Here is a 144,179-nt window from a genome sequence, read left to right on the forward strand (position 1 = left end):
GGTCCAGTTCAAGGACGGGTAGTAGACCGGCGGCGGCCAAAGTGCTGAGGGGGTTTATGAACCAGATGGGAGGGGTGGATCCCTGGAGGTTTGGGAGGCCGAGAGCGCGAGAGTATTCCTTTTTCTCCCATGTCCATAGGGTTTATTCCCGAATAGATTTTTTCGTCCTGAGCAGGGGATTGATCTCGAAGGTGCAGGATGCAGAGTATTCGGCCATAGCGATTTCAGACCATGCTCCGCACTGGGTTGATCTGGAGATGGGGGAGGCGCGGGACCAGCGCCCGCTCTGGCGCCTGGATGTGGGGATGCTGGCTGATGAGGAGGTGTGTAGGAGGGTCCGGGGAAGTATTGAGGGGTATCTGGATACCAACGTCACGGGGGAGGTCCGGGTGGGGATGGTCTGGGAGGCTCTGAAAGCAGTGATCCGGGGGGAGCTGATCTCCATCCGGGCCCATAGGGAAAGGAGGGAGAGGAAGGAGAGGGAGAGACTGGTGAGGGAGCTCCTGGATGTGGACAGGAGATACGCGGAGGCACCGGAGGAGGGGTTGCTGGTGGAATGGCGTAGTTTGCAGGCCAAATTTGACTTGTTGACCACCAGAAAGGCGGAGACACAGTGGAGGAGGTCGCAGGGCGCGGTATATGGGTATGGGGAGAAGGCGAGCAGGATGTTGGCGCATCAGCTCCGCAGGCGAGATGCGGCTAGGGAAATTGGTGGAGTGACGGATAGGGGTGGGAATGTAGTGCAGAAGGGGACAGAAGTAAATGGGGTCTTGAGGGACTTCTACGAGGAACTGTACCGGTCAGAACCTCCGATGGGGAGAGGGGGGATGGAGAGCTTCATGAACAGGCTATGTTTCCCAAGGGTTCAAGAGGAGCTGGTAGAGGGGCTGGGGGCGCCGATAGAGTTGGAGGAGCTAGTCAGGGGGATTGGACAAATGCAGTCAGGTAAGGCGCCAGGGCCGGACGGGTTCCCGGTGGAATTTTATAAAAAGTATGCGGATCTGGTGGGCCCCGTGTTGGTGCGAGCCTTCAATGAGGCATGGGAGGGGGGTCTTTGCCCCCGACGATGTCGCGGGCACTGATCTCTCTGATCCTGACGCGGGATAAGGACCCCTTGCAGTGTGGATCATACAGGCCTATCTCGCTCCTCAATGTTGACGCTAAGTTGCTGGCGAAGATCCTGGCCACCAGGATAGAGGACTGTGTGCCAGGGGTGATACACAAGGATCAGACAGGATTTGTCAAGGGACGGCAGCTCAACACGAATGTGCGGAGACTGCTAAATGTTATTATGATGCCGGCAGTGGAGGGGGAGGCGGAGATAGTGGTGGCGCTGGATGCGGAGAAAGCGTTTGATAGAGTTGAGTGGGGGTACCTGTGGGAGGTGCTGGAGCGGTTCGGATTCGGGGAGGGATTCATCAAATGGGTGAGGCTGCTCTACGCGGCTCCGATGGCAAGTGTAGTTACCAATGGAAGGAGATCAGAGTACTTTAGGCTCTACCGTGGGACCAGGCAGGGGTGCCCCCTGTCCCCCTTGCTCTTTGCACTGGCGATTGAACCTCTGGCTATGGCGTTGAGGGAGTCAGGGAGATGGAGGGGTCTGGTGCGGGGTGGGGAGGAACATCGTGTATCACGGACGACCTGCTGTTGTATGTGGCGGATCCAGAAGGGGGAATGCCGGGGGTGATGGAGCTGTTAGCGGAATTTGGGGGCATCTCGGGCTATAAGTTAAATTTAGGCAAGAGTGAGTTATTTGTAGTACACCCGGGTGATCAGGAGGAGGGAATTGGGAGACTCCCATTTAAGAGGGCAGTGAAGAGTTTCAGATACCTGGGGGTGCAGGTGGCCAGGAGTTGGGGGACTCTCCATAAGCTTAATTTTACCAGGCTGGTGGAGCAGATGGAGGAGGAATTTAAAAGGTGGGACATGGTACCGCTATCGTTGGCGGATAGAGTGCAGTCCGTCAAAATGATGGTTCTCCCGAGGTTCTTGTTCCTTTTTCAGTGTTTGCCCATCTTTATCCCTAGGGCCTTTTTTAGAAGGGCGACTAGTAGCATCATGAGCTTTGTTTGGGCGTATGGGACCCCGAGGGTGAAGAGGGTCTTCTTGGAGCGGGGTAGAGATAGGGGGGGGGGGGGGGGGGGCTGGCGTTACCCAATCTCTCGGGGTATTATTGGGCGGCCAATGTGTCGATGGTGCGCAAGTGGGTAATGGAGGGGGAGGGGGCAGCATGGAAACGGATGGAGAGGGCGTCCTGTGGAGATACAAGCCTGGGGGCCCTGGTAACGGCGCCGTGGCCGCTCCCTCCTACAAGGTATACCACGAGTCCGGTGGTGGGGGCTACCCTCAAGATTTGGGGGCAGTGGAGGCGACATAGGGGAGAAGTGGGGGGCTCGATTGAGGCTCCGTTAAGGGGGAACCATAGGTTCGTCCCGGGGAACATTGATGGGGGATTTCAGGGTTGGCACAGAGCGGGCATCAGACAGCTGAGGGACCTGTTTATTGATGGGAGGTTTGCGAGCCTGGGGGAGTTGGAGAAGAAATTTGGGCTCCCCCCGGGGAACATGTTCAGGTATCTGCAGGTAATGGCATTTGCTAGGCGGCAGGTGGAGGGATTCCCTTCGCTTCCTGCGAAGGGGGTGAGCGACAGGGTGCTTTCGGGGGTTTGGGTCGGAGAGGGGAAGATATCTGATATCTACAAGGTTATGCAGGAGGCGGAGGAGGCGTCAGTAGAGGAGCTGAAAGCTAAGTGGGAGGGGGAACTGGGGGAACAGATCGAAGACGGGACATGGGCTGATGCCCTGGAGAGGGTTAATTCTTCCTCCTCGTGTGCGCGGCTTAGCCTCATCCAATTCAAGGTGCTGCACCGGGCCCACATGACTGGGACAAGGATGAGTAGGTTCTTTGGGGGTGAAGACAGGTGTGTCAGGTGCTCGGGGAGTCCAGCGAACCATGCCCATATGTTCTGGGCATGCCCGGCACTGGAGGAGTTCTGGAAGGGGGTGGCGAGGACGGTGTCGAGGGTGGTGGGATCCAGGGTCAAGCCAGGATGGGGACTCACGATTTTTGGGGTTGGGGTGGAGCCGGGAGTGCAGGAGGCGAAAGAGGCCGGTGTGCTGGCCTTTGCATCCCTAGTAGCCCGGCGAAGGATCTCGCTACAATGGAAGGATGCGAGGCCCCCAAGCGTGGAGACCTGGATCAATGACATGGCGGGTTTCATTAAGCTAGAGAAGGTCAAATTCGCCCTGAGAGGGTCGGTACAAGGGTTCTTTAGGCGGTGGCAACCTTTTCTCGACTTTCTGGCTCAACGATAGGGTACAGGGACAGTAGCAGCAGCAACCCGGGGGGGAGGGGGGGAAGGGGGAGGGACGGGGGGGGGGGGGGGGGGACGGGGGGGGGGGGGGCGGACAATGACTATGTTTGTTTATTTAATTTTAATTTATTTTTAAGTTCTTTTGTTGTTCATTGGGGTTGGGGAGGTGGGGGGATGTGATACATACGGTCTGGGGGTGTTACAGTTATTATGGGTTATTTCATTGCATTTCATTGTTTGTCGTTATGTTTTATATTTTCTGTAAAAAATTCCAATAAAATTATATTTTAAAAAAAAGATTGGATGTTGCAATATTAATAGGCTGGCAAAATCCATTAGCTTCAACTCACTGCGAAGCATGTCCACGATACATTTACGTTTTGCTTTGCCAATGCATTTGTAAAACGACACTGCCCCTCTCGCAGGCTTCTCAACATTCCCTTGTCTGTGTTTTTCTGCTGACCTCAGATGCCTCTGTGATGACTGGATGTTTAAAGAAATTCAGTAACATTTGCTCACAGTCTAGCTACCTGCTTTGTTGATTCAGTTGCAAATAGTTTATGGTTCACCGGCATTTTCTCAATAACCTGCCCCTTTTCCAGCTGTAACCCTCCAGCCTGCATTTCCTCCCTGTCGTACTTTGTTCTTTGATGTCCCTGTATCATAATAACACAACTCTTCTCTATTTTCCCACTGGATACCTCAAAGCTCCTGTGCTGCTGTGTTAAACACATTCTTAACTATTTGTTTGATTGACAAGTGGCTGAAGGATTATTTCAGAGCAGGTAGACATTCCGGATGAAAGTGAACACAAACCTTTCAAATAATATCAGGACACCATATCCCTGATCCAAGTGTAGGTTTCCCATTGACCAAGTCACTTCCCATTGACTCTCATTACATTAAATTTGAATGGACCCCTTGCCCATTCACTTCCATTTCATACAATCTTAGTGGACTAAACCTTTTTACATGGGCTCGCGTATGCATTTCCCAATGAGCAAAATACCTCCTCATTCCTTTTTGTTGTTCACGATTGTAAATGACTTCCCTGTATGACTGTAAGGGTCCTTCCTTTTGGTTCCCTTAGTTCTATTTCTTTATATTGTCTTTATCGTTTTTGGTCCATGGATCTTTAATGGAGACATACCTTTAAGTCGAGCAGAGGAAGTGAGGAACTCAAAAGTTGCAAAATTGTACAATTTGCCATAGCATGTTTTGGATTTTGAACAACAGAACCCAGACTTTATGGTACCCGAGAGTTCCAATTCGATTGGTTGGCTGGGGGCCAACGGATTGGCCAGTGACCATATTCTGCCTGGCAACAGACAGCAATTGAGTCCTGCCAAGTGGGGTTTTTTCAGAGGGCTCAGCAGCAAATGCTTTTGGACTCAGAGAGGAGAAGCTGTGTGTTGCGCTCTCTCTCTTTGTTTCAAACAGAGGGAGGCACGGTAGCACACTAGTTAGCACTGTTGCTTCACAGCACCATGGTCCCAGGTTCGATTCCCGGCTTGGATCACAGTCTGTGCGTTGTCTGCAAGTTCTCCCCGTGTCTGCATGGGTTTCCTCCGGGTGCTCCAGTTTCCACGCACAAGTCCCGAAAGTCGTGCTGTTAGGTAATTTAGATATTCTGAATTCTCCCTCAGTGTACCCAAACAGGCGCCGGAATGTGTCGACTAGGGTTTTTTTTACAGTAACTTCATTGCAGTGTTAATGTAAGCCTACTTGTGACAATAAAGATTATTATGTAGGCTGCTTGCTGTTTCTGAGTCTGCAGAGAAGTCTCGAGACCCTGATGAGTCTTCAGTGAAAACCATTACAGACTGAAAGTAAAGATATCCAACTGGAGGTCTAGACTGAAAGAATCTAACTGGAATACGTCTACCTGAAACAAAGCCTCTTGTTCTTTATCCTTTCAATATTTTTTTACACCCCTCTTTCCCCTCTGTGTTTGTTTGTCTTGTGTGTGTAGAGGGTGGGGCAAGTAAAAGTGGGGGGGGGGGGGGGGGTTAGAAATTACATTGTAGAACAAAGAACAATGCAGCACAGGAACAGGCCCTTCGGCCTTCCAAGCCCGTACCGGTCATGAAACCAACCTTTGCTAAAACCCTCAGCACTTCCTTGTGCTGTATCCCTCTATATCCATCCTGTACATGTGTTTGTCAAGATGCCTTTTGAACGCCGTTAATGTATCTGCTTCTACAACCTCCCCTGGCAACGCGTTCCAGGCACTTACCACTCTGCGTAAAAAACCTGCTTCGCACATCTCCTCTAAACTTTGCCCCAAGGACCTTAAACCTATGCCCCCTGGTGACTGGCCCCTCCACCCTGGGAAAGAGTGCCTGCCCATCCACTCTATCCATGCCCCTCATAATCTTGTAGACCTCTATCAGGTCACCCCTCAACCTCTGTCTTTCTAATGAAAACAGTCTGAGTCTATTCAGCCTCTCCACATAGCTAACAACCTCCAGAACAGGCAACATCCTGGTAAACCTCCTCTGCACCCTGTCCAAAGCCTCCTCGTCCTTCTGGTAGTGTGGCGACCAGAATTGTGCCCAAAATTCCAAGTGCGGCCTTACCAAGGTTCTCTACAACTGTAGCATGACTTGCCAGTTTTTATAATCGATTCTCCGTCCAATGAAGGCAAGCATAGTAGTTGTCTTTGTTGCCTATTTAAGTATAGTTACTGTTCATAATCAAAGTTAATTGTGTTTAACGTGGTGACTGTAGTTATTGGACCGATGACGACTTTGGGTATTTTTAAAATTAAGAGTTATTTTCAACTGTGCTACAACTCAAGTGGGACTGGAATTGACCACGCTGGCCCAAGGTGTTGCAACAGTGACGCCAATGGCCTAATTTACTTTCTGTTTATTCTCAAAAATGCATTCATTCACAGGATGAGGCTGTGACTGGCAATGGCAACAGTTATTGCCCATCCCTTTGTGACTTTCAGAGTCTGACGATGGGCTTCCTCAGTGGCTGGTTTGGCCATTTCCCAGGGCAGTTAAGAGTCAACCAATTTGGGGTGGGTCTGGAGTCACATAGGCCAAACTGAGTAAGCCCACCGGTTTCCTTCCCGAAAGTATATCAATGAAACAGTTGCGTTTTTCTAACAATTCAACCATGGTCATCATTACTGAGGCTAAATTTTTTAATTCAGCATTTATCCAATTGACTGAATTGAATTTACCTTTTCAGATTTTTAATCCGGCTCTCGGTGCAGCTAGTGCAGCAACATCAACAGTATGTTACCTTATTCATAACGGCACAGTGTAGTGATGCATTGTATGGATTTTCGGCACAGTATCGTTTTCACTCACTCACACTGTACAGAATTGTAATACAGCACTTCCTCTTTGCGCCCAAATTTTAATGAGTGCTCAGTGACTGGAATGCAGTTCCGATGCCCCGATTGCATTTTGGTAAGGACCCCTAATTTAGAGGGACCAAGCTTTTTGAACAGTTGTCATGCTGTCTTCCAGTGTACAATGCAATGGCCCGTTGTATTTAAGAATGCCTTTGGCACCATCCCCAATATTATGGTACGTTACATCATGGGCCTCTTTGAGACTCCATGACAAACACTGCAACAATACAAAGCTACCCAGATGTGAGCAATTGCTTTATTTTTTGGTTTTGAACTTATAAATGCTGTCACCGAGTTTTAAAGCAAATACATAGGGGTGGATTCTCCATTGCCTGACGCCGCGATCGTGATCCACGATTGGGCGGAGAATGGAGTGTCCCCCAAAAACGTGATGCTCCAATCCCTCGCCAGCAACCTCAGCGTGCTACCCACTATCGGTAATTTGCATCCTCTTCACTATAATTAACAGCTGGAAGCCCAATTCACCACTCCCCTCCCCCTTTATGCACTGACCCCCCCCCACAGCAGGAAATACTTCTATAAAATATTGGGCGCGATTCTCCCACACAGGGAGAAATCGTAAGGCTGGCGTCAAATCCGGGCGGGTTTGACGCCAGCCTCCCCCTCCCCGACCGGGAACCGGTTCTGGTCCCCGGTCGGGGCTAGCATGCCGCGGCCGTGAACTCCGGCATCGCGGGCTTAACGAATTTCGTTAAGCCCGCTTGCCAGAGTTTGAGCCGGCTGACGCGTCATATGACGTCAGCTGCGCATGCGCGGATTGGAAGACTCCAACCCGCGCATGCGCGGATGACGTCATCGCGCATTTGTGCGAAACCCGCGCATGCGCGGGCCGGGATGCCCCTCAGCCGCCCCGCGAAGTGATACAGCGGGGCGGCGGAGGGACAAAGAGTGCGCGGGCATCGGACCCGCTGCCCGCGATCGGTGGGCACCGATCGCGGGCCCATGGCACCCTTGGCACGGCCGTGGTACTGCCGTGCCAATCGGTGCCATGGTTTTAAAAATCAGGACTTTACGGCCGTTTTTACGAACGGCCAGACCAGGTGTGTTTGCCGTTCGTAAAAACAGCCGTAAAGGGCTGGGAACTCGGCCCATCGGACAGCTGAGAATCGCCGTAAAAAAACGGCGGCAGCGATTCGTATCGGGAGTCGGGCTTGGGGGGGGGGGGGGGGAGAATAGCGGGAGGGCGTCGGACTAGCGTGGCCGTAAAATTTTACGAGCCACGCTATTCTCCGCACCGTCATGAGTGCGGAGAATTGCGCCCATTATTATTTCAGAAGAGTATCTAATTATTTCATCCCGATTAAGGGTCAATTTAGCGTAGCCAGTTCACCCACCCTGCACATCTTGTTGGGTTGTGGGCGTGAGACCCACGCAGTCACGGGGAGAATGTGCCAACTCCACATGGACAGTGACTTGGGGCCAGGATCGAACCCGGATCCTCGCCGCTGTGAGGCAGCAGTGCTAGCCACTGTGCCGCCCTCACACAACAGGAAATACATCAGGTGGCTTTCATAGAACATAGAACAGTACAGCACAGAACAGGCTCTTCGGCCCTCGATGTTGTGCCGAGCAATGATCACCCTACTCAAACCCACGTATCCACCCTGTACCCGTAACCCAACAACCCTTAACCTTACTTTTAAGGACACTACGGTCAATTTAGCATGGCCAATCCACCTAACCCGCACATCTTTTGACTGTGGGAGGAAACCGGAGCGCCCGGAGGAAACCCACGCACACACGGGGAGGACGTGCAGACTCCACACAGACAGTGACCCAGCCGGGAACTGAACCTGGGACCCTGGAGCTGTGAAGCATTTATGCTAACCACCATGCTACCGTGCTTCCCGTGTACGTTTGTCCAAGCATGGCTCTGACATAGTGGATCCTGAGGTGGGTCAAGGTCAGTGCATAACTGAGGTGCCCACAAAGTCCATCGGAAGGCTCCCTTCCCCCCAAAATGAAAGTCATAGAATCATACAATTTACAGTGCAGAAGGAGGCCATTCGGCCCATCGAGTCTGCACTGGCTGTTGGAAATAGCACCCCACTTAAGTCCACACCTGTAACCCAGTAACTCCCCTAACGGTTTTGGACACTAAGGGCAAGTTATCATGGCCAATCCTCCTAACCTGCACATCTTTAGACTGTGGGAGGAAACCGGAGCACCCGGAGGAAACCCACACAGATACGGGGAGAATGTGCAGACTCCACACAGACAATGACCCAAGCCAGAAATCGAACCTGGGACCCTGGAACTGTGAAGCAACTGTGCTAACCACTGTGCTGCCTTCAAGGGGCAGCCACAGCAGAGTCCTGCCACTCCCCCCACTGAGAAGTAGAGGTATCCTTCTCCCCCACCATGGGAATAACGTTTTCCCCCCGCCCCACAGCACACATGCAATAGGGTGACCTGACCCCCTCCCCTACTGATCCCTCCAGTCACCCCCATCAGACCCACATCAGATGCCCCATCGGACCCTCATCAGTCACCCCAATCAGACACCAATCAGAATCTCTCTTCAGTCACTCCCATCAGTCACGCCCATCAAGTCCCCCCATCAGAACCCCCATCAGTCACCCCAATCAGACCCCAATCAGAATCTCTCTTCAGTCACTCCCATCAGTCACGCCCATCAAGTCCCCCCATCAGAGACCCCATTAGAGACCCCATTAGAGACCTCATCAAACCCCCTATCAGACAAGCTCTCCTCCATGCAGAAATGTGCACGGTTAAAGAGAGAGACTCGCACCTGGGCCCTGCTCCCAGCGCCAGCGAAGACCAGTCCGGATTTTCCGCACTTAGGCTCCAGAACGGAGTATCTAGGCCATAATTGCTGCTGAATGATTTTTTTTCATAGAATCATGCAGCAGGGAAGGAGGCCATTCAGCCCTCTGTGCTTGTGTCAGCTCTTTCAAAGAACAATACCTCAGCGTTTCCCCGTAATCCTGCAAATTTGTCTTCTTTCTTCGTTTGTGGGATGCGGTTCTGCTGACAAGGTGAGAGTTTCATTGCCCATCCTTAATTGCTCTTTTTGAGAGCAGTATAGAGTCAATGATACTGCCACCACTTACCTGGTGGACACGCCCCTGCCCTCTGAGATTTCCCATTTTTATGAGGCCATCCAAAATGGCCGCGGTCACTGTTCTCCCCAAGAGGTCTGGGGTTTCCCTTTGTCCAGGGGTCACCCAACATGGCTGCCAACTGTAAGCTGGCCATGTGGGTGAGCCCCCGAACTCCGGGGTTTCCCTTTGTTCAGGGACCCTCGGAAGTGGCCGCTTGTGGTGCCATTTTGTTCCACGTTTCCGATATGAACCTGCTGAAACTAGTCTAGAGCCCTTCCCCCATGCCATTTTGTTCCCCCTGTAGTTTTGATCCCCCACCCCTCTCATGCCTCCCAGTATCCCCCCTCATTTATCTACACCCCTGCCCCCTCACCACCCCCCCCTCTTCCCCATCGCTGTGTCTCCTCTTTCACCGCTGGGAGATGTGCCCTGGCCCCCCTCTCACTCATACCCCCGGCGCTAGATTTCCCAGGGTCAATCTGATTGCCTCTTACTGACTGACCGACTCTGCTGGTGTCCCTGCTATCACCTCCTCACCCTCTTCTATGCTCTGCTGTCCTCGCCCATTCCTTCCAGCACTGTAGCACAGTGGTCAGCACAGTTGCTTCATAGCTCCAGGGTCCCAGGTTCGATTCCCAGCTTGGGTCACTGTCTGTGTGGAGTCTGCAGGTTCTCCCCGTGTCTGCGTGGGTTTCCCCCGGGTGCTCCGGTTTCCTCCCACAGGTGAGGTGGACTGTGTCCAAAAAGGTTAGGGGGGGGGGGGTTACAGGGTTACTGGGTTGCGCGGATAGGGTGGAGGGTGCTCTTTCCAAGGGCCGGTACAGGCTCGATGGGCTAAATGGCCTCCTGCATTGTAAATTCTATGATTCCGATGAGCTGGTTCCCCTGTTCATAGTGCGGTGAAGCAGTCCCGTGCAAAATTGCCCATTGATTTCCTTCGCCTCCTCAGAGCCTTCCTCATCACTGTCTCTCAAGCTGTCTGTCCAAACCGTTCTTATGGACGAATTTGTCCGACTCTGCAGGTGCAGTCATAATGTATCTTTGCCCTGATATGTTACCCAGAGCCTGGCTGGGAATAGCATCCCGAATCTGACTGTGTTTTTACAGAGCTGACTTTGCCTAATTAAATGCCGCCCTGCACTTTGCCAGCTCCGCCCCAATGTCCCTCCCAGTTGCATGCCTGTTATATTGCTACTCTTGGTAGTAATGTTATACTGCAGTGTGAAATATATGTTACTCATTTGCTTCTTGCCAGGGTGATCTTTAACTCGATATTGATTAACACTCGTAGTCTTCCAATTAGAGCAAATACTTTATTGAGTAACGTTAACAAACTGTGAGTTCGTTCTCTCTCCAACACTTGGAGAGTTGATGTGATGCTCGATCAATGACTCCAGAAGCGAGATTGGACGACAATTGAAGGCTTTATTGGACTAGATGTTTCCCCCCAGCAGCGCAGGTACAGAATGCAGCTGCTGGGGAGACACAGACTCTTATACTCTGCCTTACTGGGCGGAACCAGCAGGCAGGCTTCACCAATGATATAGCAGTCTCAGATACCTCCCACACCAATGGTCTTACAGCATTGTCCAGGGTAGCGTAATACCCCTAATACCAACTACCACATTCACCCCCTGTTAAAAAAACGTCCGGTGGGTTGGTGGTCTTGCGTTATACAGTGGTAGAGGTTATGGTGGTACCCGGTATACATTAGCACAGTGTTTTGCCTCGTTACATGTCGCAGCTATTTACAGTATTTATTTACAATCAGAATGAAGCAATTAGTCGATCGGGACCCTGGTCGTCCTCGGCGATTGTCGTAGCTTCGGCAGTGATGCAGGCGCCTGCTCGGGCATCCGTGGCTCCGGGAGCGTGGCTTCGGCTTCTTCGGCAGCTTCATCACCGCTGGATGGGACCAGTGGGAGGACCGATCCACCTGGGAAGAGGGCGGCTGTGGGGTGCGCCGATGGGAGGGAGGGGGGTGGTGGTGGTGGGGGTGTGGGTGAGGATCCAGTGGGCGCCAGGTCCCAAAGGGAGACCATATCCTGTCGGCCGTCGGGTAGGCGTACTGGGGGTTAGCATGAAGGAGGTGGACCCTCTCGACCAATGGGTCCGACTTGTGCGCCCGCACGTATTTGCGGAGCAGAATAGGTCCAGGAGTTGCCAGCCAGGTTGGGAGCGAGGTCCCGGAGGAGGACTTCCTAGGGAAGACAAAGAGACGTTCGTGAGGTGTTTGGTTTGTCGTGGTACACAGCAGTGATCGGATGGAGTGGAGAGCATCGGGGAGGATCTCCTGCCAGCGGGAGACTGGGGGATTCCTGGACCATAGGGCCAGTAGGACGATCTTCCAGACCGTTCTGTTCTCCCTCTCTACCTGTCCGTTTCCCCAGGGGTTGTAACTGGTCGTCCTGCTCGAGGCAATGCCCTTGCTGAGCAGGAATTGACACAGTTCGTCGCTCATGAAGGAGGACCCCCTATCGCTGTGTATGTAGGCGGGGAATCCGAACAGGGTAAAGATACTGTGGAGGGATTTTATGACGGTGGCTGCGGTCATGTCGGGGCAGGGGATGGCAAATGGGAACCGGGAGTACTCGTTGTGGTCAGTGGAGGGAAGGGGCCCTTTGAAGTCCACACTGAGGCATTCAAAGGGACGGGAAGCCTTTATCAGGTGCACTTTCTCTGGCCTGCAGAAGTGCGGCTTGCACTCCGCGCAGATTTGGCAGTTCCTGGTGGCGGTCCTGACCTCCTCGATGGAGTAGGGCAGGTTGCGGGTCTTGATGAAATGGAAGAATCGAGTGACCCCCGGGTGGCAGAGGTCCTCGTGGAGGGCCCAGAGTCGGTCCACTTGTGCGTTGGCACATGTGCCGCGGGATAAGGCATCAGGAGGCTTGTTTAGCTTCCTAGGACGATTCAAGATCTCATAGTTGTAGGTGGAGAGCTCGCTCCTCCACTGTAAGATCTTATCGTTCTTTACCTTGCCCTGCTGTGCATTATCAAAAATGAAAGCGACCGACCATTGGTCAGTGAGGAGAGTGAATCTCCTGCCGGCCAGGTAATGCCTCCAGTGCCACACAGCTTCTACTATGGCCTGGGCCTCCTTTTCAACTGAGGAATGGTGGATTTATGAAGCGTGGAGGGTCCGTGAGAAGAAGGCCACGGGTCTGCCCGCTTGGTTGAGGGTGGCCGCCAGAGCTACGTTGGACAAGTCGTCTCGACTTGGAAGGGAAGTGATTCATCGATTGCGTGCATCGTGACCTTTGCAATGTCCGCTTTGATGCGGCTGAAGGCCTGGCGGGCCTCTGCCGACAGGGGAAAGACCGTGGATTGGATTAGTGGGCGGGCCTTGTCTGCATAATTGGGGACCCACTGGGCATAATATGAAAAAAATCCCAGGCAGCGTTTCAGGGCCTTGGAGCAGTGGGGGAGGGGAAACTACATGAGGGGGCGCATGCGTTCGGGATCTGGGCCTATAACTTCATCATGCACTACGTAGCCGAGGGTGGCTAGACGGTCGGTGCTGAACACGCATTTATCCTTGTAAATTAGGTTAAGGATTTTTGCGGTATGGAGGAATTTCCGGAGGTTGATGGTTGATGTCGTGGTCCTGCTGGTCGTGGCCGCAGATGGTGCCGTTATCGAGGTACAGAAACTTGGCCCGCAAATCCTCCGGTCAACCATTCGGTCCATCTCCCGTTGGAAGACCGAGACTCCATTTGTGACAGCGAAGGGAACCCTCAGGAAGTGGTAGAGCCGCCCATCTGCTTCGAATGCAGTGTATTTGCGGTCGCCCGGGCGGATGGGGAGCTGGTGGTAGGCGGATTTGAGATCCACCGTGGAAAAGACCTTGTATTGTGTAATCTCGTTGACCAAATCAGATATGCAGGGGAGAGGGTACCCGTCGAGCTGCGTTTACCTGTTGATGCACTGACTATAATCGATGACCATCCTATGCTTATCCCCGTTCTTCATAACCACTACTTGAGCTCTCCAGGGGCTGTTGCTAGCCTCGATAATACCTTCCGTCAGTAACCGCTGGACTTCCGACCTAATGAAGGTCCGGTCCTGGGCACTGCAGCGTCTGCTCCTGGTGGTGGCGGGTTTGCAATCCGGGGTGAGGTTCGCAAAAAGGGAAGGTGGGTCGACCTTGAGGGTCGCGAGGCTGCAGACAGTGAGGGGGGGTATAGGGCAGCCGAATTTAAAAGTTAAACTCTGGAGGTTACATTGGAAGTCTAACCCTAGGAGCGTGGCAGCGCAGAGGTGAGGGAGGACGTAGAGGTGGAAGTTTTTAAATTCCCTTCCCTGGACCATGAGGTTCGCTACGCAGAACCCTTTGATCTCTACAGAGTGAGACCCGGAGGCCAGGGAGAGTTTTTGATTAATTGGGTGGATGGGAAGAGAACAGCGCCTTACCGTGTTGGGGTGTATGAAGCTCTCTGTGCTCCCAGAGTCGATCAGGCAGGATGATTTATGCCCATTGATGAACACGGTCGTCATCGCAGTTGCGAGCGTTCGGGTCCGAGACTGGTCCAGGGTCACCGAGGCAAGTTGTGGCAAAAGCTGGAAATTTTCTTCGGGCGATATGTAAGTAATCCGAATCGGGGTCCTGAGACTCCAGCCAAGATGCCGGCGCCCACTGGTCGCACATGGCTGGGGGTGTGCAAGATGGCGGCGCCCATCCGTCGCACGTGGTCCCTGGGGAGCAAGATGGCGGAGCCCGGGGCCCACATGTGGCTCTGGGAAAGGAAGATGGCCACACGTGGCTTGTGGAGAGGGTTGGGGTGGCGATCCTGTTTCGCCCCGGAGACGACCGCCCGGGCCTGCCATACCGCCACGAAATGGCCCTTTTTGCCGCACCCTTTGCAGGTGGAGGAGCGGGCTGGGCAGAGCTTGGCCTGCCCGAAAAAATAGCAATGGGGCCCCCCCCCCGGGGTTGCCTGGTAGTCATGCCACACAAGCTTGCGTGGGGATGGGGGATGCATCGGAGTCGGCCGCGGGGGGAGTTCCACGCTGCCCAAGGGGCTGCCGCGCGGTTGGGGATGTACGCGCGAGCGTTTCGGGAGGTCACATCCAGGGAGCTAGCGAGGGCCCGTGCCTCCTTGAGGCTTAGTATCTCTTTTTCTAGCAGCCGCTGGTGGATTTGGGAGGACAGCATACCTGCAACGAATGCGTCCCGGATCAAAAGTTCTGTGTGGTCGCTGGCTGAAACTTGCGGGCAGTCACCAGGAGCACACGGTAGAAGTCCTCCAGTGATTCCCCGGGGATTTGTCGCCTCGCTGCTAGCAGATGTCGGGCGTAGACCTGGTTTACTGGGCGAATATAGTGTCCCTTCAACAGGGCCATTGCGGCCTTGAAATCGTCCGCATCCTCGATGAGGGTGTCTGGGCTCACCCTCGAGTGAAGAACTTGCATCTTCTGGTCCTCCGTGGGTGTAGCTGTGGCCGTCCTGAGGTACCCGTTGAAGGCTGCCAGCCAGTGTTTGAAAGTTACCGCTGAGTTTGCCGTGTGGGGGCTGAGTTGCAGTCACTCCGGCTTGATTCGGAGCTCCATTCTTTAAAATCTAGTACAATAAATTGATGTTTGATCAATGACTCCAGAAGCGAGATTGGACGACAATTGAAGGCTTTATTGTACTAGATGTTTCTTCCAGCAGCGCAGGTACAGAATGCAGCTGCAGGGGAGACACAGGCTCTTATACTCCGCCTTACTGGGCGGAACCAGCAGGCAGGTTTCACCAATGATATAGCAGTCTCAGATACCTCCCACACCAATGGTCTTACAGCATTGTTCAGGGTAACATAATATCCCTAATACCGACTACCACATGATGTTAAATGAACAAGGTTGCATAAGAATTAACTGATTAACTACACCTACACTCTGAGCTGTCTCTCTCTCTGCCTCTGGTCACTAGTCACTATCCACATGAAGAGGCGGATCTTGGCTTGAGTTGTCTTTTTATACCCATCTCTTGTGCTGCCCTCTAGTGATTACTTAGATGTTATGTCTATACATTAACCCCTTGTATACATACAGATATGCAGATCCCTACAACGCCTTCGTCAGTCTGGCCCAGCGAAGGAACTGTTGCCGGTCCTGATACCTATGCAGCTTGGCTATCGTTACTCTTGGCTGCTCTCCCGCCTTGGGCTTTGGTCAGAGCGACCTGTGGGCCCTGTCGATCTCCGGCGTCTTGGGGGAGCTGCCCCTCCCAACTAGGTTGCCCAGCAATTAGGCCATGTAATCGTAACCCTCCGGGGCGATGATTTGGTCACTCTGGTCCGTCGATGCCTTTTCCAGCTCCCGTATTGTGCTCACTCATGCCGTCGAGAGCCGTCTGCATGCCGGGCTCGCACGTCCTCCAACGCCACTTGACTGCCGTCTTTATCTCAGCCTTGGTGTCATCCCTCATCCCTGGTTAGGAGGTTTCATCCTTTGCCTGGCGAGGGTGTGGGGAGCTCGCTTTCCTGGTCGCTGGTCTCCCTCTCTCGGGGATGGCAGGGGACCCCTTGTCTCGTGGGTCTGCTGACCCACATGCTCGCCGCTCCTGTCCCTTCCCACAATTCCTGGTGTCCTGTGGTCTGATGAGCTGCTGTTCCCAGCATTTTTGTCACCTATGCTATCATTGAGGGTGAGGGGTGTTTCAGTCTGATTTTGCAGACTAAATTCAGTCAAAAGTGCCTATTTTGTGTGCGATGGAGGAGAGCCACTTGATGCGCGACTACTCAGCACATCCTCGTCACCGGAAGTCCTCAAATTGTATTCTAATAATCGCCTGTAACACAGAACCTTTAGCTGTAGAGGCCAGATTCCAATGTATAAATGAAATGAAATGAAATGAAAATCACTTATTGTCACGAGTAGACTTCAATGAAGTTACTGTGAAAAGCCCCTAGTCGCCACATTCCGGCGCCTGTTCGGGGAGGCTGTTACGGGAATCGAACCGTGCTGCTGGCCTGCCTTGGTCTGCTTTCAAAGCCAGCGAGTTAGCCCAGTGTGCTATATGTATCTTCATTATGTGTCTTCATGTGGTCCCTTTGTTCAAGAAGGGGAGTAGAGATAACCCCGGTAACTATAGGCCAGTGAGCCTCACGTCTGTGGTGGGTAAAGTCTTGGAGAGGATTATAAAAGATACGATTTATAATCATCTAGATAGGAATAATATGATTAGGGATAGTCAGCATGGTTTTGTGAAGGGTAGGTCATGCCTCACAAATCTTATCGAGTTCTTTGAGAAGGTGACGGAACAGGTGGACGAGGGTAGAGCAGTTGATGTGGTGTATATGGATTTCAGTAAAGCGTTTGATAAGGTTCCCCACGGTCGGCTATTGCAGAAAATACAGAGGCTGGGGATTGAGGGTGATTTAGAGATGTGGATCAGAAATTGGCTAGTTGAAAGAAGACAGAGAGTGGTGGTTGATGGGAAATGTTCAGAATGGAGTTCAGTTACGAGTGGCGTACCACAAGGATCTGTTCTGGGGCCGTTGCTGTTTGTCATTTTTATAAATGACCTAGAGGAGGGAGCAGAAGGATGGGTAAGTAAATTTGCAGACGACACTAAAGTCGGTGGAGTTGTAGACAGTGCGGAAGGATGTTGCAGGTTACAGAGGGACATAGATAAGCTGCAGAGCTGGGCTGAGAGGTGGCAAATGGAGTTTAATGTGGAGAAGTGTGAGGTGATTCACTTTGGAAAGAATAACAGGAATGCGGAATATTTGGCTAATGGTAAAATTCTTGGTAGTGTGGATGAGCAGAGGGATCTCGGTGTCCAGGTACATAGATCCCTGAAAGTTGCCTCCCAGGTTGATAGGGTTGTGAAGAAGGCCTATGGCAGGGGTGGGCAAACTACGGCCCGCGGGCCGCATGCGGCCCGCCAAAGGTATTTCTGCGGCCCACCAAGTCATTAAAAAAAAAAAAAAAAAAATTTTTAAAAAAAAATTTTTTTTTTTTTTTTTTAAATTTTTTTTTTAAAGGTTAATGGGTGGGGGGGCTGTTGGGTTACTTACTGGTATAGGGTGGATACGTTGACTTGAGTAGGGTGATCATTGCTTGGCACAACGTCGAGGGCCGAAGGGCCTGTTCTGTGCTGTACTGTTCTATGTTCTATATGAGGCGCCCAGAATCATAACCGGGTGACGTAATTATTTTACTTAATATACTATGCGGCCCTTTGTGAATTGTGAATTTCTGAATGCGGCCCTTGCACGGAAAAGTTTGCCCACCCCTGGCCTATGGTGTGCTGGCCTTTATTGGTAGAGGGATTGAGTTCCGGAGCCATGAGGTCATGTTGCAGTTGTACAAAACTCTAGTACGGCCACATTTGGAGTATTGTGTACAGTTCTGGTCGCCTCATTATAGGAAGGACGTGGAAGCTTTGGAACGGGTGCAGAGGAGATTTACCAGGATGTTGCCTGGTATGGAGGGAAAATCGTATGAGGAAAGGCTGATGGACTTGAGGTTGTTTTCGTTAGAGAGAAGAAGGTTAAGAGGTGACCTAATAGAGACATACAAAATGATCAGAGGGTTAGATAGGGTGGACAGCGAGAGCCTTCTCCCGCGGATGGAGATGGCTATCACGAGGGGACATAGCCTTAAATTGAGGGGCAATAGATATAGGACAGAGGTCAGAGGTGGGTTTTTTACGCAAAGAGTGGTGAGGCCGTGGAATGCCCTACCTGCAACAGTAGTGAACTCGCCAACATTGAGGGCATTTAAAAGTTTATTGGATAAGCATATGGATGATAAGGGCATAGTGTAGGTTAGCTGGCCTTTAGTTTTTTTTTTCCATGTCGGTGCAACATTGAGGGCCGAAGGGCCTGTACTGCGCTGTATCGTTCTATGTTCTATGTTCTATTATGCATCTTCTAGCAATTGTAAGGGAACCACATTGTAAGCCTGGTTGATAATCTGAAAGAACTAATACTGCAATTCATATGCAGGGACCTGTCCTCTGCAGGCAAAAGGAACATGTCCAGACATTGGCGGCGGGATTCTCAACCAGTGGGATTCTCCGTTTTGCCGGTGCCCGGTGCTTTCCCGACAGCGTGGGCCTGTCCCACAATGGGAAATGCCATTGACCAGCTGGCATAAAGCAGAAATCCGCCAGCGGGTCGGGGGAGAAAAGTGGCGTGGCGGGGCGGAGAATCCAGCCCTGGATCTTTTTTGAATGAAACAAAAAGGGACAATAGTCCCCTGGTGCATTTTCCATGGTGATACCTCAACTATTCAGAGAGAATTTGTCAACCAATCAGCATTCTTTTCTCATGCAGTATAAATTGTTGCGCCCTTTGTCATTCTTTCATCTGTCCTGCTAAGTGCAAGGCAGAAAGCTTTGACAGCCTGTCTCTTTGTTCAGCAACACTAAACTGTATTCTCCTAACCCCAGAGGGAATTGAGAAGTGTTTCTGTCTGAGCGAGCGAGCTATCGGAAATCCCAAAACTGATCTGCCTGAATACCTCGCAGGGTGGCACAGTGGTTAGCACTGCTGCATCACCGCACCAGGGACCCAGGTTCAATTCCAGTTTTGGGTGGCTGTCTGTGCTGAGTTTGCACTTTTTTCTGTGTGGGCTTCCTCCGGAACTCCAGTTTCTTCCCACAATCCAAAGACGTGCAGGTTAAGCAAGCGGCCATGCTAAATTGTCTCTTAGTGTTCAAAGCTGTGCAGGTTAGGGGTTATGGGGATAGGGTGGGACAGTGGGCCTAGGGAAGGTGCTCTTTCAGACAGTTGGTGCAGACTCAATGGGCCGAATGGCACCATAGGAATTCTATGGTTCTAATGGCTTGAGGAAGGTGCCAATGCAGAGCTGAGGGAAGTTTGTTTTTCCATTTTCTGCCAGGGGTAGGGTTTCTGGATCATTCTTCTTTATGCTTAAACGCTGAATGGAATTAAATTCTGTGACAAGTTACTTCAGTGCCAGTGCTGTCAATTCAACCCAAGCAAACCGCAAATTTGTGCTAGCTGCAGAATGACAGGATGTAGGAAGTCCAAAACAAGGAAGCATAATCTTGAAATTAGAACGAGTATCATTCAGAGATGATATCAGGAAACACTCCATCACAGACATGGAGCCATAGTCCCAGATGACCATAGCCTGCTTTCCCCTTTGAGGGGGAGAGCTGATTGACTGGTGGTGATTTAACCTGAGGAATTCCACACCTCAGGTGAGGTTGAGCCTTCATGAATAACCTCAACCAGTACAGGAATTGAACCTACACTGTTGGCCTCGCTTTGCATCATGAACCAGTTGTCTAGCTACCTGAGCTAAACCGACCCCCTGACACGCAAAATTCTTTGAGGAGCTCCATAGACTCCCCTCTCAACTGTTCCCATGGCATAAGCAGTTCCAGTCCATTACGGGCACTGAGGCAATCAAAGAGCTTCCAATCAGCAAGCATATCTGACGATTCTTGTCACTTCTGTAAAGTTAGAGTTTCACAATGGCAGCAGGTCTTTCAATCTCTCAATGGTGACGGCCAACAGACTGTGGACTGAATGCTGCTAATGCGACAAACGTCTTGCCTCATGGAAACGCAACTAAAATGGGGTCAGCGTCTCGGTTCGGCTGCCTGAAAACACAATGTTGGAGGTGTAACCAATACCCCAAAAATAGGCCAGAGAGTGCCAAGTTCCCAGTGAAATAAACCATGGTCGAGTAGAACTTCTTACATCTGCAGGTGTAGGGGAGAAGGCGGTGCAGTGTTAATGTCACTAGGCTAGTAATCCAGAGGCTCGGCTGGGGGGGGACAGGTTCAAACCCAAACCACTGCAGTTGCTGTGATTTAAGTTCAATTCATAAAACTAGTCCCAGTAATAACGAGCACAAAACTACCCTTGAATGTTGCATCTGGTTCACTAATGCCCATTTGGATAGGAAATCTGCCATCTACATGTCACTGCAAATCCATTGCAATGTGGTTGGCTTTCAACAGCCCTCTGAAATGGCCTTGCAAGCACAGCTCAATTACAGTTTTGGATGGGCAAGAAACACTGACCCTGCCAACAATGCCCACACCCTATGAAAGAATGATAAAAAGGATGACCATCGACACCAGTAAGTTTGCAAGGATAATCAAAGAACGCAAAATGATACTGTACTGTAGGGATTCTATGATAAAGAAAACAGTTCCTGAGACTTTGTGGTGGGGGGAGTGGGGGGGGGGGGGGTCCAATTTGGTTATAATGAAACCTTATTCAATGCTTGTTGCATCTATGGAAGAGTGAATTACTCCCCCCCCCCCCCCCCCCCCCAACCTGAATTTCCACGAAAATATGCACTTCTATGCCGTTTTACAATTCACAGCCTTGTTGTTCGGCATTCCACCATCATTCGATAATCCCGAAAATTCCAAAATCAAGGAATGACTTGGACCCAGGCATTCAGGACTGGAGAGGTTATTGTGTGTTAACGCTTTGAGTGAAATGTGCTCGTGGGCCTACTTTCTCGTTGTCACTGACTGGATTTGCCACAATCGAATCATCTGGTTAAAACTTGCCGTGTGTTTCTCCTCAATTTCCCTGTTAATTGAAAGCAAGCTGCTGTATCCACTCGATTATCATCATACTCATTATCAAAACGGCGCAAATAAAAGTTTGATTTATTGAGCTTTTTTAAAATGTTCTGTTTTGCATTGCAATAACCCATTAGCAAGTTTTCTTTTTCTATTTGCTTGTGAGGCAACCTTATATTTTACATTTTAGAAAGAAAAGATTCCAGCCAGTAATATACAGTAATGTGCAGCGCTATTTGGTACCGGGGGGTTTGAGTGGTCTGTGCCAGAGGGGAGAACAAAATAAACAAAAACAATTGTCAATTTACTGGTTTGGCTCAGACCACCGAGGCCACTGAGGTCACCGAGGTGATTTTGCTGCTGTCGTCCGCCCAGGGCTGGAGGTTCTGCAGGGCATAAAGTGAGGCATTATGCAGGCACAAGGGGTCCTGCTGAAGGGGCTGCGTCAGCGACTTCTGGAAGGCCTCCTGCTGCAGCTGGATCATCAGTCGGTTTGCCTGCTGCCGCTCGGCTTCCCGCTCCTCGGCCGTCTGCCTCCTGGTTTCAAAGACAATCACAGAGAAAACTGCGGATTAGGGAAAGTGCTCACTCGTTCTCTTCCCGCCACAACTGACATGCTTCCCCCGAAAAAAAAAAGCCAAGCCTGGCGTCAACACATTTTGCCACTTTTTTTGCGTCCTCCGACTCTTACCCGCATCCTTTTAAAAACGGGTTTGTCCTTTTATATGTCTCATGAGGTCAGGGGCTGGTTTAGCACAGTGGGCTAAATGGCTGGCTTGCAATGCAGGACAATGCCAGCAGCGTGGGTTCAATTCCTGTACCGGCCTCCCCGAACAGGTGCCGGAATGTGGCGACTAGGGGCTTTTCACAGTACCTTAATTGAAGCCTACTTGTGACAATAAGGTATTATTATTATATTATTAGTTTCTGGAATGAGTCTGTGCATTGTGTCTGTGTGGGTTTGTGCGTCATCTCTGTAGGTGAGGCAGAAACCTATTAACCTTTTTTTTAAATAAATATAAATTATCCAATTTTTTTTTTCCCAATTAAGGGGTACTTCAGTGTGACCAATCCACCTAACCTGCGCATCTTTGGGTTGTGGGGGTGAAATCCACGCAGTCACGGGGAGATTGTGCAAACTCCACACAGACAAAACTCCACACGGCAGTGACCCAGGGCCGGGATTCGAACCCGGGTCCACAGTGGCATAGGCAGCAGTGCTAACCACTGAGCCACCGTGTTGCCCCATTTCCTAACCTTTTTGTTCGGCAAAGGTGTTACCAGAAACAGAACTAAGCCGGGTATTTGGCGTTCAGAAACAGCTCAGTTGTGACCGAATTCAATGGCCTAGCAGGCGATAGGAGGGCTGTCGTGGTTCAGTTTAGAGCACTCCAACCTTGGAAACAGAAGGCTGTGGGTTCAAGACCCAGTCCAGATTAGCAATCCAGGCAGATGAAATGAAAATCGCTTATTGTCACGAGTAGGCTTCAATTAAGTTACTGTGAAAAGCCCCTAGTCGCCACATTCTGGCGCCTGTCCGGGGAGGCTGGTACGGGAATTGAACTGTGCTGCTGGCCTGCTTGGTCTGCTTTAAAAGCCAGCGATTTAGCCCAGTGAGCTAAACCAGCCTGCCCCAGGGCAGCACTGAGAGTGTGCTGCACTGCTGGAAGTGCTGTCTTTCAGATGCCCTTGAAACCGAGGCCCTGTCTGCCCATTTTAGTTGGGTGCACAATTTGTTATTTGTGCAATGAGCTCAGTGTTATTGGAGAATAATTACCTTTCAGCCCACATCTGTCCAGGTACTGACTATTTTGTGGTTTTGTTTAGAGCTTGCTGCGTGCAAATTGGCTGCTGCACTTCCGGAATTACAACAGTGAGTTCACTATCAAGGTAGTGGCGAAGTCCTCGAGAGATCCTGAGGTGGTGAAAGGTGCTGCGTTAAAAAAAAAGATCTTTACTCCTGTTCCTGAGTACGGACGGAGGAGAACGTCCAGCTGTTCACGTCGGCGGGATCTTCCGGCGCCACAGATGGCCACTCCTGCCGTGGGTTTCTCAGCTGCGTGGGGTGGATTTAATCACACTGATGGCGGCGGGAACAGAATGCCGCCACCCGTCAACGGCGGGTGGCCTCGCGCTGCCAAGAAACACGCCGTGGGGGGGGGGAGCCCGAGAACCTCGCCCGACGTGTGCATTTTTTACACATCCATGGAATCTATGGGCGGGATTTTTCCAGCCCCATTAGCAGGGGGCATCATCACGAGTGGGAGCAAAAGCCAATCTTTTGGCCACTCTCCAAATCGCGATGCCCTGCCCGCCACAATGCCCACCGCTGGCAGGGCCAGAATGTCCCAGCCTATGTGCTGTTGGCAAATTGATAAGGGCTGTTGCCCTTTTATATGTAACTCCCCTGAGGAGAGTGGTGGTGAGCTGCCTACCTGAATGCAACTGTGTGGCTTGCTCGTTAAGATTCAACCCCATTGCCCTGGGTTTGTATATGAACATAGAACATACAGTGCAGAAGGAGGCCATTTGGCCCATCAAGTCTGCACCGACCCACTTAAGCCCTTACTTCCGCTCTATCCCGGTAACCCAATAACACCTCCTAACCTTTTTTCTGGACAATTTATCATGGCCAATCCACCTAACCTGCACGTCTTTGGACTGTGGGAGGAAACTGGAGCACCCGGGGGAAACCCACGCAAACACGGGGAGAACGTGCAGACTCAGCACAGACAGTGATCCAGCGGGGAATCGAACCTGGGACCCTGGCGCTGTGAAGACACAGTGCTATCCACTTGTTCTACCGTGCTGCCCACAAATTGGATTTACATATAGGTAGAGGCCAGGTAAGGACAGGATCGTTCCATCTCAAATGGGCATTCATGAATCCGATGGGTTTTTAAATGACAATCCAGCTGTGCATTAGCTGCTATCATAGAATCCCTACAGTGGAGAAGGAGGCCATTCGGCCCATTGAGTCTGCAGCGAGCCTCTGAAAGAGCACCCTACCCGGGCCGATGCCACCACCCTATCCCTGTAACCCAGTATCCCCACCTAATTATTTGGACCCAAAGGAGCAAATTAGAATGGCCAATCCACATAATCTGAGATGATTGACCTCTAACCACCACAACCATCTTCTTTTGTGCCAGGTATAACTCCAACCAGTGAAGGGTTTTTGCAGTGACTCCCATTGATCCCAGTTTTGCTAGGACTCCTTGATGCCATACTCAGTTAAATGCTGCCTTGATGTCAAGGGAATCACTCTCACCTCACCTCTTTTGTCCACTTTTCAACCAAGGATGTAATGTGGTCAGGAGCTGAGTGACCCTGGCAGAACGCAAACGGAACTTCAGTGGGCAGGTTATTGCTAAGCACGTGCCACTCGATAGTACTGTGTATGACCCCTTCCACCACTTTGCTGATGATCAAGAGTGGATGGTGGGGCAGTGATTGCCTGGGTTGAAGTTGTCCTGTTTCTTGTGTACAGGACACAGCTGGGTAATTCTCCATATTGACAGGTAGGTGGCAGTGTTGTAGCTGTAGAGGAACAACTTGGCTAGGGGCGTGGCATGTTCTGGAGCACAAGTCTTCAGTACTGCTGCCAGAATATTGTCAGGGCCTTTCAACTTTGGAGTGTCCAGTACCTTTGGCCATTTCTTGATATCATGTGGGGCGAATCGAATTGGTGAGTCGATGTTCAACCTATCAAGTTCCCTATTGATCACAGCTGCACATGATGTGAGGCATCAGTCAGTCCCATGTGCATCATCCTGATATTCCAGCTTGCCAATCAAAGAGTTGGCATCTTCTTTATGTTTGTTTGTTTTGCTTGTTTGTCTGGTGCGATTAATTCTGTCCACTTGCTGACCAGAGACTCTAAGCTCCAAGCCGCCACTGAAGCAGATGGACCGTGGCGAGTCAGCACCTCCTTAGTCCGAGGGTGCCTCACTTTAGGTGAGTGGTGTCTGACCAGTGGGACATGATTGAGTCTCCCATCATTGGGCCTGCTCCACCATTCATGATTACCCCAACTTCACCCTCCTGTACCATCCCGACATCCCTTAATTTCCTCAGTTCCAAGAAGTGTATTGACTTCTTGAATATATTCAATAAGTGGGCAACCACATCTCTCTCAGGCAAAGAATTCCAAAAATTCACAACTCTCTGTGGGGATCAGGGGTTCCGGGGAGAAGGCAGGAGAATGGCGATGAGAAAATATCAGACATGATTGAATGGCGGAGCAGACTCGATGGGCCGAGTGGCCTAATTCTGCTCCAATGTCTTATGTTCAAAGCTTTTACTGCAGTGATTATGAAACTAAGGGCGGGATTCTCCAGCCATGACCTCCCAACGACCGGAGAATCCGGCCCGAAGTCAATGGAGTTCTCAATTATCCGCCTCTCGCCTGTGGGGTTCTTGCAGCGGGTGAGGCGGCACGATAGCACAGTGGTTAGCACTGTCGCTTCAGAGCTCCAGGGTCCCAGCTTCGATTCCCCGCTAGGTCACTGTCTGTGCAGAGTCTGCATGTTCTCCCCGTGTCTGCGTGGGTTTCCTCCGGGTGATCCAGTTTTCTCCTCCAGTCCAAAGATGTGCAGGTTAGGTGCATTGGCCATGTTAAATTGCCCTTAGTGTCCAAAAATGTTGAGTGGGGTTACTGAGTTACGGGGATAGGGTAGAGGTGTGGACTTAATTAGGGTGCTCTTTCCAAGGGCCGGTGCTGACTCGATGGGCCAAATGGCTTCCTTCGGCACTGTAAATTCTATGAAATCTATGAAATCCAGCCCTAAGTTTGATATTGTACTGCACACGGTCATATTCGATCAGACTTCTCCAAAATGTAGGTTTTAAGGAATGTCATAAATTTGGAGGGAAAGATTGTGGGAGGGAATTCCAGAGAGCTTGAGAACAGCAGAAACAGGAGCAGGAGTAGGCCATTCAGCCCCTTGAACTTGCCGCACAGTTCAGGACAATGACTGCTGTTCAACTCCACTTTTCCCTACTCCCTCTATCCCTTGATTCCCTGAAGGACCAAAAATCTGTCTATCCCAGCTTTCAACGTACTCAACAATGGAGAATCTGCCTGGGGTAGAAAATGACAAAGATTCACAACCCTTCACGTGAAGAAACACCTCTTCGCCACAGTCCAAACTGATTGATACGGCGATGAAAATTAGGAATGAGCAAGAGTCTGAGAACTGTAATAGTGCAGAGAGCTCAAAGGGCTTTAGGGCTGGAGGAGATTAGCCAGGGAGTGGCAAAGGCATGGGAAGGTTTTGAAAGCAAGGGTGAGAATATTAAAATCGAGACATTGCTGTGTCAACGTTGCAGATGAAGTTTCCACAAATTGGTTTTGAGTGCTGCTGAGCTTTGAAGCATATTTCCTGCCTGAATCCACTAAGGCCCGCATTGAAAAGTGTGCATCGGAATTGAGTATATATTTGTGAGGGGGCAGCACAAGTTGGGGAAAATAACCAGGAGAAAGGAGTTTTGTTGATGCCAACTGACGACAGCAGCATTGACAAGGCAGAAAACTGAATGATAGAAAGATGCAGCGTAAACTTGGCCTGTTGTGTCAGCTCTTTGAAAGAACAAGCCAATTAGTCTAACGACTCTGCTCTTTCCCCATAACCCTGCAAATACTTACCTTCCTGGAGTAGGCCGCTCGGCCCCTCTAGCCTGCTCCGCCATTCAATAAGATCCGAGCTGCTCTGATTGTAACTTTCCACCTACCCTCCCAAAACCAATCACGAGTTTATCTAGCTCTGCTTGAAAAATATTCAAAGACTCAAGGCGGGGCTTTCCAGCCCTTCCCACCAGCGGGAACTTCCAATCCCGCTGTAGGTAATCCCGCATGACGGGTTCCCCGGCGGCGGGACGCAAGACGCCATATACCTCAGTGGGACCAGAAGATTCTGCCGGCCAATGATGAGCCGTCTCCAATGCCGGAAAACACGTTGTAGTGGGGGAGGGGCGGGGGGAGGGTGGGGGGAAACTCTCGCCCTCTTTTTCCATTGCTCTTTGAGGAAGGAATCTGCAAAGATTCATTACCATCTGAGAGAATCTGTCCTAAATGGCGACCCCCTTATTGTTACACAGTCGCCCCTAGTTCTAGATTCTCTCAGAAAGGCAACATCCTTTCCACATCCACCCTCTCAAGACCCCTAAGGGTTGTAAAGGTTTCAAGCAAGTCAGCTCTTACTCTTCTAAACTCCAGTGGCACAAGTCTAGCCTGTCCAACCTTTCCTCCTCAGGCCTCACCTATGTTACAAGCAATTCTCCTTATCGTCTCGTTGATTTGTTCGCCCATTATTATACTTTGGTCCCCTGACTCGCCTGGGAACATTTTCTCCTCATCAAAAGGCCTGATCGTTTTCAATGCCTCGGCTAATTGGTCCTTTCTCTGCTCCAAGACGTTTGGAGGTCAAAGGTAAAAGGTGAAACAGCATTCGCTTCTGGGATAAGCTAAAAACTGATTATCTAAATGGGCTGAATGAGGGAGCGGGTTTCACGAGATCGCTGACTTTCATTTATTCTAATATTCTTCTGAAATTATCCTATTCATACTTTGCACAAGTGCGGCACGTTTGAACACATTGGCTGCTCAACTAGCTTGAGGCAAAGTGAGCTGTAATTTACCACTCATATTCTGGTAATTGTTATTTCCTCAGGGATAATATCAGATTCTTATGTCAGTGACAGGCAATTAGACAGATGAAAGCAGTCCTGAATAGCGAACATCACACAAACACCGCCCCGCAAACCGACAATGCAACTAATGCAGGGAGGGCGGAGTGACCAAATAACCGCCCCATACTTTAACTGAAAGTCTTCAGGCTTCAACGATGAGATCACCAACTTCAGGTCAAAGGTACCCTTCCCATTGTCTCAGGACAGGAGGTGCTAGCGATGGTTCTGCTGTAACCATTTACAACTCTTCCAGGCCTATAACTTGCTTCTTTTGCCACTCACCTCTTTTGCATCGGACTACCATCTCTTTCGTCACTCAATCCCGCTGGTCCGGTAGCCTTTATTTGCACCCTTTGCTCTTTTTTACACACCTCTCCGCCCCCATCTTCCCAAAGAACTATTCCTGGCTCTGCATTTGCTCCTAAACTGCTCCATCCCCCAATTTCCTCCAGTTTTGTCCTAAGGTCATTGCCCAGAATCATCAGCAGCAATTCTAGCTCAACCCACCCATCGAGAAACTAATGAGCCTCCAAGAGAGGGGCAGATGGTGGCATCGTGGCAAAGTCAATGGGCTGGTAAACCCGCGGCCCAGGCTAATGTCCTGGAGACGTGGGTTCAAATCTCACCACAGCAGCTGGTTGTATTTAAATTCAATGGATAAATTTAGAATATAAAACTAGTTACGGCAACAGTCATTGATCGAAGCCCATCTGATTCACTGGTGAACACCATCACCCGGAAGTTACCCGCCAAGCAACCGATTATCCGGACTTGGAAATATATTGCCATTCCTTCACCGTCGCTGGGTCAATATCCTGGAACTCCCTCCTGAACAACACCGTGGGTGGACCTACACCACATGGAATGCAGCAGTTCAAGAAGGCAGCTCACCACCACCCTCTCAAGGGCATTGAGGGATGGGCAACAAATGTGGTCTACCCAGTGATGCTCACATCACGTAAAATTAATTTTAAAAAACTGGTGTCCCTTTAAGGAAAACACTACATGTGACTCCAGACCCACAGAAACATCGTTGACTCTTCACTGCCCTCTGAAATGGCCCAGCAAGCCATTCAGTTCAGGGGCAATTCGAAATGGGTAACAAATGCTGACGTTCCCGGCCATGCCCATGTCCCAAGAAGGAAACAGTCGCTGATTTTCACACTCACACCTAGGTGTATTCCATTGAAATCAAAGGTCTCCCTCAGCACAGTAACTCTGGCTAAGATTTTCAGTACGGTGGGCAGGACTTTTATCCGCCCGCTAAATTTTTCTGTCCCGCCTGCCACGATGCCCACCAGTACTGGGGCCAGAAGATCCCGCCCTCTGCTTCTCTCACGAGAGCTTCTGCCTGACCTGCTGGGTGTTCCCCACATTATTTTGTTTTGGTTTCGGATTCCCAGTATCCATGGTATTTTACATGGTATTGAGCCACCATGAATCTGACGCCTGCCCTGCTTTGTCTTTGCAGAATAATTCACAGAATCACAGAATAATAGAGTGCAGGAGAGGCCCTTTGGCTAATCGAGCCTGCACCAAATCATCAAAGAGATCTGACCTGCCTACTTAATCCCATTTGCCTGAACTTGGCCCACAGCCTTGAATGTTATGAAAAAAAAAATGAAAATTGCTTATTGTCACGAGTAGACTTCAATGAAGTTACTGTGAAAAGCCCCTAGTCGCCACATTCCGGCGCCTGTTCGGGAAGCCTATTACGGGAATCGAACCGTGCTGCTGGGCTGCTTGGTCTGCTTTCAAAGCCAGCGATTTAGCCCTGTGCTAAACAGCCTCATTATGACGTGCCAAGTGCTCATCCAGGTATTTTTTAAAGGATGTGAGGTGACCCACCTCCACCACCCCCCCAGGCAGTGCATTCCAGTCACCACCCTCTGGATAAAAAAGTTTTTCCCTCAATCCCCCTTAAACCTCCTGCCCTGGCCTTGAACGTGTCCCCTCATAACTCAACTAAGGGGAACAGCTGCTCCCTATCCACCCTGTCCATTCCCCTCATAATCTTGTTCACCTCGATCAGGTGGCCCCCTCAGTCTTCTCTGCTGCAGTGAAAACAACCCAAGCCTAGCCAGCCTCTCTTTATAACTTAAATGTTCCATCCCAGGCAACATTCTGGTGAATCACCTCTGCACCCGCTCCAGTGCAATCAAATCCTTCCTATAATGAAGCGACTAGAATTGCACACAGTACCCCAGCTGTGGACTCACCAAAGTTCCATACAACTCCAATATGCCCTCACTGCTTTTGTAATCTATGCACAGTGGTTAGCACAGTTGCTTCACAGCTCCAGGGTCCCAGGTTCGATTCCCGGCTTGGGTCACTGTCTGTGCGGAGTCTGCATGTTCTCCTCGTGTCTGTGTGGGTTTCCTCCGGTTGCCCCGGTTTCCTCCCACAGTCCAAAGGTGTGCGGGTTAGGTGGATTGGCCATGCTAATTTACCCTTAATGTCCAAAAAGGTTGGGTGGGGTTACTGGGTTATGGAAATAGGGTGGAGGCGTGGGCTTGGGTGGGGTGCTCTTTCCAAGGGCTGGTGCAGACTCGATGGGCCGAATAACCTACTTCAGCACTGTAAATTCTATGATTCTATGATAAAGGCAAGTGTTCCATATGCCTTTTTCACCACCCTATTAACCTGCCATTCCGCCTTCAGAGATCTATGGACAAACACGCCAAGGTCCTTTGTTCCTCGGAACTTCCCAGTGTCAGGCCGTTTATTGAATACTTCCTTGTCACATTACTCCTTCCAACGTGTATCACCTCACACTTTTCAGGGTTAAATTCCATCTGCCACCTTTCTGCCCATTTGACCATCCCGTCTGTATCTCCCTGTAACCCAAGACATTAACCTCACTGTTCACCACCCAGCCAATCCGCAAACTTATCGATCTTACCCCCCCCACGTAGTGAACTACTGGGGCTGGTTTAGCACACTGGGCCATGCTGACTAGTCATGATCAAACTTTGCCTCTCCAAGTGGATTCTCTCCTCCAGAATTTTCTCCAATACTTTCCCAAACACTGACATGAGACTCACTGGTCTGTAGGTCCCTGGCTTATCTCAGCAATATTTCTTTAACAGTGGGACAACGTTAACTGTTCTCCAGTCCTCTGGCACCTGCCCCATAGCCGGAGAGAAATTTAAAATTTGGATCAGAACCCCTGCAATCTCCTCTCTCATCTCTCCCGGCATCCTGGGGAACAATTCACCTGGACCTGAAGATTTGACCACTTTTAAGCCTTACAACACCACTAACGTCTTGTCATTCCCTATGTAAATTTGATCAAGAACCTCACAGTCTCCCTGTCTGAGTTCCAGATCAACCTACACATTCTCTTGGGTGAAGATAGATATGAAGCATTCGTTCAACACCCTACCAATGTCCTCTGGCTCCACCCACAGATTTGCCCCTTGGTCCCTAATGGATCCTACCCTTTCCCTGGTTCTCCTCTTCCCATTGATATACTTAGAGAATATCTTGGGATTTACCCTACTTTTACCAACCAGAGCTTTCTCATGTCCCCTTTTTGCCTCCCTAATTGCTTTCTTAAACTCAACCTCTGCACTGAAAGAGATAGGGGCTGGTTTAGCACAGGGCTAAATCGCTGGCTTTCAAGGCAGGCCAGCAGCACAATTCCCGTACCAGCCTCCCCGAACAGGCGGCAGAATGTGGTGACTAGGGGCTTTTCACAGTAACTTCATTTGAAGCCTACTTGTGACAATGAGCAATTTTCATTTCATTTCATATCAAATTGCCATTGAAATCACTGAACAGTGTAAGTTTTCTGCTGCTCTTCACCACTGTATATAACTATGTATGATAGCTTACAAAAAGGTACATCGCATCTATAGCACAGAGATGTGTCATTTTGTTCCATTGCTCTCTGGCAGCATGGTAGCATTGTAGATAGCACAATCGCTTCACAGCCCCAGGGTCCCAGGTTTGATTCCGGTTTGGGTCACTGTCTGTGCGGAGTCTGCACATCCTCCCCGTGTGTGCATGGGTTTCCTCCGGGTGCTCCGGTTTCCTCCCACAGTCCAAAGATGTGCAGGTCAGGTGGATTGGCCATGATAGATTGCCCTTGGTGTCCAAGATTGCCCTTGGTGTTGGGTGGGGTTGCTGGGTTGTGGTGATGGGGTGGAGTTGTTGACCTTGGGTGGGGTGCTCTTTCCAAGAGCTGGTGCAGACTCGATGGGCTGAATGGCCTCCTTCTGCACTGTAAATTCTATGATAAGTTGCTTTACGATCGAATTGTGTTTGCTATCCTGCCCCCATATCTCTCTGTTCTCTTCTGCTTCATGTCTGTCTCAAGCCTGCCCTTAAATATATCAGTGTTATCTGCCTCACCATTCCATGTGACGATGATTTCCACATTCTTATATTTTTAAGAGGAGGAGTGAGAATGATCAGAGGAAATCAAGATAAAACTTGCATTTAAGTAGCACCTTTCACAACCACAGGATGGCCCAAAGTCCTTTCCAGCCAAATAAAGGCTTTTGAAGTCACAGAGTCAAAGAGGCGTAAAGTCATGGAGGTCTACAGCACAGAAAAGGCCCATCGCCTCATCATGACTGGGCCGGTCAAAAACAACCACATAACCATTTGAATCCCATTTTCCAGCACTTGGTCCATAGCTGTGTATGTCTTGGCATCGCACATGCACATCTAAATACTTATTAAATGTTATGAGGGTCTTTGCCTCCACCACCCATTCAGGCAGTGAGTTCCAGACTCCCACCCCACCCTCTGGGTGAAAAAGATTTTCTTCATATCCCCTCTAAACTTCCTGCCGCTTACCTTAAATCTATGCCCCCTGGTCATTGGTTCTTCCACCAAGAGGAAAACATTTCTTCCTGTCTACTCTCTCTGTGCCCCATCTCAATCATGCCCCCCTCTGATCCTAGGAAACCAACCCCAATCTGCCCAATCTTTCCTCATTGCTGAAACTCTGCAGCTCAGGCAACATCCTGGTAAATGTCATCTCCACCCTTTCCAGTGCTATCACATCCCTCCTATAATGTGGATTCCAGAGCTGCACGCAATATTCTAGATGTAGCCTAACCAACGCTTTATACAGTTCCAGCATTACCTCCCGGCTCTTAAACTCTATGCCTCGGCTAATAAAGGCAAGAATATCATCTTCCTTCTTAACCACTGTATCTACCTGTCCTGCTACCTTAAGGGACCAGTACATGCGCACCAAGGTCCGTCTGATCCTCGGTGCTTCCCAGGGTCCTGTTGTTTATCCTGCCCAAGTGCATCACCTGACATTTATCTGGATTGAATTCCATTTGCCATTATGGTCATACAGGAAAATCAGCATTCGGATTTCAGGCAGAGAGCTCCCAAAGCCAGCAACATCATCAATGACCCAATAACCGGTTTGAGTGATGTTAGTTGAGTGATAAAGATTAGCTAGACCAATGAGAAGAAACTTCCTACTCTTGAGTATTGCTGAGAAAAGACATGTTGTTGAAATTTTCCATCTCGCACTCAACAGTACAATTCACAAATATAAAGGGAACGACAATTTATACGGAAGGTATCAGGGCCAGCTGTTCTGCAGGACATTTCACAATATTCCCAGGCTCGTTGGATTTGGTACTTTTGCAAATTATTCTGATGAGTTCAAGACAAAAAAGCTTTGAGAACATGTGTCCTTTATCATCATTACTCCAAATGACAATTTGTATTCCTGCTCTTCTTCACAATACTGTCCAACGATCTTTCAAATGCTACAAGAACTAAGGAACACAGATTTAAGATTTAGTGGAAGAGATACAGATGATGGGGAGTGGTAATGACCTGGTCTCTGAGAGTGTGGAAGCAGAGACCATCAATGATTTCAAATGGCAATTAGGTGGGTACTTAAGGAAAATGAACTTGGAGAGATACAGTGATCTTTTTTTTTTATTCAAGGGACCTGGGCTTCACTGGCGAGGCCAGCGTTTATTCCCCTTCAGAAGGTGGTGGGGAACTTCTTTCCTGCATCACTGTTGTCCATGTGGTCATAGAATCACAGAATCCCTAAAGTGCAGAAGGACGTCATTCAGCTTATCAAGTTTGCATCGACCCTCTGAAAGAGTACCCTACCTAGGTTGAATCCCCCACCCTATCACCGTAATAATAATAATAATAATCTTTATTGTCAGAAGTAGGCTGACATGAACACTGCAATGAAGTTACTGTGAAAAGCCCCTCGTCATCACATTCTGGCACCTGTTTGAGTACACAGAGGGATTGTCCAATTCAGATTGTCCAATTCACCTAACAACACGTCTTTTGGGACTTGCGGGAGGAAACTGGAACACCCGGAGGAAACCACGTAGACATGGGGAGAACGTGCAGACTCCACACAGACAGTGACCCACGCCGGGAATCGAATCTGGGACCCAGGAGCTGTGAAGCAATAGGGCTATCCACTGTACTACCGTGCTGCCCACACCTACGCCACCTCAGGGAAATTTAGCATAGCCAATCCACATAACCTGCACATCTTTGGACTGTGGGATGTGGGTGCACTCAAGGTGCTTTAGAGACGGAGTTCCAGGCACAGTGAAGGAACGGCGATATATTTTCAAGTCAAGATGCTGAGTGGCTTGGAGAGGAACCATCAGGTGGTGGTGTTCCCAGGTATCTTCTGCCCTTATCCTTCTAGATGGTAGTGGTCATGGGTTTGGCAGGTATTGCTTAAGGAGCCTTGGTGAGTTCCTTCAGTGCATTTTGCAGATGATACACGCTGCTGATACTGTGTGTCAGTGGTGGAGAGTGTGCTATTCAAGCAGGCTGCTTTTTCCTGGATGGTGTCAAGCACCTTGAGTGTTGTTGGAGCTGCATTCATACAGGCAAGTGGAAAGCATTCCATCACACTTCTGACTTGTGCCTTGTAAATGCTGGACAGGCTTTGAGGGTAAGGAGGTGTGTTCATCACCACAGGATTTCTAGCCTCTGACCTGCTCTGATAGCCACAGTATTAATGTTGCTAGTCCAGTTCAGTTTCTGGTCAGTGGTAACCCCCAGGATGTTGAAAGAGGTGGAATACGGCGATGATAATGCCATTGAATATCCAGGGGCGATGGTGAGATTCTCTCTTGTTGGAGATGGTCATTGGCTGACACACGTGAGGCACGACTGTTAGAACATAGAACATAGAACAGTACAGCACAGAACAGGCCCTTCGGCCCTCAATGTTGTGCCGAGCCATGATCACCCTACTCAAACTCACGTATCCACCCTATACCCATAACCCAACAACCCCCCCCCCCCCCCCGCTTAACCTTACTTTTATTAGGACACTACGGGCAATTTAGCATGGCCAATCCACCTAACCCGCACATCTTTGGACTGTGGGAGGAAACCGGAGCACCCGGAGGAAACCCACGCACATAGGGGGAGGACGTGCAGACTCCACACAGACAGTGACCCAGCCGGGAATCGAACCTGGGACCCTGGAGCTGTGAAGCATTTATGCTAACCACCATGCTACCCTGCTGCCCCTAAGCAGTTACTTGCCACTTGTCAGCCCAAGCCTGGATATTGTCCAGGTCTTGCTGCATTTGGACATGGACTGCTTCATTATCTGAGGAGTCGCGAATGGGGCTGCACATGGTGCAGTCATCAGCAAACTTCCCACATCTGACCTTATGATGGAAGGAAGGTCATTGATGAAGCAGCTGAAAATGGTTGGGCCTAGGACACTACCCTGAGGAACTCCTGGAGTGAGAAGACTGATCTCCAAAAAACACAACCATCTTCCTTTTATGCCAGGTATGACTCCAACCAGCAGGGGGGGTTTTCCCCTGATTCCCATTGACTCCAGTTTTGCTGGGGCCCCTTGATGCCACATTTGATCAAATGCGGTCAAGAGCAGTCACATTGACCTCACTTCTGGAGTTTAGCTCTTTTTGTCCATGTTTGAACCAAGGCTGTAATGAGGTGAGGAGCTGAGTGACCCTGGCAGAACCCAAACTGAACATCAGTGAGTAGGTTTTTGCTGAGTGCCGCTTGATAGCACTGTTAATAACCTCTTTCGTCACTTTGCTGATGATAGTGTGGGGTAATGGAACTGACTGTGTTGTTCTGGTGAGAATGGACCTCTTGCTTGGATAGTATTCTTCCCTATTGTTATGGCTGTGTGTGACTATGAGAGAGCAGACACATCTACGGTTCAACTTCTCAACCAAGGCATAGTACACCCAACAGTGCTGCACGAGTATCCAGCTGGATTATGCACTGTAGTTTCCAAGGAAGGAAACAATTTGCAATAATGTAAGCTCGTACAACAAAAGTAAAGTGCCCTCAAGGCACTGCACAGAACTATAATCAGACAAAATTTGAACCATGACCCTCTGACTCAAGAGGGGAGAATACAAGCTGGGACCGACTTGCTAGATTGGAGAAAGGAGACCAACAGAAGAAGTTTCACAGAGAGGAATGTTACCAGGACTCCGAGGGTAAATTTACTAGGCTTGTGTTGCCTGGAAAATAAACAGGGCGGAATTCTCCGCTCCCCACAATAAATCGGGAAGGCCGTCGTGAACTCGGCCGAGTTTCACGCGGTCTCAGAGGCCGCTCCTCTCACCTTATTCACCCCCACCTGGGGAGCTAGGAGCGGACCTCCGTAACTCTTGGCCGCCGGGCCTTGACGCTTGCGTCAAGATGGCGCGCCGAGAATGACGCGGCCGGCGAGCCTAAGTGACGTCAGCCGCGCATGCGTAGGTTGGCCGGCTCCAACCAGCGCATGCGCGGCTGACGTCACGACGGCTGGCGGCTCAAACCCGCGCATGCGCGGTTTCCGTCTTCCCCTCCGCTGCCCCGCACGACGTGGCGGCTTGATCTTGCGGGGCGGCGGAGGGGAAAGAGTGCGTCTCTTTGAGACGTCGGCCCAACGATCGGTGGGCACCTATCGCGGGCCAGTCCCCTCCCGAGCACAGCCGTGGTGCTTATTCCCCTTTTCGCCCCCCACAAGCTTCAAACCAGCTTTTGGCGCCATGTTCACGGCGGCAGCGACCAGGTGCGTTTGCCGCCGTCGTGAACTGGTCGCGAACGGCAGGCTGCTCGGCCCATCCGGGTCGGAGAATCGCCGGTCGGCGTGAAAAACGGCGAGCGCCGATTCTTCCGAGTGGGGGGTGGGAGAATCGCGAGGGGCACCAGGAGGGCATGTCGTGAGTCGCCCGGCCCTCCCGCGATTCTCCCACCCGGCGTGGGGAGCGGAGAATCGCGCCCACAGTTTCAGGGATGTTTTGATTGATGATTTTAGGATTTTGAAAGGAATTGGTAAGGGTGGTAGCGAGAAACATTTTTCACAGGCGAGGACAAAGGCACATAATCTCAAAATCAGAGCCAGGCATTGAGGGAAAGAGTTAGGAAACACTGGGCAGGTTTCTGAGATTAAGTGTGGATGCTGGAGCAGGAGTCGTGCACTTCTACAACAGCAAAACTGGCGCTGAACCTGAACCGATTCAGGACTGCTGAGGGGCTAGCACCGGCGCCTTGTGGAACACAATTGATTCCAATAAAAAATTATACGGGATTTGCCGAACTCGCGATTGACACTCAGGAGGCTGACAAGCTGCAGCCGCATATACAGACTTCACTCCCCACACACACCATTCCAGCCAACAAGATGGCACTGGGTTGCGCTGGAGTGCGCCCATACAGTTGATGGGGCCAGAGGGCACCTCGGGTGGTGGTCTGGGGGGGTCACCCATACGACCCATGGCACAGCTGCATGGCTGCCTTGCCGGCTGCGGCAATGGGGCTCCGTGCCCGTCTGCTCGACCCCACAGCTCACCTCTTGGCAACACCCCGCTACGGCCCCCCGGCCCTGGCAGAAGCTCGGGCCATCGGCACAACTGTTGGCAAACTGTGGCGATGTTGAACACTTTCCATACCACCCCCCCCCCCCCCCCCCCCTCTCCCTCAACAGCCATGTCACCTGTTTCATGATTTTTAAAAGCACAAGTGAACCTCGCCGCCGGGAATTTCCCCCAGTGGAGGTGGAGAATGGCGGATGCCCCGGGGAATACCGGGTCAGGCGCATTAATGATGTACAAATGGTGTGTAACGTACGTGTGATGTCTACCATACGTACGTGCAGTGTGGAACGCATTGGCGGTGCTGTAGAGGCTCCGGAGAATTGAGATTTGGCGTGAAACTGGTACCCACCACGATTTTGGCGTCAAAACGGATTCTCCGCCCAATCACGTTTCCCAATTCCGGCGTCAGCCGAAGGAGAGTCCCGCCCACTTTCTGTCATGGATTCTGGCAAGGCCGTAACTTGTAGTCCATCTCAAATCACCCTTGAACTGAACACATTGCTCAGGCATCAGGGGTCAGTTAAGAGTCAACCTCATTACTGTGGATCTGGAGTCACATGTAGGCCAGACAAGGTAAGGACGGCAGATTTCCTTCCCTCAGGGACATTAGCGAAGCAGATGGGTTTTTATGACAATTGATGATAGTTTTGCGGTCACAATTACTGAGACTAGCTTTACATTCCGGACTTATTAATTGAATTGAAATGACACCGATGCCATAGAGGGGTTTGAACCTGTGCCCCCAGAGAATGAGCCTGGGTCTCTGGATTACAAACGCAGCGATGTTACCCGTACACCAACCTCTGCATCCTCTCGCTGTCTTCTCATGCAATGGTGGTCCCACAAAAAGCAGGAGATATCAGCTCAATAAGTAACGTTAAACCCGAGATTGATCAATCTTTGCTAGTCAAGGTTGTAAAAGGATATGCAGCGCAGGTGAAATAATAACAGAAAATGCCGGGAAAACCCATCAGGGATGACAGCATCTATGGAGCGAGCAAACAGAGATCACTCTTCAAGGTCAAGGGCCTGTCTTCAGTTTTCCAGCTCTGAAGATCCCTGAGCGGAACATTGGGTGGAAGTTTCTGGCCTCCTTCCAGCGTGTTTCTCGATGGCGGAGGTAATTCACCACTTGGCCGGTGACGGGATCATCTGTTCCCGTGGCTGTCGACGGGGCTTCCTGTTGTATGGAACAAACCCCTCCCCCGCAGCCGAGAAACACAAGGCGAGGGTTCTCCGGTCATTAACGATGTTTCTCTCTCCTCAGACGCTGCCAGACCTGCTGGGCTTTTCCAGCGTTTTCTGGTTTTATTTCAGATTTCCAGCATCTGCGGCATTTTGCTTTTGTTTGGAGCTAAGATGGAGATCAACCGTGGTGACAGCAGTAGTAGGAGGAGGCTATACAGTCCCTTGAGCATTCACCACCATTCAGTAAGATCATGGTTGTTCATCCACCTCAACTTCCCTTTCCCCACCCAGTGCCCACAAATCCATCAATCACACCCCTTGAATTTACTCAGTGGCTGCGAAACCAGACTCTCTGGAGTAGAAAATTCTAAAGGTTCGCAAGTGTCTGAGGGCAGAAACCTCTTCCACCTCAATCCAAAATGGTCATCCTTTATCCCTAGTTTTTAATATTCTTTCACGGGATGCAGGGAAAGCTGCCCCTTCCCAATGAACTGAGTGGTTTGCTCGGTTGTTTCGGAGGGCAGCTAAGATCAACCACATTGCTGTGGGTCTGGAGTCACATGTAGGCCGAGGCCAGGTAAGGATGGCAGATTTCCAAAGGGCATCAGTAAACCAGGTGGGGTTTTGGTCATGGTCCCCATTACTGAAACTGGCTTTATACTGTATTCCAGATTTATTAATTACATTTCAATTCCACAAGTTGTCAAGGTGGGATTTGAAACCCATCCGCCGAGGATTTCAGCCTGGATTGCTAGTCCGGTGGCATTACCACTGCACCACTGTGTTGCCACAGCCCTAGACTCTCCAGTGAGAAGGTACAGCCTCTAAGCATCTACTCTGGCAAGCCTTCTAAGAGCTTTGAAAAAAATGAAAATCGCTTATTGTCACGAGTAGACTTCAATAAAGTTACTGTGAAAAGCCCCTAATCGCCACATTCCGGCGCCTGTCCGGGGAGGCTGCTACGGGAATCGAACCGTGCTGCTGGCCTGCTTTAAAAGCCAGCGATTTATCTGAGTGAGCTAAACCAGCCTCACTTGTTTCACTGAAATACGTTGAATGATGGAACTGGCTCAAGAGGTTGAATGGCCTCAAACTACTTCTTGCGATTGGCATTACCTCCACTTGGTCCTTCTGTTCTGGAACCAGGTCTTGACTTGGGCATCGGTCATCTTGAGGGCCTTAGCCAGCGTTGCCCTCTCGGCTGAGGCCAGGTACTTCTGCCGGTGGAAGCGCTTCTCCAGCTCGCAGATCTGCAGGCGGCTGAACGAGGTCCTGGGCTTCTTCCGCTTTGGAGGGGTGCGGTTCTGGTACGGGTGGCCGATCCTCCTAGTCACGGTGAACGGGGACAGGGCAGCTGGTGAAAGCAGAGGGAAAGAAGTCAACAGTAGGTAGCAAAAAAGAAAATACACAGCATTGACACAAGTGTTAGGGGCTTCTCAAATGGGCTTTTTAGCACAAAGGGAATGAAGGAATTTGGGGATATTGTGGGAAAGTGAAGTTACAAGTTGCATGTGGTATAAACAGCTACTCTCACTATCCACCCCCTCACCCTACAGCGCAGCATTACCCTTCTGTCTTTCTCTTATCAGGCACCCAATAATACAATCTGACCAGGCAGTGGAGGAACAACAAGAAGTGAGCATTACTGAAAGACCATCATTTGATTTGACACTTGCAGTCACCAGCCCAGGTACAGACATTACTGGTAAGTTAGATGGACTTAGTGGTGGGATCTGAATGTACTGAGACACCAGGACACCTGGCGGGCAGCAGCCAAGGCAGGGGCAAGGACAGCGCAGGTACTAGATTACCAGGAGATGAGATCACACCCATGTTCCACTGCGGAGGGCTCAAATCAGTAGGCTACAGAAGAACACGGATGTACATAACAAAATGATTGGTGCACTGAGGAGCCTGGGTTCATTGTGAAGGAGCACAAAGGTGCCCAGTATCAACATGGCACAGGGCTTTGCACAGAGCTTAGACCCTATCCTTTCCAGTATGGAGTGGTGGTCAACTCTGTTCACAAACTCACGTACCCGTACAAGTAGCAGTCACCCAGTAATTGAATCTGAGAGTGCTATTGTCATACCTGCAGATTACAATTGTTACAATAGGGAGATGTTAGGAAATTGGATCTGGAAATGGGATCGAAGATGTAGTGGATAATTTAGGGGTTAACAGACTGAGGGTAAAATTGCTAGCACTGAATTAGAGATATACGCCCACACCTGGCCTGAGTTACATTGCCCTATTCAGACTTAAACTTAATGGGAATAAACAGGATACCCCTGTTCAGCTGGGATGATTCACCTAAGATCCATTGTCCTCCACGACACACTGATTTGACCAGCTATTAGCCCATTACAGAGTCTGATGGCTTATTTTGCCTGGAGGTTGGAGGTTAATCGCATATTCATTGCGTGGCCCTGTTCTTTTGTGTAAACAGGAATGGACAATTAAAAGCCCAGAAAACAATTATGAGTTCAGGTCTGGACACCCCATGACAGAACCATTGTTTGAGGGGCGAGGCGGAGCTCACAGAGAGAAAAAATTCCTTTTCGAACAGGTGGGGGAGAATGATTTGGAAAGCCATGGTGAGACGCCATGAAAAGCTGCCACAGAGACTGGATTTCAAAAAAGGGTCTGAAGTAGCTAGGTTTAACAACAGGAATATATTCTGTAAATGCAAGTACAATTGTGCATTACTGTCTAAGTGGAGTTGAGAGCTGTATGTTCAGTTTACGTGCTGTTTAATGGGAAATCGTGTGTTAGGGTTAAAATATGTAAGCTGTTCTTGTTAGGTTTGAAGTTTAAACGTTTAAATATTGATTTTCTTTTACTTTACTAAAGTTTTGTTTGTAAAAATAACCAAGTCCTATTTCTTCTGCAATCCTAAGACCAATAGACATAGGAGCAGAATTAGGCCACTCGGCCCATCGAGTCTGCTCCGCCATTCAATCATGGCTGATAGTTTTCCCAGCCCATTCGCCTGCCTTCTCCCCATAACCCCTGAAGCATCATTTCCGCACAGGCTTACAAGATTAAAAACACATTACGGTTCTTGTCCAGTATCTTAGCCGCAGGCATTTGTAACACAACAATGAAATGGGTTTGCAGGATCTCACAGCAGTCCAGCAATAGTAATGAATTACTAGATCGCAGAGGTTCCAGCGCTGGGGTAGTGGTAATTCCATGGAGAGTGAATCTGATGGATGAAGATATCATTCACCTTCTCACCACAGCCACTCTGATTGTGCACTCGCTGTTGCCTGGAAGCCAGCCACACTGGGATCATTGTGAAGGAGCACAAAGGCGAGCCCGAGATGGTTCAGTCAATAGCAGAGTCTTCTCGGGGAAGAGCTGTCATCCTCCAATGCCATCAGCCTGCTACACACATGAGAACACTGGGGTTGAGCCCTGGAGCAGCCCTGTGGTCAGGGGATAGACCTTGCTACCCTGTAGCTACACTTCGATTTTCCGCAGGAGCTCAAATGCAGCGAGCGCAGTCTACTGCCATTGAATGAAGACATCATGACGGCTGCCTGGATACCAGCCAATCGCCTGAATGATTTGCTACCAATGGCATCCTTTAATGTAGGGAAGCTTGCAATCTGAGCGAAACCATGTTCTCGCTCTGTCGGCTTGTCTCCGACAAGATCGAGTAAAATGTAATTAACTCTCATTGAACAGGGAGCCTCAGTCACTTTTCATACTCATGACAAATTGGAAAATGGTGCCAATACCTCCAGCTCCAGCCTGGAAGGAGCCAGGCGCATAGAAGGTTGTTAACACATTCACGGCCACTAGCCATGTAGTCCTTTGCCTTGCTCTGCAGCAAGGGGCTGATTTCGGTGAGGATGTCCTTACGCAAGTGCAGACGTTTCACAAATTATTCCCCATTGAGGCTCAGGTAGGAAAATTCCTTCCTGAATACGCTGGGCCGATATGGCTTCCTGCTGATAGTCCTTCTCCTTCTCCACCTTGTATCTCTTCCAACAGCTTGCCCTGTTCTATGTGGCCTCTTGTGCTCAGCACGGTAGCATAATGGTTAGCACAGTTGCTTCACAGCTCCAGGATCCCAGGTTCGATTCCCGGCTTGGGTCACTGTCTGTGTGTAGCCTGCACGTTCTCCCCGTGTCTGCCTGTGTTCCCTCTGGGTTCTCCGGTTTCTTCCCACAGTCCAAAGATGTGCAGGGTTAGGTGGATTGGCCATGCTAAATTGCCCGTAGGTTGGGTGGGGTTACTGGGTTACGGGGATCGGGTGGAGGTGTGGGCTTAAGCGGGGTTCTCTTTCCAAGAGCCGTTGCAGACTCGATGGGCTGAATGGCCTCCTTCTGCACTGTAAATTCTATGATCTATCATTTTGCACATCATGCTGTATTCCAAGGAAAATTCCTACTCGCCCGTCCGCGAATGGGAGCAACTAATTTGTGCAAAATCCTTGACATCAGCAAATTGTTCTTCAGCATCTGCCATGCCACTCTCTGTTGAATTTGCAACATAAAACTATAGGCAGCAGTAAGCACTTGCAGAGTTGAAGCAACAGCCAATGGAAGTAACCAACGGATATTGTGGAATAGCTTATGACCCCTTTAATCTGCACAGAAAGGTGGTCGTTCCCACTGCTGAAGGCTAGCTCGGCTCTGTGAGGATCAGAGGTTGTTAACATCCAAAATAGCTCCACTGGTATTAAATCAGCACACGTCTTGATCTGCTTGCACCCACTTCCAGCAGACGTGAACTGCATTGGCACTATTGCCCTCACCGATATGGCATCTGGTGCAACTTAAGGCACGGGTGGGCGCGTCAACTGCGGCGACAATGCTGGAGCTCGAAGGATGCTAGGAGCACCCAGAACTGAGTGCCAATGAGTCCCAATTTCTAACATCACTGCCTCGGTCATGTCAGCACCGTATTCCTGCAGGAGTCAGCAGTGCCTACAGCAAACTCAGCGTGAGAAACTGAAATTAAAAGCAAAGGAAATCACGGGGCGAGCATGACAAATCAGTCACCCTTCAGTCAGGGTGTGAAACATCAGGCACAGGGTGAATCAGCAAGGCCACAAATGTGCACCCATGCCTGAAGAAATCTGTCGGATAAATGCTACTGAGTCATCCCACTGAGTGCTGACAGAACGAAGCTAAACCTTGAGGACAATGTTTAATCTCAAACTCTTTTCTTCATCAGTTTCTGACACCGGAGAATCCCCATGACCGGCGCGTATTGTGGTGTGGTCGGTGTGGCGCTGGTCGGGGACCGTTCTACGTTGCCCCTGCGTCGATTCTCAGCCGGGATGGGCCGAGTGGTCGCAGCAAAAATACCTGAGTCCCGCCGGGTAACCTGCCCCTAGCCGGCGGGACCTCGGCGTGGAAGGGTCTGGGGGCAGCCTGTGGGGGTGGAGGAGGAGGGGATCGATCCCGGGGGGGGGGGCCTCCGTTGTGGCACTTAAGTGTCCAAAGATGTAAATTGGGTTGATGGGTGGGGGCGTGGGCCTAGATAGGGTGCTCTTTCAGAGAGTCAGTTTAGACTCGATGGACCGAATGGCCTCCTTCTGCAACGTGGGATTCTATGGATTAAAGGAAAGAAAAAAAATGTTCTTCATCACCATCTTAAATCAATGCCACCTTATTTTTAAACTGTGTCTCCTATTTCTAGATTTTAAATGAAATAAAAATGAAATTTTTCCATCAGGGGAAACATCATCTCAGTATCAAGCCTCCTCAGAATCTAACGGAGTTCAATAAAATCACCTCTCACTCGTCTAATGTGTATTTCAAGGTTTGGCACCAATTTGCCACAGACCAACATAGGCAAGACACCAAGAATATAAGCCCAGCTGTATTCAATTTTTGCTCATAAGAGAACCCCTTCATCTCAGGAATCGGCCTAGTGAATCTTCTCTGAACTGTTTCTAATGCAAGTATACCCCAAGGAGGCAAAAACTGCACCCAATACTCCAGCTGTGGTCACATCAACACCCTGAACAGCAGAGTAGAACTACTTTTCTACTCCATCTTCCTTCAAATAAAAGTGAACACTCCATTTGCCTTCCTAATTACTTGCTGTACCCACATGCTGAATTTTGGGGATTCATGTACTTGAGCGCCCTGATCCTTCTGTTCTGCAGTTTCTCTCCGTTTAAATAATATTCTGCTTTTAGAACATAGAGTGCAGAAGGAGGCCATTCGGCCCATCGAGTCTGCACCGACCCACTTAAGCCCTCACTTCCACCCTATCCCCGTAACCCAACAACCTGTCCCAACCTTTTTTGGTCACTCAGGGCAATTTATCATGGCCATCGACCTAACCTGCATATCTTTAGACTGTGGGAGGAAACCGGAGCACCCGGAGGAAACCCACGCAGGCACGGGGAGAACGTGCAGACTCCGCACAGACAGTGACCCAGCGGGGAATCGAACCTGGGATCCTGGCGCTGTGAAGCCACAATGCTATCCACTTGTGCTACCGTGCTGCCCTTACTACCTTCTATCCTTCCTACCAAAGGAGACAACCTTATATTTGCCCACATCTGTCAAATTTTCTGCCCCCCCTACTTAACCCATCCACATTTCGCAGAGTCTTTGTGTCCTCCTCACAACTTGCTTTCCTACCTACTTTGTACAGTATTCGGACAGGAGTGGTGTAATCAGGCAAAGTCAGCATGGATAAATAAAAGGGAAATTATGCTTGACAAAGCTACCAGAATTCTTTGAAGATGTAACTCATAGAGTTGACAAGGGAGATGCGGTGGATGTGGTTTATTTGCACTTTCAGAAGGCTTTTGATAAGGTCTCACATTGCAGACTAATATGTAAAGTTAAAGCTCATGAGATTATAGGAAGTGTCTTGAGATGGATAGAAAGCTGGTTAGCAGACAGGAAGCAAAAAGTTGGAATAATTGTGTCTTTTTCCAATTCACAGGCAGTGACTAGTGGGTACTGAAAATGAAAATTGCTTATTGTCACAAGTAGGCTTCGATGAAGTTACTGTGAAAAGCCCCTAGTCGCCACATTCCGGCGCCTGTCCGGGGAGGCTGGTACAGGAATCGAACCATGCTGCTGGCCTGCTTGGTCTGCTTTAAAAACCAGCGATTTAGCCTTGTGAGCTAAACCAGCCCCTGGATCTGTGCTAGGACCCCAAATGTTCACAATATATATCAATGATTTGGACTGAATGTATTATTTCCAAATTTGAAGGATGACTGTGAGGAATATGCAGAGATGCTTCAGCGGGATGCGGACAGGCTGAGTGGGGTGGGCAAATGCCTGGCAGATTCAGTGTGATGTGGATAATTGTGAGGTTATCCACTTTAGTAGCAAAAATAGTACCTTTCAGTAGCAAAGCGTCGGTGTCGAAAATCCTAAATCAGTTAGGATTGTTTTCATTGGAGTTCAGAATAGTGAGAGGGAATTAATAGAAATTTATAAAATTCTAACAGGATTAGACAGGGCAGATTCCAAAAGAATGTTCCCGATGATGGGGGAGTCCAGAACTGGGGCCATAGTTTGAGGATAAGAGAGTAGAGAAACTGTGGAATTCACTACCGCAAAAAGTAGTTGGCGCCAAAACATAGAACAACATTGAACCCCTACAGGGCAGAAGGAGGCCATTCGGCCCATTGAGTCGACACCGACCCTTTGACAGAGCACTCAACCCCACCCTATCTCTGCAACTTCACTTAGGAACAATTTATCATGGCCAATCCACGTAACCTGCACATCTTTGGACTGTGGGAAGAAGCACCCGGAGGAAACCCATGCAGGCACGGGAAGAATGTGCAAACTCAACACAGACAGCCGCCCGAGGTCAGAATCGAACCCGGGTCCCTGTGAGGCAGCAGTGTAACCACTGTGTAATTTCAAGAAGGAATTAGATACACCTCTTGGGACTAAAGGGCTCAATGGATATGGGGGGGGGGGGGGGGGGGGGGGGGGATCAGGGTCGTGAACTTGATGATCAGCCATGATCATAATGAATGGCAGAGCAGGCTCGATGGGCCGAACGGCCTCCACCTGCTTCTATTTTCTGTATATGCTTCGAGGTATGCTTTCCCACCTACTTTGTGTGATCAGCAGATTTGGCTACAATACACGCTGTCCCTTCATCCAAGTCATTTAATTGGAATAGTAAAGTAGAATATTATTGAAATGCAAAAAGACTGCAAAATGCTGTTGTACAAAGGTATTTGGGTGTCCTTGTCCATGAATCACAAAAGGTTGGCATGCAGTAATTAATTACTAAGGCAAATAAAGTTTTGCCTTTTTTGCAACGGGATGGAGTGTAAACGTATAAAAGTATTTCTCAAGTTTTACAGGTCATTGGTGAGACTGCACCTGGAGTATTGTGTGTAGTTTCTACCTCGTTATTCAGGAACCAGTTGAGAGAAATAGTTGCTGCCCAGCACTGGTCCCTGTGGCACTCCATTAGTTACAGTTTGCCAACCTGAAAATGTCCCATTGATCCCGACTCCGTTTCCGTTAGAGCCGTCAGACAGTGCCAGGGGAGACTGGAGGTGCCCAGCTAGGTGGGTTAGCAGACCATCGAGGCTCTGTTTCACAGTGGTAATATTTAGGTGGGTCCAAGAGCTTTGACCCCTAGTAGAGGAGGGCCTGAATCCCTGTTCCCAGAGCCACCTCAGAGCTTCCAACATCTGTGAAAATAGAAGCACAGAAGCCTGGAAAATGGGAGCAGGAGGGGAGTATTCAGCCCCTCCAGCCTGCTCCACCATTCCATATGATCATGCGAGATCTCAAGCAATCTTGCAAGACGTTGCAATCTGCATCCCGCCCTCACTGGGCCGGATACAGATTTGCATATTCAATTGAGCAGTTGCCCCCCCCCCCCCCCCCAATGCCACCCTGGCACTGCCAGGGTGCCCAGGTTGCACCACCAGGCTGGCAGGGGCACTGCTAGGGTGCCAGGCTGGCATTGCCAAGGTACCCAGGTGTCAGGTTGCCCATGCCGGGGATTCGGCCTGCCGGTGCCCTGCCCTTATGAGGTGGGGTGAGGGGGGGTTTGAAGACACCCTAATCAGTAGGTTAGGGCATTGGGAGGGTCCGGAGGCCATGGTGGGAGGTTCAGAGATCGGAGCGGCATTTAAAGTTGGTTTCCGATCTCTTCCTGTAGGAAATGAGGTAAGTGCGTCCTTGGCGGAGTGTTCCTGGTAGAGGCTCCCAAATAAACAAAGTGCTATTTGATAGTGAGATTGTTCTCAGTGCTGCAGGCTCCGAGAAACTCCCTGATATTCACGCCCAAAATGGAACAGATTTCTTTCAGTTAAATCGCGCCCACAATGCTTTGGCCTCAACTGCTTCCTGTGGTAGAGAATTTCACAGGCTCACTACTCTCTGTGTGAGGGAATTTCTCCTCATCTCTGTCCTAAACGGTTTACCTCGTATCCTTGGACTATGGCCCCTGTTCTGGAGACCCCTAACATCGGGAACATCCTTCCTGCATCTACTCTGTCTAGTCCTGTTAGAATTTTATAGGTTTCTGTGCGATCCCTCTCATTCTTCTGAACTCCAGTGAATACAATCCTAACCAACTCCATCTCTCCTCAGACGTCAGTCCTGCCATCCCAGGAATCAGCCTGGTAAACCTTCTCTGCACTCCCTCCATAGCAAGAACATACTTCCTCAGATAAGTAGACCAACACTGCACACAATATTCCAGGTTTGGTGGGCAGCACGGTGGCGCAGTGGGTTAGCCCTGATGCTTCACGGCGCCAAGGTCCCAGGTTCAATCCCGGCTCTGGGTCACTGACCGTGTGGGGTTTGCACATTCTCCCTGTGTTTGCGTGCGTTTCGCCCCCACAACCCAAAGATGTGCAGGGTAGGTGGATTGGCCATGCTAAATTGCCCCTTAATTGGAAAAAATTAATTGGGTACTCTAAAATTATTTTAAAAAAATATTCCAGGTTTGGCCTCACCAAGGCCCTGTATAATTGAAGCAAGACATCCCTGCTTCTATACTCGAATCCTCTCGCGATGAAGGTCAACATACCATTTGCCTTCTTTACCGCCTGTTGCACCTGCATGCTGATTTTCAGTCACCGGTGTACGAGGACACCCAGGCCTCAATTCACTTTCCACTCTCTTAATTTATAGACAATCAGATAATAATCTGCCTCCCTGTTTTTGCTGCCAAAGTGAATAACCTCACATTTATCCAAATTATGCTGCATCTGCGGTGCATTTGTCCACTCACTCAGCTTGCCGAAATCACAGCGAAGGATCTCACTGCATCCTCCCACCCAGCTTTGCGTCATCTGCTAATTTGACGATACTACATTAAATTCCCTCACGTAAATCATGAATATATATTGCAAATATCTGGGGCTCCAGCACCGATCCATGCAGTACTCCACTAGTTACTGCCTGCTATTTGGAAAAAGACCGATTAATTCCTACTCTTTGTTTCAGTTCATCACAATACACTACCCCCAATCCCATGCACTTTCATTTCATACTAATCTTTAGTGTGAGACTTTGTTGAAAGCCTTTTAAAAGTTCAAATAAGCCACATCGAGGCCCCCTTCATCAACTCTAGGATTTACATCCTCAAAGAATTCTAGTAGATTTGTCAAGCATGATTCCCCTTTTGCATCTGTCCAATTCCACCACTGTTTTCTAAATGCTCTGCTATCAAATTTTTGAATTTCCCCCACTACTGAAGTCAGTTTGACGGGTCTATAATTCCCTGTTTTCTCTTTACCTCTCTTTTTAAATAGTGGGGCTGTATTAGCTATCCTCCGATCTGCACCGTGGTTAGCACTGCTGCATTGCAGTGCCAGGGTCCCAGGTTTGATTCCCAAAAGACGTGCTTGTTAGGTGAATTGGACAGGCTAAATTCTCCCTCAGTGTACCCAAACAGGTGCCGGAGTGTGGCGGCTAGGGGAATAGGGGATTTTCGCAGTAACTTTATTGCAGTGTTAATGTAAGCCTACTTGCGATAATAATAAAGATTATTATTATCTGTAGGAACTGTTCCAGAATATATAGAATCTTAGAATGTGACCACTAATGCATCCACTATTTCTAGGGCTACTTCCTTAAGCACTGTACATTATCAGGCCCTTGGGACTTATTGGCCTTCAATCCCATCAATTTCTCCAACACCATTTCCCTACTAATACTGATTTCCTTTAGTTCCACCCGCTCACTAAACGCTGTGTTCTCCAACATTTCTGGTGTGTTCTTTGTTTCCTCCTTTGTGAAGACAGAACCAAAGTATGTATTTAGTTGGTCAGCCATTTCATTCTGCCCCATTATAAATTCCCCTGTTTCTGACTGTAAGGGACCTACATTTGTCTTCACCGATCTTTTACTCTTCACACACCTATATAAACCTTTACAGTCAACTTTTATTTTCCCTGCAACCTTACTCCCTTGCTCTATTTTCCCACCTTAATCAATCCCTTTGGCCCCCCTTACTGAATTCTAAACTGTTCCCAATCCTCAGGTCTGTTGTTTTTCCTGGTCAGATTTTATGCCTTGGATCTAATACTATCTCAAATTTCCCTTGTAAGCCATGGTTTGGCCACCTTTCCCATTTACTTTTGTGCTCTGTGAATGATTACCATTCCCCAATCCATCATAGCCAACTCATTCCTTTTACCGTCCTAGCTTTCTTTATTAAGGTTTAGGGCCCTAGTCTCAGAATCAACTGTCTCACTCGCCATCTTGATTAAAAATTCCATCATATTATGGTCGCTCATCCCAAGGGGTCTCGAACAACAGGATTGCTAATGATTCCATTCTCATTACACAGTACCCAGTTCAGGGTGGCCTGACCTCTCATGAGTTCCTCGACGTATTGGTTCAGTAAACCATCCCCCATGTACACTGCAGGAATCCCTTCTCTACTGTATTCTTACTCATTTGATTTGCCCAATCTATACGCAGATTAATGTCACCTATAATTACAAATGTTCCTTTAGCCTACAAGTGGCCTCCAAGCAACTGTTTTGTAACAGCTGAGTTTCAGGGAGTTACTAGCTGCAATACGCACATGGTTATCCACTCACATGCAGAGGTGCTGAGCAAGGATGTGGCAGCTACATGTCGCCCTCAGACAACAGGGTGAACACATGCACCATTTGGATCACTTTAACCTGCAGCTCTTCGTCTAATACAGAGGGACAGCCTCGTCCTATCTGCCTTCAGGACTTCTGCCACGGAGGGAGACTGGGAGCAATGAACCCTTTCAGGGACCACCATCCATGATCTGCTGCGACCTTCCCGTTCTTGTGATTTCCTGTCAAACTAAGAGGGAACTTTTTTGAAAAATAATGATCATTCACTCACAGAATGCAGTTGTCACAGGTGAGGCCGTTGTTTATTGCCGATCCCTATTTGGTAGTGGTCTTTACTTTTGAATTATTAGTTTAATACAACTGAGTGCTTCGCTGTGTCACTTCAGATCACAGTAAGAAGTCTTACAGCACCAGGTTAAAGTCCGACAGGTTTGTTTCCGTATAGGCCTCCCCGAACAGGCACCGGAATGTGGCGACTAGGGGCTTTTCACAGTAACTTCATTGAAGCCTACACGTGACAATAAGCAATTTTTTTCATTTCATTTCAAACACCAGCTTTCGGAGCGCTGCTCCTTCCAGATTTCACCTGAGGAAGGGGCAGTGCTCCGAAAGCTCGTGTTTGAAACAAACCTGTTGGACTTTAACCTGGTGTTGTAAGACTTCTTACTGTGCTCACCCCAGTCCAACACCGGCATCTCCACATCATGACTTCAGATCACAGATAAGAATTAAAAGTAAATTGAAGTAAAGTCGCCACAGTCCCAGATGACCATTGGCTGCCATCCCCTTTGAGAGGGGAGAGCTGACTGGTGGTGATTTAACCTGAGGATCACCACACCTCAGGCCAGGGGCAAGGTTGAGACAGTGGGGCCTTCTTGAATAACCTCAGCCGGTTAAGAATTAACCATATTAGTGTTGGACTGAAGGCAGATAGGCCCAGGCTGATAAAGCCAGCTTTCATCCTCGGAGGACATTAGTGAACAATTTGTTTTTTTTTCATTATAAACCAACTGCTTCACGGCCACATTTCATGATCCTAGTTTTATTCATGTCCAGATTTATAAAATATTTAATTCAAATTCTCAAACCGCTGTGCTGAGATTTGAACTCATGACCATTTGGATTTCTAGCCCAGTAATGTAACCATCACAGTCCCTCTTGGGGACCCGTGCACGAAGGATGCCGCAGTCTCCTTTGTTGCAGGATGCGTGGATCTTCACAGAGAAGTGAAGCCTGACGACTTAGGCCTCAGCTCGGACGGGCTGCAGTGATTAGGAAGGCCTAGTCCTGTCACTCACTCCAGAGACATCTGAACACCTGCACATGACATGAGCTTTCGTACACCAGTCCAGGTGGGGCGGAAGCTGCTCGACTGATACATTGCCCAGTGAATGTAAGGGTCTGTCATGGTGTGAATGCATTTCAGTACAGGCAATCTGGTGCCACCGCCTATGCAGCTGCTGGAGTCGGCTCCCTGACCCTCTGACAAAGGACCGCACTCTCCCTCTTCCTTTCCCTCACCTGGCACTCCAGTACTCAGTCATTTTACCTCAGTGCCCTCCTTGCGCTCTGTATCTCCATCAGCCAGCTCTTCCCCCCCCCTCTCCCACCCCCACCCCCACCCTTGCCCACCTCCCCCACCCCGAGTGGAGGCTGCTTCCTGCCAACTTTGGCAAATTGTAATGAGGTGGCAGGTGAGTTACTCCTTGAAGATGCTGCCGCTATTAACTCTGCTGTTCCTGTGAAGACATGAAGAGAAGAGGGAAAACATAAAAACAAATTAATAACGAGCCAAGTGTCGAGTTGTGGGTTTGCTCACCACTGTCTTATGCATTGAAGGGTTCTGAAAGTAGAATCATGCAGCGCAGAAGGAGGCCATTCAGCCCATCCAACCTATGTCAGCTCTTTGGCAGAGATAACTAATGAATCCCACTGCTCATAACCTTGCAAATGTTTTCCCTCCAAGTACTTAGCCAACTTTATTTTGAAAACTACCACTGAATCTGCTCCACCATCTTTTAAGGCAGTGCCTTAAATGACAATTGACAACAACTTTTGGTTAAAAAAAAGATTACCCCTCGTCGCTTCCCTGGTTCTTTTGCCAATTTTCTTATCTCTGTGCCCCCTGGTTACTGACCCTCCAACCAGTGAAAGGAGTTTCTCCCTCTCTACTCCGTTAAAACACTTCAGAATGAAAGCAACTTCCCTGCTCCAACAACCTTTAACAATCCTTCACTCGTCTCTCTATAGTCTGTCCAAGGTCTTGAAATCCTTCCTCATGTGATGTTCTTTTTGATTTATGTGGTGAATGTAACTCCGTAATTCACACTATTATATATACATGAGACCATACATTTGTAAGCGCAGTTGCATTGCCCGACCACTAGGGGGAGTAGCGCTGGGAATGCTTAGGAGTTTGTACAGGGCTCCACCCTTGGCTCCGCCCACGACTCCTCCCCCTGGACTGCTGTATAAATACCAATGCTCAGAGCCAGTCGTTCAGTTCATCGAGAGTTCATTGCAGAAGAAGCTGGCTCTGTTGTAAGTAGATTAAAACCACTGTTCATATCTTAAAGCACGTGTCTAGTGAATTGATGGTTCCATCAATTTAGTACTGAGAGGGAAAGAAAAACGGGGGAAAGGGGGACACATGCAACCATGTTTTCATCTCCTGTCCCCTCTTGTGTTGCTGGAACTTTACAGACTTTTCTTCAAACATGGTAAATTGCTGAACTGTAAGAGGCCGTTCTCCAGTAATGGGAGGCTAACGCAGTGTTGATGTTACTAGACTAGTAATCCAGCAGTCTGGGCTAATGCTTCAGAAACATGAGGCCAGGTTTAGAGTACTGAGTACAGTTTTGGTCCCTTATCTCACAGAATCACAGAATACCTATAGTTCAGAAGCAGGCCTTTCAGCCCATCGGATCTGAACAGACCCACTGAAAGAGAACCCCACCCAGGCCCACTCCCCCACCCGTCCCCATAACCCTACCTAACCTGCACATCTTTGGACACTCATTCGATAGGTTGACGATGGGGAGGGCAGTAGGACAGCTACATAGGGCAAGGGGGGTGCAGTACGAGTACGGGGAGAAGGCGAGTCGAATGTTAACGCATCAGCTACGAAGGCAGGACGCGTCCAGGGAAATGTTGAAGATATGGACTGGGGCTGGTGATATGGTGTCGGAGCCGGGGAAGATAGGCAAGGCTTTCAGGGATTATTGTAAGGAGTTGTACAGGGTGGTATACGTGGGCGGTGAAGAGGGGGACACGGGATGGTTTTTTGACGAACTGGACATAGAACATAGAACATTACAGCGCAGTACAGGCCCTTCGGCCCTCAATGTTGCGCCGCCCTGTGAAACCCCTCTAAAGTCCCTCTACACTATTCCCTTATCGTCCATATGCCTATCCAATGACCATTTGAATGATAGAACATAGAACACACTTCCTCCACAGTTGGTGCTCCACAGAAGAGGCAGGTGCTCGAGGAGCCCTTGGGGCTGAGGGAGGTATAAGGGATATGAAGTCGGAGAAGGCCCCGGCTCCCGATAGTTACCCGGTGGAATTCTATAAGGAGTTTGCGATGGACCTGGTGCCACATCTCTTGGGGGCGTTTAATGTTGCAAAATGGGGAGCTGCCGGAGAAGATGACGCAGGCAATGATCACATAAATACCAAAGAAGGGTAAATTGGAATATGGGTGGTATAGGCTCATATCGCTGTTAAATATGGATATGAAATTGCTGACTAAGATGGTGGCTGGAAGAATGGAAGGATGTGTCCTGGGGGTGGTTACGGACGACCAGACATGTTTCATAAAGGGCAGGCAGCGTTCTAGCAACAGTGTTAAATGTGGTCATGACCCAATCGAGAACTCAGGTACCGGAGGTAGTGGTGTGCATAGAGGCGGAGAAGGCATTTGACCGGGTGGAGTGCTGGGACCTGTTTGAGGTCCTGGGAAGGTTCGGGTTACGGCCAAGGTTTGTGGCATTGGTGCGCCTGTTATAGGTGGCACTGAAGGTGAGTGTTCGGACCGATGCCATTGGCTCACAAAACTTTGAACTACACAAGGAAACAAGGCAGGTTGTTTGCGCTTGTGATAGAGCCCCTGGCAATGTCTCTTAGGAGATCGACAGAGTGGCAAGGGATTACAAGGGGGTGAAGGGATCATCAGGTGTTGCTATATGCGGATGACCTCCTGTTGTATGTTTCGGACCCGCTGGAGAGCATGGCGAGGATCATGGGCTTGTTGGGGAAGTTTGGGGCGTTCTCGGGATATATGTTAAATGTGTGGAAAAGCGAGCTAACCCAGGGGGTTACGATTTAAAGTAGCCAGAGGTAGGTTTAGATACCTGAGGATTCAGGTGGCGAGGGAATGGGCGATGCTACACAAATGGAATCTAACAAAGCTGGTGGAGGAGATTAGGGAGGATCTGAAGAGGTGGGACACATTACACCTGACTCTGGCAGGGAGGGTCCAAGTAGTGAAGTTAACCATTCTGCCGAGGATCCTATTCATATTCCAGACACTTTGAATCTTTGTACTGAAGGCCTTCTTTCGAAAACTGGAAATGATTATTTCAGAATTTGTATGGACAGGGAAGGTGGACCCTGTTACAGGAACAGAGAGGGAGGTTTAGCCGAACCTGCTACATTATTACTGGGCGGCAAACATGAAGTAGATGAGGCAGTGGTGGAAGGGTGAGGATGGAGGAAGAATCCTGGAGGGGTCCAGCTTGAGGACTATGGTGACGGCGGCATTGCCAATGGTGCCAAAGAAATGCACGGAGAGCCCGGTGATGCAGTCCACTGTAAAGGTCTGGAACCCGCTGAGGAGACATTTCAGCAGAGAAGGGGTGTCAGTGCTGGAGTCGCTGTGCGAAAACTATGGTTTTGAGCCGTGGGTGGGGATAGGCGGTATGTAAAGGAAGTGGAGAGAAGTGGGGCTGGTTAAGGTGAGGGATCTGTACCTGGAAGAGGGGTCTGCCAGTATAGAGGAACTGAAGGAGAGGGTAGAGTTCCCGAGAGGAAGTGAGTTCAGGTACCTACAGGTAAGGGGCTTTGCGCGGAAGGTTTGGAAAGAGTTCCCATGGTTGTCGAGGTACACTCTGTTGGAGCGACTGCTACTTCCGGATGTGGAAGGAGAGGGCAGGATCGGAGACATATACGGGTGGCTGGGAGAGAAGGGAGCTGAGCAAGTGATGAAGTGTAAGAAGAAGTGGGAGGGGGAGCTGGGAAAGGAGATAAACTGGGGAGTATGGAGTGAGGCACTATGAAGGGTAAATGTGACCTCGTCGTGTGCACGGATGAGCCTGATAGTGTTCAAGGTGGCACTGGGTACATATGACTTGGGCAAGAATGAGTGGGTTCTTCCAGGGAGTGGCAGACGAGTGTGAGAAATGCGGGCGGAGACCAGCAAATCACTGACATATGTCAAAAGGTGGAGAGATTTTGGGTGGGAGTGTTCGAGGCACTAACATGGATAGAGGGGGAGGAGGTTGAGCCGGACCTTTGGTGGCGATATTTGGGATATTGGAGAAGCCTGAGCTGATGGAGGGGAGGAAGGCCGACGTTGTGGCCTTCACCTCTCTGATTGACCGGTGAAGAATCCTGTGGCAATGGGGGTCAGCAACGCCACCGAGGTTGGCGGCCTGGCTGGGGGGACTTATATGACTTTCTTCAGCTGGAAAAGATCAAATATGAATTAAGGGGTTCAGTGGAGGGCTTTGAGGCAAGGTGAAGAATGGTCGTGGCCGTGTTGTGGAGCTGTTCATTGTGGGGGGGGGGGGGGGGGGGGGGGTGAGGGAGGAGGGTGAAAAAGAGAAGAAATCTGTACACACTGGATAGTTGTGCATTGGGGAGGTTTGCTGCCGGAATAGTTTACGATTTGTAACCTTTTATGTAAGTTTGGAATAAAACACATTAAAAAAAATATTTGTGCGCAGTGAGAGTGGATTATAATTGGTTCATCAGTTTTAATTATACAGGAGGCCACATCATATTTCCAAGAGGCTGTTTTAAGTAGCTCATTAACTGTGGTAGAAGGAGGCAGTGGCGTAGTGGTGTTGTTTCTGGGCTAGTAATCCAGAAGCCTGGGTTATGGTTCTGGCGGGCACTGGTTCAAATCCCACCACAGCAGACGGTGAGATTTAAATTCAATAAAAACTTGGATTTAAAAGTCTAATAATGACTATGAAATATTGTTGATTGTTGGAAAATCCCATCTGATTCATGAACATCCTTTTGCGAAGGAAATCTGTCATCTTTACCTGGTCTGGCCTACATGCGACTCCAGATCCACATGTGTTTAACTCTTATTGGACAATAAATGGCTAGTAACAGCCACATCAATGAATGAATGAATAAAAAAATGGGTTGAGTATGCCACAAGGCTTCACAAACAGACATTAAAAATCTGTGTAAAGCCTGTATACTTACTTTCCTACCCTGGTGAGATCATCAAACATTTTCTGGCATTGCTCCTGTGGATGGCTTTAGCTTCATCGGTGACTACGGGCCTTCTTTCAACGCTGAGGAAATGGAATATCGTCCGATGCTCCACTTCTTGTCGGAGCTCTTCTCCGTTGCCAAGCGCCCGCATTGCAGATCTCTGCCGCAGTGTTTTTATTTTAACTGCTGCCATGAAAACTTGCAACCTCACGTTAAAGGATTAACTTCTGGCAACAAGAAAAATCTCAGACACACTTCAGGCTGCCTGCCTGCAATTTGTGCCTAGCTGTTCATCGAAGGGATCCAAATTTTCTCACGTGAGGAATTCGGGACCAGAGAATGGGTGTGCCAGTCTGCCCGAAGTCCCTGAGACTTGGTCGTTCTCCAGTCCTCAAAAACCAATGGAACCTCTGGATTAGCGATATTCTTAAAACAGCAAACAGACGTTGGTTTTTAATGGGCTCAATGCTACTCTCACACAGCCTCACCTAAGAGACAAAGTGGGCCACGGGTGGTCTTTAACTGTTTACCTGTATTTCTTGTTGCTTATCTAAAGAGAATATTGGCAGCACTCCCATATCAAGTCTATGAAAAGAAATGTAACTGATTTCTGACTGTAATATTAGTGTTTATTTATGGTGTCACAGAGCCCGGATTATCCAACTGATATTACCTCAACGCCAGCACTCATCGCATTGCTCTGGTTTCAATGTTGATGGAGATTCAGGCACAAACCAAAGACAATTCCCGGCTTGGGTCACTGTCTGTGCGGACTGTAAATTCTAATACAATGAGCTGGAGAGAGGGACCATCCCCAATCTCACGGCAGTCAAATACTTTCTTCAACACAATGCTGGAGAGCAACTTCCCTTTTACTCTGTGATTGACTGGAGACATGGAGGTCTGAATGCTTCCATTATGAGTTGCTTTCTGTGCGTTATGATAGTATGATTCGAAAACGGCATGGTGGCACACTGGTTAGCACTGCTGCCTCACAGTGCCAGAGACCCAGTTTCAATTCCGACCTTAGGTGACTGTCTGCGTGGGTTTCCTCAGGGTGCTCCGGCTTCCTCCCACAGTCCAAAGGTGTGCAGGATAGGTGGATCTGACATGCGGAATTGCCCCTTAGTGTCCAAAAGTTAGGTGGGCCTAGGTAGGGTGCTCCTTCAGAGGGTCGATGCAGCCTAGATGGGTTGAATGGCCTCCGTCTGCACTGTAGGGATTCTATGAGCTTCCTTGAGGAAAATAATAGGGAAATGGGACTAATTGAATCGCTCTTTCAAAGGCAGGGTGGGCTGTATGGCCTTCTTCTGTGCTGTACAATTCTATGATTCCAGGATCCAAACTCATGACGTTTCTGAGGGGGTGACGGTTTGGGCTGGCAGCTAAAGTCAGGGAAATGTGGCCACAAGTGTCTTTTTTGTGACTCAGGTATTTCACTCTTTTAAGAGTTAAATTTTGCTTTGAGAATGCAGTTTATTATGCAAAGAATTTACAGATCAATCACAATCTCCTTGAATTGCAGAGCAAGGTGGCACAGTGGTGCAGTGGTTAGCACTACTGCCTCACAGCTTCAGGGTCCGGGTTCAATTCCCGGCTTGGGTTACTGTCTGTGCGGAGTCTGCATGTTCTCCCTGTGTCTGCGTGGGTTTCCTCCGGGTGCTCCGGTTTCCTCCCACAGTCCAAAGATGTGCAGGTTAGGTGGATTGGCCATGATAAATTGTCCTTAGTGCCCACAAAAAAAAAGGTTAGGTGGGGTTAAGTGGATCGGTGCAGTCTCGATGGGCCGAATGGTCTGCATGTTCTATATTCTGCAATGTAAATTCTATGAAATTCATAACGCCTGTTCCTATGCTCCCATGGGTAGCTTCTTTGATGCCTTATTTTAACACACTGTTGGACATACCGGGCGGAATTTACCGCGAAACCCTCAGCCTGTTCGATGAGGAGATTGCTGTCTTTACTGTCCTGGCAAAACCTATCCCACAACATCACATAACTGCAATTGATCTCGTCACTGTCGCATGGCTATTTGTGGGAGCTTGCTGCACACAGATTGGCTGTTGAGTTTCCTACATTTACAACAGTTTCTAGACTTCAAAAGCACTTCATTGGCTGCAGAGCACATTAAGATGTCCAGTGGCCATGAAAGGTGCTAGATAAATGCAAGCGTTTTCTTTCTTCTTTCTCCCCTTTGGCATTGGTCGCAAATTCCTCAAGGTGTCATCCAAGAGCTCAGTGGGAAATGTTCTCACTTCTGAGTTTTAAAATTTGTGGATTTCTGATTCCATTCCAGGGACCTGAACCTATTAGGCTGAGTTCTCTTGGTGCAGGAGGCAGTCATTCAGACCACCAGGCTTCCAGCTTTGCTCCACGGTGTCATGGACAAGATAGTCCAAATTCTCGGCAGACAAATATCCGACAGAAGGCAGAAAACGTGGTGCAGATAAAGCTTCACAACATCTGGCCAGATCTCAGACTAAAGTGTAACTTCCTCCTACCTCCCCCTTGGACCATGACCAGACCACTGAACATCAAACCATTATCCCCAACACCGTTAGCGACCCCATTTCCTCCGGATGCCTTTCCCCTACGTCTTCCAATCTCATAGTCCCCCAACCCCGGACAGCCCGCTTTTACCTACTTCCCAAAATCCACAAAAAGGACTGTCCCGGCAGACCCATTGCGCCAGCTGGAATATTTGTCCAGTTCTGGGCGCCACACTTTAGGAAGGATCTGAAGGCATTGGAGAGGGTCACACAAATTGAGCCAGAGATGAGGAATTTCAGTTTTGAAGCTAACTTCATAACTGAGGCGGTGGCATAGCGGTGTTGTCCCTGGATTGGTAGTCCAGAGACCCAGGGTAATGCTCTGGGGATCTGGGTTCGAATCCCAACACAGCAGCTGGTGAAACTTGAATTCAATAAAGATCTGGAATTAAAAGTCTAGTGATGTTGTTGTCGTAGAAACCCATCTTATTCACCACTTGGTGAGGCCTACATTTGACTCCAGAATCTTAATGTCCCTGAGTTGAAGGGCTAATAGGGATGGGCAATAAATGCTGTAGGTCTGGATAGGAAGAGGGGGGGATTTTCAGGCTGTTCTTGGCAGCAGGATATGCTGGTCCCACCAATGGCAAACCCCAGGCCGCGGGACCAGAAGATGCCACTGCCACCCTACGGCAGGCCGCCTCCCGCCTCCAGCCACCGAGAAACGCACCATGGAAAACCCGCCCCCCAAATACACATTTTCTCACAGCCAGTGGTTCAGTCTGGAATGCACTGCCCGAATGTGTGGTGGAGGCAAGTTCAATTGGGCATTGAGAGGGAATTGGACTATTATTTGAAAAGGGAGAAGGCGCAGGTTGCTGGGAGAAGGCGGGAAAACGGCCCTATTTGGAGAGACAATGCCGGCACGATGGGCTGAATGGCTTCCTCCTGCACTGTAAAAATTAAGTGACTTTCTCAAATGGTGAGACACTATGGAGGTGCAGAGAGACTTTAGGATCCAAACACACAAATCATAAGCCAGCGGACCAGTGAAAAGCAATCAAGAAGGCCTTCACCTCAAGGGAAAAAGAGTACAAAATGATGGGGGTGTGGCTTCAGTTTTGTAAAGCTCTGGTCAGGTCACAGCGGGAGCGCTGTGTTCAGTTTTGGGCACAGAATCACAGAAAAATGTCTAATCCATGCAATGCAGAATGACACCAGCGCTGAAAGGGTTAAATCATGGGGGCAGGTTGCATATACCTAGTTTGTATTTACCAGAGGGTAGAAGGTTTCTAATAATAATCTTTATTATTGTCACAAGTAGATTTACATTAACACCACAATGACGTTACTGTCAAAATCCCCTAGCCGCCACACTCGGGTGCCTATTCGGTAAAACAGAGGTAGAATTCAGAATGTCCAATTCACCTAACAAGCACGTCTTTCGAGACTTGTGGGAGGAAACCGGAGCACCCGGTGGAAACCCACGCAAACACGGGGAGAATGTCCAGACTCCGCACAGACAGTGACCCGAGCCGGGAATCGAACCTGGGACCCAGGCACTTTAAAGCCTTTTCCGGCATTTTTGCCACAAAGGAGAGCCCTTCCATTTTAGTGAAAATCGGGGCCAGTGTTAACATTTCAGGTTGATGGCCTTTCCTTGGAACACATCGTCACAAGATCCTAAGAAATAGGACCATGACTAGGCCAATTGGCCCATGCCTGATCTGACTGTGACCTCAACTCCACTTTGCTGCCTGTCCCAAAAACCTTTGACTCCTTCATAGATCAAAAATCTGTCTCATTCGGCCTTGAATATATCGAATGACCCAGCCTCCACTGCTCTCTGTGGAAGAGAATTCCAAACACTAATGACGCACTGAGAGAAATAAATCCTCCTAATTTCCATCTTGCATGGGCAACCCTTTATTATTAAACTATGCACCCTACAGGTCAATGAAAAGGACCAGCCATTCAGAGAGTTCCTCCAGGGTTCTCTGAAGAGGAATTACAGGTTGGATTTCATTCTGACTTTTCAAATACAGCAGGAAAGCACTCTATACGATGTTTAACGCCTGACTGTACAACCTCACCAGCATTTCCGACACTGAAGTGTTGTTCTACGTTATCTACAACGTTGTATGTTCAATGTTATGTAGTGGGCAGTGAATAAAAATCAAATTATGGAAATAAATCAGATGTATTAATCTGAGTGAGCGGTGGAAGGGAAGAGAGATAGAGTGCCTTCACGTAAAAAATAGCATTTATATTCAATAAGAGGACTTCATTGCCAGTCACACGTCTCTGTGTATACTTGAGCAATTCAATAAATGAATCTTAAAGTGTCAGGTTACAGGGAAAGCGAGCAACAGCCAGTCACTACTGCCAAATCCCCAATATTGCACAAGGCCTCTACTGCTACACCCAGAGAGGAATGCCCTGTGTCTAGGGGTCAACCAGTTTGTGAACACCTCTGGCGTACAGTCGCACCTCTTGCATTTGCGACTAGGTGGGCCTGATCAAACTCTCAGGGTTAAGAATAAACCATCCGGTGTGTCCCTCCAATCTGAGATATCTCTCCTACTACAACTGGTCAGTCAGGTGCATCTCTCCATTTTGGAAGGGGCAGTTTCTCAAAGCATCCTGCATTGGGACTGACTGGACCAAACTTCCAGCCGACCGCAGGCTGAGGTAGGGGTTCCCAGGCGATGGAGTGTACAAACAATATGAAACCCTTTGACAGTGGCAAGATCAGCAGATCCCCCCGCTCGCACACCTGTCAAATGGTAAGCAGTCTCCATCATCGCAACACACACCAGGGGCAGTGGGGGGGGGGGGGGGGGGAGATCCTCCCAAATTAGTTGCATTTTTGCCACTTACTTGGAAGTCCCGCCATTGAGGCCAGACTCCCTCCCAAGGTGTGGGGCACCAGGTGGCACATTTTCAGCAGTGGCCAATCAAGAGGCTACCACCTGGGCAGTAACGTGTGATGACCTGTCCCCAAGAGACGGCTGCCCAATTAAGAGGTTGGCAGTTCACCAGCTCCCTCAGCCCCTGGACTAGGATGCCGAGGTACCCTCGCAGTGCTGGCAGGGTTGTTTTGGTGAAGCCAAGGTCAGGGGTCAGGGAACTCTGGTGATGTCTTTCAGCTGGGGTCCCCTCCATCAAGGAGGCCATTCCCTGCAGAACCGTCTGGGAGGCGGCCACCAATGTTTACATGGTCATCTTCCCACACGGTGGTGACGCGGGAAAAAATATAATTGAAGCAGTGAGTGGCCCTTAATTTACCACTTAAATAACTCAATTGACCACCTGGTGGCAAAATGGCATGGCGGCAGCAAGACTTTGCACTCCCCTCCTGATGCCTCCCTGGACCATTTTTCCAGCCCTCGCACTCCCAGCCTGTCGCTAATGTGCCGGAAATTTCAGTGAATACTACAGCCATATAGCACGATACACCATGGGCTGAATTCTCCACCATCAGGCAGCCCGGGGGGTTCCTGACGGCGCGTGGCTGCCCCACAATAGGAAACCCCATTGACCAGCTGGTGAAACGGAGAATCCCGATGGCGTGCTGAACCAGAAATCTGGTACGGCGGGATGGAGAAACCAGCCCCGTATGCTTCACCTGATGTCTATGTCTATGTATTTACATTGTGTATTTATCGCAAGCCGTATGTTTTCATGCATGGAGCATCTGTCTGGTCTGTATGCAGAACAATACTTTTCACTGTATCTCAGTACACATGACAATAAGTCTAAATCTAAAATTTAAATCAGAATCTAATTCAGGATTAATGAAGATTTAGCATAACTGTCTTAATTTTATACTGTGTGCCTTTCTTTATAAAGCCCGACTGCTTTGAAATTATAAAGCTCTGCTAACTATGGTCTGCTACGTGGCAAATGGAGAGGAGTATAAAAATAGGGAAGTCTTGCTAAATATAAACAAGGCACCAGTTAGATCACACCAGGAATATTGTGAACAGTTTTGGTTCCCTGACCTAAGGAATGATATACTCGCATTGGAGGCAGTCCAGAGAAGGAATTTCTTCTCTAAGAGGGTACTGAATCTGTGGAATCTTTACCGCAGAGAGCTGTAGAGGCTGGGCCATTAAGTGTGTTCAAGGAGATAGACAGATTTTTAATCAGTCAGAGAATCAAGGGTTATGGGGCTAAGGCGGGAAAGTGGAGTTGAGAATTATCGTATCAGATCAGCCATGATCTCATTGAGTGGCAGAGCCAACGCGATGGGCTGAATGGCCTACTTCTGCTCCCATTGCGCTACCATCACCGGCTGATGCTCCGACAAGGGGGGAATGCCGGTGGTGATGGGGATTCTCTGGGAATTTGGGGATTTCTCAGGGTATAAGCTTAACTTTGGGAAAAGCGAGCTGTTTGTGGTACGCCCGGGGGACCAGGAGGGGGGGGATTGGGAGGCTCCCACTGAAAAGGGCGGAGAGGAGCTTCAGGTACTTGGGGGTTCAGGTGGCCAGGAGCTGGGGGGCCTTGCATAAGCTAAACCTCACAAGGCTGGTGGAGCAAATGGAGGAGGACATGCTGCCGCTGTCTTTGGCGGGTAGGGTCATCATGGGGCAGCAGGGTAGCATGGTGGTTAGCATAAATGCTTCACAGCTCCAGGGTCCCAGGTTCGATTCCCGGCTGGGTCACTGTCTGTGTGGAGTCTGCACTTCCTCCCCCTGTGTGCGTGGGTTTCCTCCGGGTGCTCCGGTTTCCTCCCACAGTCCAAAGATGTGCGGGTTAGGTGGATTGGCCATGCTAAATTGCCCGTAGTGTCCTAATAAAAGTAAGGTTAAGGGGGGGTTGTTGAGTTACGGATATAGGGTGGATACGTGGGTTTGAGTAGGGTGATCATGGCTCGGCACAACATTGAGGGCTGAAGGGCTTGTTCTGTGCTGTACTGTTGTATTCTGTATTGTATCCGATTGTCTTATAAGTGTAGCATGATACTGACTTGGCAAGACGGCTTTACAAAGGACGGTTTAGATAGCACACTTGTGTGAAAGGGACACCTTTGTGCTTGGCCTGAGTCACGCTATGATAATACAAAATCATCTCATCAGAATAGAATACATTTTACTCTGTTCGTAAACTGTGATACACTTGCTCTGGAAGTGTTTGAGGGAGAGAGAGGTTTGAGAGTGGGTGAAACATTTCACATGGCGTTTTACTCTGCATCTAACTAATCTTATACATTTTGTGGCGCTGAGTCCACAAAAGACCAATGATCTCATTGAATGGCAGAGCAGATTCGTAAGGCCAAATTATTAATATTGTCCTTAGGAGGGTTTAAACTAATGTGGCAGGGGGATGGGAACCAAAGCAGGAAGTTGGAAGGTAGTAAAACAGGGACAGAAACAAAAGGAAGTATGGGGAAAAGTGCAAGGCAGAGAAGACATAGTCAGAAATCCATAAGGGCGACAGTACAAGGTACAGTGACTGAGGGGAGCACAGTGAATAGGCCCAGTAATAACAAAAGGAATAAAACTGGAGATGTTAAGATTCAAAACAGAGGTAAAAAAACCAACATAAGTGTACTTTACCTGAATGCTCGTAGTATTCGGAATAAAGTAAATGAGTTGGTGGCACAAATCATCGTAAATGACTATGATTTAGTGGCCATTACTGAAACATGGTTAAAGGATGGTCACGACTGGGAGTTAAATATCCGAGGGTATCAAACTATTCGGAAGGACAGAGTGGATGGTAAGGGAGGTGGTGTTGCTCTGTTATTTAAGGATGACATCCGGGCAATAGTAAGGGATGACATCGGTGCTATGGAGGATAAGGTTGAATCCATTTGGGTGGAAATCAGGAATAGTAAGGCGAAAAAGTCACTGATAGGAGTAGTCTATCGGCCACCAAATAGTAACGAGATGGTGGGGCAGGCAATAAACAAAGAAATAACTGATGCACGTAGAAATGGTACAGCAGTTATCATGGGGGATTTTAATCTACATGTCGATTGGTTTAACCAGGTCGGTCAAGGCAACCGTGAGGAGGAGTTTATAGAATGTATCCGCGATAGTTTCCTAGAACAGTATGTAATGGAACCTACGAGGGAACAAGCGGTCCTAGATCTTGTCCTGTGTAATGAGACAGGATTGATTCATGATCTCATAGTTAGGGATCCTCTCGGAAGGAGCGATCACAATATGGTGGAATTTAAAATACAGATGGAGGGTGAGAAAGTAAAATCAAATACTAGTGTTTTGTGTTTAAACAAAGGAGATTACAAGGGGATGAGAGAAGAACTAGCTAAGGTAGACTGGGAGCTAAGACTTTATGGTGGAACAGTTGAGGAACAGTGGAGAACCTTCCAAGCGATTTTTCACAGTGCTCAGCAAAGGTTTATACCAACAAAAAGGAAGGACGGAAGAAAGAGGGAAAATCGACCGTGGATATCTAAGGAAATAAGGGAGAGTATCAAATTGAAGGAAAAAGCATATAAAGTGGCAAAGATTGCTGGGAGATTAGAGGACTGGGAAATCTTTAGGGGGCAACAGAAAGCTACTAAAAAGGCTATAAAGAAGAGTGAGATAGAGTATGAGAGTAAACTTGCTCAGAATATAAAAACAGACAGTAAAAGTTTTTACAAATATATAAGACAAAAAAGAGTGGCTAGGGTAAATATTGGTCCTTTAGAGGATGAGAAGGGAGTTTTAATAATGGGAAATGAGGAAATGGCTGAGGAACTGAACAGGTTTTTTGGGTCGGTCTTCACAGTGGAAGACACAAATAACATGCCAGCGACTGATAGAAATGAGGCTATGACAGGTGAGGACCTTGAGAGGATTGTTATCACTAAGGAGGGAGTGATGGGCAAGCTAATGGGGCGAAAGGTAGACAAGTCTCCTGGCCCTGATGGAATGCATCCCAGAGTGCTAAAAGAGATGGCTAGGGAAATTGCAGATGCACTAGTGATAATTTACCGAAATTCACTAGACTCTGGGGTGGTCCCGGTGGATTGGAAACTAGCAAACGTGACGCCACTGTTTAAAAAAGGAGGTAGGCAGAAAGCAGGAAATTATAGGCCAGTGAGCTTAACTTCGGTAATAGGGAAGATGCTGGAATCTATCATCAAGGAAGAAACTGCGAGGCATCTGGATAGAAATTGTCCCATTGGGCAGATGCAGCATGGGTTCGTAAAAGGCAGGTCATGCCTAACTAATTTAGTGGAATTTTTTGAGGACATTACCAGTGCAGTAGATAACGGGGATCCGATGGATGTGGTATATCTGGATTTCCAGAAAGCCTTTGACAAGGTGCCACACAAAAGGTTGCTGCATAAGATAAAGATGCATGGCATTAAAGGTAAAGTAGTAGCATGGATAGAGGATTGGTTAATTAATAGAAAGCAAAGAGTGGGGATTAATGGGTGTTTCTCTGGTTGGCAATCAGTAGCTAGTGGTGTCCCTCAGGGATCCGTGTTGGGCCCACAATTGTTCACAATTTACATAGATGATTTGGAGTTGGGGACCAAGGGCAATGTGTCCAAGTTTGCAGATGACACTAAGATGAGTGGTAAAGCGAAAAGTGCACAGGATACTGGAAGTCTGCAGAGGGATTTGGATAGGTTAAGTGAATGGGCTCGGGTCTGGCAGATGGAATACAATGTTGACAAATGTGAGGTTATCCATTTTGGTAGGAATAACAGCAAACGGGATTATCATTTAAACGATAAAATATTAAAGCATGCCGCTGTTCAGAGAGACTTGGGTGTGCTAGTGCATGAGTCACAGAAGGTTGGTTTACAAGTGCAACAGGTGATTAAGAAGGCAAATGGAATTTTGTCCTTCATTGCTAGAGGGATGGAGTTTAAGACTAGGGAGGTTATGTTGCAATTGTATAAGGTGTTAGTGCGGCCACACCTGGAGTATTGTGTTCAGTTTTGGTCTCCTTACTTGAGAAAGGATGTACTGGCACTGGAGGGTGTGCAGAGGAGATTCACTAGGTTAATCCCAGAGATGAAGGGGTTGGATTATGAGGAGAGGTTGAGTAGACTGGGACTGTACTCGTTGGAATTTAGAAGGATGAGGGGGGATCTTATAGAAACATTTAAAATTATGAAGGGAATAGATAGGATAGATGCGGGCAGGTTGTTTCCACTGGCGGGTGACAGCAGAACTAGGGGACATAGCCTCAAAATAAGGGGAAGTAGATTTAGGACTGAGTTTAGGAGGAACTTCTTCACCCAAAGGGTTGTGAATCTATGGAATTCCTTGCCCAGTGAAGCAGTTGAGGCTCCTTCATTACATGTTTTTAAGGTAAAGATAGATAGTTTTTTGAAGAATAAAGGGATTAAGGGTTATGGTGTTCGGGCCGGAAAGTGGAGCTGAGTCCACAAAAGATCAGCCATGATCTAATTGAATGGCGGAGCAGGCTCGAGGGGCCAGATGGCCTACTCCTGCTCCTAGTTCTTATGTTCTTATGTTCTTATGGCCTCCTCCTGCTCCTAGTTCATATGTTATTATGTTATGCCCTGGCAGCACTTTGAAAAGAGAGTTTAAAAGGAGCTTTACTCTGCCTAACCTATGTTATACCTCCCCTGAGAAAGCCTGGTGGGGCCAGAGTAGAGGGCACTTTACTCTGCATCTAACCCGTGTGGGATCTGCTCCAGGAGTGTTTGCTGGGACAGTGTAGAGGGAATTTATTCTGTATCTAGCCCGATGCTGTACCCACTCTGGGAGTCTTTAATGGGGACAGTGTAGAGGGAGCTTTACTCTGCATCTAACCCCGTGTTGTACCTGTTCTGGCAGTATTTCATGGGGACAATGCAGAGGGAGCTTTACTCTGTATCTAACCCCGTGCTGTACCTGTCCTGGGAGTGTTTGATGGGGACAATGCAGAGGGAGCTTTACTTTGTATCTAACCCCGTTTTGTACCTGTTCTGGCAGTATGTGATGGGGACAATGCAGAGGGAGCTTTACTCTGTATCTAACCCCATTTTGTACCTGTTCTGGCAGTATTTGATGGGGACAATGCAGAGGGAGCTTTACTCTGTATCTAACCCTGTGCTGTACCTGTCCTGGGAGTGTTTGATGGGGACAGTGTAGAGAGAGCTTTACTCTGTATCTAACCCCGTGTTGCACCTGTTCTGGCAGTATTTCATGGGGACAATGCAGAGGGAGCTTTACTCTGTATCTAACCCCGTGCTGTACCTGTCCTGGGAGTGTTTGATGGGGACAATGCAGAGGGAGCTTTACTCTGTATCTAACCCCGTTTTGTACCTGTTCTGGCAGTCTTTGATGGGGACAATGCAGAGGGAGCTTTACTCTGTATCTAACCCCGTTTTGAACCTGTTCTGGCAGTATTTGATGTGGACAATGCAGAGGGAGCTTTACTCTGTATCTAAACCTGTGCTGTACCTGTCCTGGGAGTGTTTGATGGGGACAGTGTAGAGAGAGCTTTACTCTGTATCTAACCCCGTGCTGTACCTGTCCTGGGAGTGTTTGATGGGGAAAGTGTAGAGGGAGCTTTACTCTGTATCTAACCCCGTGCTGTACCTGTCCTGGGAGTGTTTGATGGGGACAGTGTAGAGAGAGATTTACTCTGTATCTAACCCCATGCTGTACCTGTCCTGGGTGTGTTTGATGGGGACAGTGTAGAGAGAGCTTTACTCTGTATCTAACCCCGTGCTGTACCTGTCCTGGGAGTGTTTGATGGGGACAATGCAGAGAAAGCTTTACTCTGTATCTAACCCCGTTTTGTACCTGTTCTGGCAGTATTTGATGGGGACAATGCAGAGGGAGCTTTACTCTGTATCTAACCCCCTTTTGTACCTGTCCTGGGTGTGTTTGATGGGGACAGTGTAGAGAGAGATTTACTCTGTATCTAACCCCATGCTGTACCTGTCTTGGGGCTCCCATGTTTTCTTGCCCTGTTTAGCACAAAATTCACAAAAAGAGTTATGGAGCAAAAGTAATGCAGTGAGAACAAAACAATAACAAAAGTTTGTTGTTTTGTTGGATACTACAGCTGCTATTGGCAACCATTTGATATTGCTTCAATGACTCACCGGTGCAAGTGCCCCAAGGTAGATACATATTAACCTTGATGTTGTTTTGCACAGGGAGCATTGATCTCGGTTTAATCACTGGTATTTCGCAACTGGGTGGAATTTTATGAATGGACCTGTGGAAATTGAACAAAATCTTCGACAAAGTATATTTAAAAACTAATTTTCAGGATGTGGGTGTCAGTAACCATTCCGGAATTTTTGCCCATCCTTCGTTTCCCTAAAGCAGATCATTCCCACGAATGGTGATGTCAGCTCTGGGGGCTGAATGGCCTGCTTCTGGTCCCATGTGTCACTGCCACTAGGCTCTGGATTGCTAGCCCAGTAACATGACCAAGGAGGCTAGGAACTAGAGGGCATAGGTTTAAGGTGAGAGGGGAGAGATACAAGAGAACCCAGAGGTGAAATTTCTTTACACAGAGGGTGGTGAGCATCTGGAACGGGCTGCCAGAGGCAGTGGTAGAGGCGGGTAAGATTTTGTCTTTTAAAAAGCAGTTGGACAGTTATGAAAATGAAAATCGCTTATTGTCACGAGTAGGCTTCAATGAAGTTACTGTGAAAAGCCCCTAGTCGCCACATTCCGGCGCCTGTCCGGGGAGGCTGGTACGGGAATCGAACCGTGCTGCTGGCCTGCTTGGTCTGCTTTAAAAGCCAGCAATTTAGCCCATTGAGCTAAACAGCCCCTCATGGGCTGGGTGGGTATAGAGGGATATGGGCCAAATGAAGACAAGTTGGACTAGCTTAGTGATAGGAACTGGAAAGCAGGGACAAGCTGGGCTGTGATGCTGTAAACATCTGTGACCATGTCTCTAGGCTGGGTCATTGGATTTATTCAAGGCTGAATGAGAAAGATATTTGATAGACAAGGGACTCAAGTTTTATGGGAAGGAGTGGAGTTGGGACTACAACCAAATCAGCCATGATTTTGTTGAAGTGCCATCTGGCTTAATTCTGCTCCTAAGTCCTATTTTCTGAGAACCACTATGCTGGTCTGTAAGCAGAGCCTTTCCCCATTATGTCAGCCAGGGGAATGTGTTAAAGAGGCCAGCATCTTCCAGACTCGTTCTCTGGCCCCTGCTGGGAATAATTGTTTTCAGTTAGTTTTCAACAACATGGTGAGACAGTAGACCTAAGTATCACTGGACCAGAGAGGGAGAAGGAGAGACATGGTTCCAATGTTGTTCCTTTGTTTAAGAAGGGTAGCAAGGATAATCCAGGGAACTACAGGCCGGTGAGCCTTACATCAGTGGTAGGGAAATTACGAGAGAATTCTTCGAGACAGGATCTACTCCCATTTGGAAGCAAATGGATGTATTAGTGAGAGGCAGCATGGTTTTGTGAAGGGGAGGTCGTGTCTCACTAACTTGACAGATTTTTTCGAAGAGGTCACAAAGATGATTGATGCAGGTAGGTCAGTTGTCTATATGGACTTCAGTAAGGCCTTTGACAAGGTCCCTCATGGTGGACTGGTACAGAAGGTGAAGTCACACGGGATCAGGGGTGAGCTGGCAAGATGGATACAGAACTGGCTAGGTCATAGAAGGCAGAGAGTAGCAGTGGAAGGTGCTTTTCTGATTGGAGGGCTGTGACTAGTGGTGTTCCGCAGGGATCAGTGCTGGGACCTTTGCTGTTCGTAGTATATATAAATGATTTGGAGGAAAATGTAACTGGTCTGATTAGTAAGTTTGCAGACGATACAAAGGTTGGTGGAATTGTGGATAGCGATGAGGACTTTCAGAGGATACAGCAGTATTTAGATCGTTTGGAGACTTGGGCGGAGAGATGGCAGATGGAGTTTAATCCGGACAAATGTGAGGTAATGCATTTTGGAAGGTCTAATGCAGGTAGGGAATATACAGTGAATGGTAGAACCCTAAAGAGTATTGAAAGTCAGAGAGATCTAGGTGTACAGGTCCACAGGTCACTGAAAGGGGCAACACAGGTGGAGAAGGCAGTCAAGAAGGCATACGGCATGCTTGCCTTCATTGGCCGGGGCATTGAGTATAAGAATTGGCAAGTCATGTTGCAGCAGTATAGAACCTTAGTTCGGCCACACTTGGAGTATAGTGTTCAATTCTGGTTGCCACACTACCAGAAGAATGTGGAGGCTTTAGAGAGGGTGCAGAAGATATTTACCAGGATGTTGCCTATATGGAGGGCATTAGCTATGAGGAGCAGTTGAATAAACTCGGTTTGTTCTCACTGGAATGACGGAGGTCGAGGGGCGACCTGATAGAGCTCTACAAAATTATGAGGGGCATTGACAGAGTGGATAGTCAGAGACTTTTCCCCAGGGTAGAGGGGTAAATTACTAGGGGGCATAGGTTTAAGGTGCAAGGGGCAAGGTTTAGAGTAGATGTACGAGGCAAGTTTTTTACACAGAGGGTAGTTGGTGCCTGGAACTCGCTGCCGGAGGAGGTGGTGGAAGCAGCGACGATAGTGACATTTAAGGGGCATCTTGACAAATACATGAATAGGATGGCAATAGAGGGATACGGACCCAGGAAGTGTAGAAGATTGTAGTTTAGTCGGGCAGCATGGTCAGCACAGGCTTGGAGGGCTGAAGGGCCTGTTCCTGTGCTGTACTTTTCTTTGTTCTTTTGTTCTTTGTTATTGACCATTACCCATGTGTTAATGTGGTGGCTATACTGTACTTCAAAGCGTTCTGCATCATCAGACTTGGTTCAGTGAGGAGCTCTCTCCTAGCTGAGTTGGAAACTCCACTGGTTCAAGTTCCACTCCAATGACTTGAGAATGTAATCCAGACTGACATTTCCAGTCCGCTACTGAGATAGTGCTAGTGTCGGCCATGTTATACTTGGATGAGATGTTAAACCAAGGCCCATCTGCTCCCTACATCCATAGATCCCTATAGAGCAGAAGGCCATTTGGCCCATTGACTCTGCACCAACCCTCCAAGAGAGCACCCGACCTGGGTCCGCTCCCTATCCCATAACTCCACTTAACCTAGACATCTTTGGACACTAAGGGGCAATTTAGAATCAATCTAACCAACCTGCACATCTTTGGACTATGGGAGAAAACCGAAGCACCTGGAGGAAACCCACGCAGACACATGGAGAATGCACAAACTCCACACAATGTGTCAAACTGGACTGAAGGCTGGTGTCCACAAACTTACAGTGGCTAGCAACAAGAGTCGAAAAATTGCCTGATATTCCCTACCTTAGCCAACTGGTAAGAAAGCTTGTCATTTGTGAACTACCTTTCAAGACTTGTATCATCTGTTTAATTCTAAAGTTGTCCCAAAGAAGCTTTACAGAAAATGAAGTATCTTTGTGACGTGCAGTCACTGTTTAATTGTTGGAAATATAGGAGACAATTGCAAGACTCCTACAAATAGACTTGCATTTTTATAGCGCCTTTCACAGCCACTAGATGTGATTAGAGTGCTCCACAGCTAATGACATTTTTTTTGAAGCGTGTTCACTGTGGTAATGTCAGAAAGGCGGAAACTCATTTCCGCACAGCAAGCTCCCAGAAACAGCAAAGTGACGATGACTAGATAAACTGTTTTTTTGTGATGGTGGTCGATGGCTAAATATTGGTCAGGATACCGGGAGAACTGCCCTGCTCTCCTTCTAAACAGTGTCATCAGATAGTGGTAGAGCTTTACAGCACAAAAAGGCCCATTGTGTCTGTGTTGGCCATCAAGCCCCTATCTATTCTTTTTTTAAAATTTAGAGTACCCAATTCATTTTTCCAATTAAGGGGCAATTTAGCATGGCCAATCCACCTAGCCTGCACATCTTTAGGTTGTGGGGGTAAAACCCACACAGACACGGGGAGAATGTGCAAACTCCACACGGACAGTGACCCGGGGCCGGGATTCAAACCCAGCTCCTCAGCGCCATAGGCAGCAATGCCACCGTGCTGCCCAAGCACCTATCTATTCTAATCCCATTTTCCAGAACTTGGTCCGAAGTCTTGTATGCTACCTGAAAATGTTCATCTAAACGTTTCTTAAATGTTGTCAGGGCTCCTGACTCTACCACCCTTTCATGCAGTAAGTTCCAGATTTCCACCACACTCTGGGCGAAAACGTTTTTTCCTCAAATCTCCTCTAAATCTTACCTTACCTTAAATCAATGCCCCCTGGTTATTGGCCCCTCTACTAAGGGAAAACGTTCCTTCCTATCTACCCTGTCTATGTCCCTCATTATTTTATATACCTTGAACAGCCCCCCGCCCTCCTCAGCCTTCTCTGCTCTAAGGAAAACAATCCCAACCTATCCAGTCTCTCTTGATAGCTGAAATGCTCCAGTCCAGGCGACATCCTGATGAATCTTCTCTGCATCCTCTCCAGCATCCTTCGTATAGTGTGGTGACTAGAACCGCACACAGCTCTCCAGCTGTGGCCTAACCAGCATTTTATACCCTCCATCATAACCTCCCAGCTCTTATATTATATGCGTCGACTAAAAAGTTGAATATCCTTTATGCCTTCTTAACCACCTTCTCGATTGTCCTGATGCCTTCAAGGATCTATGGGCGTGCGCCCTTATGTTCCCCCGGTTCTTTGTACCTACTAGCATCCTATCATTCACGGTGTATTCCCTTGCCTTGTTAGTCATCACCTCACACATTTCAGGATTAAATCCCATTTGCCACTTGTCTGCCCATCTGACCAGCCCATCAATAGCACCCTGTAATCTCTCCCCCTCGCTTTTTACCACATCAACAATTTTTGTGTTATCTACAAACTTGCTGATGATACATCCTACTTTCATACTTAGATTATTAATGTACTGTACAAACAGCAAGGGAACCAGAACCGATCCCCGCAGCACACCACTGGACAAAAACCACCTTCACCTATGGGCAGCACGGTAGCACACGTGGCTAGCACTGTGGCTTCATAGCTCCAGGGTCCCAGGTTTGATTCACAGCTTGGGTCACTGTCTGTGGGGAGTCTGCACGCTCTCCCCGTGTCTGCATGGGTTTCCTCCGGGTGCTCCGGTTTCCTCCCACAGTCCAACAACATGCAGGTTAGGTGGATTGGCCATGATAAATTGCCCTTGGTGACCAAAAAGGGGCTGGGCTGGTTTAGCTCACCAGGCTAAATCGCTGGCTTTTAAAGTAGACCAAGCAGGCCAGCAGCACGGTTCGATTCCCGTACCAGCCTCCCCGGACAGGCGCTGGAATGTGGCGACTAGGGGCTTTTCACAGTAACTTCATTGAAGCCTACTTGTGACAATAAGCGATTTTCATTTTCATTTCATTTCAAAAGGTTAGGAGGGTTTATTGGATTATGGGGATAGGGTGGAACTGAGGCCTTAAGTGGGTCGGTGCAGACTTGATGGACTGAATGGCCTCCTTCTGCACTGTATGTTCTATGTTCATTGCCACCAACCATTACCCTCTACCCCTGCCACTAAGCTAATTTTGGATCCAATTTGCCAGATTGCCCTGGATCCCATGAGCTCTTACCTCTTGACCAGTCTCATGTGGGACTTTTTCAAAAGCTTTACTGAAGTCCATATACACTACATCAACTACACTGCCCATATCTACACACCTAGTCACCTCCTTGAAAAATTCAATCAAATTTGTTAGATGTGATCTCCCGCTGACGTAGCCATACTGACTATTCTTGATTAATCCTTGTCTCTCCAAATGGAAATTAATTCTGCCCCTTTGGATTTTGCCGATAATTTAACTACCACAGATGTTAAACACACTGGCCTCTGTTGTCACACTGGGCAAGCGCACAGTCAGTTCCAGCTCGCCCTCGACCCGGGGTCGCAACATAAGTGAATTAACAAATAATTCTTATTAACTTATTGAGATTTTGGCCCCAGACTTCTGCAATGAGATGCAAACACCTGGGGCGGGATTCTCCGCGAACCTGCGGGGCGGGCAACTCCGGCGCGGAGGAGTGGCGCGAACCACTCCGGCATCGGGCCGCCCCGAAGGTGCGGAATCCTCTGCAGGGGCTAGGCCGGCGCCAGAGTGGTTTGCGCCACATCGGCCGGCGCGGAAGGGGCTTGGCACCACGCCAATCGGTGCCGGAGGGCCTCCGCCGACTGCCGTGTGTTGGCGCATGCGTGGGGTGCCAGCGTGTGCTGGCGTCATCCCAGCGCATGCGCAGGGGGGGGGGTTCATCTCCGGGTCGGCTATCGCAGACTATACCAGCCGAAGCGGAGGAATAGAGTGCCCCCACGGCACAGGCCCGCCCATAGATCGGTGGGCCCCGATCGTGGGCCAGGCCACTGTGGGGGCCCCTCCCAGGGCCAGATCCCCTCGCGCCCCCACAAGGACCCCGGAGGCTGCCCGCGCAGCCAGGTCCCGTCGGTAAGTACCTACTCTAATTTACGCCGGCGGGACCGGCCGAATACGGGTGGCCACTCGGCCCATCGCGTGCCGGAGAATCGCCCGGGGGGTGGGGGAGGGCGCTGCCAGCTTCAAGAAATGGCACTCTTCACAAGATCCGCCTTCGTTCTGGAACTTTATGTCTGGCATGGCCAATCACAGGCCTCAATAGGAACAGGCTGAAAGTTGTATATTTGCCGATTGGTTGCTTGCCAAGTCTATCAAATCATCATCACCGGTTCTACCCCAGAACCTACAGGGGATGTCTTGGCTTGGTCCATCTCGATAGGGGGTTTCAAATTTGTCTAAAATCAGAAGTTTAAACAGAAATCCCAGATGGTATAGCAACATTGTAGCATCTTAACCAGAAGGCAGACAGCAGGGTGGGGATGAAAATGAAGACACAGGACAGACAAAAAAGGTTTAACAACAGTAGCTTAACAGTATTTTGCTGTATTTTGCCTGCTTCCCTTCTTGAATAATTTGAATAATGGTGGCACATTAACTATCCTCCAGTCCTCTGGAACCTCCTCTGTGGTCAGCGGGGATTCTAAAATTACCATCAGAGCCCCTGAAATCACCTCCCTTTCCTCACACGGCAGCCTAGGACATATCTCACCTGGGACTGGGGATTTATCCACTTTTAAGCCCATTAAAACCGCTAATATCTCCTCCAATGCTAATTTTGAATCAATTATATCACAATCCCATTCCCTGATTTTTATACACAAATGGGGCTGGATTCTCCACTGGCGGGATTCTCTATTGCGGCGGCAGTGCACCCACACCCGGGAATTTCCCAACGGCATGGGGCTGCCCACAATGGGAAAACTGGTGGGGTGGGACAGAGAGTCCCACCCAGCATCTTCCTCCATAATGAACACAGATGTGCAAGATACTCATTTAATACCTCACAGTGTCTTCCGGCTCCACACATATATTTCTACTTTGGACCCTCACGGACCCTATTCTTTCCCTGGTTATCCTCTTGCCCTTATAAACCCTGTGTATCCCTTGATATCCAGGGTTCTCTGGACTCTTTACAGTCACTTGAGTATGCATCAGTTTAACGCCTCATCCATAAGACAGCATCACTAACAGTGTAGCACTCATAGTACTACACCGGAGTGTCAGCCTTTGGAGCCCACATCCATCAAACTCAGAGGAAGAGGGAGTTCATTGCAATGCTCGGGGATGGTTTAGCACAGTGGGCTAAGACAGCTGGCTTGTAATGCAGAACAAGACCAGCAGCGTGGGTTCAATTCCCGTTCCAGCCTCCCCGAGCAGGTGCCAGAATGTGGCGACTAGGGGCTTTTCACAGTAACTTCATTGAAGCCTACTTGTGACAATAAGCTATTATTATTATGCTGTAACTGTTGTGTCTCTCGTGATCCTAAACACTCTTTTCCTTCAAAGAATAATAGAATGTTACAGAAAATGATATGAAAATGAAAATCCGCTTATTGTCACAAGTAAATTTCAAATGAAGTTACTGTGAAAAGCCCCTAGTAGCCACATTCCGGTGCCTGTTCGGGGAGGCTGGTACGGGAATTGAACCGTGCTGCTAGCCTGCCTTGGTCTGCTTTCAAAGCCAGCGATTTAGCCCTGTGCTAAACCAGCCCCTCCAAGAACAGAAAAAAAGCACATGATTGCATTCAAAATATTTCAGAGAAGGTTCATTCAACAGATTCCTGGGATGGGCGGGTTATCTTATGAAGAAAGATTAAGTAGGTTGAGCCGATACCAAAAGGAGTTTAGTAGAATGAGAGGTGATCTATTGAACCGTGCAAGAACCTGAGGGGATCTGACAGGGTGGATGCTGAAGGGATATTTCTCCTTGCGAGAGACTGAAAATAAGGAGACGGAGATGAGAAGGAAAGTTTTCTCCATGACGGTCATTAGTCTCTGGAACTCTCCTCCCTGGAGAGCAGTGGAGGCAGGGTCATTGAATATCTTTACAGTAGAGGAAGATCGATTCCTGACTGACAAGGGAGTTGAAGGATATCCTGGGTAGATGGGAACGTGTAATTGAGGCCACAATCAGATCAGCCATGATCCTATCCAATTGTGGAGCAGGCTCGAAGGGCTGAGTGGCCTCTTCATGCTCCTAATAATAATAATCTTTATTAGTGTCACAGGAAGGCTTAAATTAACATTGCAATGACGTTACTGTGAAAAGCACTTTGTCGCCACATTCCGCCGCCTGTTCGGGTACACAGAGGGAGAATTCAGAGTGTCCAATTCACCTAATAAGCACTTCTTGTGGGACTTGTGGGCGGAAACTGGAGCACCCGGAGGAAACCCACGCAGACACAGGGGAGAGTGTGCAGACTCCGCACAGACAGTGAGCCAAGCCGGGAATTGGACCTGGGACCCTGGAGCTGTGAAGCAACAGTGCTAACCACCGTGTGTATTTGTATGTATGTAGAAGGAGGCCATTGAGCTCTTTGAAATAACTTTCCAAATAGTCTCACTCCTCTGCTCTTTTTCCACAACATTAGGCTGCAGATTTTACGTAAATGCCAAAAAAATGAGAGAGAAGAAGATTTTAATTTTATGGACAGAGTTGTTGTGATCTGGAATGTGCTGCCTGAAAACGTGGTAGAAGCAGATTCTAACTTTTAAAAGCAAATTTGTATATATTTGAAGTTGAAATATTTAATGGGGAAAAAATTGTTACACTCCCTTCTGCCAATAGAAAGTTTCTCCTCATTAGGCTGGGTTCTATATTCCAAGAGAAGAAATCCAAAATTTTATCCTTTTGCCATGTACAAAGAAATGACTTTCTGATTAACCAAAAAGATGGCTGCTGCAAGTCACATGACCACATGATTGGCCTTTTGTTTTGGGAGCTGCCACCAGGAGTTACAAGCACAGAAGAATTCCTCGCTCAGTCTATGGGATCTCACACCTCATTGAACAGATGTCTAGAAATCAATGAAAGCAGAATGCAGACGAACTGGCTCCCCAACTGGTACTTTCACAAAAGAGAGAGGTCAAAACTCATTATACTGGAAGAGATGTTAATAATCACTGTGTCTCTCTCCTAAGGAGGAACAGTAGAATTCTGGCCAGAAGCACAGAATCTGATTGCTAAGTTACAATTAACCATTAATACAACATTTCACATCACCTCTGGTCTTTTTGAAGAGTTTTAACATTATATCTTTGCCCTTAACAGCAGCCTGCTGTTTGACATCCAAGTAGTGAAATGCCAAGAAGCAGACCTTGAGGCAGAACAATAGCCTGCTTCTTGAAGCCTGTCTCTGCTGAAAGATTTCATACCATCTCCTGCAGAATCGGCCCAGTCTCTATGTACCTACGTCACTTTACATACATACAAACATACAAATTAGAAGCAGGAGCAGGCCACTCAGCCCCTCGTACCTGCTCCACGGTTCAATTAGATCATTAGATGATTTGATTATTGCCTCAACATTCCTACTTCCACCGATAACCTTTCACCCCTTCTCAGTCAAGAATTTATTTAGCTCCGTCTTAAAAATATTCAACCACTGCTTCCTCTGCATTTTGAGAAAGAGAGTCTGAAAAACTCTCTACTCTCTGACAGAAAAACATTCTCTTCATCGGTGTCCTAAATAAGTGACCCCTTTTTTTTCATAACAGGAATCTTTATTATTCTCACACGTAGACTTACATTAACACTGCAACCACTGTGCTACCGGAACAGTGACCCCTAGTTCTAGATTCTCCTACAGGAGGAAACATCCTCCCCCCAGCCACCCTGTTAATACCCCCTCAGGATCTTCAGGGTTTCAAACAAGTCACCTCTTACTCTTCTAAACTCCAATGGATCCAAGCCTAACCTCGCCAATCTTTCCTCATTGACAACCCGCCCATTCCTGGTTTAAGTCTAGTAAACCTTTTCCGAACTGCTTTTAATGCATTTACAGCTTTCCTTAAATATGGAGACAATACAGAGCTCCAGATGTTTCTTTTTCAGAAAAAAAAAGGGGCAGCAGGGTAGCATGGTGGTTAGCATAAATGTTTCACAGCTCCAGGGTCCCAGGTTTGATTCCCGGCTGGGTCACTGTCTGTGTGGAGTCTGCACGTCCTCCCCCTGTGTGCGTGGGTTTCCTCCGGGTGCTCCGGTTTCCTCCCACAGTCCAAAGATGTGCGGGTTAGGTGGATTGGCCCTGCTAAATTGCCCGTAGTGTCCTAATTAAAGTAAGGTTAAGGGGGGGGTTGTTGGGTTACGGGTATAGGGTGGATACGTGGGTTTGAGTAGGGTGATCATGGCTCGGCACAACATTGAGGGCCGAAGGGCCTGTTCTGTGCTGTACTGTTCTATGTTCTATGTTCTAGATGTGGTCTCACCAGTGTCCTGTGCAACTGAACCATAATCTCCCGACTTTTGTATTTAATTCCCCTCACAATAAGCAATAACATTCCTGTTAACTTGCTGTACCTGTGTCCTAGCCTTGTGTGATTCATGCATTAGAACACCCAGATTGATCTGCATCTCAGAGCTCTGTAAACACGCACCATTGAGATAATAAGTTTCTGTTTCATTCTTTCTGTCAAAATTCATATTTTCAACATCTGCACACTCACTTAACCTATTTATGTCCCCTTGTAGCCTCCTTATGTCCTCTTCAAAACTTACTTTCCCACTTAACTTTGCAACAATACGATATAGAGGGGATGTCAGAGGTAGGTTCTTTACCCAGAGAGTAATGGGGGCATGGAATGCACTGCCTGTGGAAGTAGTTGAGTCGGAAACGTTAGGGACCTTCAAGCGGCTATTGGATAGGTACATGGATTAGGGTAGAATAATGGAGTGTAGATTAACTTCTTCTTAAGGGCAGCACGGTTGCATTGTGGATAGCACAATTGCTTCACAGCTCCAGGGTCCCAAGTTCGATTTCGACTTGGGTCACTGTCTGTGTGGAGTCTGCACATCCTCCCCGTGTGTGCGTGGGTTTCCTCCGGGTACTCCGGTTTCCTCCCACAGTCCAAAGATGTGCAGGTTGGGTGGATTGGCCATGAAAAAGTGCCCTTAGTGTCCAAAATTCTATGATTAATCTAGGACAAAAGTTCCGCACAACATCGTGGGCCGAAGGGCCTGTTCTGTGCTGTATTTCTCTATCTATCTAATACCTTTAGTCCCTTCTTCCAAGTCATTTTTATAAATTGTATAATGTTGAGGTCTGAGCACTGATCCCTGTAGCACACAACTTCTCACAACCTGCCAACCAGAAACAAGACCCATTTATGCCAACTCTGTTTCCTGTTAGCGAGCTGATCTTCAATCCATGCCAATATGTTACCCCTGCTACGACACCCTGGGTCAGTGCATGGTCAATTTCAGCCCCATGTGCCCCACAAGTGAATTAACCAATAATTCTTATAAGAATACCCAAAGTCTTTCACCCTTTGCTGCCCAATAATCACATTCACCAGGTTTGTAAATGTAAGCATGATTCCTGTTTATGTATAACATAACACTATCATGAAATATGCAGTAAATCCAACTGGTTAATGACAAGCATTACCTAATACCCACTTTAACTTTCCCCACCCTTGACACACACATAACAAGACAGGCAAACACAGAGGGGGTGGAAAGGGGTAAAATAATAAGTGGAGGGAAGAAAGAATCTTTGTTCCAGATGATTGATTTAGCGCACTTTTCTTCACAGAAAGCTTGCAAATTTACCTAGGACTTGGCTCCTGCCTCTGCAACTGGATCCTCAGTAAGGATAAACAACAACAACAATTCCTTCATGGTGGTCCACAATACTGGGGCCCTGCAAGGCTGCATGTTTAGATTCTCCGCTCCCCACGCCAGGTGGGAGAATCGCGGGAGGGCCGGGCGAATCACGACATACCGCCCTGGCAACCCCCGCGATTCTCCCACCCCCCGCTCGGAGAATCGCCGTTCGCCATTTTTCACGGTGACCGGTGATTCTCCGGCCCGGATGGGCCAAGTGGCCTGACGTTCCCGACCTGTTCACACCGGCGGCAACCATACCTGGTCGCTGCCGGCGTGAACATAGCGCGAAAGGTACGTTTGGGGCCTGTGGGGGGCGGAGAGGGGATTGAGCACCACGGCCGTGCTCTAGAGGGGACTGGCCCGCGATCAGTGCCCACCGATCGTCGGGCCGGCGTCTCTAAGAGACGCACTCTTTACCCTCCGCCGCCCCGCAAGATCAAGCTGCCACATCTTGTGAGGCAGTGGAGGGGAAGACGGCAACTGCGCATGCGCGGGTTGGAGCCGACCAACCTGCGCATGCGCGGCTGACGTCACGTAGGCACCGCCGTCGCGTCATTCTCGGTGCACCGCTTTGACGCAAGCGTTTCTCACAACGCTGCTCCTAGCCCCCTGGAGGGGGGGGGGGGGGTGTGAGGAGCGGCCTCTGATGCCATCGTGAAACTTGGCCGAGTTCACAACGGCCTTCCCGATGCCGCGCGGGAGCGGAAAATCGCGCCGTGAACTAATATTAATTTCTATGATTCTTGTCCTATTACTATCTATAGTTGTAAAACTCCTTTTTATATCACCCCTTTAGTGTGTATGCGTGTGTGTGTGTGTGTGTGTATTTGTGCGTATATAGCGGTGTGGGAAGTTGCAAACACTCCTCCCTGGGTTTTCAGTCTTCAATAAACTAACCTTTTGAGTTAATCATAATGCATGTTTGCTGAGGGTAACTATTAAATTGGATCTCAAGGATTTGGGAAAACATGTCACCACGTAGTTTAAAAATAATTCAAAACACCTACTTACGGATACGACATGAGATGAAGTAACTACATTTGCCTCTCTCCTGTCCATAACACTATTAATATTCCTAAAACCTTTAAACACCCTGATTAAATCTTATCTTAACCTTCTCTGCCCCAGCTTTTCTAGTCTCTCCCTGTAGCACACATGCATACACAAACAGACAGACAGACGCACACAAATAGACGCACTAGCACATGCATGCACATAAATGCACGCAGACACACATAGACGCACACACAAATACATACACAGACACACACGCAGATGCACGCACAGACAGATGCATGCACACACAAATGCGCACATACTCACACTCGCACACACTCACACATACGCAGACGCAAAGACACACATACACACACAGATGCACGCACACACAGATGCCTGCTCACAAACACATGGACAGACACATGCACACAGGCACAGGTGCATGCAGACACATGCACGCACACAGATGCACGCAAGAACACACATACACAGACTCATGCACGCACACATGCACACACACACATGCACTTGCACATACACACTCACACACACATGCCTTTTTCCTAAAGTCTTGCAAATAAATATGCCTCCACCACAGTCTCAACCAACTCATTCTTGAACACCACTATCAAACCTTCTCTCATCCTTTGAATTCATAGAATTTACAGTGCAGAAGGAGGCCATTCGGCCCATCGAGTCTGACCGGCTCTTGGAAAGAGCACACTACCCAAGGTCAACACCTCCCCCTATCCCAATAACCCAGTAACCCCACCCAACACTAAGGGCAATTTTGTACACTAAGGGCAATTTTGTACACTAAGGGCAATTTATCATGGCCAATCCACCTAACCTGCACATCTTTGGACTGTGGGAGGAAACCGGAGCATCCGGAGGAAACCCACGCACACACGGGGAGGATGTGAAGACTCCACACAGACAATGACCCAAGCCGGAATCGATCCTGGGACCCTAGAGCTGTGAAGCCATTGTGCTATCCATAATGCTACCGTGCTGCCCATAAAGAGCAGCTTCTCCAATACATCCACAGAACCCATTCTTGGAACAATTCTCATAAATCTTACTGCATCCTCACTAAAGATTTCACATCCTCTCTAATAGGTGTTGCCCAGAGCTGGACAAAGGAAAGCTTCAGAAGAATTTCCTTGCTTCTGTAGAAGGGCAAAGATTACCTCATTTTTTTTTAGCAAACTTATTAGTTTGTCCTGTCAATGTCGATTACTGATCTGTGTGTCTATCTTGGCAGAGGTAGGTCTGTTTCTACACCCCCGTAACATTTTCTTATTCCGTGAGAAAGACTTCACAGTTGACAGATCTACCCTGCCCTATTAAACCTGTCTCATGTTGCAAGTTGCAGAGTGTCACTGCCAGGAGCTGTTAAGACTTGTGCATACTCGGACCTGCTTTACTTTGACTGGCAACTTTTAGAAGCAAGGAGGCAGGAAAAGAAATACTGCATGAAGGGAAAAGGAGAGAATGAATCTAAATAAACCTACCTTCCTTGCTACAGCCTTGGTCGAAACATGGATAGAAAAGCTGGAATCAAGAGGTGCGGTGAGAGAGGCTGCCCTTGACATCAATGCAACGTTTGACCTAATGTGGCATCAAGCAGCCCCAGCAGAATTGGAGTCAATGTGAATCAGAGAAAACTCTCCACTGGTTGGGCTCATACTGAGCACATAGGAAAATGGTTGTGGCTGTTAAATGTCAATCATCTCTGTCCCAGGCCATCACCGCAGGAGTTTGTCAGGGTAGTGTCCTAGGCCCAACCATCTTCAGCTGCTTCACCAATGACCATCCATCCATCATAAGATCAGAAGTGGGTGTGTTTGCTGATCATTACACAATGTACAGCACCATTATGCAACTCCACAGATATTGAAGCAGTCCATGTCCAACTTCAGCAAGGCCTGGACAAACCGGACATCTTACCCCTTGGTGGGACTGGGACTGATGTCCTTAGGGGGAAGGGGTAGCTGCTTGGCGGAGGGGGGGGGGGGGGTCCTTGGGGAGGTTTTAAATTAATATGGCAGAGAGATGGGCATCTCTGTCAGGTTTCAGAGCTGGGGGAAATCAAGAACAAGAGAAAAGCACAGGAAGGGGAATGAGAAAAGTGATAGGCAGAGAAACCAAGGGTCCAGTGTCAGATAATGACGCTGTAAAAAAATAGTAGGGACCAGTCATGGAATGTTAAAAGGACTAGCCGTAAGGTTTTGTACCTGAATGCTTGTAGCATTCAAAACAAAATGGATGAATTAGTTGTGCAGATAGATGAACTAGTTTTGCTAGTCTTTTCAGAGGACAGTTTAAATCAACTGCTTTGCTTTGGATCTGTAATCACACGTAGGCCAGACCAGGTAAGGATGGCAGATTTCCTTCCCTCAAGGACATTAGTGAACCAGATGGATTTTTTACAACAACCACCTTCATGGCTTCACGGTCGTCATTAGACTTTTAGTCCCAGAATTTAATTGAGTTCAAATTGCACCATCTGCCATGGTGGGATTGGAACCTGGGTCCCCAGAGCATTAGCCTGGGTCCCTGGATTACTAGTCTAGTGATAATACCCCTGTGCCACCACCTTCTCTGTATGTGGGCCAGACCAGGTAAGGATGGCAGATTTCCTGCCCTAAAGGACATTAATGGGACATTAGTCAACATTAACATTAATCGTTCAACAACAATCGACGAAGGTTTTGTTTCATGGTCATCATTAGACTTTTAATTCCAGATTGATTCGAACCTGGGTTCCCAGAGCTTTACCCTGGGTCTTCAGATTACTAGTCCAGTGACAATGCTACTACATGACTGCCGCCCACCATATATACATTTAAATATATATGTGTGTGCACAAAGACATACTTAGGCATTTATACACTAACAAAGCTATATAACAGTAGTTTCACCTGCAAAGTGTTCATTACAGGACCTCACAATTGATAAAACGGATTCTGTTCAAAATATTCCTCTGGTAAAATATTAATGGGCATAGTCTGCCATTATAACTAGTGTCATGTGAGAGTATCTTTAAGAAATGGATGTTTAAGCAATGTACCTTTAAGAAATGGAGCTGCTCATATTACTGAAGTGATGTCAGAGGGTGGGGGTAGCTGAGCTGAGCTCACTTCTGGTGTTTGCGAGTTTTAGTTTCAGTTTTGAGGGAAAGAGCTTGGCCGTGTCTGTGTTTTGCAGTGAGCTGGATTTGCTGTGATCTTTGCCATGAAAGACTATCTCTGAATCATTTGGGTGATTTAAACTCATAATAGTAATGTCTTTAACCTGATGTGTTTCTGTTGTTTAAAGGTGTTAAGTCTTTTGGAGGTTTGAAGGAACATTTTGAGGGATTATTCAATGCTGTATTATTTTCGGGGTTATCTTTGAAGTAAGGGGTGGTAAATGATCCAATGTTTACTTAAAAATGTTAGGTTGAATTCATGGAATAAACATTGTTTTGTGTTTAAAAACCCATGTGTCCATAATTGTAATACCACACCTGGAGATCAAGCTGTGTGCTTCAAAAGCAACAATACATTAAAGGGAGAGGTTGAAACGATAGCGAAAATGCTGGGAAATCTCAGCAAGTCTGGCAGCATCTGTAGGGATAGAAAAGAGCTAACGTCTCTCCCTACAGATGCTGCCAGACTTGCTGAGATTTTCCAGCATTTTCCCTTTCGTTTCAGATTCCAGCATCCGCAGTAATTTGCTTTTATAAAGGGAGAGGTTGGTTGAACTCCACGACACATTTTGGGATTCTGAAAACGCCGCTCCCATAACACTAGCCTCTGTACTGGTCAGATTTCATTACCTGGGCACCAGCTCAAGACCTTCACAGTCTCTCCCAACTAATCCTAAATCTTCAATTACTGAGGAAACTATTATAATCATAACTATTTGTAACGTTAAAGATAAAATCAGGGTTATGGAAAGCACATTAATAAAGTACATGGATTGAGAAAGAAAAGTTGATCAGGGGGTTAGAAGTGGATTTTAGTAATCAGCTATATTTTGGAAGGCAAATATTTTTAGACAAGGAAAAAAGCGACGTGGTCTATATATGGTTTATAATGTATACAGGCCCAGACCTCTGAATGCATATATGTCATTTACATGATCCTCTCTCTCTGATATTTCTTGCACTCTCATACTGATCAATAAGAACAGACAATCTACTGTAATGTACGATAAGACAATTACTCAGCTGTGATATTTATTGAGACTCTGATCTCACTAATTGTTTTATTTTATATGATATTGTTTTTTGTTTCCTGTATCAGATAACCGGTGCTCTCTGTGAGAACGGGCTACCCGGGTGGATATACACGGAAATTAGGAATCATTTCTGGATCTATCAATAATGTGATCATTTTTGTTACTATAAACATCAGTGTTTTCTACAATCCATCACCAGTCCTGCAGGTCACATTTTCCCAATGCTTGTAATTGTGTTTTTTTCTAATCATGGTTTTGTCCAAAGAGATATATAATTGATTATACGAAAGGGGGCCGGTGAATTGAGGTTTGGTGGGATGCAGGTTGTGTGAAACTCACGTGGCCCAGGGCTGATTCTCAGGTAAACTTTTTGTCCCCAGTGTCAGGAGTGAATATGTGAGTACAAAGAACAGTACAGCACAGGAACGGGCCCTTCGGCCCTCCAAGCCTGCGCCGAGTAGAGACGGGGATGGGACAGAAAGATATGTTGTGATCCCTAATTAGACCATACAGTCAGCGGTTGAAGACACGATTGAGGATGGAGAGGTGGCACAAAGGTTAGCACTGCTGCCTTACAGCGTCAGGGACCCGGGTTCAATGCCGGCCTTGGGTGACTGTTTGGAATCTGTACTTTCTCTCTGTGTCTGCATGGGTTTCCTCTGGCTGCTTAGGTTTCCTCCCACAGTCCAAAGATGTGCACGGTGGATTGATCATGGCAAATTGTCCCTCAGTATCCAGGAATGTGCAGGTTAGTTTACGGAGATAAACGGGGTGGATGGGTGAGTGGAGCTGGGTATTGTGCTCTTTCAGTGAGTTGGTGCAGACTTAATGGGCTGAATGGCCTCCTATTATTAGAAAAGAAAGACGAAAATCGCTTATTGTCACGAGTAGGCTTCAATGAAGTTACTGTGACAGGAGCTGGAACTCACACATGCAGACTGACACAACACACACAATACTTCATGCAATTTATTTAAAATGTGGATATGTGCCGGCCTAAAACTATCTAGGCTCGCACCCATACATTTTCTAAGTATGTGTGTAACTGGCTGTTCAGCTATCACTCGACCACAGATTATACATTATCATTGAACTATAATTTAAAAAATATATATATATATATATATATATAAAAGACATATCCATGAGATCAAGGCTGGTGGATTATTTCATCTAATTTTACATTTAAATTATACATATATATAGATAGATAGTAAATCATACACAGGATGACACATTGCTTATTTTGTGTTTATAAATTAATGATTTACATTTTATATATGGTACAGCCTTAACCTTGTGCAATATATTTTATGTTTGTTCAATAACTATTACAATATATTTGTGCTCACTATATTCCTTGCTGTGAATGATTGTGAATAATGTAGATTTATTTCCAGAATTATGGTGGTAGATTGAGAACTGTTTTGAATCTATATTCCGGGTTACTTTTGACAGAATAATGCACGGTCCTCTAGTGCAGACACCAGACAGAATAAGCAGCAGTTAAATCCCTAATTGATGGGTTTTAATGAGCCCAATGGGTCAAACTCTGATTTTAAAAGCCTGTGGATTGTATGGATTGAACGCTTGTTCATATTTCAGCTTCGAAATAGAATCTCTTCACACGGGATTGCATTTAATCTCTCCGTGTTCAAATGACATCAGTCAGGGCAATCAATTGGTCATCTTAAAGAACCATTTTTATGAAGAGATTTGCAGTAACACAGCGGCGTTCACCTACTTCAGGGCACCTCAGGGCGCTTTGCAGCCACATTCTGGCTGTTGTTAAAGGAGCATTCCGCAGCCAATGTGCACAGCAAACCCCCACTGTGACCACGATAAGAAAATTTACTGTAATTAGTGATTTTGATTGAGGGATAAACACTGGCCCTATGGCTCGGTGCAGAGAAGGAGCAGGGTATCCTTGTGACCCTGCCCCTGGGCCTGTCCAAACTTGCCAATGACAGGTCCAGGCAGCGGGCCATCGAGGAGGTCATCTGACTGACTGCCCTCTACCATGGCAACATTTACATCTGGGTGTCCCTGGAGAGGAGCATCGGTGTCCATGGACACCATCGACACCTTCCATGGCCGTTGGGTGCCAGAGGATCTGGGAAGTATTATTGGCCCCTTCAAGAACATTTTGGTTTTATGTTTTTAAGCTTTATCTGTGATTCGTTTTTTATTTAAGGCCGTTTCCATTTAAGGGACTGTCCCTTTAATTTGTCCCTCAGTCGATTTGATTTTGTTTACTTGATTATTTATGTTGAACAACAACATAGTTGGAGAGCTCCCCTACTCTTCTTCAAGATGTGCTGTGAAGTTTTCTTTTTACATCCACCTGGGGGTGGGGGGAGTGGGGGGGGGGGGGGTGCGCAGGGGGTACACCTCCTTGGTTTGAGCTCTCCCACCGACAGCACCGTAAACAGTTCAGCACTCCCTCAGTACAGCACTGAACTGCCAGCTCTGGGTCTTAAAAAGATCATTCATGGGACGTGGGCGCAGCTGGCTGGGCCTCTTGAGAGGTGGGTGGGTGGGTGAGCTGCTCTGGAGTAAGTCTTGAAGTCACAAACTTCTGACTCAAAAAAAGAGAGGGATACCAACACGCGGATAAATGTTGCCCTGCACACCTCCTGGGTCTTGTCATTGCATCGTAAGATCATTCAGCTCAGAAAGAGGCCATTCAGCCCATCGTGTCTGCTCCACCTCTTTGAAAGGTTTATCCAAACTACGCCCCTCCGATTTCCCTAAAGCCCTGCATGATTATTATTTTGTTTAAGTAAATATCCAATATCCTTTTGAACATTATGACTGAATCTCTCGCCACCACCCTGCCAGGCCATTACAATTCAGCTGTGAAAATTCTTCATGGTGTTTATTCCAACATAGGGAATAGAACATACAGTCCAGAAGGAGGCCATTCGGCCCATCGAGTCTGCACCGACCCACTTAAGCCCTCACTTCCACCCTATCCCCGTAACTCAATAACCCCTCTTAACCTTTTGGTCACTGAGGGCAATTTATCATGGCCAATCCACCTAACCTGCACATCTTTGGACTGTGTTTTTAAAAATCGTTGTCGGGCAATTATGAATGTTTAGCTGGGGGGAGGCGGAATGGGAGATTGGGTCGGTGGGACGTGGAATAAGGTTTTGGAAATGAATCTAGCCTCTGCCTGACTCTGTGTTTAGATAGGAAGTGGGATATGTGGGCCTCTTTCTGTCTTCATTGCGTTAACATGCATATTTGCTTGTGCACTATATCCTGTTTCCAACTCCTCATAGACCTTTACAGCCAAAACAGTATTTTGCCACTTTCATCACTTAAATTCTATAGGATTACTGAGGCAATGATTGGACCTAATGTCTATTAGTCTTGGAGCTGAGAGGGATTCTGGCAATGGATGCAAATATGATTTTAATAGACAATCATAGAATTTACAGTGCTGAAGGAGGCCATTCGGCCCATCGAGTCTGCAATGGCCCTTGGAAAGAGCACCCTACCCAAGCCCACACCTCCACCCTATCCCCATAACCCACTTAACCTTTTTGGACACGACGAGGCAATTTATCATGGCGAATCCACCTAACCCGCACATCTTTGGACTGTGGGAGGAAACCGGAGCACCCGGAGGAAACCCACGCAGACGCGGGGAGAACGTGCAGACTCCGCACAGACAGTGTCCCAAGCCGGGAAGAGGTATTTTAATAGAGGTGTTCAAAATCAGGATGAAGTTTGACAGGGCAACACACTGCTGCCTTGCAGCACCAGGGTCCCAGGTTCGATTCCGGGCTTGGGTCACTGTCTGTGTGGAGTTTGCACATTTTTCCCGGTATCTGCGTGAGTTCCCTCTGGGTGCTCCGGATTCCTCCCACTGACCAAAGATGTGCAGGTTAGGTGGGGTAATGGGGATTAGATTGTGGTGGGAGTGGGGGTTGGCGTAGGTAGGGTACTCTTTCAGAGGGTGGATGCACAGTCGATGGGCCGAATGGCCTCCTTCTGCATTGTAGGGATTCTATAAATGCGGGCAAGGATGAACTGCTTGCAATGGCAGGAAGGCCGGTAACCAGGTGACATAGATTTAAGATATTTAACAAAAAAACACAGAAACTTTTTTTAACATAGCAAATTCCTCCGATCTATAATAATCTTTATTAGTGTCACAAGTAGTCTTACATTAACACTGCAATGAAGTTACTGTGAAAATAGGCCCTGCCTGAAAGGGAAGCAATAGCAAATCTCAAAAGGACTTGGGTAAATGGAGGAAGGGAAATAGGGGAAGAGATGGGAGCTGGCATTAATTCGATAATTCTTTCCACAGAGCTGGCACGGACAGATAGGCTGAATGGCCTCCAGTGTGTGATAATGGAAATTGATTTGAGATTCAGAACGCAGGTCCACTGTGGGAAGGAGCGAAGTGAATGGGGTGATTTTCTCCTGGGAGTAGGGATGGAGGCGAGTGAGTCTGCAAACAGACCAGGAGAGGCTGGCCCGATGTTCCCAGGATCATTCCCCACGCCTGACACGAGGTTCGCGTGGAAATGCTCCCTCATCACTAATTCAATTCACATTGCGCGCGTCTGCCCATCCATCATTTCAAAATGCACAGATATAGACTGCACACCGACCCCACCCAGGGCAGAGGGAGCTTTACTGAGTATTGGGGGGGGGGGGGGAGGGGGAGGGAAAGCCGCAGGGAACTGGCCGAATCCCGGTGGGCACTTTATATAAAATATAAAAACTTCAACCACACCACTCTATCCTCAAGCGTTGTATTTTGTTTGAAAGTTGCATATCGACAGAAAGCTGTGTCCCTTCCCCCCACACACACACACGAATCGACAACTCGGGCTAACGCTGAAAATTGCTCAAACATTTCCATAAACCCAGGAGGGAAATATCAGTTCGGAAAATAAAGCGGGTTAATTGTCACAATTAAAACCCTGACCTCCATTGATAGCTGCCGTCTATGTAACAATCTCCCTCCTCGCCTCTTTCATTCCCTCTCGCTCATGCTGCCGGCCTTATCATGTCTTTATCTTTCTCCCCTTCCATTTGTTGTTCTCTCTACCTGTCTCCCCCTTTCCAATCCCCACTCTCTCTGCGTCTCTACTTTTTAATCTGTCGCATTTGTCTGTCTCCACTCTCAACCCTGACTAATCCTTGCGGATCAATGCAGACTCGGTGAGATTGGTGTACGATTCACGAACCGGCCCTGTTGCCTTTGACTTGGTGACCTCGACAGAAAGCGAGCCGTCAGCCAGTGCAGAAGACGAAGAGAGAGAGAGAGATCTGGAGAGGTTTGAAGTTGGCAGTGCAGAAAGAAAGTGGCCAGACATAGAATGCCTCCGGTTCGGCCAATTTTCGGCTCACTCCCGGGAACCCCTTCCCGCTGGCAACCAAACACTTGGGCAACAGGAGTAGAAAGTGCTGGGAAAACTCAGCAGATCTGGCAGCATCTGTGCAGAGAGAGAGAGAGAGAAGCAGAGTTAATGTCCCACCTGAATCCTCCCGCACAGGTTGGATGGATTGTCTTTGATGGCAATGGAGAATAGGTTTCCATGCAGCACCATTGTACAATATCAGCCCCAGCCCCTGATTCAGTGGCTGTTATTTGAGGAGGTAAATGTTGACTGGAAGAACTATCCTGCCCTTCCGAGAATAGTGGGTCTTTCACATCCACCTCAAGGGACCTTGGGTCCAAATCTTCCTCCCAACTTGCAAGGTCGGTTGGGAGGCTGTGAAGAGATGTCAGGGAAACGTGTTTCAAAGAGGCTATGATGGGCAAATTCACCTCCAAACCGCACACCATACCTACCTGCAAATATATCGGTGTTCCTTCACTGTGGCTGGGTCCAAAATCCTGGAACTCCCTCCCTAACAGCGTAGTGGGTGTACCTACACCACAGGGACTGCAACGATTCCAGCAGGCAGCTCAAGGGGCAATGCGGCATCGGTAATAACTCGCCAGCCGAAACCCACAATCTTCCAGAACTGACTCCTCCAAATGTTTGTTCTGACCTGCCTTTCCCAGGCCTTGGGCCTCGTTGTACATTTCCAGCACGTTCTGCTGGTATTTGCGGATTGCCAACGTTATCATTTTTTTGCTCGCTATCAAAATCATTCACTTTACAAAGGGCCCCCGATTAATTTAGCACAGTGACTCACGCCCAGTGCTATGATTCGATTAGCACTTCATCACAGAGACATACAGATATCAGCGGATACAGGCAGCATCTTGTGTGTGCCCAGATACTGGAAATATTAATAAACCGCTCATGTCAAACACAAATTATTGTTAAATGCGGTAGGTGAATAGACACAAGGGTGTTTTTTTCACAGCTTCTAACGCTGCCGCGGATATATGCTCTCGGTGCAAGAAAATGTATTAATTTGCAAAGTATTCCTGTGACTTCCTCGGCATAGACCATCACAGCAGCCAGGAGATCCCACATGGGAAAGTCCATGAAACCAATCTTCGAATTACAGCATCGAAATTGTCCCTTAAGTAACCCCCACTATTGCTGCCTCCGATAATTAGCACGGCTGATTATTCCAGACATTTCCCACACCAAAACACTCGTCTCCCCAACATGTCCTTTGGCCGCTAAATTGCATTCAGGACCTTCTCTCTGAGCACAATTTAAAATGATGACCGCTGCCTCTTGCACACCAATCATCGGTTTATATTTAAAAAGGAAAATTGCAAAACAAAGTTTAAAATCAAAAACGTGTTTATATGTGTTTAAATTGTTGAATATTGAAATGAACAAACTTAATATGGATCACTGCTGCATCTCATTTATATTTTTATATTTGTGTGCAAAATTTCAAGTTGTCTGAAACCATTGACTACTGTATTGGAATTTAAAATAATAATGTTCCCTAACGAATGCCGTGTATCTCTGCAAAAGACGCCAAGCTTTGCAATTGTCGCCATAAACAAAGTTGAAGGTTTTCCACTGGAGTGGATGGATGACTGCTATTTTCCGGATTATTTTTTGTTGCAGATTTTTAAAAAGTAATTTATAATATCTACCCTGTGTGGTTCTCAGTCTGTGTCCAGTCTCTGGGCGGAGTGTGAGGGAACCGACAGCTGGCGTCAGAAAACTGGGAGATGGGGCGAGGATAAGATGTGCGGGAACCCACCAGGGGAGTTAATAAAACTGACACAATAAATGAACAGTTTGGGACCAAAGAGGACGGCGCTAGTGCCGCGGCCAGCAACACTCAGGATATTAATGCGACTGTCTGCCTACACACCAAACCGCGCGACCTCAGTTAGAAATGAAATCAGATTTAATATACGGCACAACACATCACATTCTTCAAAACCGTGATCCATTATACATAAAGTCTGCTATAAAGCTTTAATAAATATCAGTCAGGTCACGGGCTGACTCGCAGGGAGACCTTGTTGATAAATTCACACGAAACATTTTAAACGATGCATGCATCTTGGAGACATATACTCTCAAGTAAACGATTAAGCGAATTATTCAGGACATTTCTAAAACATGGTAATTATATAATATTTAGGATTGCCCTCAGTGATTGGTTTAATCATATATATATATATATTATGTATATACACACATACACATTATTATGCTGTTTTGTCTAAGGCTTTAGTATATACTCTACTTCTATACACCTACTATATTTGGGTGTTAGTATATATTATAAATATATATTATTCAGCGGTTGTCTTTAAGATATTGGTATATATTATACTTATATATACTTACGACATTTAGGGTGTTAGAGTATGTTAGGAACATATATCATTCTGCTGTTCTGCCTTCAAGATGTTTGTATATATTATACTTCCATATACTTACTATATTTAGGGTATTAGTATATATTATAAATGTATAGTATTCTGATGTTCTGTCTTTAAGATGTGAGTATATATTATACTTATAAATACTTACTATATTTTGGATGTTAGTATATATTATACATATACATTATTCACTGTTATGTCTTTAAGGTATTAGTACATATTATACATATATAGATGTATATTTAAGGTATTAGTATATATTTTAAATATGTATTGTTGGGGCTTTTCACAGTAACTTCATTTGAAGCCTACTTGTGACAATAAGTGATTTTCATTTCATTTCATTTCTGATGTTGTCTTTAAGACGCTAATATATATTATACTTATATATACTTACTACATTTAGAGTATGGGTATATTTTATAAATGTATATTATTCTGCTGTTCTGCCTTTAATATTTTAGTATATATTGCACTTATATATACCTACTATATGTAGGTTGTTAGTATATATTAAATATATATATTATTATGCTGTTTTGCCTTTAAAGTGTTCGTATATAATTATATATGCCTACTATATTTCGGGTCATAGCATATATTATAAATAAATATCATTCTGCTGTTCTGCCTTTAAAGTATTAGTATATATTTTACCTATATATACTTACTATATTTAGGCTACATATTATAATTACATATTATTATGTTGTTCTGTCTTTAAGGCGTTAAAGTGTATTTATATAATAATACATATTTGTATACACTTATACATACTTTTTACACATATATTGTACATATATATCGTTCTGTTCTGTCTTCAGGGTGTTATATATTATGTATAATCTTCTTACGGGCGGTAATGTGGTTCTATACATTTAATACACATGTATGATTCTGCTCACCTTTAGGATGTCCGTATGGTTATATACACATTATACATACACATCATTCTGTTGTTCTGTCTTTAGAGTGTTCGTGTTTAATTAAAGATAATTACAACTAAATAGGGCCCAAATCATTGCAGAAACAATTACTCGAAATATCTCTTCAATCATTGCAACGATTCCGAATAATGGAAATGATATCAACCTTTCCATTCCAGCACGGACAGTTTGTCCTTGCTTGATTCCAACTGTGGTTCATTTTCTTAAACGTCCAAACGGAATAGACGTTCTGCTGTTTATTCCCCAGTTTCTTTCTCGCGTGGCGCGGTGTTTTTAAAATGATCACCTTCGTTTTTCGCACAGTGCATCCACATTTTCTCCAACATGAGATTTAAGTCCCATGCAGATTTTTTTTTCCAATTAATTTCTCTTTCCATTTTGCACTCTGCAATGTTTTAACTGTCCCCTAACTGTGTGTGTCTCTCTCTCCCACTTTAGACGCCGTCTGGTTTTTTTTTATATTCCTCCTTCATTCCGGCAACTTTGTCCGTCCCCCCCCCCCCCCCCCCCCCCGTCCCCCCCTCACCTCACTAACCCCACGTCTGCCTCTTTCTTGGAGTCATTGAATAATACAGCACGGCAGACCAGTCGGCCCAAAGTGGCCGTGCCGGCTCGCCGAGAGAGCTCCATGACCCTAGATTGAGTGAAAGTCACATAAGAGCAATAACAACACAACACACGTTATATCAAACATTCACCCAGCACCCCACACAAATGCAAGACCTCACCTGTTAATCTGTCTTTGGCAAAACGCCTGCTGCTCTCCATCCAGGGAAAAGTTAAATTAGATAAGTTTGCCATGTTGCCCATGGGGACACAGGGCACGGTTGGCATCCCGGCCGAGAGAGGTGGAGGAGGCATGGGTCTGTGAGCGGGCACTCGGATCACCCCGGCCCCGCTGTTCATATTAAGATTCATATTCATACTTACATTCATATTCATAGACATGTTAACATTATAGGATCCCGGTAATCCGGCCAGACTGCAGGCGCTATTGTAAGCATGGCTGTAGCCATCGGGGTGAGAGTTGTACGCGTTGGTTGCGATCTGGTAATCCGATTCAGCAACTCGGTTAGAGTGCATGCAACTGCCTGGGTCCGAATTGTTCAGGATTTGATCAATGCCAAAGTTGATAGGCTCGTGTTGTGAATGCGTTTGCTGAATTGCAGCATGATCCATGTTTTTTTGTTTTGGAACAATATCGTTTTGTCGCAATTTTCCAATTCTCTCTCTCTCCCCCAAAATGTTTGTGTTGCTGTTGCAAAAATGAACGAGAAAAGCAAAATAATCCCCTCGTTCCACGATGGGTTACTTTTTCCCCTCCTCCTCCTGGCTTGGATGAATGAATAAATAAAATAAAAAATATATAATAATTGTTTTCCAGACCAAAATTAAATTTAGGAGCGCATTTCCTCTCTGGCGAGTTGCATCCGAGTTTCTGCAGGTAGTTGAGCTGGTGAGCCGAAAATCCCGGGCTCCTCCTTTCTCATTGGTCCCCGCCGGCCTTGATTGACAAGGGGGTCCCGCCCACCTCCGCGTGTCCCCGCTGTGATTGACAGTCGAATCTTCCAACCCTGCCTGGGCTCTGGGAAGATGCCCCTCCCTCTCCTCCCCAGCCTCCGGCAGCAACAATGAGATTCCCATTGAGAATTTCACTGGCCCTGCCTCCCATCCGCGATTGGCCAGTGGCATGATTGATGGGCGGCTCTCGGGCACCAGCACATATTTCTGCCGGAAAAAAAAACCCCAAAGAGAAAGGTCAATAGCAATGAAAAATGATTTGCAATAAAGACTTGAAAAAGGATAAAACATTTGCTCTATTGCCTGTTTTTTTGGTATCATTTGTACCCCATGCGCTGCTAAGAAATAGCAAACCCGCAGAGATGGAAAATCCATCAGCGAATTTTCAAAAATTCCCCTGAATTCGTTATCAATGCAAACTTTTTTTTAAAAACTTGCTTTTAATATTTGCAGGGGCGATGCAACACTGCCAAATTAAATTTAAATTATTCAGTTTCCAGTTTTTCCTTAACAGCTTCAAATCGCTCAGTTGGTCGGGAGATTGGGGCGGTGCAATCTGAACTATTCTGGCGTTAACTATTTCGAAAGCAAAAAACAAAACCCCCAAACATTTGTGTTTTTTTAAAAAAATGCAATCTCAATGACGGTAAATTCATTCTGCTACCTCGCAGGATGTCTCCTTGGTGAGTATTTTTCACATTGTGCCCAAGATTTTATTTGTGTCTATGTCTGGGGGGGGGGGGGGGGGGGGGGGTAGGGGAAGTGGGATATCAGACTGCACGGCTTTCCTCCTTGTAATTTCTTAACGTTGTCAGTGTTCCCCGCAATCAGGTATTGTTCATACTCTCCATACCGCTCACTGAATGATAAAGAATGATAATCGCAGGGAGGGTTTGCTAAATTCCTGAGTTGGCGAGGTCGTCGTTTAATCCAATTTAAAATAGGTTTGTCTTTGAAGTACAAAATCAGAGTTCGGCAATTACAATATCAAATTGTTTCTCAGACCTATAATTTAATTTCTAGCAAGTTTCAAAATGAATTATAAATCGAAACAAATTATGATACCGTATAACACTGATAATATAACAACTCTACACATTGTAATATATATAAATGACATTGAGTTGTACACTCATTGCCAGAATATACTATTAAATGTCCTCTGCTTTACAATGTATAATAATTTATATATATATTAATTTTAATATATATCTTTAAAAATAGGTCAGTTTTGGGGCTTGTGTTTTCCCCTTGATTATCTGTTTCGAATCTGTGCTTACTTTTTTGGACTTGGAGTGGCGCTGAAGATTATTTGGGGCCCAAACATTCAATGGCCGATTGTATTTTTTAAAAAATGTCTTTATTTTCTTCTAATTTTGTAAACATCACACCTTGGGGCTGGAGAATTAAATAACTACAACAAAGCAACGAGGTACCCCATATGACCGAGAAATCAGATCAAACCAGATGTCGTGCAAAAATGTATCCTGCCTGATGATTATGGCTAATTAATCTGTCGTAGAAACCCCCTCCCCGCACTTTCTGTGATACATCAAATTAAATCAGATATTGCAATGCAGAATACAAAATACCTGATTTTTCAAACACATATAAGCATTATATATCTGTAACGTGGTGTATAGAAATGTCTCTAATTGTCTTCGGTATGAAGGATTGACCCTGGCTGCCCACTCACTTTCTCTAAGAACCAAAGATAAATTATACAGATTGAGTGGGCGCCCGCAGTTAATAGCACACGAGTCTAATATTACTGCAAATAATGGCCCTGCCGCTCTTTTATACAAATTCGTGGATTGGAAAGTAATTCATTAAACATGACGCGGCTTGGGACGTTCCTTGATGATGCTTCATATAAAGACTTTAGATAAATAAGATTTAATTTTTGTCGATTTCCCCCGTTCGGCTGCGCTGTGCATTACGCGTTCCATTACTCCTACCTGCGCGGGAGGCTGTAGATATTAATAAGATCAAATGCATTTAACACAATGCCTTCGTGTCATCATTTATTGATGCTATTATTTATGAATTAGTGTCGGGTGCCTGCCTTATTTTTTTCCCCCCTCTCGCTTGGCTGGTTTCAGAGAATTACACAGTGAGATCCATCCTATCTTTGAGAGAGCCTTCTGATTCCCTCCCCCCGCCCTTTCCCCAAATTCCTGCCATTTCCAGTATTTATCTAATTCCCTTTTGGGTAGTGCTGTTGAATCTGCTTCCCTCGTCCAGCGCATTGCAGATCCCAGTGCCAAGCCTGGCATCTCTCCCTCTTTATGTTAATATGTCAAGCAGGGTCTGTATATTATTAAATATATATATATCTCGAAATGTACATCTTGTGATAGGGGACGGAGGAGAGGGGTAGCAGCAATTTTAAACGACCGTTTCTTCCCTTTTTTGGAGCCTAACCAATTCGACGCTACTTCTAACAGTCCAAATGTGGATGTGAATATTATATCCGTGTTTAATCTGTGTTCGCTGACCATTACTGGGGGAGTGAGTGCAACCCACCCGTATTTCTTGTCATTTCTAATTGGTTATTTGAAAGCTCCTATTTCATATGTGAGAGAGACTGATGAACCAATTGAACCAATTCTACAAATATATTTATTAAGCCATAGATGATCAAAAAAATCCAACATATTTTTCGATCATTATTCGATACATATTTAAGGATATAGAAATGCCAGAGTTTTCACCGCTCTCTCTCTGAAAACCGATAGTTTCAGAGGTGCTGACACAGAATGTTGGGGTCAACATAGCCTCTCACTTAACTATCCTCTCTCTAAAATAAAATAAAAACCTGGATTTAGAATCAAATTCTAGTTGCACCAGCCCCTCCCGCCCCACCCGTTCCCAGCTCATCTCCCTCCACTGAAATGTGAGCTCATTTTTGTTTTTGCTCAACTTTGAATAAAAGCTATTTGTCCATTAGAAATGGTCTACATATTGCGCCGGAATGGTTCTCAGGTTAAAGTGGAGCAGGAGGGGAACCAGGATTTATTTATTAACGCTTCAGTGAATAATTCGAATTATGTTACCATGATTATTTTAAAAACAAAAATAGTTTTAACGTCACGGTTAATTATTATGCATTCGCTGGAATTATTCTAAAACATTGTGGCAATGGTTTCGCGCGTTTTGTGATTAATTTCAATTCAGTCGGTAATTTATTTCCAGTTTCTTTTCCCGCCCGAAACGAAATTGTTAAACGGGCGGCTAAATGTGTTCCCACGTCGGCTTTCCTGTGGTTGTGACCCAGGCTGCAATTATGCCAAATGTCGACAGGCCTTTTATTCCATCTCTAGATGCTGATTCTGAGCATTGTGATTTGGGTCGAGTTCCATGCTCCATTGGAAACGGCATGATTTAACCCTTCCTCCCCAAAAACACTTTCAGACATTGGCACTGAGCACCCAACACCCCCTCCAACCTCTCCCAGCCCACCAGATATTATTTTAGACACTAATCTCTAAAGGCGGCCACTGGCAGACCCAGTTCCCTTCTCTTTTTGAAATGAGGTGAGACGGATAAGGTAAGGACTGACTGTCGGATGCAGCGTCGAGAATCGCTGAAGAATGTGTGTGGGTCGGAAACGTGTGCGTTCACAAAGTGAGCTTGTTGGTGAGATATATAGGCAGATAGATAGATAAATGATAGCTAGATACATTATCGATAAATAATAGATAAAGGGGTGATAGATAGATTGACAAATGGTAGATAGGCAAATGTCTGATAATTGATAGATGGATGATATATTGTTAAATGATAGCTATATTGATAAATGATACAGATAAATGATAGCTAGATAAATGATTGACAAATACGACATAAAATGATAAATCGATTGATAAATAATAGATTATAGATAAAATGATTGATATATAGATAGGTAAATAATACATGGATATACATAGATCAATCACGCTTCTATGTTCAATTCTACGCTCTTTATTTAAATAGACACAGGTTGGAGGTATCGATAGGTACAGATAGATGGATTCGTTTTAGCAATAGATGGACATATGGACCCTGATGAGTAGCGACTATAGACAATGAGTGAATCATTTAACACTGGGCTAATTTAGTAATGGAGAGTGTATATTCTCTTCAAGCTGTCCCTTGCTTTAGCCGTCCCCCCCGCCCCCCCCCCCCGTCCTTTTCCCTTTTATTCCCACTGCTTTATTTAGCCGTCCACTTTCCATTCTCTCTCTCCCCAGCTCGCGGCTCGAATTCAGAACTTGTCCCATTTGTCCTTTCCCCTTCACCCCATCGCCCGCTGCCTCCCCTTGCGAAATCCGGCGCAATTGTAACACCACACAGCAATGTTGCCCAAACATTTGACAGGCTGGCCACTCTCCACTGGCCCATGAGGTCAATGGCAGCCGCTCATGAACATTTGTTTAAGCAGCCGATCTCCCCATTGGTGCAAACATCCAACTCTTTAAAAAAAAACACTCGCTCTAACTCGCACAAAGGGCACTTCGTATCTCGCAGACACCTCACGGGCTACTTAGAACAGGATCCTTATTAAATTACATTTAATGCAATCTCACCGCGATAATTAAAATGCTCCTTGACAACTCTTTGCTACATGAGATATCCCCCCCTCAGTCGCTGATTCAATTTAAAAGGCTCTGCGCATTAATTAGAGGAAGGCTAAGATGTAATGAACACGCGATTACACGGATTGGGAAGTTTACAGGACATTGAAACCTTTCCCAGCGTTGAGAGGTCTGAAGCGCGGGCTGCAACAATAGTGTTGTTGCTGAAAGCTCAGCCCTCTGTATATATCTCTCAGAGATTCACTCTCGCCTCACCGGTACCTCAGATAGAGGGACACCCACCCAGCCGATAGGACTGGAGCAAGGGGAGGAAGGGTGGTGAGACCTGAACGAAGACAGGAGAGGCGTTTCTCAGCCATTAAATCTTTAACCTTGTCCATTTCCCGCGCGGACAGGGAACCAAGAGCAAAAAAATAACCTATAGAGCCAGAACAATACCTTGAACGAACTGAGAGACACTCTCGATAAAAATAGATGGTTTGGGGGGGAAAAAACCCAAAACGAAGGGACTAACGGAAACAAAATAAGATACAATGGAAGATAGATTGGAACGAAACCCGTTTCGTTTAAAAATAACTCTTTAATGTATGAAAATATATATTTTAAAAATCAATGTAATATATTGTGGTCGTGTTTCGATTCTGTTTTTTCATGCTATATGGCATTTTATGTTTTGGTGGTATATGTTGTTATTGTGATATTACCTTATGATAGTCGCAGTTCGTTTACTGATGAAATCCCCATCCACCTCTTTTTGCTTCCAGTCTATTAAAACACACTCCAGGCTGACCTCCCGCTTTCTAGCCCTTGTAACCTTGGCATCATCCAGAACTCCAGTGCCACGTCCAAACTTGCACCCAGTCTGGTGATTTCTAAAATCCCTTCCTCGTTTTCAAATCGCTCAGTTGACTTGACCCTTGCTGTCTCTGTAATCTTCCCCAGCCCCCACAAACCCTCCTAGACATCTGCCTTCATTGATTGCTGGCTTCTAAAGCACTGTTAATTTGAATGGCTCCATCACTTCAGCTGCCTGGGCCTCAAAGTTCTGGAATCCCTCCTTAAAACCTCTCTGCCTCTTTCCCTTTTCTCCCCTCCTTTAAGAGGCATCCTAAAACTAACATCTCCTTCTACCTCTTTGTGTGACTATATGTCAAATATTGTTCAATAATGATAGGGAGTCCCTTGAACCTTTGACTACTTTCTTGGTGCTATATGAATAAAAGTTGTTTCTCATAGTAAATCCTTATAACATGCTCCAGGACTTGATCATAGCATTTTAAACTCCACTAAAATATGAGGTCATTAAGATTCAAAATGTCTCCTATATTTAGGTAACCTGTTATATTATTTACATCATTGCATTATAAAAAAAACATATGCTGAGGATATATTATCACACAATTTGTTTATATAATTTTTAAATGTATAATGTACATTATGGTATTATATTTGATAGTCCACTGTATGTTTTCTCAATTATTGTATAACTGTATTATGAGAGCATAATGAATTAATAAAATATATTTGATTGGTGAAATATTGGAGACTGTTCCTTCCGTTCATTCTTGCTGAAAAGGATTTAAATGCAGCCTAAGGCACCAGCATTTCACACACATTTTGTACATTGTTTCCAGTTTGCAGTTTGTTTAAATTTGATAAAACAGACACGGTGCAGAAGCTGCCAGGGTTAATTAACCAGCATTGGGAATATTCTCATTAAAAAGTTTTATACAAGCAAACTGACCAAATTCTCAGTGGATTTCACTTTGTTTGAGGGGCACAGTCTTGGTTTAAAAAAGAAAATCAGGCGTGCAATTTTTTTTTCAATGCTCATTTTTAAACAACCTCCTGGCCTTATGCAAGTCCACCCTTTAATAGCCCCAAATCCCTGCATTTATTAGTTTATCATGCTTCTACCATAAGAGGTAGAAGCACAAGTCGGCCCATCGTATCTGCTCCACCATTAAGTGAGATCACAACTGATCTGATAATCCTCAACTCCATTTTCCTGCCTTATCCCCATAATCTTGATTCCCTCATTGATTAAAAATCTATCCACCTCTGTCTTAAATGTACTTAATGGCTCAGCCTCTACAGATCTCTGCAGTAAAGAATTCCACAGATTCACTACTCTCTGAGAAAAGAAATGCTTCCTCATCTCTGGTATGAATGGGTGAGCCCTTACTCTGAGATTGTGCCCTCTGGTCCTAGACTGCCCCACAAGGGGAAACAATCTCTCAGCGTCTACCTTGTCAACCCCCCGAGAATCCTAAATGACTCACTAAGGTCACCTCTCGTTCTTCAAAACTCCAGGTTCACCTGCTAAATTATCTCACTAATTTATGTTAGTCTTGCTTCCTCATTTCATCTGGAAGTTTTTCTTCAACAGGAAAAGTAAATACTTGCCTGAAGCATTTGAGGAAGGCATAAATTTAGCGGGAGAGCACCGACCAGTGCCATTAATTTTCTGTTGCTTTGCATAGACTGGGCACAGGTCCAATTGACCAAATGGCCTCTTTCTGTAGCAGAAGGCATGTTTTGATTACATAATAGCTCAACCTTTCCTAATTCAGGATTAATCTTGTTATCAATCTGTGCAGTGTTTATATATACGCCTTGTGATCCAGCATGCAGACTAGAGCATTGTAAAATTGCAACAGGACTGTAAAAGATCAACTGCCCTGATTTATATTGTCTAGTGCTCTGCTTTCCTGTTACCTGATTCACAAAATTGTCCATATATTGAAAGGGATGAGTCAACAATTACTCCCTTTCTAAATCTCGCTCAAACAATTTATTCTGTACTTGGAATGTTAAGAATTATGAGAAAGGTGCATTTATCAATGTGATACTTCACCCACCTGGGAAGTGGGTAGTGTCAGTGAGGTGGAGCTACTTCAGGGAGTGTTGACCCTGCCTTTGCGAGACCGAGGCTCAGCTGGTTCAGGCTGACACCCAGTCAGGGCCTCTGCTCAGGGAAATGAGCCACACTGCCTTGTGGGGGTCTCAGAAGGGACTATGGCTAAGGGAGTAAAGCCTAACCAAAAATCCAGAGTGGAGCCTCGTAGGCTGGCCACGAGTTCAGGTGTTAAAGAACGCAAGTTCCAGCAACTCATTGATACCAACGCCCATCCTTGACCCTCCATCCCTTCCCTTCCCTTGGATCTCATTTTTTCCAGCCCCAGCCCATGCCATGTATTCACCATGCCCTCTGACCTTCCCCTCGCTAAGACTGAACGTGCTGTACTCAGCAAAGGACTCAGCTTCATACCCTTATACCCCCACCTCAATGAATTTCGGGCTCAACACAACACTGAATGCTCTTCCCTAGCCTTTGTCTCTGTGCTCACCTCTTCTTGCCCTGTTCAACAGATCCTTTCAACAACCTTCTGCATTCTCCCTCTACCTGGACTCCTCTCTCCGTCCGCTCACCTGCTCTTGATCTTTTTATTCAGAACTGTCGGCATGAGATCGACCATCACAATTTCTCCACTCCTCTCACCCACTCTAATCTGTCGCCTTCTGAATTGGCTGCACTCCACTTTCTCAGGTCCAACCCTGACTTTGTCATCAAACCCGCCAACTAGGGTGGGGTTGTGGCTGTCTGGCATACTGACCTCTACCTTGCAGAGGCTGAACGTCAACTCTGAGACAGTTCCTCCTACCTCGCCCTGGACCATGACCCCACCACTGAGCATCAGGCCATTGTTTCCTGGACTGTCACTGACCTTATCTCCTCTGGAGATCTTCCCTCCACAGCTTTCAACCTCATAATCTCCTGACCCTGGAGAGCCCGCTTCTGCCTCCTCCCCAAAATCCACAAATAGGACTGTCCCGGTAGGCCCATCGTGTCAGCCTGTTCCTGCCCCACCAAACTCATTTCTTCCTGTTTTGAGTCCATACTATCTCTCCTCTTGTCCAGTCCCTTCCCACCTACATTTGTGATTCCTCCGATGCCCTACATCATATCAAACTTCCAGTTCCCCGGCGCCAACTGCCTCCTCTTTACCATGAATGTCCAATCCCTCTCTACCTCCATTCCTCACCAGGATGGTCTGAGTGTTCCCTGCTTCATCCTCTAACAAAGGCCTGAACAATCCCCATCCACCACTACTCTCCTCCATCTGGCTGAACCTGTCTTCTCACTGAACAACTTCCCCTTTAGCTTGACTCATTTCCTCCAAACCAAAGGCATTGCTATGGGTACCCCCATGGGTCCCAGTTTTACCTGTCTCTTTATGGAGTATGTGGAACATTCTCTGTTCCAGTCCTACTCTGGCCCCATCCCACACCTCTTTTATTGCTACATCGATGACTGTTTTAGTGCCGCCTCATGTTTCTGTCTGGACCTGGAAAAATGTATTAATTTCTCTTCCAATTTCCACCCCTCTATCTTCACATGGTCCATCTCCGACACTTCCTTTCCCTTCCTTGACAATTCTATTTCAATTACTTGGGATAGATTGTCCACCAATATCCATTATAAACCTACCAACTCCCACAGCTACCTTGACTACAGTTCTTCACACCTCACATCCTGTAAGGACTTCATTCCATTCTCCCAGTTCCTTCGCCTCGGTCACATCTGTTCCAATGATGCCACTTTCCAAAATGGTGTTGCTGACATGTCTTCATTCTTCCTTAACCGTGGTTTCCCACCAACTGTGGCCGACAGGGATCTCAACCACGTCCAACCCATCTCCTGCATCTCTTCCCTCACCCCTTTTCCCTCCCACCCAGAACTAGAATAGGGTCTCCTTTGCCCTCACTTTTCACCCCACCAGCTTCTGCATCCAAAGAATCATCCTCCACCAGTTTCGCCAACTCCAGAATGATGCAACCTCCAAACACATCGTCCCGTCACTCCGCCTGTCAGCATTCCACAGGGACCTTTCCCTCCGGGATACCCTGGTTCACTCCTCCATCACTGCCAACACCTCACCCTCTTCCTATGGCACCCTCCCATCCAATTGCAGAAGGTGTAACATCTGCCCCTTTATCCCCTCCCTGCTCACCATCTCAGGGCCTAAACACTCTTTTCAAGTGAGACACCTCTTCACGTTCACCTCCTTCAATCTGGTCTATTGCATTTGCTGCTCCCATTATGGTCTACTCTACACTGGAGCTACTAAATGCAGACTGTGGACGGCTTTGCAGAACACCTCGGCTGTAGGCAGGACCCAGACATTCCTGACACTGCCATTTCAACTCAACGTCCTCCTCTCATGTCCACATGTCCGTCCTTGGCCTGCTGCAACGTTCCAGTGAAGCCCAGCGCAAACTGGAGGAATAGCCCCTCATCTTCCGATTAGGCACTTTACAGCCTCCGGACTCAACATTAAGTTCCACAACTTCAGACTGTGAACTTTCTCCTCCACCTTCACCCCATTTTTATTTCTATCAATTTATCTTCGTTTCTTCCATAGATCTGTCTTTCCCTCCCCACTTTCCCTCCTCCCCCGCACTTGGGTCATCTGTTCCCTGGTCCCAGTTGCCCTTTAACACACTGCTCACCTTTGTTCTGCCACTCACACATTCTAATCTCTTTATGTCTCACCATCAGCCCCCTTCTTAGCCTTAATCACCCCCCAGTTACCTTCCTTTTGTCTTCTGTCCACGACATCAATCTCCATGTATCTGGGCCCTCTATCCAGCCCCACCGCTCCACCCCCCCCCCCCCCCCCCCCCCACCCCCCCCCTCCACCCCCCCCCCCCCCCCCACTGCAGTATAAATTTGACCCTATCTCCAGCTTTGACAAAAAGTCATCCAGATTCAAACTGTTAGCTCCCTTCTCTCCACAGATGCTGTTAAACCTGCTGCAATTGCCGAGTATTTTCTGTTTTTGTTTCAGATTCCAGCTTCCGCAGTAATTTACTTTTATCTATGCATTATTTTCGGCATGTTCCGACACCTCCTGCAGCCAACCTGGTGCCAAAAGTCATACTCAGCACTCCTTTGAACTCCCACCAGCAAGGCCGAGAGAGGGGTTCTGACACTTAGGCAGCCCAAAACCCCCATATGTTCCGCCCAGGCACGAGCCATGGAGAGGTCACTCCGTAGTCACCTCACAGCAACCAAAACCACATGGTACACAGCAACTGTGAACACACTACCCGCACCAGGCCACTTTCTGCCCATCCCTTTGCTTCAAAAACATCTGCAAATGTGACATGAAGTCCTGTGACATGGATAACAAGCATTGGGAGCAAGTTGCCAGTGATCCCCAGAGTTGGTGGGCAGCAGTGAAGGATAGAACAAAAATAGGTGGTGAAGAGAAGAGACGTAGCAGCTGGCAAGGCATGAGACAACACCGAAAAGAGAAAACCAGATGCCACCAAACCAATCAGTGACCCAGTGGCGCCAACCCATTGTCTCTTGAGACAGGGAAGCGAAGAATTTCATCCATTCTTTATTATCCCTGAAGAGAGCTGATCTGAATTCCTTCATAACATAAAGATGTCAAAGCCTTGCAGGGAATGGAGAGGAGGTTTACCAGAATAGTACTAGGAATGGGGGAATTTAAGTCATATGGAGGCACTGGAGAAGCTGGTGTTGTTCACCTTAGACTAGAGAAGGTACAGGGGAGATTTAACTGAGGTGTTCAAAATGGTAATGACTTTGGCTGGGAATATGGACAAACTGTCTAGTATCAGGATGATTGTGAAACAGAGGGCTCAGATTTGAGGTCATCGGAAGGAGGATATTATTGCTTGGTGAGTTGTTTGATCTGAAACACAATGCCGAAAAGGATGCAACAGTAACTTGTAAGTTGGTTCAATACTTAAGGTAAACAGTTTGCAGAGCGATGCAGAATTGAACTCATTGGATAATTCTTTCAAAGATACAATAGTTAATTTTGGTGATTGTATGATTCTGTGAACTATTTTGTTACATCTTGGTACCTATCTTTTTCATTATTTTGCACTCATTAACATAATGTATACACTTATATTTAGTTTCATTACTCAGTTATTAATGGGGACCAGAGACAGCACAGATCCTCACTCAGCATTTTCTTCCAATCCAATATTAAGCTCAGGTTCCTATTCAGTAAGCAACTTTGGACCCCTTTCTACCCTAAATATAAGCAGTTTGCTTTTGTTTAATAAGTAGCCTTTCATGCATCACTTTGTCAAATGTCTTCTGAAATTATTGATCAACTACACACAGCCTCTATCTTATCTGAAGCACCTAAAAGAGATATTGCGAGCTGAAGTCTTTTGTTATGACCCTCTATCATCAAGTTCAGGTTTTGCAATATTTACTGTAATGATTCATAATATGCCGAATAATCAAGATATGAAATTAAATGCTGAAACCTGAGGGAAGCAGAAAACAGGAAATTATAGGCTTGATGTCTGTCACGGGGAAGTTGTTTGAATCAATCATTAAGGAGGTTACAGCAGGGCTCCTAGAAAAAAAATCAAGATCGGGAAGAGTCAGCATGGTTTTGTGAAAGGGAAATCATGTTCAACCAATTTGTTGGAGTCCTCGGAGTGAGTAACCTGTGCTGTGGATAAAAAAGGACCCTATATACGTACTTTACTTAGATTTCCAGAAAGCATTTGATCAGGTGCCTCAGAAGGTGGTAGAGGTGGTCATTCAATCTTTTTAAGGTGAAGGTAGGTAGATTCTTGTTAGGCAAAGATTATCGGGGTTAGGTAGGAATGTGGAATTATAAATACAAACAGACCAGCTATGATTTTCATGAATGGCAGAACAGGCTTGAGGGGCCAAATGGCCTACTATTGTTCCTATTTTATATGTATTTATGTTCGTAACTCACATCAAATTCAGTTCACCCATCTTCCCTATGCTTGCTGAACTGCATTGGCTCCTTAGTAAGTATTATGTTTGGTCCCCACATCCAAATCATTGATAGAAAGTGTTAACAGCTGGCCCCAAGTACTGATCCTTGTGGTATCTCACTAGACTCAGCCTGTCAATGAGAGAATGACCCATTCATTCCTATTCTGCTTTTTGCCTGTTGGCTAACCCTGAATCCATGCCAGTATATTGCCTCCCATCCTATGTGCTTTTATTTTGCTAATCAACCCCCCATGAGGAATTTTATCAAAAGCCTTCTGAAATTTATACCATGCCTATCAACTCTCATTTGCCAACTTTGTTAGTAACATCCTCAAAAAAAAATCACCAACGTGTTTGTCAAACATAATTTCCCATTCGTCAACACATGCTGACCATTTTTGATCAGATCATGGTTGCCCAAGTGTTCATCTTTCACATAGGTTATGGTAGATTCGAACATTTTTCCTCCTTCTGATGTAATCTTGCAACGTTTTGGTCATGCTGCATCTCACTGGTGCCTGTGATTCAAAGGATTCACTCCAGGAACACTTCTGTATTCTTGTGAGAATCATATGACAATTTAAGAAAAAATATAATCAATATTAGTTTCAACCTCTGGTCATTTTGAAAAATAGCCAAACAGATATTATCAGGCAATAATTCTAATTCTTTGTCAGCTTGAATGTCACTGATGCACTGAAGTGCGGTACTGAGGGGTGCTGCACTGTCAGAGGTGTCATATTTAAGATGAGTCATTTAACCGAGGACCCATCTGTCCATCCAGGTGGATATTATAGATCCCAAGATAATATTCTGAAGATGAGCAGGGAGGCAGGGTTCTCCTTGGTGTCCTGAGCAATATTTATCCCTCAACAAGTGTCGCTAAAATGGATTGTCTAGTCATTGTCACATTACTGTTTGGTGGGCCTTGCTGTATGCAAATTGGCTGCCGTGTTGCTGAACTGGAAGCTAGTTAAGTGAAGTGCTTCAAAAGTACTTCATTGAGGGCAGCAGGGTGGCCCAGTGGTTAGCACTGCTATATCACGGTGCTGAGGTCCCAGGCATGATCCTGGCTCTGGGTCACTGTCCGTGTGGAGTTTACACATTCTCCCTGTGTTTGCGTGGGTTTCGCCCCCACAACCCAAAGATGTGCAGGGTAGGTGGATTGGCCTCGCTAAATTGCCCCTTAATTGGAAAAAATGAATTGGGTACTGTAAACAATTTGAAGAAAAGAAGTACTTCATTGACCTCAAAGCTTGTCCTGATGTGAAAGGCGCTATATAAAGGTAAGTTTTTCTTTCTATGAAACTTCATACACTTCAAATACTATGGTTGTAGAATGTATAATTACATTACAGTTAATGGTGTCACTACTCTGGCCATAACTAACCTGCCTAACCTTGGAAAGAGGAGAACTTTATGTAGCAGTATAATGAAGATGAACAAGGTACTAGAGAAATGTTGACAGCTGTCAAACTGAAACCCAACAACAATCTTTAGTCATCAAATGGAAAGATTGGGCAAATTGTGATGAGACAATGCCTTGTTCTTTCTTTTTGGTTCTATTGGTCCCAATTAGAGAACTCAACCAACAATAGTGGAGTAAGAAGTCTTACAACACCAGGTTAAAGTCCAACAGGTTTGTTTCAAACACGAGCTTTCGGAGCACGGCTCCTTCGGAGACGGTGGTGTAGTGGTCAAGTCACTGGGCTAATCAGCCATAGGCCCAGACAAGGGGTCAAATATCATGGCAGTCTGGAATTGAAAGCTAGTCTCAGCAATGGTGACCATGAACTATCACTGATTGTCGCAAAAGCCCATCTGGCTCACGAATGTGAAGGATATCTGCCACTTACCTGCACATCAACTGGGCCTGTATTCACTGGAATTTAGAAGAATTTGAAGGGATCCATTGAAATGTGTAAAATTCTGACAGGTTTGGACAGACTAGATGCAGCGATGTTGTTTCCTCTGACTCGGGAATTGGTGGAGGGTCTCGAACAAGGGGTCACGGTCTCAGGGTATGAGGGAGGCCATTTAGAACAGAGATGAAGATAAATCTGTTCAAAAGAAAGTGGTGAACCTGTGGAATTCTCCACCACAGACGGCTGTGGAGGCCAAGTCACTTAATGTATTTAAGAAGAAAATAGATTTCTAGACTCCAAGGGTGTCAAGGGATGTGGGGAGAGTGCTGGAGTAGGGCGTTGTGACAGACGATCAATCACGATCATGTTGAATGGAGGAGCAGGGTCGAAGGGCAGAATGGCCTGCTCTTGCTCCTATTTTCTATGTTCCTGTTTTCTCCTCAGCAAGGCTCAAAAATCTACACAAATGAATAACAGAATTTTTTGGCAGCTGCAACGGAGAATGATGCAACCCATTAGCTTATTTTAGTCAGTTTAATTATGCCTACCCATGATATAATGTGACTTTTCCTGACGTGCCATCGATCATAATTTCATAAGACTCCGAGTGCACATTTAACGCAGGACCTACACATTAACTTCATTATCTTAATCCTTCCGCCACACAGAATAGATAAAAACAAATTTGAATTTCATTTTAAAAATAAACTTTGCAATAACATTGGAGCCTTTATGGTACAAGCCCTCTGAAGGTTGATTGTAGCCTGCCGGCAGTATTCATGATGAACAGATATCCTGGGGGCGAAGATCTGCTCAGTTAATGACTACCAGTAAGCGAGACAAATTGAAATTTGTTACGGATTGCTTGTCACATTGTATCATCCTGCTGCCCGTGCCCTTGTTTGGGAGGAGTTGAGCATGAGGATTAAGAGTTCTTTACCATATGCTCACACGGAAAGAATATTCTGATCCTGCTTAGGTCATCCTTCATCCTGGGAGCCTGTACAAATCTCACATCAATGTAGGAAAAGCCAGAATTGTAAAACATAACACCGTTGTGAGGATACATAGAATTTAAAACACCTATTGAGGCCATTCTGCCCGCAGGTCTCTATGCTGGCATCAGAGGTTGGATAGGCTGGATTTGTTTCCTTTGGAACAGAGGAGGCTAAGGAAAGATATAATGGACACGGATAACACACTAAGGGCCTAGATAGTGAGGATATGAAGAATCTATTTCCTTTGGGCGACACGGTAGCACAGTGGTTGGCACTGCTGCGTCACAGTGCCAGGGTTCCAGGTTCGATGCCCGGGTGGGCCACTGTCTGTGCGGAGTCTGCACGTTCTCCCCGTGTCTGCGTGAGTTTCCTCCGGGTGCTCCGGTTTCCTCCCACAAGTCCCGAAAGATAAGACCATAAGACATAGGAGCGGAAGTAAGGCCATTCGGCCCATCGAGTCCACTCCACCATTCAATCATGGTTGATTTCAACTCCATTTACCCGCTCTCTCCCCATAGCCCTTAACTCCTCGAGAAATCAAGAATTTATCAATTTCTGTCTTAAAGACACTCAACGTCCCGGCCTCCACCGCCCTCTGTGGCAATGAATTCCACAGGCCTACCACTCTCTGGCTGAAGAAATTTCTCCTCATCTCTGTTCTAAAGTGACTCCCTTTTATTCTAAGGCTGTGCCCCCGTGTCCTAGTCTCCCCTGCTAATGGAAACAACTTCCCTACGTCCATCCTATCCAAGCCATTCATTATCTTGTAAGTTTCTATTAGATCTCCCCTCAACCTCCTAAACTCCAATGAATATAATCCCACGATCCTCAGACGTTCATCGTATGTTAGGCCTACCATGTGCTCATTAGGTGAATTGGACATTCTGAATTCTCCCTCAGTGTGCCCGAACAGGCGCCAAAATGTGGCCGGAGTATGGCGACTGGGGGCTTTTCACAGTAACTTAATTGCACTGTTAATGTAAGCCTACTTGTGACAATAATAAAGATTGTTATTATAGTCATAACCAGTGAGCACAGATTCAAAGCAGAAGTATGATAGGGCAGATGAGGAGAAATTATAGTGGAGGTAGAAACCCTTATTGCATCCGAAACAGAACTGGATTTGCATTGAAGAAGTGTAACTATGAGCTATGGGCCGGGAGTTGGAAAGTGGCATTGTGCTGCATAGCTCCTTTTCAGCCAGTACACACACGATGGACCAAATGGCTGTCTGACACAAGAACATAAGAAAGGATGTCCCACTGAGCCTGTTCTGCCATTCAGTGCGATCATGGCTAATCATGGGCCTCCGCTGCATTTTACCGTCTGCTCCCCATATCCCTTAATTCCCTCCGAGACCCTCTGTGCTTTAAATTGTCAATGTAACCATGCTACTTAGTGTATGCTCCACATGAGCCTCCTTTGCCAACTTTTTATCTGACCACTCACCTTAGGATTGCCCGGCAAGGGTAAAGCCTCCTGCTCCCAGCTTTACAGGGTAATAAGGATAGAGAGACAAATACAGCACAGAACAGGCCCTTCGGCCCATGATGTTGTGCCGAACTCTTGTCCTAGGTTAATCATAGAATTTTGGACACTAAGGGCAATTTATCATGGCCAATCCACCCAACCTGCCCAACTTTGGACTGGGATGGGTAATAAATACCAGCCTTGCCAATCTACATCCGGTACAGATTTTTATAACTGGATGGGACCGTGCTGCCCAGCTCACAGATTCTGAGAATAGAAATGATCATGGCGGGACTCTCTGTTTCTGAGATTTTGGGCTGATTCTCCGATCCAGCGGCTGTGTCCGCAGGATCCGTCTGATCTAACGACAAGAAAGCCAGCGCCGCCCCTGCACCGATACTCAGCCCGGTCGGGTCCAGCAGCCACACAGTGTAAAGCCCCCGGCTTTACCTGCGGATACGGCCGGAGAATGGCGGAAGCCGTGGCCGCGCATGCGCATGGTGGCGACCAGTGGCAGCCGCGCCGTGTAACATGGCGCCGGCCGAGCGTGGACCCGACCTGGCAAATACTGCCCCCCCATAACCCCCGTACCACACTCGGACCAATCCCCACCAGTCCCCCCAGCCCCTGGCGAAGCCTCCAGTGTCAGCGGAACAGCTCCCCCCACCCCCCGACTATGACGGCGCTGGACTCAGTCTCCAGCCACCATGCGAGGTCCCCGAATGTTGTGAGGACACGTTCCCCACAACGTCAGGGATCGGCCCTTTGGGGGTGGAACATCGGGGGAGGGCCTCAGGTGACATCCTTCCAGGACACCGTTGACCATGACCTACCGTCAACTGTGTGCACGCCATGTGGGGGAGCCCCTGCACTTTGGGGTTTCCCTTTGTTTGGGGACCCTCCAAAGTGGCTGCTTACGGTGCCATTTTGTTCCATGTCACCACGTGGGGCCAGTTGCAGCGATGTTGTCCTTGTCCCTATGTTTCCCTATGACTCTGTTTCCTCTCCTTGTCTTCTCCCCCCCATCCTATTATCGTCCCCCTCCCTACTCCCCCCCCCCCTCATTTACTCCCTTGCTATACCCCGTTGGTGGTGCGTACCCCCACCCACACCCACCCACGTTGCTAGGTACACTGTTCTCTGTGGGGGATCTGTCATGGCGCACCCTCACTCATACCTCCTGGTGCTACCCTTCCCACGACAGAGCTGGCCCCCCTCTTGGGGTCGCTTATGAGCCTATCCTTCGCTGGCTATATGTTTTTCCCTCTTTTCATGCTCCTCGCCCTCTCCTGCACACTACTGGCCTCACCCCTCCCTTCTCCAGTTTGGCTCTTGGACTCAGAGTGAGACAGTACAATCCCACGCAAAGTGTCTCTCAGCTCATTCCAGTCCCTGTGGGTGATCTTTTCACCGCTGTCTTTACTGTTGTTTTCCCAGCCCAATCAGCTGGATGAATTTGTCCGTGTCTTTGGGGTCAAGTAGAAAAGCTGCCTGCCCTGGAATGTGACCCAAAGTTTGGCCAGGTAACAAAAGCAGGAGCAATGTATAGAAGAAATCAAAGAGCTTTACTCAAAATCAAGAATGCTATTCATACTCCAGACCTACCTCCAGCACAACCGCACTGAATTTTACACAATGTCAGATTTCCAAAAACATTCATGTCTACCTTAAGAAATGACCAGACAAAGGACAGTTGTAATGCTACATAGTGTGCATTAAGAAGTCCAACAGGGATAAAAGAGAAGCCTAATTGTCTGAACTTGTGAACTGTTATTCTGTGTATGTTATACCATTCTCACTGACATATGATATTGTATTTGCTGTATGCATATTCCCATACATGTATGTATGAAATGTTTGAAAAATGTTTTCAAACATATTCAAAGAAAGGGGATGTAACATTATGTATAATGTCTAGCACATTAAGGGTTATTGTAATATTTTATCCTACCACCAGACGGAGCTGGGGAGCAGACCTATAAAAAGGAATGCCTCTCAGGCTTCTGGGAGAAGGCGGGAGAAGGTTAGAGAGAGTAGGAGATGAGCACAGGACAAGTAGAGATAGTGGGGACGATTCTACAAGCCCCGCGCCGGGTGGAGAATCGCCACAACCGTGCCACGACGCCTCGACGCCGGCGCGCGATTCTCCGAAGTGCAGAGAATCAGCACCATTTGCGCCGGCGCGTTTGGTGTGCCGCCGGCCGCTGCCGCCGATTCTCCAGCCCGGATGGGCCGAGCGGCCGCGCCGATATGACAGAGTCCCGCCGGCGCCGTTCCCTGGTCGCTGCCGGCGGGAACCAATCGGCGGGCCGGCCTCTCCCTCCCGGGCCTACTTTCCGCTGTGGCCGGCCCCTGAACACCGACCCCATGTTGGCTCAGGCCGGCGCGCGTAAGAAGTTCCCTGCACATGCACAGGATTGAGCTGGCCCAACTGCGGGGGCCAGAATAGGTCGTGCCCGGGCCCTGTTCGTGCCGTCGTGAAACGCAATGGCATACGCGATGGTGCGAGCACTTGGCCTCAATATCGGAGAATCGCCCCAGTGTGTGTGAGATAGGTGTTAGTATAGTGTAGATTGTCATTATAGTTAATAGCATTGCTAGCTTTAGGAATAGTGTTTGAAATGTATAATAAGTAGTGTAATAAAATTTAGCTTTGTTAATTTAAATTAGCTTTGTGGTCTTTGAGTGCACTATGCCCAGTATCCATCCTGAGTATTAGCAACACACAGAACACCACACAGCATCCCATCTTCACTTTGGTCTTGGAATGGGCCGCCTTTGCTCTGTTGAATTCTGCTTGGCGCCTGGCCAGGTCTGCCCCAATATCCTGATCTTTCCTGACCTGGTGACCTTCCCAGAGCAGGTCCAGCACAGGATTCTTTCCCAGTCCTGGTCACGGTGCATTTTTCCGAATATTGCCCTCGGCTTCTCTTTGGCTTTGGGTTTCGGCCGGACCGAATGGTGGGCTCTGTCTATTTCTGGCGGGTTGGGAAAACTATCCCTTCCCACTAGGTTTCCCAACATCTGGGCAAAAAAGTCCTTCAGGTCCCTGCTTTTGGTTCCCTCCAGCAGGCCCACTATCCTTAAGTTCTGGTGCCATGACCAGTTCTCACGATCCTCTATTTTCCCTTCAAGACTTCCCTGTGTTGCCACCAACCTCACTGCCCTTTTAATATGTGGGCCAGCACCAGGAAGAATGACTGCGAATGCTGACAATTCACGGAACTCCCTCAGGGAAGGAACCCTGATGCCCCCAACTGGTTTGTCCTATTCCGATAACATGAGGCATACAAGATGATCAGAGGATTAGATAGGGTGGACATCGAGAGCCCTTTTCCTCAGATGGTGATGTCCAGCACGAGGGGACATACCTTTAAATTGAGGGGAGATAGATATAGGACAGATGTCAGAGGTAGGTTCTTTACTCAGAGAGTAGTAAAGGCGTGGAATGCCCTGCCTGCAACAGTAGTGGACTCGCCAACACTAAACGCATTCAAATGGTCATTGGACAGGCATATGGGCGATAAGGGAATAGTGTAGGGGGACTTTCGAAGGGTTTCACAGGACGGTGCAACATCGTGGGCCGAAGGGCCTGTACTGCGCTGTAATGTTCTATGTTCTATGTTCTAAAGTTGACCAACACCTTCTCATAGCAACGAGGGATGGATAATAAATGTTTATGAAATGAAAATCACTTATTGTCACAAGTAGGCTTCAAATGAAATTACTGTGAAAAGCCCCTAGTCGCCACATTCCGGTGCCTGTTCGGAGAGGCTGGTACGGGAATCGAACCATGCTGCTGGCCTGCCTTGGTCTGCTTTCAAAGCCAGCAATTTAGCCCAGTGTGCTAAACCAGCCCCTCATGCCAGTGACACTGACATCTTGATAATGAATACAATCGGCCAACACTAATTATTTGTTATATGATATAATATTGAGGTTATCTAGAACCAAAAGGTATTAAATGTATCCAGTTTATAAAACATACAAGATGTGTAGCATAGTCTATTAATGAGCTAATTGTGAGGCATTTTCCCAGCCAATACATTACTGTGGCACATATTAAAATGGGAGTAACACTACCTCCTCTATCTAAGTCAGCGAAACATCTCCCAAATTCCTCAAGGGGTTGAAAACATGGCATTCCTGTAAGCGAGGCCCGAACGCACTCATTCTAAAATCGCTGGTTGAGATAAGAACACTGAGTCTGCACATAATCTTTCATTCAGTCATTGCATTACAAAGAAAAATAAGAGGGAAACTGGAACTCCGATTGGCTCCAGAAGTGAAAAGCGAACTGCATTCATATAGCGCCTTCAGCAAGTTTGATGGTGCTTCACATGAGCATGATTAGTTCAGATGTGCAATTGTGCCACATAAAGAGGCAGGTGGCCAAAGGTTTTATCAGAGAAGTGGTTTTTTAAAGAAGACCCTAAAGGAGGCAGAGAGCTGGAGCGGTTTAGGGAGGGAACTCGGTAGTTTGCGGCCTGGTCAGCTGAAGGCACAGCCTCTCGAGATGGCCTTAAGAAGTCAATGATGCATATCAGAATTGGAGGAACAGACAGTTTTCGGAGGCTTGAAGAGCCGGAAAAGATCACAGAGATAAGGGTTCCACTTCAAACGTTTCTCTAATTCCTTTGAAAGTTATTATTGAATTTGCTTCCACCAGGCATAACATAACATCCGTGCCTCCATACAGCAAGACCTAAACAACATTCAGTCTTGGTCTGATAAGTGGCAAGTAACATTTGTGCGTCACAAGTGCTGGACAGTACAATCTGCAAAGAGAGAATATCGAGACATCTACCTTTTAGATTCAATAGCATTACCATCACTGAGTTCCCCACTATCAATGTCATGTCTCAGAGTAACACCATTGTCTGGTAGAATGTCACATGTTACACAACAATGCCATTGGAGTGTTTTGCAGGTTTTGGTGGAGTTCACCATTGTAACCTGTTATGCAGCACCTTGGAAATAAACTCCTTCCTCTACATTATATAAACTCAGTGTGTGGCCACCTCTGATTCTTTCTCTTTGTGGCTACAACAAAGAATTAACAATCAAGATCCCGGAGGATTACTATTCACCAGGCACTTTACTGGACCAGTTATATGAATAACATGGCTACAAGAGCAGGTCAGAGGCTGGAATTTTTGCTGAGAGTAACTCACCTCCTGACTCTCCAAAGCACAAGTCAGGAGTGTGCTGGATTACGCTCTACATCCCTGTATGAGTGCAGCTCCAACATCACTCAGGAAACTTGGCACCATCTAGCAGCCTGCTTGATTGGCACCCAATTCAGCACTTTAAACATTCACTCCCTTCACCACTGGTCACCCGTACCAGCCTCCCCAAACTGGCGCCAGAATGTGGCGACTAGGGGCTTTTCACAGTAACTTCATTTGAAGCCTACTTGTGACAATAAGCGATTTTCATTTTTCATTTTTTCACTGTGTACTGCCAAAAGAAGCAGGGCAGCAACTCGCCCAACTTCCTCCGACAACGCCTTGCAAACTTGCAACCTCGACCACTTAGAAGCACAAGGGTAGCAGATACATGGGAACCCCGCCGCCAGTTCCCCTCCATGCCACTCACCATCCTGACTTTGAGATATGTCACCATTCCTTTACTGTCACTGGGTCAAAATCCTCGAATTACCTCCCTAACATTACTGTGGGTGACTGACGGCCAGGTAGTCCAAGAGAACGAGGCAGGTAGTGCAGGAGTCCTCTGAGGTCGCACTCACTAATCAAATTTCTATTTGGATACTGGTGAGGGGTTTGATTCTTTAGGAAAATGAAGGCAAAGCCATGTTTGTGGATCCATGGGCAGCGTAACTGTACGGGACGAGAGGAAGAAGAGGAGAAGTGCAGGAGTGATAGAGGATTTGTGAGTTAGGGGAACAGACAGACATTCCTGTGGTTGTGGATGTGACTCCAGGTGCCTCCCTGGTGTCAAATTCAAGAGTGTCACAGAGCGGCTTCAGGATATTAAGGGGGAGGGAGAGCAGGCAAAGGTTGGGGTCCACGTCAGTACTCATGACTTAGGTAGGGAGAGGTATGTAGTCCTGAAAGCAGATTTCGGGGAGCTAGGAAGGAGATTGGAAATCAAGTCATCTAATGCAGAAATCTTAGGACTGTGGTGATATGCATCACTGTAAATACACAAAGGGTTAATATAAATACACATAGACTAGATAGACACTAGAGGGAGCACCAGAGACATGACACACAGACATTCAACCAATAGGTCAGTAAGATAGGACATGACCAATGGGCATTCATGACACACACAGAGGTGACACTTCCACAGGAGGGCATTACACCAGCCCATATGAAAGGGCACAGCACACATGATCTTCCTCTTTCCAGTGGAGACTCTCGGTGAGTACACAGGGTTGATTTGAAACACATCACACCCACCACGTGGATTGTAGCAGACTGGTTCGTCAGTCTGAGTAGCTACAGCAGGATTAACAGGAGAGTTGAATCCAAGTAGGAGAATCGTTAACAGTTTAATAAATGTGTTAAAGCTATCTCCATGTCTGAACCTTCCTTTGTCAGAGTGCACATCAAGGAAGCAGCTTATGCTATGTCAAGAGCATAACAAAACATGGTACCCAGGAGTGACCTGTTTAAATCCATATAATTACAACTCAGCAAACAGTTACAACCAGCAACAGCAGCCAGGCAAGATGATGTTCGACTAAACAAGGATTATTTCCGGTCCCATTTGCTAGTGAGCCTAGAAATTGGAGAATTGATAATTTGCAAATGTGACTGGAGAACTGGTGTTGGAATATAGGAACATAGGAATTAAGAGCAGAAGTGGGAAATTCAGCCCTTTGAGCCTGCTCCGCCATTCAATCAGATCATGGCTGATCGCTTTCTGGTCTCATGGTACAACTCTGCCCATGAGGGACACTGTTACTGCTCAGTTCGGTACAATGACATACCATGGCAGGGCGACACAGATTGCATACATCGCCACCACAAGCATCAGAAGAAAAAAATACTCCAAATCAGACAACAAAGTGATGTGACCACTTCTTGGTTCCTTACGCACAGGGACACTGACGGCGTTTACAAAGCAATGCCACCATCAACATTACCAACTCACCAACCAAACAAGAAAGACACTCGACCATAATAATTAATGGATTTCATACTCATGCATATGATTTGTACATATTGTTTAATGATCACTGTTATCATAACTTGTACAGAGCATCACTTAGCTACCTGTTATTGTTCAATTTTCTTTAACACGGTACAGAAAATATGTAACATGAAAAAAGGGGGATGTGGTGATATGCATAATTGTAAATACACAAGGGGTTAATGTAAATACACGTAGATTAGATAGATACTCGAGGGAGCACCAGAGACATGACACACAGACATTCAACCCATAGGTCAGTAAGATAGGACACGACCAATGGGCATTCACGACACACACAGAGGTGACACTAGCACAGGAAGGCAGTACACCAACGCTTATAAAAGGACATAGCACACATGATATTCCTCTTTCCAGTGGAGACACTCAGTGAGTACATAGGGTTGATTTGATACACATCACACCCACCACCTGGATTGTAGCAGACTGGTTTGTCAGTCTGAGTAGCTACAGCAGGATTAACAGGAGAGTCGAATCCAAGTAGGAGAATTGTCAACAGTTTAATAAATGTGTTAAAGCTATCTCCAAGTCTGAACCTTCCATTGTCAGAGTGCACATCAAAGAAGCAGCTTATGCCAAGTCAAGAGCATAACTAAACAAGGATTATTTCCGGTCCCATTTGCTAGTGAGCCTAGAAATTGGAGAATTGATAATTTGCAAATGTGACTGGAGAACTGGTGTTGGAATATAGGAACATAGGAATTAAGAGCAGAAGTGGGAAATTCAGCCCTTTGAGCCTGCTCCGCCATTCAATCAGATCATGGCTGATCTCTTTCTGGTCTCAAATCCACCACTCTGCTTGTTGCCCAAATCCCTTTAACCCGATTTTAAAAATCAGAAATATTTCCATTTCCTTCTTGAAACCAGACTCAGATTTCACTGCACTATGGGCAGCAAGTTCCACAAATTCACCACCGTCTGCAGGAAACAGTTCCTCCTCATCTCAGTTTTAAATCTACCACCTCTGAACCTATATCTGTGACCTCGTGTTCTCGATTGCCCCACAAGGGGAACATTTGGCCTAGGTTTATATTATCAATCCCTCTTAGTATTTTATTTACCTCGATCAGACCCTCTCTCATCCTTCTAAGGGGACCAAAACTGGGCTCAATACTCCAGATGTGGTCTCACCAACACCCTATACAATTGCAACAACACTTTTCTACCTTTATACTCCAGTCCTTTTGCAATACACACTAACATTCCATTTGCCTTTGTAATTCCATGCTGTACCTGCATACCGACTCTCTGCGATTGATGAACAAAGACACCCAGATCTCTCTGCACAGATACATTTTGAATCTGCTTTCCATTTAGATAATAATTTGCCTTTTTATTTTTGCAGCCAAAATGGTTAACCTCACACTTACCCACATTAAACTCCACCTGCCACATTCTGGCCCAATCTCCTAGCCTATCTATATCTGTCTGTGAGCTCTTGATCTCCTCTTAACTGCCTGCTTTCCCACCAATTTCAGTATCATCCACAAATGTTGCTATGTTACACTCTGTCCCTGGTTACAGATTGTGAACAGTTGTGGTCTGAGGACTGACCCCTGCAGCACCCCTCTAGTTACCATTCACCAGCCAGAGAAGGACCCATTCATCTCGACCCTCTGCTTTCTGTCAGTCAGCCGATCCTCAATCCAATCTAGTGTAGGAGAGTGAGCCGTAGATTTCTGAGACATTGAGACCTGTTCTGGGGCAGGTGGGACCTGTGCAAGATGGATGGGCTGCATCTCAACAAGACCGGGACTAATAACCTCACAGTGCCGTTGGGGAGGGTTTAAACAAAATTGGCAAGGGGGTGGAACCTGAGAGGGTGCTCAGATTGGAGGGTAGCAAAACTAGTCACAGGAAGTAGAAAGGTAGTAAGCAAAAGTAAAAGACAAACAAAGTATGCACAAGCATCAAATAGGATCAGAATAGAGAATTCAAAAAAGCAGAATTTACAGAGCTCTATGAAATGAAAATCGCTTATTGTCACGAGTAGGCTTCAATGAAGTTACTGTGAAAAGCCCCTAGTCGCCACATTCCGGCGCCTGTCCGGGGAGGCTGGTACGGGAATCGAACCGTGCTGCTGGCCTGCTTGGTCTGTTTTAAAAGCCAGCGATTTAGCCTGGTGAGCTAAACCAGCCCCTATCTGAATGAACATAGCATTTGCAAAATTGTTGATGATTGGAATGCACAAATTGAGGTAAATGGATATGATTTAATTGCCATTATGGAGATGTGGCTACGTGGTGACCAAGATTGGGAGCTGAACATCCGAGATATTCATTATTTAGGAGGAATAGGCAGTAAAGAAAAAAAGGTAGGGTAGCACTCTCAATCAGGGACGAGATCAGTATATTGGTAAGGGAAGATCTTAGATCGAAGGCTCAAGGTATAGAATCAGTTTGTGTGGAGCTAAGAATCAGCGAACACCGGTGGGAGTTGTTTACAGGCCACCAGGGTGTAGTGGAAATGTTGCACACGGTATAAATCAGGAAATTAACGATGCCCGTAACATGAGTGTCACAGAAATAATGGACGACTTTTTTACACATAGATTGGGTTAACTAAATCAGCACAAATGCCCTGGCGGAGGAATTCCTGAGGAGCCAATTAAGGATCAGGCTATTTTGGATTTAGAGATGTGGAATGAGAAAGGACTAGTTCATTGATTGTGTGAATCTAAAGGTATCAAGGTTAATGGGCAGAGTGCGGGGGTATGGCATTGACATAGAGGATCATCCATGATCATATTGAATGGTGGAGCAGGCTTGAGGGGCTGAATGAACTACTCCTGCTTCTATTTGCTATGTTTTGGTGGGCGGGATTCCCGCGTTCCCCCATGGCATGTTTTACGGCGCCAGAGGCAACCTGCCATTGGCCGGTGGTGGGATTTTCCCGTCCCGTCATTGTCAATGGGATTTCCCATTGTCCGTATGCTCTGCCACCTGGGAGCATGCGGCAGGGGTTGCTGTCGGCGGGAGCAGACGGTGTCTGGAAAATCCCACTCTATGTTTCTACAACCTTGCTCTAACAGAGCCTTCGGGATGTAATGACCATAATATGATAGAGTGTTGCATTAAGCTAGAATGTGATACATGAAACTAGGGTGCTAAATGTGAAGAAAAGAAATTATGAATGTCTGAGGGACAAGTTGGCAACAGTTGATTGAGAAAAAGCACTAAAAAATGTGAGATTAGACAGGCAATGGCTAATATTTAAAGAAATACGACACAATCTATGAGAGATAAACATTCCTCTAAGGCATAAACACCCGAAGGGAAAGGTAAATCAATGGTGGCTAACAAAATAAGTTAATGATTGCATTAGATCAAAGGAAGTGGCTTATAAGGATGTCAGAAAAAGTGGTGAGACAGGATTGGAAATAACATGGAACCCAGCAAAGGATGTCCAAGAAACTGATTAATAAAGGGAAAGGAGAATATGAAAGCGATCTGTGCGAGGAACATTAAGGTGGATTGTAAAAGCAGCTTTACGTCTGTGGAAATAGCTCGGTAAATGCAGGTGGGGACTGGCAAATTTATATTGAAGCACAGGGAAATGGTGGAGGAATTAAACAGTTACTTTGAAAAGTGGAGCTGGCTCAATGCCCCAAATGGCCTACTTTAATGTTCCTATGAATGCTGTGCATTCATATACAATGGTGATCAATGCACTAGATTTGGGAAGAAAGAACTTGCATTGATATAACACCTTTCAAGCATATGCCAAAGGACTTTATTGTCAATTATGTACTTCAGAATTTTAGTCACTGTTGTGTTGTAGAAAGGTCTCATAATTAACAATGAGACTATGAACAGATCGTGGGCGGGAGTCTCCGTTCCAGAGGCTAAGTGCTGCTGATGGAGGAAGAGGTAGGGCCGGAGAGGCATGATTCGAACCATGCAAATGGACCAGCACGCTGGCCACGTGCATCCGACAGAGTCCCGATTCCCCAGGCGCGTGAATGTGATTCCCATTGTCAGCCTGGTGAGCTGGAGCAACTTATAAGCGTTATCGTAAAGCCTCTCCACCTCGATCTGGAGCGTCCTCACAGGCGTCATCAGCCATGATCCCAGTGGGTAGACATTGTCGACCCACTAGCCAACCCCTCACCAGAGGGCGCGCCTCAAAATTGACGGGAACCTCCTGACGCGTCAGGATGATGCGTCGTGCATGGTGCCTGCGTACCGTGCACAGGCGTGCATGATGTGCAGCTGGTGATCATACACCAAATGCACGTTCAGGGAGTGAAAGCTCCTCCTGTTAATGAGGAGCTTTTGACAGGGAACCCCCTGTCAAGCCGATTCTCTGAGGACGGTATGTGTGCCATAAATAACCCACAGGACCTGGGGCATGCCAGTCATGGCAGCGAATCCTGCAGCCTGGGCATCCTGGTGGGCCTGGTCCAGGTTAAAGTGGACGTCGATAGCTGCCCGGGTGCATAGGGCATCCGTGACACCTCGGATGCACCTGTGCATGGTCATCTGCAAAATCCCTGGAACAGGCCTGCGCATAGGAGTTGAGAGGAGCTGTCAACTTGACGTCTATGAGGCGCAGGTTGCCTCCTTCTATGCAGACACGGGGAGAACGTGCAAACTCCACACAGACAAGTCACCCAAGGCCGGAAATGAACCCGAGACCCTGGTATTGTGAGGCATGTGTGCTAACCACTGTGCCGCCATTACATGGACCTTTATATGGTCTTCCTGAGTTTGACTGCTCACCTACCCTCACCATTCCCCCCCCCAACCCAATCCCACCCACCCCCACACTATCCCCCATCCCCAGCCCCTTCCAGATCACATACTTAACATTGCATTCTGTCCCCATCAGTGACCTGCGACCAGTCATTGATGTGCAAAGCCTCTATCCTCACCATCCATCCATGCCAAATGGGGTACCAGTGGCTGCCACAACAGATATTAGCGATGAGCTCTGTGGTCCCTGCCCTGGTTCTCACAGTGGGCTCTACTGCGGGTGTCCACATTGACTGAGCCTTGTGCCTTCCCACCAGAATGGTGGCAGCTGGTCGTGTGGTGGAGACATTATATTGTGCAGGCATGCGGCTCTGTGCTGAGAGACTGGTGTGTGGGCATGTCCTACAGATGGTTACTGCAGGATGTATGCCTTTGCTGGCAGCTTGGCTGTTATTTGATGTGGAGCCTGTGTTTAACACACAGGTTGTGACAGGGAGCTATTGAGGCTTCTTGGGGGGTCCGTGATCCTTACCCCCATACCGTGTGATACCAATGAGGCTCGGTTGACCTGCAGGGCCTGGAGCATTCGTCTGAACTTAGTTGGTTGGCTGATAGTCTCACTAGTGCAGCTGTTACTCTAAGAGGTCTGTGTGCCAGGGAGGGTTCCAGTGTCCTTTGTATGGGGACACTTGCAGCGAGTTCCAGGCACCCACTACCCTCGGTGTAAGAAATTTGCCTCGCACATCGCCTCTAAATCTTGCCCCTCGCACCTTAAACCTAAGCCCCCCCAGTAATTGACCCCTCTACCCTGGGAAAAGGTCTCTGACTATCCACGGTCTATGCCCCTCATAATTTTGTAGACCTCTATCAGGTCGCCCCTCAACCTTCTTCATTCCAGGGAGACCAAACCAAGTTTATTCAACCGCTCCTCATAGCTAATGCCCTCCATACCAGGCAACATCCTGGTAAATCTCTTCTGCACCCTCTCTAAAGCCTCCACATCCTTTTGGTAATATGGCGACCAGTATTGAACACTATACTCCAAGTGTGGCCTAACTAAGGTTCTATACAGTTGCAACATGACTTGCCAATTTTTATACTCAATGCCCCGGCCAATGAAGGCAAGCATGCCGTATGCCTTCTTGACTACCTTCTCCACCTGAGTTGTCCCTTTCAGTGACCTGTGGACCTGTACACCAAGATCTCTCTGCCTGTCAATACTCTTTAGGGTTCTACCATTCACTGTATATTCCCTACCTGTATTAGACCTTCCAAAATGCATTACCTCACATTTGTCCGAATTAAACTCCATCTGCCATCTCGCCGCCCAAGTCTCCAAATGATCTAAATCCTGCTGTATCCTCTGACAGGCCTCATCGCTATCCGCAATTCCACCAACCTTTGTGTCGTCCGCAAACCTACTAATCAGACCAGTTACATTTTCCTCCAAATCATTTATATATACTACGAACAGCAAAGGTCCCAGCACTGATCCCTGCGGCCACACCCTGCCCCTGATTATACTGCTGATACTGAGTCGCCAGGTATCTTTATGATACCACCACGAGGTTCAAGTTCAAGTGCTGATCAATAACTCAACACACCAGTTAGTAAGGTTCAAATCAAAACACATTTATTATATACACAGTCAATCGCTACTCATGCATAAAATACTACAGAACTAGACTATTTCTACCACTAAAGGCCAATACTTAGCTTTGGAAAAGGAACCCACTGGGTCAGGGAACAATGGCCTCTCGTTCGATCCTGAGACTGCAGGCTTCCAGCTGGTATGGACTAAGGGTTAGCAGCGCCTATCTCGTAGCGTGCGTTGACTGGACACTTACTTGTTGGTGTAGCTGCTAGGCAGGTCTCTGTCAAGGGTTGTTTCGAGCTGCTGGGAGACCCTGCCAAGAAGGACGAATTGAACTTGGGGACTCTACTTTATAGTCCCCAGGGGCTTGCGCCCTTTTGGGCGGACCCCGTACCTGGTTGCAATTGATTGGACCATGTTCCAATCAATTGATTTGATTTCCCTAATACTGGGGCCGGTCCCTGATCGCTGGGCGGTTCCTAAGTGTCCGTTGGCCTTCCTTTGTTTTGGCTCCCGCTGGCGCCGAGGAGTCTGGCTTGGCCTCGATTGTCTTAACTGTTTCAATTATTCCCGGGGATCGCTCATCAGTATGTAGATGGTCGTCAGTTTCAGTGCTGTCTGGGTTCTGCAAGTTCTAATATACAGAAAGCTTTGCATTCTGCTTGCTTCCCTGTACCTGTCCATTTTTCCCTGTGTTCTTAGCGAATCTCCATTTTAAAGTCGGGAAGTGGCCAACCGAGGTGGCTACAGTGGTTAATGGGCCATTTCTGAGGACAGTTAAGAGTCAACCACATTGACGTGAGTTTGGAGCCACATGTAAGCCAGACCGGCTATGGATGGGTTTTACGCCAATTAATGGTAGCTTCATGGTCACCAGAACATTAGCCAGGGTTACCAGTTCAGTAGCGTTACCATCTCCCCTGCTGTGAACATAAAAGATCCCATTGAAAGAAGAGGAGGGTAATTATTTCCTGCGTCCTGACTTCGTCATCAAAACAGATTAGGTAATCATTGTATCATTGATGTCTGGGGGATCTGGCTTGTGCACAGACCGGCCACTTGTATCACAACGCTATTGCACTTCAAGAGTGCTTCGCTGGCCGTAAAACGCCCTGGGTTTGCGCCATGATTGCGAACGATTTTATATAATTATACAATGTCCCTTTCTCTCTTTCAACTCTTGACGGCTGACTTGCTCTGGGTGGGTACCATTTGTGATTGTGCCAACTGTCGTCAGGTGCCTCTCACTGGGTGTGTGTCAGCCTGCCCGAGGTGTCTTGTCAGCCTACTGAGCCTGATTGTACCCTCATCCAGCACCCTGACGCATGTATTTCCAGGATGAAAGAAAAGTAATTAAAGGGAGGGCCTGAAATTGGTGCTATTGCCATGGAAACCCTTCCCTCAAAGAAAACTTGAACCGGATTTCAGTGACTCTGCTTCAAAAGTAAATCATTAACCATGAAGCGCTTTGGGATATTTTGAAATCATGAAAGGCATAATAGGTAGCGCACTCTCTCTATATAAATACCTTTGGATTGCAAACGTGTTTAGGCAGCTGACAATAATCAGTGGCCATATTTTCCAACCTCTGAGAGAATTCTGCCAATAAAAGGTACAGGTATAAAATATGGATGTACATTAAAATTTTTACCCACAATTTGTCATCGTCCCACGATATGTGTAAACAATATTGCAGTCACTATTTACAGCAGTGTAGTCTTCAGGCCCGATCGACAGGTCCAGTTATCCAGTCATCTTGATTTTGGTCCAGGATTTCTGGTAACACTATAGGTAACCATAGTCGAGCCCAGAAGAGATGATCTCATTTATGTTCGTTGGAGCTTGCTGTGTCTACTTTTATAAATGCTGAGTATTTATAAAATGACGAGATTGGCAAATGCTCATGTCCAAAAGGAACTGGGTGTTCAAGCTTATAATTTGCTAAAAGCTAGCATGCAAGAGGGGCTGGTTTAGCAGGGGCTAGTTTAGCACAGGGCTAAATAGCTGGCTTTGAAAGCAGACCAAGGCAGGCCAGCAGCACGGTTCAATTCCCGTACCAACCTCCCCGAACAGGCACTGGAATGTGGCGACTAGGGGCTTTTCACAGTAACTTCATTGAAGCCTACTCGTGACAATAAGCGATTTTCATTTCATTTCATCTGCTTTTTTCCCCTGACTACAACACTTGGAGCACACTTGAAAAGTATTTGGTCAGCTATAAAGCGCTTTGATGTGGAGATGCTGGCGTTGGATTGGGATGAGCACAGTAAGAAGTCTTACAACATCAGGTTAAAGTCCAACATGTTTGTTTTAAACACTAGCTTTCGGAGCACTGCTCCTTCCTCAGGTGTGGTACTCACCTGAAGAAGGAGCTGCGCTCCGAAAGCTAATGTTTAAAACAAACATGTTGGACTTTAACCTGATGTTGTAAGACTTCATAAAGTGCTTTGGCATGGCAGAGTCAAGAAGGCGTTATATAAATTCTGTCTTTCTTTCTGAACTCGTGTCCTCAAACCTTCAGCTACTCTCCCACTAAAGGTAGAACTTATTTCTTATTTCCAAACTGGACTATTCTGCTGTTCGAAGACAATGAAATGGCCTGATCCTTTGTCTGTGAATCACCGAAACAAAATAATTCAATTCTCAGTTTTCTAAATGTCAGATATCGTTATGTCTGAGCTGGGCTGGATTCACATCGGTGATCGGAGAATTCCCGTTTATGCCTGAATCTGGGCAGCACCGTTTTTGTGATGCTCCGCCCCCTCAAAAATGGCATACTCATACCATCGCCTCAAAAACTGATGAAGGGGTTATATTATGAAGTAAGAAGTCTTACAACACCAGTTTAAAGTCCAACAGGTTTGTTTCAAATCACTTGCTTTCAGAGCAAGGGAGCAAGGGAGTACTCAGGGAGTAGTAAGGGCGGGGAATGCCCTGCCTACAACAGTAGTGGACTCGCCAACACTAAACGCATTCAAATGGTCATTGGATAGGCATATGGACGATAAAGGAATAGTGTAGATGAGCTTTAGAGGGGTTTCACAGGTCGGCGCTACATCGAGGGCCGAAGGGCCTGTACTGCGCTGTAATGTTCTATTTTCTATGTTCTATGTTCCTCAGGTGAATGAAGAGGTAGGTTCCAGAAACATATATATAGACAAAGTCAAAGATGCAAGACGATGCTTTGAATGCGAGCATTTGCATGTAATTAAGTCTTTACAGATCCAGAGAGAGGGGTAACCCTGGGCTAAAGAGGTGTGAATTGTCTCAAGCCAGGACAGTTGGTAAGATTTTGCAAGCCCAGGTCAGCTGGTGGGGGGTGAATGTAATGCAACATGAATCCCAGGTCCCGGTCGAGGCCGTACTCATGTGTGCGGAACTTGGCTATAGGTTTCTACTTGATGATTTTGTGTTGTCGCGCGTCCTGAAGGCCGTCTTGGAGAATGCTTACCCAGAAATCAGAGGCTGAATGCCCTTGACTGCTGAAGTGTTCCCCGACTGGAAGGGAACATTCCTGCCTGGTGATTGTCGTGCGATGTCCGTTCATCCGTTGCCGCAGCGTCTGCATGGTCTCGCCAATGTACCACGCTTCGGGACATCCTTTCTTGCAGCGTATGAGGTAGACAACGTTGACCGAGTCACATGAGTATGTACCGCGTACCTGGTGGGTGGTGTTCTCACGTGTAATGGTGGTATCCATGTCAATGATCTGGCACGTCTTGCAGAGATTGCCATGGCAGGGTTGTGTGGTGTCATGGTCGCTGTTCTGAAGGCTAGGCTTCCTTGCATTCAAAACATTGTCTTACATCTTTGATATATATATATATATATATATATGTGTTTCTGGAACCTACCTCTTCGTTCACCTGAGGAAGGAGCAGTGCTCCGAAGCTAGTGATCTGAAACAAACCTGTTGGACTTTAACCTGGTGTTGTAAGACTTCTTACCATTATCACCCCAGTCCAACACTGCCATCTCCACATTATGAAGTAAGGTTGAGAGGTTTGGGTTGAGACTCGTTGGACTTTACAGCTTGACAGAGTAGATGCTGGATTGGATTGGATTTGTTCATTGTCACGTGTACCGAGGTACAGTGAAAAGTATTTTTCTGCAAGCAGCTCAACAGATCATTAAGTACATGGGAAGAAAAGGGAATAAAAGAAAATACATAATAGGGCAACACAAGATATACAATGTAGCTACTGGCATCGGATGAAGCATACAGGGGTGTAGTGTTAATGAGGTCAGTCCATAAGAGTCATTTAGGAGTCTGGTGACAGTGGGGAAGAAGTTGTTTTTCAGTCTGTTCGTGCATGTTCTCAGACTTCTGTATCTCCTGCCCGATGGAAGAAGTTGGAAGAGTGAGTAAGCCGGGTGGGAGGGGTGCGACCAGATTGTTTTTGGGGTGCACTCAGACCCCCTAGGCCAGCAGCTCCTTCAAGTGAAGCAGCTCACCCTCGCTATAGCCATCGAAACCTGCGTTCTGCATGAGCACGCTACTAACCGGTACTGGCATATTAAAGCGGCAGAGACGACGCGGCAAGGCCCTTACGATGCGGAGCGGGTGCAGGCCGTAAAACAGCTCCAGAGCCTGAGTCTGGATGAGGGCAGCCATTTTGCGCGCTTTTCCCGGGCTCCTGCGCATGCGCACAACGACCGAGGGGACGGCGAGGCCGAGGACCGAACTGCGCAGGTGCTCACATCGTTTCACCGCACCGTGCATGCGCGGTGGCGCACAGAGCGTCCTGATGTCAGCGTCACAACGTGCAACAACTGTGGCACCTCCCACTTAAAGCGGCAATGTCCCGCGAAATCTCGACGTTGTCTCCAGTGTGGCAAGCTTGGGAACTACGCAGCCCTGTGCTGATCTGCTCAACTACCTGCCTCCCATCGCTCCCAGAAGGAGCGCAGGAACGTCAGGTCCATGCAACAACCACTTACAGATTTCAACTCCGACATGGTTCCAAACCCCGACACCGAGGATCTCAAATCCCCATTCCGGGTGGGCATCATCATCAAGCATACGATGCTTTCCCAAAAACAGGCCAAGCCCTTCTCAGTGATGGGCATCAATCCGGACGATGAGTGGTGTGCCACCCTTACGGTCAACAAATCTCGCATCCGATTCAGGCTGGACACCGGCGCTTCAGCCAACCTCATTTCACAGTCTGACCTGGACAACCTCCACGTCAAGCCGAACATCCTTCCATCTGCCTGCCAGCTTCTCGACTACAATGGCAATGCCATTGCTGCCAGTGGCTCATGCCAGCTTGTGGTGTCACACCGTTCCTTAAAGGTCACCCTGCGCTTCGAATTTGTAGGGTCCAGCAAAGCTTCCCAGCTCGGTGCTCAGGCCTGCAAGATCCTGAATCTCGTCCAAAGGGTTCACTCCATGTCGCCCGTTGAGGCATCAGTCTTGCCAGACGCCGACTTTCAGACACAACTGACGGACATCATTGCACGATACCACAGCACACTCCCATACACGTACAAAATTCTTTTAAAACCGAATGCCACGCCTGTGGTTCATGCACCCCGCCGGATGCCGGCGCCCATTAAGAACCGCCTCAAGCAGCAGCTGCAGGACCTCCAGGACCAGGGCGTCATTTCTAAGGTAATGGAACCCACCGACTGGGTCAGCCCCGTGGTGTCTGTTAAGAAACTGTCAGGGGAACTGCGCATTTGCATCGACCCCAAAGATTTGAACCGTAACATTATGAGGGAACACTACCCTATCCCAAAGCGCGAAGAGCTCACCTGCGAAATGGCCCGCGCTAAATTTTTCACAAAGTTGGACGCATCCAAGGGGTGCTGGCAGATACAACTTGACGCATCCAGTCGGAAGCTCTGCACCTTTAACACCCCATTTGGCCGGTATTGTTACAACCGGATGCCGTTTGGCATCATCTCCGCCTCGGAGGTGTTCCACTGGATAATGGAGCAAATGATGGAGGACATCGAGGGGGTGCGGGTGTACGTAGACGACATCATTGTCTGGTCTACCACTCCGCAGGAACACATCGATCGACTCAAGCGCATGTTCCAGAGGATCTACGAGCATGGCCTCCGCCTCAACAGAGCCAAATATTCCTTTGGTCAAGCAGAAATAAAGTTCCTCAGCGACCACATTTCGCAGTTCGGTGTGCAGCCGGATGGAGACAAGGTGTCGGCCATGAAGACACCGGAGGACAAGAAGGCGGTCCTCCGCTTCCTAGGGATGGTCAACTTCCTGGGGAAGTTTATCCCGAACCTCGCATCTCACACCACAGCTCTCCGCAATCTTGTGAAGAAAACCACTGACTTCCATGGCTCCCCGCTCACGAGCAAGAGTGGCGTGAACTCAGGGCGAAACTCACCAAGGCCCCGGTATTGGCATTCTTCGACCCTGCCAAGAAGACGAAGATCTCCACAGATGCGAGCCAGTCTGGCATTGGGGCAGTGCTCCTCCAACGTGACGACTCCTCTTCATGGGCGCCAGTCGCATGCGCATCGCGCGCAATGCGCCCACTGAGCAATGCTATGCTCAAATTGAGAAAGAGTGCCTGGTCCTTCTCACGGGAATTGTCAAATTCCATGATGGACTCCCCAAATGTATATGGACTCCCCAAATTCATGGTCAAAACGAACCACAGGCCACTGGTCCATATTATACAGAAGGACCTCAACGATATGATGCCGTGCCTGCAGCGGATCCTCCTCACCCCGGGCAAGGAGCTCATTGTGGCCGATGCACTCTCCCGCTCTGGCGCTACGCCATGCGAGCAGTTGGGCTTTGTTTGCCAAATTGATGCCCATGATGAGTTCTGCGCATCTAACTTGCCCGCCATTGACGAACGAGTAATCCAGATTCGTCATGAAACAGCCAAGGATCCTCTGCTCCAACGAGCCATGCGCCATCTTACAGACGGGTGGCTCAAAGGCCAATGCCCGCAATTCTACAACATTAAAGATGATCTGCCAGTGGTATATGGAATTCTGTTCAAGTTGGACAGGATTGTCATTCCGCAAAGCATGCGGGAGCTCGTCCTTGAGCAGCTCCATGAGGGTCACCTGAGGGTGGAGAAGTGCCGCCGGCGGGCCCATGAGGCAGTGCACTGGCCTGGCATCAACCAGGACATCGCCAACACTGTTCTAAACTGCCCGACGTGCCAACGGTTCCAGCCGGCTCAGCTGAAAGAGACTTTGCAGCCACATGAGATGGTGTCGTCCCCATGGACCAAGTTTGGCATTGATCTCTTCCACGCACAAGGCCGGGACTACGTCCTCATTGTGGATTTCTTCTCTAACTACCCAGAGGTGGTTAGGCTGCATGACCTCACATCGGCAGCGGTCATCCGTACGTGCAAGGAGACCTTTGCTCGTTATGGCATTCCACTCACAGTTATGTCCGGTAAGGGCCCGTGTTTTGCCAGTCAGGAGTGGACCAAGTTTGCCCGGCGGTATAATTTCACACACGTCACCTCGAGTCCCCACTACCCCCAGTCAAATGGCTAAGCTGAAAAGGGGACACATTGTCAAACGACTCCTGTGCAAAGCGGCTGTTGCGGGTTCAGATTTTTCCCTCGCACTACTAGCCTACAGGTCGACTCCTTTGTCCATGGGCCTGTCCCCAGCACAATTGCTAATGAACCGCACATTACGGACAACGGTGCCTGCAATACACATCCCGGACCTGGACAACTCTCCAAAGAATGCAACTGTCTCGGGCCCAAAACAAGTTGGCGTATGACGCCCACACAACGGATCTCCCTGCTCTCGTCACTGATGACCAGGTTCGTTGTCAGCTACCTGAAGGTGGCTGGTCTGCCATTGCTGTGGTGATCAAGCAAGTCGCTCCCAGATCATTTCTGGTTTGGAGGCAGGATGGCTCTTTTCTTCAGCGTAATAGGCGGGCACTGCGGCTGCTTCCACACTCGCCACCAGATCGTGGTACCCTGCCTCGCCCTCAGGAAACACCCTTCCAAGAGCTCGCCGATCTACCTCTTCTGTTGCCACCCTCAACGGCTGATACAGCCCCGCCCATTCCAGAGCAGGCGACCCCCGACCCGCCCTTCAGGCGGTCAACCAGAATTCATCGCCCACCACAGAGACTGAATTTATGAACTGATTGTTTAATTACCTTGATTGCTCGTTTGTACATACTGTTTTTTTTCCATGATTTGTTATGTGCACTGTATCTGCACTAGACACATTCCCATGTAAATACATTCGGATTTTTGTATATAGTCAGGTTCCTGGTCATGTAAATATGCTCACATACTCTGTATACAGTCAGGCACATTCACATACCACACTATTTATTGCCATATACACATTTTTTTTCCAAAAGGGGAGATGTCATAGTATACATACAAGTACATGATGGTGCACAGACAGACACTGACTGACACACTGAATGACCAATCAACACACAGAACACAGTAGCCAATCACCAGACAGGACACGGCCACTATAAAGCCAGAGGGCACTAGTTTTCCCGCTCTCTTGGGATCCAGCCTCTGAGACAGCCAGAGCCCGTGAGCAACAACTAGAACATCCACCATGTGGTAGCAGGATAGTCTGGACAGGTTAGCCTCAGGTCTCCAGTCAACTCAGCATAGTGTCAACCCACAGTTCAAGTATGTTTAACAGTTCATAGTTCAACAAAATAGAGTTGCATTTCTACAAGTGTTGGAAGCCTGTCTCTCTCACTGCTCTGATAAACGCAGTCCTCGCAGACCCAGCATATCCAACAGATCAAGAGAGAGAGAGAAAAAGAGAGCAATAAAGAAAGATAGATAGCGGAACACCACATTGTCGTCTTCTCTATCATAGAATCACAGAATACTACAGTGCAGAAGAGGCCCATCAGCCCATCAAGTCTGCACCGACGCATGAAAGGCCCCCACCGACTCCCACTTGCCAGCACTTGGTCCATAGCCTTGGATGTTAATATGTTAAGTGCCAAGTACTCATCAGGGTACTTTTTAAAGGATGTGAGGCACCCCGCCCCTACCATTGTCCCAGGCAGTGCAATCCAGACTGTCACCACTCTCTGGGTAAAAAGGTTTTTCCTCAAATCCCCCCTAAACCTTCCACCCCCTCACTTTCAATTTGTGTCCCTCGTAACTGACCCTTCAACTAAGGGGAACAGCTGCTCCCTATCCACCCTGTCCATGTCCCGCATAATCTTGTACACCTCCATTAGGTAACCCCTCAGTCTTCTTTGCTCCAGAGAAAACAATCCAAGCCTACCCAACTTCTCTTTATAACTTAAATGTTCCTCCCAGGCAACATTCTGGTGAATCTTTTCTATACCCCCTCCAGTGCAATTATTTATTTATTTTTTTATTTTTTATAATTTTAGATTAGCCAATTATTTTTTCTAATTAAGGGGCAATTTAGCGTGGCCAATCCACCTACTCAGCACATTTTTGGGTTGTGGGGGCGAAACCCACGCAGACACGGGGAGAATGTGCAAACTCCACACAGACAGTGACCCAGAGCCGGGATCGAACCTGGGACCTCAACGCCGTGAGGCGGTTGTGCTAACCACTAGGCCACCGTGCTGCCCTTCCAGTGCAATTATATCCTTCCTAAAATGTGGCAACCAGAATTGCACACAGTATTCCAGCTGTGGCCTCACCAAAGTTGAATACAGCTCCATCATGACCTCCCTGCTATATCCTGATTGATAAACGCAAGTGACCCATATGCGTTTTTCAACCTCTTCACCTGCCTTCAGAGATCTACAGACGAATACACCAAGGTCCCTTTTTTCTGTGGAACTTCCCAGTGTCAGACCTTTCATATAATACTTCCTTGTTAAATTACCTCTTCCAAAGTGTATCACCTCACACTTTTCAGGGTTAGATTCCATCTGCCACATATCCACCCATTTGACCACCCTGTCTATATCTTCCTATAACCCTGTTAACCACCCGACCAATCTTTGTGTCATCAGCCAATTTATTAATCCTACGCCCCACCTAGTCATCTATATCAATGACAAACAATAGGGGCCCTAGTCTGCTATCAGTCTGTGTCCCCTCGCCCTGTGAAACTAAGTTAAACGCTTCCCAACAGCACTAGCAAACCCGCCAGCAAGAATGTTAATCCCGTTCTAGTTTAGATGTGGGCCATCCCGCTTGTACAGGTCCCACCTTCCCCAAAAATGGTCCCAATTATCTAGGAATCTAAAACGCTCCCTCTTGCCCCAATTCTTAAGCCACCCATTCATCTGTGTTATTCTCCTATTCCTATGCTCACTAGTACATGGCACTGGGTGTAATCCCGAGATTCCAACCCTGCTCTTTAGTCTATTGCCTAACTCCCTGAATTCTTGATTCTTTCTTTCTACCTATGTGATTGGTACCAACATGCACAATGACCTCTGTCTTATTACCCTCCCGCTTCGCGATACCCTGCAGCTGTCCAGTGACATCCTGGACCCTGGCACCAGGGAGGCAACACACCATCGTGGAGCCTTTTTCACGACCACAGAAGTGCTTATCTGTGCCCTGACTATGGAGTCCTCTATAATTATTGTCCTTCTACACTTTGACCCTCCCTGCTGAAAAACAAAGCCAGCCATGGTGCCACTTCTCTGGCCACTGCTGTTGTTTTCCTCGATAGGCCATCTCCCCCACCAACAGTATCCAAAACATTATAATTCTTTGAGAGGGGAACAGCCACTGGGGTTTTGTGCACTGACTGCCTGCCTTTTCTAGTGGTCACCCATCTATCTGCCTTGGTTGTGACCATGTTTCCATAACTGCTGTCCAAGATGCTTTCCGCCATCTGCATGCTCTTCAGTGCTTCCAACTGCTGCTCCAAACAAACCATGCGGTCTGTGAGGAGCTGCCATTGGGTACACTTCCTGCAGATGTCGTCATCCGGAATGCTGGAAGCGTCATGGACCTCCCACATCTCACAGTTAGAGCACTGCACCACGCTGACTGACATTTCTAGCACTAATTAATAATTTATGTTAAAATAAATAGTTATAAATTTAGTACAAATTAATTAATTACATCAAAATAAATACCTATTAAAATTAAGCACTAATTAATCAATTACGTTAAAATAAATGCTTATTAAATTTAAGTTAAAATTAAATATATTGTCCCTTGCGCTAGATTTCTCCAATAAATATTAAATGCTAAATACACTAACCACCTAGTGACTCCTCTAGTTAATTACTCTAGTTTTTCAAATTTAGAACAGATTCCAAAGCAGCCAATCAGGTCACAGCTTACTATAATGTCACTTTTCAGTTTTTTTTTCCCCAGTCTGCGATACCCAAAAGGTAAGTTCTTTATACTTACTGTTCCCAAGCTCCTCCTCCCTGAATTCATGCCAACTCTGCTCCCTGCTGACCAGTTAGATTCACTCCAATTTTCTATGGCCCTTCTTTGCTTGTCCTTGGTTATTACCAATTAGAGCCCTGACAGATTATAAACAACAAAACTTATACCAAAAAAAAGGTTGATATTCTAAATGGTGAACAGGGATTCTCACTCCCTGACTCCAATGCAGGCTTCTGTGGGTGCTATTCAGGTCAAACTATCTTTTCAAGTTATCCCCCGGTATAACCCATACCTTCACCGAAGAATTTTACCTACTTACCCCTTAATAGCATTGATGTCCTGGGTCCTGCGTTATTAAGGAAGTGAAGTAAGCTAATAACCACTTTTTCAGGTTAAGTTAAGTTATTTTATTATTATAATTTTTTCTTTTAAAAGCTGCAAACACTTTCTTTACAGAAAGGTAAAAAGATCTTGCTTCTGGATGCTGCCCCTGGATGCTTCAGGCCCACCTTGGCAATCGATCTTCTTAAAATCTGGTCTTCTTGAGTTGTATTCGCTGGTGAACTCGGTTGCTGTGTCCTGTTCTTCCCATGCACCGAGCTGTGAGAGCTGGCTCTGCTAGCTATCTCTAAGCTGACTCTGACTCCTGTTTAAATTCTAGTCTTCCTTAGATGTATAGCTGTTTAAACTCGGCTGCTTGCCTTGTCTTTCCCATGACCGAGCTCTCTCTCTCTCTCTCTCTCTCTGAGTTCTCCTCCCCTTCTCTCCTGTTGCTGTTGCTGTCCTGTCCTCTGTCCTTGTTGCTGCTGCTCCTTTCTTGTGAGCAAGAATCTGCATTTTATAACCCTGCTCTTTGCAGCTGCTATTAACCTTTTGTGGGATCTTTCCCTGTACCCTCTCAAACCAGATATTGCCAGACTTCCATGTTTCAAATGACACATTTTTCTGTATTTTCAAGAACAGACTGCCTCTGCAAAGAATGGGGACAATTCTGAACTGAAGTTCCAATCGAGGCTATCAGCATTGCTGGATCTCCGATTCAGTGGAGTTTGATTATAGTGGTTGTTTTGACGTCTTGTGCCATTTTGGGGAGGTTGAGGCAATACAGGCATTTCTGCTCAGGAAAGAAAAGGGCTGATTGTGGATGACATAGAACATAGAACAGTACAGCACAGAACAGGCCCTTCGGCCCTCGATGTTGTGCCGAGCAATGATCACCCTACTTAACCCCACGTAACCCTTATACCCGTAACCCAACAATCCCCCCATTAACCTTACACTACGGGCAATTTAGCATGGCCAATCCACCTAACCCGCACATCTTTGGACTGTGGGAGGAAACCGGAGCACCCGGAGGAAACCCACGCACACACGGGGAGGACGTGCAGACTCCACACAGACAGTGACCCAGCCGGGAATCGAACCTGGGACCCTGGAGCTGTGAAGCATTGATGCTAACCACCATGCTACCGTGAGGCCCCTACCATGCTACCATGACATCCATAATTTTAATTATTTTCTTGTTGTCAGATCGTATCGGCTCTTCAATCGTTCCAGTGCCGGTTGTTGGATTCCTCTGGGACCATGCAGTGGTTTATGTGTAGCCAAAGGACTTGTAACCATGGGCTCTGCTCTGAGAGGATCGTCCCACTGACTCCTGGTATCTAACCAAAAATTTGGGTGCTGACCATTTGCAGATATATGTCAGCATTCCAAAATGGGACTCAAGGATCCTTCATTTAGGACTGAGTTTAGGAGGAACTTCTTCACCCAAAGGGTTGTGAATCTATGGAATTCCTTGCCCAGTGAAGCAGTTGAGGCTCCTTCATTAAATGTTTTTAAGGTAAAGATAGATTGTTTTTTGAAGAATAAAGGGATTAAGGGTTATGGTGTTCAGGCCGGAAAGTGGAGCTGAGTCCACAAAAGATCAGCCATGATCTCATTGAATGGCGGAGCAGGCTCGAGGGGCCAGATGGCCTACTGCTCCTAGTTCCTATGTTCTTATTTCTCCCAAGAAAGTGATTGGACTTCTTCTTGGTCTGGCTCATCTATCTCATCGAGTCATTTGGGATCCTCCACCTGTCTCAAGGTTCTGGACTTGCACATCTTCCCTGTGTATTGCTTTCCTTGCCCTGGAATCTCATTGCCCTTTTGTCCCTTTACGAGCAGGGCTGTTCTGTAGCACGGTTCAACTTTCACGCAAAATGGACCAGTTTTGCTGGTGGACTTCCGATTCTCTGATGATTTGGTAGTTTTTTTTCTAAAGTCAGATCTTCTTCGGATTGGAGTATCCGAAAGAGTGTCACCGGCCACTCCCACTGCTATTCAGTCTCTTATGAGCTGACCTATCACCATCATCATAGCCTTCAGTCAATCTGTATGATTCAGTTTGAAAGGGTCGAGGGGTTCCCTGGGATTTTGAATCCACTTGTTAAATTTTATTCCAAAATTGTATTGTTTCTCATTTATTCCTTGCCTGGCAATTATGGTGTTGGCCATTGGATCAACTGAATATATTCATTGTTCAGCCTCTGCTTTATTATTCAAGCCTCATGCTATCATATATCTTAAAACTTCTTCTCCATCGCGCCCATTTTTGCAGCCAGTCTGGCCCTTCCACCTGCTTCAATGGGTCAGTCAGTGCCGATTTACCAACCGGGAAAGGGTAGCTTTCATTTTTTTCTTTCCTCCCCTATTGCCAGGATTTGGTTAGCTCCCAGCGCGGTTACTGAGCTGTTTTAAAATTCAGCCAATCTGCAAAAAAATCTTTTCAACAGATCATTTTGGCCAGCTAGTTGCTTTCCCGAGCTTGGAGAATTGAATTGAAGGACGCAATTCAACAACCCCATTGTGCCCGCCCAACATGGAGTCGGGACGCGATGGTTCAATCGCAGGAGAGTCCAAAATCGGCCTTCATGCTGGGCAAAAAAAATCACGGGCGAGAGTTACCGGACTCACTCGGCCCGGCCAATCTGTATCTTGCCCACACTGGGTGAGATCCAGAACTGCATATTTAACTGAGTCATTAGAACATACAGTGCAGAAGGAGGCCATTCGGCCCATCGAATCTGCACCGACCCACTTAAGCCCTCACTTCCACCCTATCCCCGTAACCCAATTACCCTTTCTAACCTTTTTGATAACTCAGGGCAATTTATCATGGCCAATCCACCTAACCTGCATGTCTTTGGACTGTGGGAAGAAACCAAAGCACCCGGAGGAAACCCACGCAGACACGGGGAGAACGTGCAGACTCTGCACAGACAGTGATCCAAGCCGGGAATCGACCCTGGGACCCTGGCGCTGTGAAGCCACAGTGCTAGCCACTTGTGCTACCGTGCTGCCCGTTAGGTACATCTAAATATGTGTTCACCATATTCACCCAGCGCCCGGAATTCAATGGCGGTGCATGTGAGGCCTTAACCAGGTGCCGTTCAATACTGGTTCACACAAACATGAAGCATCTTGGAGGATCCCGCAGGTGATTAGAGGTCCCTGGGTGGTAGGGCAGAGGGCAGAGTGGCACACTGCCACTCCCCCTGGCAGCAGGACACCTTGGCACTGCCAGGCTGGCACTTTGGCAATGCCATCCTGACACCCTGGCAGCACTGCAGCCGCTGAGGAAACCCCCGCTAAATGTGCCTGATACTGCACTTTGTTTCATTGAATCACTGCCGAAGTTGATTATATGTTCTGAAATTCTCTAAAAAAAAATGTAATTTGAGCGTGGTGGCCACATGTTGTGGCGGTGACTCTGGGTCCAGGCCGCAACATTCTTCAAGCTGCACTCATTAAACAATCAGCTTACCAGTGCAGCCTGATTACACTATTGCACCAAATTAAAATAACTATTTCATCCTTTTATTTGAGTTTTCTCACCCTTTTGTGATCGGGCTAGGTCCTTTGACTTTGTTTTCGATCTTATCTCACAACGGACCTCCACGTGTTCTGGTGGAGTCCTTTTACTTTGCACTCAGCCTCCACATCTATAATGGAGCTCGTATGGTGAGCTCCAGATGTGTATTCGAGGTCTTCGAGTTAGGTGTAATTCTCTCACGTCAGACTGCAGTTTATCAGTGTCGCTGGTAGGCTTACATTAACACTGCAATGAAGTTACTGTGAAAAGCCCCTAGTCACCACATTCCAGCACCTGTTTGGGTCCATAGAGAACAAAGAACAAAGGAAAGTACAGCACAGGAACAGGCCCTTCGGCCCTCCAAGCCTGCACCAACCACGCTGCCCATCCAAACTAAAATCTTCTACACTTCCGGGGTCTGTGGAGAATTCAGAATGTCCAATTCTGGCGCCTGTTCGGGTACACGGAGGGAAAATTCAGAATGTCCAATTCATCTAACAAGCACGTCTTACAGGACTTGCGAGAGGAGACCGGAGCACCCGGAGAAACCCACGCAGACATGGAAGAACGGGCAGACTCCGCACACACAGTGACCCAAGCCGGGAATCGAACCTGGGACCCTGGTGCTGTGAAGCGACAGTGCTAACCACTGTGCTACCATGCTGCCCATGTTTATTAATAACCAATAACTATCTAACAATAATACAGTATACAGTCCTGACTGGGTGTTATCCTCATGTTGAATTCTACTAGACACTCTATAACTCCCTCATGACCATCTGCATCGTAATGTCGATGGTACTGTTTCCCCAGCCTCACATGAACCCTTACAGTCCTTAAAGCCCTGATACCACACCATCCAGGACAAAAGCAACCATTTGATTGACACCCCATACACCAGCTATAACAGTCACTCACTCCACCACCAATACACAGTGGCAGCACTGTAGTACCATCCACAAGATGCAAGCAGCTACTCACCAAAACTCCAGCCTAAGCAACATCCTGGTGAATCTCCTTTGCACCCTCTCCACTGCAATCACTTCCTTCCTATAGTGTGGTGATCAGAACAGCACACAATACTCTAGCTGTGGTCTAACCTGCATGTTATACAGCTCCATCATAAACTCCCTGCTGTTATAGTCTATGCCTCAACTAATGAAGCCAAGTATGTTTTATATCTGGAGTTCCAGAAGGCGTTTGACAAGGTGCCGAATAAAAGACTGATCCAGAAGGTGAGATCGCAGGGGATTGGGGGTGGAGTACTAGATTGGATTGAGGATCGGCTGAC

General features: G+C 47.3%; 1 protein-coding gene across 1 annotated transcript; it reads right to left on the reverse strand.

Moving 5' to 3' along the window:
* Nucleotides 1-21,346: 21,346 nt before the first annotated feature.
* tlx2 (T cell leukemia homeobox 2) lies at nucleotides 21,347-97,448 on the reverse strand. The gene is made up of 3 exons (XM_038793179.1): nucleotides 96,759-97,448; nucleotides 40,097-40,334; nucleotides 21,347-21,812 (listed from the first exon to the last, which is right to left on the reverse strand). Exons 1-3 carry the CDS (start codon nucleotides 97,207-97,209, stop codon nucleotides 21,593-21,595), a joined length of 909 nt encoding a protein of 302 aa, XP_038649107.1. The 5' UTR covers nucleotides 97,210-97,448; the 3' UTR covers nucleotides 21,347-21,592.
* Nucleotides 97,449-144,179: the final 46,731 nt, after the last annotated feature.

The sequence above is a fragment of the Scyliorhinus canicula genome, chromosome 3 (assembly GCF_902713615.1).
Source record: "Scyliorhinus canicula chromosome 3, sScyCan1.1, whole genome shotgun sequence".
Taxonomy (NCBI): Eukaryota; Metazoa; Chordata; class Chondrichthyes; order Carcharhiniformes; family Scyliorhinidae; genus Scyliorhinus; species Scyliorhinus canicula.

What these genes read in the sequence shown, in the direction of transcription:
- tlx2 (XM_038793179.1), bottom strand. Translation starts at nt 97,209, where the DNA reads ATGGATCATGCTGCAATTCAGCAAACGCATTCACAACACGAGCCTATC. An exon ending in TGCCAAAGACAGATTAACAG is followed by an intron (nt 40,335 to 96,758) that starts GTGAGGTCTTGC and finishes TGCTTTCACCAG; the next exon opens with CTGCCCTGTCCCCGTTCACC. An exon ending in AACAGAAGGACCAAGTGGAG is followed by an intron (nt 21,813 to 40,096) that starts GTAATGCCAATC and finishes CTTTGAAACCAG; the next exon opens with GAGGCAGACGGCCGAGGAGC.